We start from the raw sequence: 102,011 nt of genomic DNA, 5'->3' as shown, positions 1-102,011 counted from the left end.
ATTTTCTTCATTTTTGACACATCTGATAATGAAGCTCTGGCTTCTTTATACCTGTTTCTTATTCACGAAGTCTCTCACAGTTGTGGAAGGGGTAAATTAGTCTCTCATCATTCAGCTTGACAATCCCATAAGTATAGTAAGGATTTATTATTGTAAGTTATATATATATCGTTTATATTGTCTACTTGGAGCCGAACTTTCCGCTGACACCAGGGACTTTCAAAACGCAAGGAATTGAAGCAAAAATGGCATTTTCTAATGACATTTATTGATGTATAACGAAAGCCGGTAATAAAATCTATTTGCATTAAAAGTCAGGTGCCAACCAAATAATTTATGCAATTAATTTTCAGTGAAGTAAGTGCAAAGACTCCACGAGAAAGATGATCGTGACAGCAGACCTGGTTATCGGGGAACAGCGGTTCGGGGAGGGCTTCCGGTGTGAAAGGTCGGAGGGCGGTGGCAGCGTTGCGGGTTCGAGAAGATTCTGCGTTTGCCAGTGAGGGAAGGGGGGAAAAGGAGCACTAACATGTCAGAGATTGTCCGGAGTTGTGTCCGAGACACTGAGTGACAGCGCATCTGTTGAGACACCATGTTCGGGTGCCTGGTTGCGGGTCGATTGGTGAGTTTATTTTGGAATTTCTTCCGTGCGCAGCATGTACATTTTGGCGTTAAAATATTATTTTTCAAACCAAATAGTTTTGAGTTTGGAAAGCAATATGGTAGTTTCAGTTGGTGAGAAGTAATGTGGGGAATAAACGACTGTTTTGGGGGAATAAAAGGACCAATTGGTTTAAATTCTGTTTCTCTGCCCTGCATTATTCTGGGAACGGTTTGGCTTGTGTTGTTAGTTTGCCTTTTATGTCCTTGGTTTGAAGTCATCAGTCAATTCCTCGGTCTTGATAATGAGTGGAGTGTTGTTGCAACACCACTTGACCGGCCTCCTTGTCGCCGTCTGAGGTTCTGCCAACGACAGCAGTAGTGTCATCGGTGAATTTATAGCTGGCGTTCGAGCTGTGCCTGGCCGCACGGTCAGAAGCGCAGCGAGTGTAGAGCAATAGGCTAAGCACGCATTCTTGGTGTGTGCCTGGTACATAGGCCCAGGTTTTTGAAGCTTGTCGACTAGTACTGATGAGAAGATGGTGTTGGTTAATGTTTACTTGGAGCAAAGCTCTACTTGTCCAGTGCTGTATGTTGCAGAAGTAACTCGCCAATAAGACAGTAACTTGGTGGGAAAGGTGAGGTGGTAGTTGTGGGATTGATAGTGAAGTAGGTTTGGGTATTCAGGTGAGAATGAGTTTCATAATAGGAGTTCCAAGACTAATATTTCTTTACTGAAGTGTGCTGCCTAAGTTTAGTGCAGTATTCAGGATCTGAGCAAAAGAGAGTGAAGATAGTTTCCTCACCTTTCTATTCCATGCCTGATGTCAAAAGTGGCTTCCTTTTTAAATTACTTTTAGCAGTAAGTTATTTAAACAACATTGTTCCTTTACTGTTTTAGGAAATGGTTCCTCCTTCCCTGGATGCAAAATAGGAAACCTTATATGTTGCCATTTAGAACTCCTTGATAGTTGAGGTGAATAGGGAATGCATTTAAGAGAAAGGAGGATGCCACACAGAGAAGAAAAAGACCATTTATCTGTCTATTGATGTTATCTCGCTTATCCATCTAGCAATACAGAATGGATCTTCAGGCCACACTGCCCCAGCAACCCCTATTAACCCTAACCTAATCCTGGGACAATTTACAGTGACCAATTAACCTACCTACTATGTCTTTGGACTGTGGGAGGAAACCGATGCACCTGGGGAAATTATGTAGAGAGACTCCTTGCAGTTGGTTCAGAATTGAACTCAGATGCGCCGGACTGTAATGGCGTTGTGCTAGCATAAAAACCTTACATAATGGGCTGATGAAATACGACTTCATGGTTCATTGTAAAAAAAAATGTGCTTTTGTCTCTGTTATAACTTGGCCGTTGTGAAAATATTATAATATATCTTGGGCCTCTTTTTTATGCTATTTATCCATTAGTGGTGTTTCTCCTCAATATCTAGGTGCAGACAGATGCACAACAAGTTGCAGAGGGGAAATTTGTCTTTAATCTTCCTGATTATGAGAGCGTCAATCACGTTGTGATCTTTATGCTGGGGACAACACCATTTCCTGTAGGAGCAGGAGGATCTGTCTATTTTTCTTACCCAGACAAGTGTGGGATGCCGGTGTGGCAGTTACTAGGATTCATAACTAATGAAAAACCCAGTGCAATATTCAAAATATCACGTTTAAAGACACGTAAGTAGAAGTTGGCTTTCAAAATAGTGTCTCTTATTATTGAGTATAAGGGAAAAGACAGATTTAAATATTGAAAGAAATCTCGATAACTATGGAAGTATTTTAGTTATTTAGATTTTAAATTAAACTTTAAATATTAACAGCAAATGCAGCAGTCAATTTACACACAAGGTTCTACTTGCAATGATGAAATAAATATTTGATCTTTGTTGCTGAACTGTGTTGGGACTGATATCTTTCATGTCTTCCTGAAGACTCGGGCATGCCTGAAACGTCGACTGTACCTCTTCCTAGAGATGCTGCCTGGCCTGCTGCGTTCACCAGCAACTTTGATGTGTGTTGCTTGAAGTTCCAGCATCTGCAGAATTCCTGTTGCATGCCTTAATGTAATAGTTTATCAAAAAAACATCTGCCTTAGCAAAATTGTACTGACTCTTTGTACTGCTATGATGGTTCAAGTCCTCAGAATGTGGAGTTTCAAGTCAGAGTCGTTTGGTTTTGCGATAAAGCAGCCATTGACTTTTAAATTACAATATCACTACTAAAACGACAAACTAGTGTACTGAATTAGGCTGCTGCCAGGAATCTCCACCATGGTTTGAAGGTGCCACCACTCACCTGACCTAATCTATCTTTCTGACCTTCATCTTTGAGACTAGTTGTGAGATTGAACAATGACTGTACCATGGGCAGTGAAATGTGGGAGATCCTGCTTCAGAAAGCCCTTGACAGAAAGCAAATCTAGGGTAGACTCGTCTTTGACAAAGCTTCCATTGACTATCTCTGGTATTCTAAGATAACGTAGAACAGTACATCTCAGTACAGGTTCTCCCCCCCCCTTTACGAAAATAGAGCGTTCCTATGAAACCCTTCTTAAGCCGAAATGGCGTAAAGCAAAGAAGCAATTACCATGAATTTGTATGGGAAAAATTTCTGAGCGTTCCCAGACCCAAAAAAAACCTACCAAATCATACCAAATAGCACATAAAACCTAAAATATCACTAACATATAGTAAAAGCAGGAATGATATGATAAATACACAGCCTATATAAAGTAGAAATAATGTATGTACAGTGTAGTTTCACTTTCCAGAATTGGGAAGATATAGCCAAAAACCGATTTGTAGAAAAAAAAATCTTCACGTACACGCATGCGCACACACTTGCCTGCACAAGGCTTCGCTGTCATGGTAGTCTTTCTCTATAATGGCTCACTGCAAAACAAATGCTGAACGCTATTTTCACTTTTCGTAAAAGCGAAAATCCTTGTTTGGTTAGCGAAAACAGGTACTAATGTATGTTTTGAGTAAAAGTGAAGTGGCGTAAAGCGACCATTTGTAAAGCGGGGGACACCTGTACTGGCTCATTGACTGACAATATTGTGGCTATCCTTTAACATCCCCAAGATCAATCTAACTTTTTCCTACCACATAATCCTCTATTTTTCCTTCAACTATATGCCTATCTTAGAATCTTTGAAATGTTCCTAATCTATTTGGGTTTACCACCACCCTGGCTGTGCATTCCATGCACTTGCCACTCTGTGTTTAAAAACAAACTCTTACATTCCCCCCCCCCCCCAACTTGCCTCCAATCACTTTAAAAGTATGTTCTCTTATGTTAACCATTGCCATCCTGGGAAAAAGGTCTAAAGAGGAAATCCCTAGCTTGCTCAGCCTTTCCATATAATGTGTAAGATTAAAAAAAAACTATTAAGATCAAAATAAATAATTGGAAATCATTTCAAAGTTTTAACAAAATAGTTAGGAACATTGAGCTAAAGCAAAATCATGCAAAACCCTAAGCTTCCCCTCTGCCTTTTAACCTTCAAGTTCAAATTCCCCAGTGAAATCATTGGAGTTTCTAATCCTACACCAGGTTTATTGTGGTATCAGATCTTAATGTTAATTCCTCCAGCATTACTCACCTTTGGTATAAAATTGTAGTCAAACATCGTACTATGATGGATTCTACCTGAAGGTTTTGCTGTGTAATTTATTCAATTTATAGTCTAACTATATCGTGCTTAGAAATAATTTTTAAATACAATAATTATTGAATACAATTCTACTAGTGTGCAATTTTTGTATGTGTGGTATAATTAACAATGCACTAATAACTTCATTGGAAAAGTTTATATTGTATGCTAGAGTGTTTTATTTGTGCATATCACCATGCAGAAGAAGGGAGCCAGCACCCTTTTGGGACAATGAATATTGCCCAGACGCAGTCAATTGCCCAAATTGGCATCTCTGTGGAGCCCATGGAACTGTTAACGCAGCAGACTCCAGAAGCAAGTGCATCTGTATCGACAGTTGATTCATTTACACAGGTAGGTGCAGAAACAAGAGTGTTCAGAGAAGTTTAGAAAAGTACTGTAAGTAAAAGAGTGGATTTAGAGGAAGAAAATGAGCTGAATATATATCAGAACACTTCAAACTTGAGAAGTCACTGCAAAATAAATATCTATACCTCCAACTGCTCATATTCTAGGTGAGAGGGAACCAATCACAGACATATTAATAAAAACAATATTAATAATACAATAACAAAAATAATAGTATTAACCTATTAAATGCTAGAAAACTTGAATTTTTCTGCTGATCTTAAAAGGCAAATGCAGCAACCATGTTGATAATGCCACGCTTTGTTCACTTTTTTAAGTTACTTTGGTAAATTCAGCCTTGCATTTATATCAGCTGGGGCAGTAAATTGCATAATATTTTATTTCCTGTTTTTTAAACAAAATTTTAGTCTCAAAATTGATTTAACTTTTTTGTTTGGCTGAGGTTTTACTTTTGTGTTGGAGCAAACAATAACTATTATACCAGTAAAATCTTCTTCGGTGTTTCTTCAGTATAAAAGTACTTTGAACTCCAAAAAATGCTTTTGACACTTAATTTGAGAGGTGAGGAAGATAATTGTTTATAATTGTATTGATTTAATCTATGATAGATTTATGATTACAGTTATAACTTGTATCACTGTAGATTTCTTCTTGGGAACAATAGACTTTCCCTTAAGCATTTTGGTCAACTCTGATTTAATTGTTAGATTTCTTTCCTGGCCCTGCAGAAGTCAAAGAAACAGGGTAATTGTGTAAAATGACCTTAAAATTTTGAATTTGCGTGTATGGCTCATGAATATTTATTTTTGGTAAAAGAGCCATTAATGTTCTTGTTTCCCTCCTAGTCCAAAATCTAGAATGGAGTAATTTTGGGAACTTAGTTCCATTTTGGGTTAACGGTTTTTTTTAAAAAAAGATTGTCTTGATGTAATTTATGTGTAAGTTAATCTGTGAAAGAATCGTAAACTGTTAGCACAATTTTTTTTTACTAATCTGTATCATTCATGCTTCTGAGTATTTTGTAACTCGAATTCAGTAGTCTGTTCCCTCCCTAAAATTATACACACTTTTCATTCAAGAATCAAGTTTGAAAATGTCTCTTGAATACTGCTAGCAGTATTTTAATTGTAATCATTTTTGAATTTTGTGTTGAATACTGAATTTCAGAGTCTTAACTGTCCTTTAATTTATGTTTTCAGTTTACGCAGAAGATGCTAGACAACTTCTATAATTTTTCATCCTCTTTTGCACTGACTCAAGATCGGATGACTCCAAATCCTACTGAGATGTTTATCCCTGCAAGTGTTGTCATGAAATGGTAAATATACAATACATGTCTATTGTTAACCATTTTCAATGACAATTATAGGATGTAGAGCTGGGTTGAGAAATGGCAGATGGAGTTCAGTTTGCAAAAGTAAAGTGTGAAGTGATTCTCTTTCAATTTCTCTTTCAGCTCCTCCCAGTTTCTCCAAACTCAAGGTGTAGCCATGGGCACAAGCACGGGCCCCAGTTATGCCTGCCTTTCTCTTGGCTACGTGAAACTGTCTATTTTCCAAGCCTACACTGGTAATGCTCTCCACCTCTTTCTGTGCTCCATTGACTGCATTGGTGCTGCTTCCTGCACCCATGTTAAGCTCAGCATGTTCATCAACTGTACCTTCAACTTCTGTGCTGCCCTCAAAATTTAATTGGTCATCTCTGACACTTCTCTCCCCTTTTTCAATTTGTATCCATATCTGGATACAGATTGTCTACTGATAGCTTTTATAAATCTAACTTCCACAGCTCTCTTGACTGTAACTCTTCTCTATCACATAAAAATGCTATTCCTTTTTCTCAGTTCTTCTGTCTCTGCTGCATCTATTTTCAGAATGAGGCTTTGTATTCCAAAACATGTGAGATGTCCGCCTTCTTTAAAGACCAATTTTTCCCTTCCTCTGCCAGTGATGCTGCCCCCCCCCCACCATTGATAACCCACATCTCCATTTCCCAGACATTCACTCTACCACCATAAAAAGGGTAGAATTGTCATTGGAGCCCTATTCTAAGAATGGATGTGATGGCATTTGAGAGTGTACAGAAGAGGTTCACGAGAATAATCCTGGGAATCAAAGGGTTAATATATGAGGAGCGTTTGATGGCTCTGGACCTGTACTCACTGGAGTTTAGAAGAATGCAGGGGAACCCCATTCAAACCTATAGAATAATGAAAGGCTTAGAAAGAGTGAATGTGAAGAGGATGTTTCCAATACTGGGAGCATCTAGGACAGGGGCACAGCTTCAGTCTACAAGGACACCCCTTCAGAACAGAGAATAGGAGGAATTTCTTTAGTTAGTGAATCTGTATAGTTCATTGCCACAGATGGATGTGGAGGTCAAGTCATTGGGTATATTTTAAGTTGATGTTGATAAGTTCTTAATTAGGTTCTTGATATCAAAGGTTACAGGGAGGAGACAGGAAAATGAGGTTGAGAGGGGAGAGGGAAAAGAAATTAGCCATAATTGAATAACAGAGCAGACTCAAAGGGCCAAATGGTCTAATTCTGGTCCTTTGTATTATGGTCTTATTAGTCAGGAGATTGAGTTCAAGCCATGAGATAACGTTGCAACTATAAAACCCTGGTTAGCCCACATATGGAATAATGTGTTCAGTTCTGTTCACCTCGTGAAGGATGTGGAAGCTTTAGAGAGGGTGCAGAGGAGATGTAACAGGATACTGCCTTGTGCATGTCTTATGAGAATGGGTTGAGTGAGCTCAGGCATTTCTCTTTGGAGTGAAGGACAAGAGGTGACTTGATAGAGGTGTACAAGATGGTAGAAGGCAGAAACTTCTTTTTCCAGGGTGGGAAAGTTTAATATGAGTGGGCATAATTTTAATGTAATTGGAGGAAAGTATCGGGGGAATGTCACAGGTAAGTTTTTTTCCCCCCCACAGAGTGGTGGGTGCACGAAACATGTTGCCAAGGGTGGTGATAGAGGCATATATGTTAGGAACATTAAAGAGACTCTTAGATGGTCACATACATGATAAAAATATGGGAAGGAAAGATTAGATTGATCTTAGAATAGGTGAAAGGTTGGCACAACATTATGTGCTGAAAGGCCTTATACTGTGCTGTAATGTTCTATGTTGAATTGTTACATTCTACGGCATTTTGATCAAATTGCTATCTTTGAAAAGATTTTTCCATCTCTTGATCCAGTGTACATCAATAGAATCAAATATTTCATTTTAAAATATTTTAAAGTTCTGTACCATGATAAGATATAAAAGCAGGAGTGGGCATGCGTGCACCCCTCAAAATAAAGCTCTATTCAATAAGTTTATCTTTCTCAAGTTTTACATTATTTATCATGGCGCTTCATTCCCTTGGTGATCAGGAATTTATTAACCTCAGCCTTGAATACACGCATGTTCTAAGCAGTCACAGCCGCCTGAGTAGAGATTTTCACAGCTTCACAGCCTCCGGAGTTGTTTCAATTCTAAATGATCACGGTTCACCTCAAGACTACAGACAAAATGTTAAGAAGCATATATTAACAAAAATAATTTGACTTGTGAACCGGTCTTTTTAACTTTAAATCTCTTCTGATGGTGATTGGAAGACTTGTGGAATAAGTGTCCAGTAACAGTAACTTATTGAAGATATCAAGCTTAACTAGGTTCAACAAATCTTTTTGTTACTTCAGTTAGTGGCAGCTTTATTATTCACACTGTATTTGAAGATTCTCCTTGTGGGGCTTTGAGCTAGAGAGATTTCTGCAACTTTGTTCACTAAATATTTAGCAGCCTTTTGGAGCTCAGTGATGATGGCTGGTTCTTTGCTTGTGAAGATCAGGAGGGAAGAAGAGTCCTCAGGAGCAACGGCACGATCATGGTGACTGTAGAGGCCACTTCTGGATTTGCAGACTCTGGAGCACTAGGGACATGTGAACAGATGGGGTGCTGGCACTTGGGTAGTAGGATCCTTCCTGCATCTCCTCTTCTCTTCAGCAGTCGTTCTGGATTCCTCAAAGTACTTGGCTGCCCCATGGATCAGCATTCTCCAGCGATCTCTGTCATAAGCCAGCTGCTGTGCTGCCACTCATTGACCTCAATGTTTGCCTGAGAGTGCTGCTGCTGAAGTTGGTCTTTGTACCTCTTGCGTGGGGCACCACGATCTCTTGCCCTGAGAGAGTTCTCCGTAGAGTATTGCTTGCGGTAAGCTGGAGTTGTCCATGCAAGACGTGGCATGACCAGCGAAGCTGCTTGAGCAGCAAAGTGGCTTCAATACTTGGAAGTTGAGCTTTCTCCAGTGGAAGCTCAGTAATGTCTTGATATTGTAGCTGGTTCAATACTGTAAATGTGTCTGATATTCCTGTTTATGATCTGTATTTTAACCTCCATGTGCCATTCACATATTTTTCAGTCATCTAGAACATAGGGAACATCAGACTGCTTGGTGATTCTGCTCATGGCCCTGGGTAAATCTTCCATTCACAAACTTAACATGAATGGATTTGATCAGCAGTTATTCCCAATAACTTAAGGATCTTTTTGGAAACCTAAGTGATAGTGGAATGTGTCCATGAGGTTGTTCCTAAACAGAGGTAAATTGGAAGATTGTATTAATTGATTGGTGTATGATAATTATTGTATTGCTTTCATGTTGACTTTGGCTGTGACTTATATTTAAGATGTCCTGCTGAGTAACATTTCTTTGTTGGTACTAGCTACTTTACTAAGTAGATGGTTTGATTGTTATTTTACAAGTGATTTATTTCTTGGGTGGTGGTGTTGGGGGAGGAAGAAAATTACACATAATCCATCTCTATAACACTTTCTTTTATCCGTTATATAAAAACAAATGTGGATTGCAATGAGCACTTACTCGGACCTGTTCAGGTATTGCAAATAAACAGCTGATTTGAGGTTTCATTTCTGTATTGACAGTGAAGTATTTATTTCTTTTTGTCACCCAGCGATTAATTGATTTTAATTGTATGCTTTGTACGAAAAGACAAGAATTCCTGGCAAATACTTCTCTTCCTTTGTTATTCCCAAAACACATCAGATAATTATTGCAGTGTTTGAAAGATACTACAGGAAGAGTGATTTGTAAAGGCCAAAAAATGACTGACTTAATCTCAGCAGATATACCAAGAAAACCGATGTAATCTTTGTTCCTTATTTTGCTTATTTAATTATGTTATTAATCCCTCTGTTTTCTTTTTTCCCCATTTATCAGGTATGAGAATTTTCAAAGAAGATTGTCCCAAAACCCAAATTTTTGGAAATCATAAACTCTGCTGCGGAAGTGAATTGTAACTATCAATGCTGTTCATCTGTTTAAACCATTTTTTAACAAATCTTTCACAAAATGTCACTCTGAATACAAATTTGCATAGTAATCAAGTTGGTTTGTAATTTATTTTGGAATACCTGTCATGTGTATATTATAATTAGTAAGAAACTTTTAAAATTGTGTTTGAACTGCCACTTCTATTTAATGAATTTACTCTGAATTGGAATTCAGCAGCTGAAAATGCTTAGAAGCTTTATCACATATATTAATGGCATGAATGGGTTGTTAGTCATCCTGAAAGAAATTCAGAAGGATACAAATATAGTTCTTAAAGCAACTGCAATTTTTAAAATATTGTATCTAAAATACTTTCTAATTTTTTTGCTAAAGTCAATGGTGTATATAACTTATGAAGACGTGGCTGTGTTTCAATGAACACTGCTTTATTAGTTTAAATTTTATGCTCTATACTGATACCTCCATTCTAGTCAGTTATTTACATGAAATACCACTTTTTTCCTCTGTATTTTAAACTTATAGTTACCAAGGTAAAGAAAAACTGAAAAATTGGATTGGAAGATATTCCAGTGCTTAAAGTGCATTGAGGGAACATTTATATGTTACCATGAATCAAGGCCAAACATCTCAAATTTCAACATAATCAAACCTCAAAGTTCTGAAACAGGAAGTTCCATTATGATAAACTTTTACGTGAAATTTTGGTTGTAACTTGCTGGATAGTATTTTGTGACAGTCGCAAGTCATGAGTTGAATATGGCTCAGTATGGTTTTGTAGAAGAGTGTTGGTTGTATATGGAGTAATATGCTTTTCCTTACATTGATAGGAGTAGATGGAGTAACACAAGTAGAAGATGATCTCTCTGTCTCTGTACTTGCATACCCAGGTCCACTTCAAAGCAAAGTGCATGCAAGAAATGCTGAAGAGCATTGTGAAGAGACTTGTGGATGGGAAAGGGGCAGGTTGTTGGAGAAAAGGCAGAAATTTGACGGTAAAGCTAACCACAGAATTGGTTTAGTAGAATTCATAAAGATTTGTGGCAATGGAAACTTATCAATGTAATGAACACTGTAATGCAACCCAATGAGAAATGAACAACATATATAGTCCTTAAAATGGGTGGATGGTACTTAATGTAGTGTTGACTGATTGGTACTTAATATAGTATTTGCCCTAAGGTAACTAAATTTTTGCCTTGAGACTAATCATCTATATAAGTCGAAAAGCTTCCAATACAGCTGTTAGTGGGGCAACAAGAAAGCTTCTTTTGCAAATTCTTCAAGTACAAATTGACAACTGGATGGAGGATCAGGGTTGCATGAATTGAAAATTATTCCAAATATCACTGGGATACAAGATTAGTTAGCTATTCTAACTAGTCTGTTGAAATGGAGGCTTTTTGTGCAAAAGGATCTTCATTTCAGAAGGTCATTTCTGAAACTGGAAGAGAATGACAAATGGCGATCCTTCTCAAGATCTTCATAATTTTCATCAAAAATAGTAAGTGATGCTGGAAAATAGCTTATAACTAAGAATTTATTTGGAAGCACAGTTAATTATTCAATTTGCTTAAAGCATTGCTTTTAAGATTACGTTTTTTTTATTGAGTTCATCTTTTACTGACGGGCTGTATTGGGGGGGGAAAATATTTTTTAACCACTCATCATCATCATCATCATCATCATCAGGTGCCATGCCAAGTTTGAGCTTTGACTACCATGTCCCACATACTCCTGTTTCGGGTCAAGTGGATCAATTCATTGGTATTCATTGCCAGTTCTCTGGCTGCTGTCTCCATCATCATTTATCTTTGCCTTCCACTTGCTTTGTTCCCTTCGATCTTTCCCATAATTACCGTGCATCCTAACTCCTCTTTCCTAATCACATGTCCAATGAAGTTACGTTGCCTTTTCATGATCTCATACATTACTTCTCTTTTTGTGCTTGCTCTGTTCATGACATCCTCGTTAGATGCTCATTTCGTCCATGATATTCTTTGCATCCTCCTCAAAAACCACATCCCCATTGCTTTTTACCATTAGGTATATTTTTCAGCTAATTAATGTATACCTTTGTAAATATTTGCCTCCAGTTTGAAATCTGGCACACACTAAGGCAAACGGTTGTTGACACCAACTAGTTTGTTGAAGTGTGTGCCAGATTTCTACCGCCCATAATATCTGGCATTGTTCCTCAATCAAAAGTTCATCTGAAAAGGACTAGCTTTATTATTTAGATGATGACCCCTCATTTTAGACAGCTCGAGCAGCCAAAATAATAATTTTCTCCTTTGATCAGTTCCCTTAATATTTTGGAAGATCATTTCAAAAAATAACTCGTTCTTAAAATTTAGGAGCTACCTCTTATGTATATAATAATCTAAAATTTTATCTCTTAGTTTCCATGTGTCATCAGTGTTAATCAATGAAAAGAGAAGTGAAAAAAATCAATGGCTCTAAATTTCTATTAACTTTCAATTATATAACCATAATCATTCCTTCACAACTTTATTTCCATGTGACACACAAAATGCTGGAGGAACTCAGCAGGCCAGGCAGAATCTATGGAAGAAAGTACATTCGACGTTTCGGGCTGAAACCCTTCAGTAGGACTTGCAGCACCTTTAGAAAAAAGTACAGTTGACAACTGTTCAACTGTACTTTTTTCTATAGGTACTGCAAGTTCTGCCAAAGGGTTTCAGCTGGAAATGTCGACTCTGCTTTTTTTCCATAGATACTGCCTGGCCTGCTGAATTCCTCCAGCATTTTGTGTGTGTTGCTTGAATTTCCAGCATCTGCAGATTTTCTCTTGTTTATTTTCATGTGAGTTTTGATTGTCAACCAACATCTTATGTAAGGTGCCTGGTTCTTCCTCCTTCCTGTACTTTTTTTTTTGAGTTTTTCTGTTGAATCTATTCAGATAATGCCACTTTATATACAATCGTTATTGAAATATTTTTTAAATCTTCAATGGTGGACTTCTTCCTCTATTTTTCACAGTAGCCTCAATTGTTCCTCCCTATTTACTGCAGTTGTGACCTTAACCATTTTTTCCTCTCAGTTTGGAATCATAATAAGATATATATTTGGGGACGGATCACTGATGGAAGCCTGAGTACTGATATCTACGTTACCTGAAGACATAATTGGAATAAATGTGCTGCAGGGACAATCAGTGCAGACTAAATTGGGAAAGTTCACATTTGGCATCTTAGTGGGATTTGTGAAGTGGTAACCTCATGAAATACCACCACCTAGTGCTGTGGTTTGTGTGAAGCAGTACAGAATAGCAGGAGGAGATTAAGATGTTTCAGATTACCATCAAGGGTTTGCTAAAACAAGGTGTGATTGGGCATGTAACCTCAAGAGTGTAACAGTTCTGTGTAGCCATTAAAGGAATCGGGCAGCTCCAGTCACTAATAAGCTGGAATCCAGGGGTGGAGAGCAGATGCCCTAAACCCAGTCACAGAAACAGTTCTGCAGCAGCAGGGAGAGAGTGGTTTCAGCCAGCTAGCTGAAATGGTGGCATGAGTTGCCTCCGCTGCACGAAATCGATAAGCTGCACATACAGTATACAATCTCTTGGGCAGTGGCATTTGGGAAAGCTGTGTGGATGATAGGGTAACTGATACAGGGAAAGCCCCTGTGTTAGCAGCCACTCTCGGAACAGATCTGGGAAGCAGCCCAATGAATGGAGATCATTGCTTTCCATGTAGACGCCCAGCAGAAAGACTCCTCTCTGTCTATCACTTTTAATAATAACGTGAGCCAGTTAGAATGAGTAGATCTCTTTAGCATTCTGGAATCCCATGTAGTGGGACAGTGGGCACATAACATACTAATGCCACCTTTGTATGTGGCTGCATCAGGTTGTGCATTGGAACCTAAATATGTGGACACTAAGTACCAGTATGTGCCGAGATTCTATCTATCTCTGATGGGGCCTAGGTGTGCAACAAGAATTAGCTGGAGCAAGCTGCGCAGGTAAAATAGAAACTGGGACTGTAGGGAGGGCGCCCCTATCAACCGGGAAGAGCCTAGTCATCAGATGTGAGGTGCTATTAGAATTGCTGTACTTGGTGCAGGTGTGGCCCTTCCCTGACTCCTCCAGCTTGGCAATCACCTGAGCTGTCTTCAGATTCATCTGGGGATCTAAGATAGAGCTGGTCAGATGAGTCACAATGCAGAAGTCCTTGGACAAAAGGGGCAAAAACATACCCAATATTGCCCTCACTCTGATGACCACCTTCATGTGTGGCTTCATCAGGCTGTGCATGGAACCTAGATACGTGGGCACCAAGTACTACAACGTGCAGAGTTTCTATTGTCCCCTGTGTTGAGAAGGATGGGTCTGGGTAGGGAGCCACACCACATCTCATCAGATGGTTGATGCCGCATTACCTGTCCTTTGTGGAAAAATTCTTCTAGACCAGTGTTTCCCAAGCTTTTTTAGCCCAACACCCCCCCTAAAAGCACTTTCATACTTGCCAATGGCCCCTTAAGCACCTTCATACTTGCCAATGCCTCTCTTAGGTACAATATACTTTTCAGCACCCCCACAATGTAAAAGTATGTCTACCATATGCTTTCATGAGAAAAAAGATTCTCCTTTAAGTTTTTATTTGTCCTGGGCTGGCTGGTGGAGCAAAAACATCAGCGCTGGACCCGGGAGCAGAAGTTCCCAGGTTGGAAACTAGTCGGGTCTGCCCCCGAGTACGCTTTCCATCCGTGCCGGGTTGAGTGTCGAGATCGCAACTCGACCTCGTAAAGGGAAAAATACTGCGAAAATGCCTGTGTGAGGAGTGGCTCGCCACGCAGTCTCTCTCTCTCACTCCGTGCCTTCTAAAAAGCCATGAAAAAGATATCATCACGGACACAGGCAGGCACACACCAAAAAAACAACAAATTTTTATTTATCTTTAAACCTAGCTTTAACAGTACCTGTACATTATACAGCAGCTTTGATATCAATGTGATCCTTGAGCTTGATGGTTTTAGCAAGAGTTGAAGTTGTGACAGCAAAAGCCTTAAGACCCCACACATAACAATATCCAAGCAGTTTTTGTTTTTTGTGAGTATGTGGTTCACTGCACTTGAAGCCTCTTTCAACTAGGCAGGAGGATGGAAATGCAATGAAGAGCAGTTTGACTCTTCTCCAAATACCAGGAAATTTTGTATGACAGTGTAGCCACATACCCCAAAGGCTAACATTTTTGAAAAGCATTTTTGCAGCTTCATTTTGAATTTTAGTGTTTATTTTCTTGTAAGCTCTCTTCCTGTTGTTCCACCTTGTGAAGCAAGGGGTTTATTATCCAGTCCAGAATTTCCAGATCGTTCAAATCCTTGAATTGATTCTAAAATCCTTCAGTGTCTGTAGGTGTAAGCAGTACTCTTGCAAATTACCATCTCTGAAAGAGAGTACTATACTTTCCATGCAGGGAAACTGAAAACATTCTTCTCCCAATGTTTTGCTTATATATTTCCAATAAAAGTGGACAACTCACTTTTTCCCTGGATTAAATTGAAATCCTCACCGTGCAGTTTCATATTTAGAATGTGCATTTTTTCATATAGATCAGCTAGGTATGCCATATCTCCACATAGAAGTTCAGTCTTTCCCATGCTCTTGTCGACATTGAGCAAATATTCAACCAATGTCAAAAACATTGAAGAAATTTTTAAGGAGAAGCCTTTTGACAGCCATCGCACTTCATTGTGAAGAAGTTATCTTGGCATAACTGGTGAAATGTTCTGCACTACCTGTGTATTGTGGAAAAGTTTTTCTGGACCAACACCTTTGATCACAAGTCCATCAGGCAATGGTCAGCATGGAACATCCTGCAGACACTGCAAGAGAAGTACTCGATAGATACAGTGGAGTGGTTTCTTGAGCAGGCTGACCAGACCATCTGGTAGAATGTCTCATTAACAAAGATCTTGCCTGGCTGGCAGTGAGATGGGTCTCCGAGACAGATCCTTCCTGCATGCGCGAAGCACCACTCCTACAGTATGCTGCCTGCGGGATGACTAGTGAGGAAGAGGCTGCAGCTCACCTCTTTGCGGACTGTGGGTTTGCAAAAAGGGTGTTGAGAAAGGTGAAAGAGCCTGTGTCACGGTTCATCCTGAGCAGCTGCATGACAGGGGACTCTGGTCTACAGCTGTTCTCATGGACACAAACATCAAGTGCTATTGGCAAATTATCAACTCACTGAAAGATTCTGCTAGCTAAGGGGACACACAGAGGCTTGGAACAGTCACCTCAAAGGCTCGGTGGGGAAGAATTACAGTTAGTGTACTTATCCTACTGGAGAGGAACCCCTCAATTATAATAATAATATTCTCCCTCCCCAGAGTGGCACACAATACCAATATGTACCAAGACTGTTTACCCTCCTCCTTTAGAACTAAATGGACGCAATCCAAGATGTCCCTGACCCTAGCACCTGGCAGGAAATATACTTATCCGTGTGTCTCTATCATGTAATATAAGCACCCGGTGTGAGAGATTTCATTAAAGATTAATGAACAGTTGGGAAAATGTAGAGTGTAGGTGCAAGGATAGGTCATTTGTCCTTTGAGCCTGCTCCACTTTTCAGTATAATCAGTTTCGGTTGAACTCTCTACCCCTAAAATAAATAACTCATTGAATACATTTAATGATTTGGCTTCAACTGCATTTCAGTGGTAGTGATGCCACAGATTCATAAAAGTACATTTATTTTTTACTCGTAACTGATTTATCCCTAATCCTTACTGCCATTAGAAACTTCCTTCTTGCATCTAATCTTCCAGTCCAGTTAGAATATTAGGGGTTTCCCCTCTCGTTCTTGTATCCTGTTAGTTTACTGAGTCTAATTAATCAAACCTCTGTACATATATGCCAGTCCTGCCATCTGAGGAATCTTCACTAAACTTGCTCCACAGCCAGAACTTAAACAAGGGTTGTCTTTTCAAGTCTCTACAGCTGCAGCAAAATTCCCTGCTTTGATACTCCAGTGAGGGTACAATCACATGTTTACCTTCAGAAATACGTACAAGACAACCTGGTCCAGTTGCAGCTTCTTTCCCAATCTCTTCCAATTCTGATGTGTTTTTTCTATTATTGCTACCAAAGTTGCAGAGACCTTACAATACTGATGTAAAATCACTCTTTTAGAGAATCAAACTGCTAAAAGCATCTGGCCGTGTCTCTAGATCCTGTGGAGATCAAGTGACGGAGGCATTTGCAGACATTTTAACCTCTGCCTGCTTCAAGGAGTTTCCCACCTGCTGTTAAGAAGACCACTATCATCCCAGTACCAGAGAAAACAAGTCATTGTGCCTTAATGACTACAACCTGGGAGCTCTGACATCCAGCAGCATGAACATGAGATTCTAGATGTTGGAAATCCAGAACATCACACAAAATGCTGCAGGAGTTAAGCAGGTTAGGCAGCTGATGATCATTGATTAAGGGTAATTTCCAAAGATGCTGCCAGACATGCTGAGTTCTTCCAGCATTTTGTGTGTTGCTCCTCCATCACTCAGGTCTATAACAGATACCATCTTCCTGGCCCTTCAACTAATCTTTGCAGCATCAGGGCAGTAAAGACACTAATGAAAACTTATTTATTGACTACGATCCAATTTCAGTGCTATTATTCCAAGCAAATTCAGCAATAGAGTCCTAAACCTGGGTCTCAACACCTCCTTTTGCAACCCGATTGTCTTTACTAACAGGCCACAGCAAGGATATGCAACAATACTTTCAATATGATAATCCTTAGCACTGGTGCCCCATAAGGCTATATCCTCATTCAAGGCTGTGTGTTCAGATTCTGCTCAAACTCCATCAGTAAGTTTGCAGATGATACCACCATAGTGAGCGGAATTCCAAGTGATTTGAGTTGGGGAACAGGAAGGTGATAGCCTAGTGACATAGTCTCATAACAAGAACCTTCCTCTCAATATCATCAGAACTAAAGATCTGGTCATTGACTTCAGGAAGGGGATGAAGCTGTGCACATGCTCCTGTTTATATCAACACTGCTGAGTAAAATTGGTGAGAGCTTACATTTCTATGAAGTGAACAGCAATAGCCTGTTCAGTAGACATCATGATGAGACATCTAAAAAGCTTATCGGCAGCTCTTCTCCCTGGGGTGGGTAAAAAATAAAATTTGTCATGTCCCTTGTTGATGCATCAGAGGAAACATCCTATTGGCTCCATTATGGCTTGTAATGGCAACTGCTCCTGTGACCACAAGAAACAGAGTTATGGACAGCTTAGGACATCCTCTGCTTCATAGACTACAAATCTTGCTTTCTCCTTAAAGTGGCTAACATAAGGTAAAGATGCTACCCAACCGGGACATTCCTCTCCTATCGGGTAGAGCATGTGAAAGTATGTACCTTGAGGCTCAATGTCAGCTTCTGTCCCACTGTGAGAAGGCTATGGAACAGTTCTGTTAATATAAAATTGACTTGAACTCACAATCTGCCTTATTGCAGCCTTCCATCCTATTTTCTATCTGCATGCACTTTCTGTATCTGCAACATTCTGCATTCTATTATTTACCTTAGGGTACTTCAATACACTATTTGTAATTGAGTAATCTGTATGAATAGCATGCAAGACAAGTTTTTCTCTGGGCCCCAGTAGATGTATGTAACAATAATAAATTTGCCAAAATAGATGACTTCAAAATACACCAGTCAACCGCACATATGCAATTACTAAATTTAATTCCCTGATCCAAATAATACACTCAGTGGCCAGTTTAAGTACACCTGGTCATCTTGTTAATGAAAATATCTAATCAGCCAGTCATGTGGCAGCAACTTGATGCATAAAATCATGCAGACAGGTCAAGCAGTTTAGTTGCTCAGGTCAAACATCAGAATGGGGAAGAGATGTGATCTAAGTTATTTTGACTGTGGAATGATCGTTGGTGTTGGACGGGGTGGTCTGAGTATCTCAAATACTGCTGATCTGAGATTTTCATGCACGACATCTCGAGTTTACAGAGAATGGTGTGAAAAACAAAAGCTAGTGAGCGGCAGTTCTTTGGGCGAAAACACTTTGTTAATGACAAGTCAGAGAATAATAGACTGGTTCAAACTGATAGGGTGACAGTAACTCAAATAACCTCGTGTTACAACAGTGATGTGCAGAAGAGCAGCTCTGCATGTATGATACATCAAGTTTTGAAGTGGATGGGCTACAGGAGCAGAAGACCATACTGGGTTTCACACCTGCACATATAGTGGCTATTGTGTATATCATAAATTACGACGGAGCAGTGGAGACAGGCAAATGACTGATGCAATAGCTGCTGGCTGCAACTGCAAGAAGGGCCCGTTTATTCCTACAACAAACAAATGATCGGATTAAGTTGGTCGAGCGGCGTCTATGGGAGAAAGGAAACTGTCCGTATTCCGAGCCGAAGACTAACATCAAGACTAGTCGTTGCAGATTCCCGTCGCCTATCCTCATCTGTTCTTTAATTCGCGTATTGCTCACTAATCTGACTGCAGTTTGCATTTTGCGTCGGAACAGTGGAGAAATCAAATAACTAATCTATTATCCCGATTACATCCACCCGGTTCCTCTTCTTCCCTTACCACCTTATGGTTGGAAGATGGGTAGGCATGTTATTTTGTTACTTGTCACGTACTGCCACTTGGCTTGTTTTGCATTCGCCAAATAAAATAACTACACTGAGATTAATGTTAATCCACAAGAAAAAGAGACTAACCAATTTCTGGATGTGGACATTTATTACTGGAGTTGCAGGTAAAAGAAAAGCCCTCTGACGGTGGTCCGGTAGACCTTATCAATTTAACGATCGACGAAGTATCATAACTGCTGCGCGTGATAATAGAGCCTGCATTAAAAAGTAGCACATTTTAATAGTGCTGTGTTTACTGGATTTTCTTTAGTTTATTACAGGACCTGTTAATTATCGACGCTGAACAGAGGGACTATGTTTCAGCTGCGAACAGTTGGCTTGAAACCCACGTGAAATTTTTGGGACCCTGCACAGGCATTGCTGTAGAGTTTCCGGGTAAAATGTGTGTGTGGGGGACACTTGCATTTTTGGGGGTGAAAATTCTTGTCTCTAATAGCGACTTCCTACTATGTTTTTACAATTTTCAAGACTAGCAGTTTGTATGTTTATGGGTTAATAGGTTAATTAGTCATATGCGTGTGATTGTGGGCCGAAAGAGTCTGTTAACGTGCGGTATCCATAAATAAATAGCTGCTGCTGTCGTGAATCTGAAAGGGGGAAACGTGGTAGAGGAAAATGAATTAACATTATTTCAGGTTGAATATATTTCGGCAGAATTGGGGAAGAGAAAACAAGTGAGTTTAAATTGCAGGGAAGATGTGAGAAGGACAAATAAGAAAACGTGAATAACTATTCTGGATGACGCCAAGGTTCCTTTGCAGATAAGCTATAGATAAAGTTATTATTTAGTTATAGCTTGAGGGCAATTTGAAGGAAAACAGGATCAAAAAGCTATGAAATTAGAACGGTCATTTTTTTGCCAGGCCTTTCTTCCGCCCAGGTATTGTTGCTGCCCAGGTTGGGACCCAGCCAGTTTCGAATTTAGGACCACCCCTTCAAAGTCCAGTGCTGATGCCACTACATCACCGGCCAGCATTATTAATATTACATATTGATAATCCTTTGTCGCAAGTGGGAAAACGCTGAAGTTTGAAGTTACAGAAAAAAGCTAGAAATGCAAAGAAGATGGAGTGCCCGCTAATAGGATAGTGACTACGAGAAAACACAGGCCATATTGGTGTAATCGAAGTGAGGATTTTTAAATAGATGAAACCGGACGTAAGCAAAACTGCTGGGACTGAAATATGTATAGGAATATATTTGCCGGCAAAAGGCAATTGCTAGTTAGCTGTTTAACGGATGGTGACCTAGTGGCCCTCAATCCTGTTCTGGAGATCTCGGATAGCGTAGAGAATCCGGGATTTTCAATGCCAAGTGCTTGTCCACTTCGATAGTTTCGCCACTTGGTTACATGAAGAACACTTGTTGTCCGCGACGTCACACTAGGCAACCGAGTTGGGGTGATAGGTTGCCTGTCGCGTCCTAGCAACGGCGCTGCCGGCTGGTTGATGTCGGAAGCAGCGGCAGAGAGAAAGGATCGCCGAGCCAGAAGCTCAGGGGAACGCAAAACTTCAGACAATGCTTGAGACCATACAGTGCGCGATCTTAGAATTTGGTAGAAGCCTCTTCCTAACTCTCTCCAATCTTTCGGCTGACGGTAAAGATTTGTTCAATAATATTTTATTGAACTGATTATTCTCATACTAATAGTTTGGGTCAAACAAATTCATTTTCTTCTCATTGGCATGAGGTACAATTGAATCGCAGCGCGTGATATAGCGATTTCATGTGTCGAAAACTAAACGCTTGTTTTCTCATCAGATATTGTGAACATATGGGCAAATGTTTCTGCTTTCGTGGATCGCCATATGTCCCTACAGAAGGTAAGAGTTAACTGTGTCTTGGAAGTTGCTCACCGTTGTCGATAGTAAACTTCTGAATAAAAGGTGATATAAACTCGACAGCGCAATTGCATCTCTGAAATACGAGATAATTCTAGATTTTGCTGAATCCGAATGAATAAGGAAATATTAATATTTAATAAACAAGAAATTCTGCTGATGCTGGAAATCCAAAGCAACTCGGCCCGAAACATCAACTGTTCATTTCCACGGATGCTGCCTGAACTGCTTAGTTCCTGCAGCATTTTGTGTATGTTGATTAGTATTTAATACTTCAGTTAATATTTCCTCCAAAATATAAGTTGTACACGTGCTTGTTAAATTTTGCGGGTATGAACGACGAGGCATGTAATAAGTGGGGCAACGTTCAAAATCAACAAAATATCAGCAAAGGATGAATATTTTATATTTATAGTTTTAAGTATTGTGTTAACGATTAATGATAATATGGTGCGTAAATTTTCTTTTTTTTGCGAAATCTTGTATTTCAGGGAGTACACATTTCGGGACTGGGGACTTTTACTTTTTCACAGCAAAGACTGAATGTTGGACATAGATTCATATTAATTCAAAGGCCAGTATTCGTGATGTCTGAAAAACTCCTGCAGATCCATGGATTATCGCGCGCAAAACAGCACGTATCTGGTAATGTCATCTTAATACATCAATAATCAAATATATTCCAAATAATATATATATAATAGACGTATTACGAGTTAGCTGTAATTAATTGCATACGATGAAGAAATGTTAAAAGGTTAGCAAGGCATTCGTCAGTTCAAAAAGTAGAAAAATTACGTCATCTGTTGATTTACTATTAAATTCTCATTTTAAAAAGATTAAATTCGACCAAAATTCATATAGTATATCAACACTTATGATAATACACAAACATTAATTTGCTGTGGTGAGTAGCATAAAATATTTGGAAAGGGCTTGGATATTTTAATCAAGCCGCCCTTCGCATAACAACACTCACAAAATGTTGGAATAGGCATCATCCACAGTCGACGTTCGGGCTGAAACCCTTCTTCAGGAGTGGAAAGGAAAGGGGAAGGCGCCAGAAAAAAAAGGGTGGGGAGATGGGAAGGAGGTCACCTAGAAGATGTTGGGTGAAGCCAGATGGGTGGGAAAAGTAAAGGGCTGGAGTGGAAGGAATGTGATAGGAGAGAAGAGGAGAAAAGGAAGGAGGAGGGGGAAGCGATAGGTAGGTTAGAAGAGGAAAGAGGCCAGAGTAGGAAATGGAAGAAGAGGAGGCGGAGGGATTTTTTTTAAACTGGAAGGAGAAATCGATATTCATGCCATCAGGTTGGAGGCTACCTAGACGGAATATAAGGTGCTGTTCCGTCACCCTGAGGGTGGCCTCATCGTGGAACAAGAGGGGGCCGTGGGCCGACATGTCGGAACAAAAACGGGAATTATCGCTTTTGGCGGATGGAGCAGAGGTGCTTGACGAAAGGGTCCCCCAATTATCAACGGGTCTCACCTATGTGGAGGAGGCCGCATCGGGAGCACTGGTTACAATAGCAACCCTTGTAGTGAAGTATTGCCTCACCTGGAAGGAGTGTTTGGAGCTTTGAATGGAGGTAAGGGAGGAGCTGAATGGGCAAGTGTAGAATTTTAAGTGCCGGGAGGGAGATTAGTGAGGAGGGACGAATGGACAAGGGAATCATGAAGGGTGCGATTCCTGCGGAAAATGGAGAGTGGGTGGGTGGGTGGGGGGCGGGAGAGGGAAGTAAAAATGTGTTTGGTGGTAAGATTCCTTTGGAGAAAGGGGAATTTACGGTAATTGTGTTGGATGCTGAGGCTCATGGGGTGATAGGTGAGTGACGCCTCCCTCTATTAGGGTCGACCATGGATACTTCGTCCTAGCTGTCTAGATATGGCGAGTAGGCTGCTGCTAATATTGCAAGCTCCCCCCCTCTCCACACAAATGATGAACACAAAGGAACAGCTGAAGGGTCTCGGGCTGAAACGTTGACTACTTTTTCCCTTAGGTGCTGCCTAGCCTGCTGAGTTCCTCCAGCATTTTGTGTGTATTGCAAGGAACAGCAAAGACTGAGTTTTGTACCAGCAACGTCGCAGGAGTTGTCAGTCAGCGTTGAACTCAAGACTGCCTTAGGTCTCTAGCTCCGGATTTTTCCCTTGGGGGAGGGGGTTCCGTGAAGCCGCAAGGGTGCAGAGGTTTGAGATCAGAGCTTTCCTTCTCCTAGATGAACTACCAACCGCGGCTGACGAGCCCTTCCTGTCCGAAGCGACTGGTTTTAGACGCCAGTAACCCGCCTTTGCCTCTTCTGTCAGTAGAAACGGTGCCGCCGGGCTTAGTAGCTAAGGCACAGGTGAAGACGGGGAGGCTGTACCAGGTTGTCAGAGGCTAGCTGAGGCGCATGCCAATGGGAGCATTTAATGGGTAGTGGGGGCTTGTCCCTATTTATTACCACCCCCGGCTATAACAACCGTAAGGAACCGCGAGTGGTAGGTAAGGACAAGAGAACTCTTAAGAAGGCCGGAAGATGGGATGAGCATGGATGACCGGGGAATGGAGGGGATGCGGGCGGCATCAATAGTGGAGGAAAGGAAAACCCGCTCTTTGAAGAAGGAAGACATCTCTGATGTCCTGGAAAGGGAAAACTTACCCGGGGAACAGATGTTGCGGAGACGAGGAAAAGGAGAAAACGGAATAGCTATTTTACAAGAGGCAGGGTGGGAAGAGGTACACTATAGTTAAGATAGTCGTGGGAATCGGTAAGTTTATAAAAGATGTCGGTCGACAGTTTGTCTCCAGAGATGGAGACAGAGATATCACGAAAGGTGAGAGAGGTGTCAGAAATAGACCAAATGAATTTAAGAGCAGAATGGAAGTTAGAGACTGTTGATAAAATTGATGAGCTCAGCGTATGTGCTTGATGTAGCACCAATGCAGTCTCAGGAAGAATTGGGGAACATTACCAGGGAAGACTTGGAACATGGACTGTTCTACCTAGCTAACGAAAAAGCTGGCATAGCTTGGGTCCATGTGACTACCCCTTGAGTTTGGAGAAAGTGGGAGGAGCCTAAGGAGAGATGTTGAAGGTGAGGAGAGTTTCTCAGATGGAGTAGGGTGGTGGTGGAGGGGAACTGGTTGTTTTTTTGTTGAGAAAGACCTAAGGCCTTGATGGGGAACAGACTGGGCATCCACGGTGAAAATGAGGCTGTTGGGGCCAGGAAATAGAAAGTTAATGAAATCGAAAGCATGGCATGAGAAGTATCATGAATATAGGTGGGAAGGGACTGACCAAGGGGAACAGAAATGGAGTCAAGGTATGAGGACCTGAGTTCAGAGGGTCGGGAGTAGACAGAAACAATAAGCCTACCCAGACAGTTAAGTTTGTGGATCTTGGGTTGGAGTTAGAAACGAGAAATGCATCGTAAGGGAACTGAGTTTGGTGGCAGCGGATGGGAGTTCTCCAGAGTTGATGAGGTCAGTGATGGTTTTGGAAACAGGTTTCTGATGGTCTGCTGTGGGGTCCTCTTCAAGGAGTAGGTAAGAAGAGGTGTCTTGAGTGTTACCACCTGGCTTCAGCAAGGTAGAGGTTAGTCTGCCATACTAAACTAGCATCCCCGCCCCCCCCGTGAATTTGATGGTAGCGTTGGGATTGGGTCAGAGAGAGTAGAGGGCAGTGTGTTCAGAGGGGGTGATACCCCTTGAATCAGGCTGCTATAGGATAGAATTTTCTTTGTCATCAATTCTATGCATCAGAGACTACAGTTTAAAAATTGTAAAGTACTTTATACTTTATAATCCTGATATTGCGAATGGGGAAGTATTAAGCACATTAGGCTAAAAGTAGAAGCCATAAATCTGATATTTGTAGAAATGGAAGACAAATCAAAGAAATCTTTGCACAGAGAATCTGGAAATCACAGCTATAAAAAGCAATTTAGGGAAATACTATAGGAAAGTTGCTGACGAAAATGAAAGAGAATAGAATAGAGCATTAAGCAACACACACAAAATGCTGGTGGAACGCAGCAGGCCAGACAGCATCCATAAGAAGAAGCACAGTCGACGTTTCGGGCCGAGACCCTTCATCAGGACTAACTGAAAGAAGAGATAGTAAGAATAGAGCATTATGTTGATTGAGTTAGAAGATTGGCGAGTAAAGGTTTGTGTGATGAATGAATGTTAGCATGGACTAGTTACATCAAATAACCTGATTTGGAGCCATGCTTTCTTTGTTGTGTATAATTCATTTTGTTATCATTTCAGAATGAAGGAGGAATTTTACTTCAGTAGTGACACGTTTTATTACAATCACAATATAAATTTAACATGAAAGACGTGCATGATATAAGTTTGGTTTACCTTTAGCTTCCCAATTCATGCTGGCTGCATCTGCAGAGTATTTTCATACAGTAATGGTATCAATTATGTCTTTTGTGTTCAAAATTTGAAAGGAAAGGAATTCCAATTTAACTATGAAAAAGTATGTACTGTATATATATTTTGAAAATCAAAAATATTTGGATATTGAGTAGATTCCTGATTTTTTAAAAATCAAATTGTGAAAGGGAGCAACAGTTTTTATGTTATATTTGATAGTTACTTTTCTCTGTAACATGAAGCCTTCCTTCCCTTACTTTTGCTGTACCTCACCCTAAAGACCATTTTTGAATTGCAGTTTTCAGCAGTATAAGACCATAAGAGATGGAGCAGAGGTAGACCATTCGGCCTATTGAGTCTACTCCATCATTCCATCAAGCATGATTTATTATTTCTCAACCCAATTCTCCTGCCTTCTCCCCCTAACCTTTAACACTCTTACTAATCAGGAACCTATCAAACTAATACTTGACCTCTGGCTAAGTCAATTACTCTTTATCGCTGTTCTAAAAGGATGCCTTTCTATTCTGAGGCAGGCCCACTGGTCCTGGACTCCCCCCACTATAGGGAACATGCTCTCCACATCCACTCTATCTAGACCTTTCAATATTCTATAGGTTTCAATGAGATGCCCCCTTCTTCTTCTAAACTCTAGTGAGTACAGGCCCAAAGCCATCAACTGCTCCCTAAGTGTTATTCCCAGAATCATTGTTGTGAACCTCCTTTGGGCCCTCTCCAATGCCAGCACATCCTTTCTTAGATAAGGGGCCCAAAACTGCCCACAATACTCCAAGTGTGGTCTGACTAATGCTTTATAATCCCTGAGCAATGCATTCTTGCTTTTATGTTCCAGTCCTCTCGAAATGAATCCTAATGTTGCACTTGCCTTCCTTACCACTGACTCAGTCTGCAAGTTAACCTTTAGGGAATCCTGGATGAGGACTCCCAAGTCTCTTGACATCTCTAATTTCTGATTTTTCTCCCTATTTAGAGAATAGTGTACACTTGCATTCCTTCTACTAAAGTGCATGACTATACACTTCCCAACATATTTTTGATTTGCCAATTTGTCTGCTCTCCTAATTTGTCTAAGTCGTAATGCAGATTCCCTTTTTCCTCAATACTACCTGCCTCTTGACCTATCATCTGTAAACCTCGCCATAAAGCCATCAATTCCATCATCCCAATCATTGACATAACCTGATAAGAACTGACCCCTGTGCAACACCACTAGTCATTGGCAGCTACCCAGAAAAGGCCCCTTTACTCCCACTCTTTGCCTCCTGCCAGTCAGCCAATCACCTATCCATACTAGTATCTTTCCTGTAATACCATGGGCTCTAATTTTGTTCAGCAGCCCCACATGTGGCACCTTGTCAAAGGTCTTTTGAAAATCCAAGTAAACAACATCCACTGATTCTCCTTTGTCTATCCTGCCTGTTACTTCCTCAAAGGATTCCAACAAATTTGTCAGGCAAGTTTTCCCCTTTAAGAAACAATGCTGACTTCAGCCTATTTTTATCATGTGCCTCCAAGTACCCCAAAATTTCATCTTTAATAATGGACTCTAACATCTTCCCAACCACTGAAGTGAGGTTAACTGGCTTATAATTTCCTGTCTTTTGCCTCCCTATCCTTAAAGAGTGGAGCGGCATTTGGAATTTTCCAGTCTTCGAGAACGTTTCCAGAATCTAGTGTTTATTGAAAAATCACTGCTAATGCCTCCACAATCCCTTCAGCTACCTCCTTCAGAACCCAGGGATGCAGTTCATCTGATCCACGTATCTTATCTATCTTTAGACCTTTCAACCTCCCAGGCACCTTCTCAATAGTAGTAGCAACTACACTCAATTCTGCTCCTGAGACTGTTGATTTTCTGGTATACTGCTAGTGTCTTCCACAGTGAAAACCTATGCAAAATTCTTAAGTTTGTCTGCCATTTCTTCGTTCTCTATCACTATCTTTCCAGTGGACCAACATGTATTCTCATCTCTCTTTTACTCTTTATTTATCTGAAAAAACTTTTGGTATCCTTTTTATATTATTGGCTACCTTAATGTCATATTTCATCTTTTTTCGCCTTACTGTTGCTTTAGTTTCCTTCTGTTGGTTTTTAAAATCTTCCTAATCCTCTAATTTTCCACTAATTTTTGTTACATCATATGCCCTTTTTTTTCCTTTTATGCTGTCTTTGACTTCCCTTGTCCACGATGGTTACCTCATCCTCCCTTTTAGAATACCTCTTTATCTTTGAGATTTATCTATTCTGTGCCTTTCAATTGCCCGCAGAAATTCTAGCCATTGCTCTTCTGCTGTCATCCCTGCTAGTGTCCCATTCCAATCAACTTTGGGCAGCTCCTCTCTCATGTCACTGTAATTCTCTTTCCTCCACTTATACATTCGATTTCAGCTTGTCCTTTTCAAACTCTAGGGTGAATTCTATCGTATTATGATCACCACCTTTTAAAGATTTCTTTACCTTATGCTCCTTAGTCAAATCTGCTTTGTTACACAACACAAAATCCAGAATTGCCTCTTTCCTAGTGGGCTCAACAACAAGCTACTCTTAAGAAGCTATCTTGTAGGCTTTCTACAAATACCCGCTCTTGCGATCCAGCACTAATTTGATTGTCCCAATCTACCTGTACATTGAAATCCCTCATGGCTATTGTAACATTGCCCTTTTAAATATTCCTTTTGTATCTCCTGTTGTAACCTTGTACCCCATATCCTGACTTCTGTTTGGAGGCCTAGTTATAACTCCCGTTAAGTTCTTTTTATCCTTGCAGGTACCCACAAGAATCCTACATCTTCTGATTCTATGACAGCTCCTTCTTAGGATTTGATTTCATTTTTAACTAACAGAGCCACCCCACTTCCTCTGCCTATCTGTTTGTCCTTTCAATGTAATGTGGTTCCTTGGATGTTAAGCTTCCAATTGTGATCTTCTTTCAGCCATGACTCGTGATGCTTTCAGCAAGACCCACAACAATAGAGACTATGGTTGTTGGAGATGATGAAGTCCTGATAAGTCAAGTCATTCAGCACGTACACAGATGCAAATTCTAAAGATGTTACTAAGTAACAGGAAAGGCTAGAAAACCATTCAAACATGGTGGAATATCTCCACTGCAAATATTCTAGTAACTACAGTGTTAGGCTATCCCTTGAGAACTTTTGATTTTCTTTGACTTGGTAAAATTGTGAGCAGAGGCAAAAGGCTGTCAAAAATGATGTTTTGTTACTTGTCTTTCTCTAGGTGACATACCTATTGTTGAACTCAATTTTACATTCCTTGCTCTGGAGAGCCCTTATGATCGAGATACAGTTGAAGGATGTGTCAAAGAGACTTTGCAGATCATGAATCGTTATATCGCCTTTAACCGTGATGTTAATTTCACATTCGAAGACATTGGTGTGCTAACTATACGAAATAACAAGGTCAAAATGAAGTTTTATAGAGAATTTCTAAATGCAATGGATGGTAGTGGAAATTTAGTGAAAGCCCTATCAAATGTAAGTAGAATAAACATTTTGAAAAGCAAAATAGATTTTAAAAAAAAGCAATCGATTGTTTGAAAAAATTATTGCTCAGTAGCGAAGAATAAAAATCAAATTGACTATATAATGAGAGAATTTTAAAGCTATAATGCTGATCAAGTTGTTAACAGATTTATTTTTATCACTGATGTATGACTCAAATTTAAAGTGAAATTTCTAGCCCATCATTGAATTGGCTGTTTATGCATATGCTCAGTGTCCAATCTGATCTTGAATGGAAGGAAGTTCATTGAGGCAGCTGAAGATGGTGAAGATGATTGTGTCTAGAACTCTGCCCTGAGCATTTCTGCAGGGATGTTCTAGGACTGCAGTGATTGAACACTGCTCAAAACTATCTTCCTTTGCACAAGGCAAATTCCAATTGATGGAGTACTTTATTTCCTTGGAATTTGGCAATGAAATTGGTTTATTATTGCCACTTGTACTGAGGTACAGTGAAAAGCTTGTATTATATACTGTTTGTCTAGATCAGTGTTTCCCAAACTTTTTTTTAGCCCAACATCCCCCTAAAACATTTTCATACTTGGGCACAATATACTTTCTGGTGCCCCCTTGGTGTAAAAACATGTCTACCATATGCTAGAATGAAAAAATGATTCTGTTTTAAATTTTCATTTGTCTTTAAACCTAGCTTACACAGTACCTGTGCATTGTACAGTAGCTTCGATATCAATGTGATCCTTGAGTTTGGCTTTTAGCAAGAGTTGAAATATCTGGTTCAAGTTGTGACAGCAAATGCCTTAAGTCCACATGCCTAACAATGTCCTAGTGGTTTCTGTTTTTTGTGAATATGTGGTTCACTGCACTGAAGCCTCTTTCAATAAGGTAGGAGGATGAAAATGTAGTGAGCATCTTGGCTCATCTCCGAAGACCAGGAAACTTCATATGACAGTGTAGCCACATACCACAAAAACTGACATCTTTGAAAAGCATTTTTGCTTCATCATTCTGAATTTTGATAATTTGTTCTTGCAAGCTCTGTTTCTGATGTTCCACCTTGCAAAGAAATAGGTTAATTACCCAGTCCAGAATTTGCAGATCGTTCAAATTCTTGAATTGATTCTGAAAATCCTTCAGAGACCACAGGTGTAAGCAGTACTCTTGCAAATTACCATCTGTGAAAGAGAATACCATACTTTCCATACAGGAAAACTGTGAGAGCATTCTTCTCCCAATGTTTTGCTAATGTAGTGGTAAATCTGTGGAATTCTCTGCCCAACGAAGCAGTGGAGGCTACCTCAGTAAATATATTTAAGACAAGATTGAATAGGATTTTGCATAATGGTGGAATTAAGGGTTATGGAGAAAAGGCAGGTAGGTGGAGACTAGTTAATGGTCAGATCGGCCATGATCTTACTGAATGGCGGAGCTGGCTCGACGGGCCAGATGGCCGACTCCTGGTCCTATTTCTTAGGTTCTTGTGTTCTTATTTCCAACTTTTTGATAAAAGTGGACACTGCTCTTTTTGCCCGGATTAAATTGAAATTCCCACCCTGCAGTTTCATACTTAAAATGTTCATTTTGTGGTATAGATCAGCTAGGTATGTCAGAGCTGCATGTAAAAGTTCAATCTTATTTCCCATTTTACCATACTAGGGAACCATTCAATAGTCATAACAATGGGATAGAAGCTGTCCTTGAGCCTAGTGGTATGTGCTTTCAGGCTTTAGTATTTTCTATCAATGGGAAAGGAAAGCAGAGAGAATGTATGGGTTGGGTGTTTTGCTGAGGCAGTGAGGTAGGTAGGGTGTAAAGCTTAGCTTCACTTTTAAACTGTTCCATCTCAGCAATGACACTGTAGAACCAAGATTACTTAAACATCTATAGCAATAATGCTTGCACTTGCACTTGATTAGAGGTCGAGCTTCAAGACATTGTTGATGTTTTCACTGAAAACATATGAGAGGTTATGTCTTACGGTAAACATCTGTAAGACGGAAGTCTTCCACTAACCTGTCCTGGCTGCATCATACTGACTTCTAACAATAAAAATACATCGTCAGACCCTGGAAAGCATGGGCAAATATGGTTGATTGAGGAAAAGACTAAAGACCAAGCCCTCAAACCAGGCACACAACTCATTACATACTGGGCAGCTGTGATTCTTGTCTTCATTTATGCTTCTGGCCTCCAGATTACCTGCTGCAGGTATCGCAAGACACTGGAATAAAAATTACCACCAATACACTCTCCACAAATCTAAATTCACTAGAAGGATAAGCAAGCCAGCAATCAAGTGTGCTCTCCTGGGTTACCATCCATTTTATTGAGGCTGTAATTACACTATATCAGCTATGTTGGATAGACTATTACATTTAAATGCTTGACAGCACCGTCCTGAAAGAGGTACTGTACTCCAAATTCTGTCATGGGAAAAGATCACCAAGTAGATAGAGGACCAAATTTAAGGATATGCTGGCTTAGAAAGTGGAGAAGGATTGAGGAATAATCACGTCCTCCTTCCCCTCCCGCCACCTTTTAATTTTGGCATCTTTCTCCTTCTCTTCTCGTCCAGAAGAAGGGTCTCTGCCTGTACTATCGACTTGTTTAATCATTTTCACAGATGCTGCCTGAGCTACTCAGTTCCTCCAGTTTTTTGTGTGTGTTGCACTGGATGTTACTTTTCCTTCTTGAACCTTCTGTTTAAGTGCTGTGTATTTTTAGCTTTTTAACTTCTGTAGTAGTTGTGTTAAGAATACTGAGTATGTGTTTATTTGTCCTGAAGCCCTATTAAAAGGACTTGGGCTTCCAATATAATCATTTGGTTTTAGTGTGGTTTCCTTAAAAAATTATTCTGGAACATTTAGAATTGCCTTATGTCAGTAACAAACAAAATCTTCAATTTATTTTCAGCTCACTGTTTTAGGCCAAATAGTCTTGCCTTGCTTACAGTCTGAATGACTTCTGTCACTCCAATACAGTTCCCATACCTTTTAAATGGCTCCTCGCTGTATCTGTCTTCCTTTCTCTTATTCTCTCTCTCCTGTGCCCAGTCCAGTCACTGCAGCAGCTCCCTCTGACTAACTGTCCCAATATCAGAGCTACAAGGTCCCACAAAAATTCAGAAGAGCAAAGAATAGGAGCAATGTTAGGTCGGTTGCCCCTTGAGCCTGAGTTGCCATTCAGTGAGATGTTGGCTTCCATCCTTTCAATCCTCCTGAGAAGGATATATGTTTCAATAGTCATAGAACACTACAGGCCCTTTGGCCCATCTAGTCTGTGCCAAACTGTTATTCTGCTTGGTCCCATCGACCTGCACCTGAACCATAGCTCTCTATACGCCTCCCATCTATGTACTACGTCATGAATAGTTGTAATGCTTCACTCCCAGTTGAGCTCAGCTGCTTTTATGTACACTTTGAAAAGGAGAATAAAACCACACCTGTGTGAATCCCTGCAGCATCTGTTGACCCTGTGATCTCTGTCTTGAGGCTGACATCAGAACATCTTTCAAGAGGGTGAACCATCGAAAGGCATCAGGCCCTGATGGTATACTTGATAGGGCACTGAAGAACTGTGCCAACTAACTGGCGGGCGTGTTTAGAGATATTTTCAATCTCTCATTGCTGCAGTTGGAGGTTCCCACCTGCTTAAAAAGGGAGGCAATCATAACCAGTGCCCAAGAAGAACAGGGTGAGCTGCCTCAATGACTATCGGCCAGTTTCTCTTGCATCTAATGTGATGAAGTGCTTTGTAAGGTTTGTCATGGCTGGAATCAACACATGCCTGAGCAAGGACTGCTACGATTTGCCTATTGCCGCAATAAACTACAGCAAATGCAATTTTATTGGATTACCTGGACAATAGCAATACCTACATCAGGCTGCTGTTTATTGATTACAGCTCAGCGGTCAACACAATCATACTCTCAGTTCTAATCAACAAGCACCAAACCCTGGGTCTCTGTACCTCCCTCTTCAAATGAATCCTTGACTTCCCAACTGGGATACTATAGTCAGTGTGGATCGTAAACAACATCTCCTCCTCATTGACAATCAACACTGGTGCACCTTAAGCATGTGGCTTAGCCCACTGCTCTACTCTCTTTACACCCACTTTGAGCTAGGCACAGCTCAAATGCAATCAATAAGTTTGCTGATGACACAGCGATTGTTGGCAAAATTTCAGATGGTGATCAGGAGGCAAACAGGAGCGAGATAGATCAGGTGGTTGATTGGTGTTGCAACAGTCTTGCACTTAATGTTAGGCCAAGGAATTGATTGTGGACTTCAGGAAGGAGAAGTCAAGGGAACACACAACAGTCCTCATTGAGGGATCAGCAGTGGAAAGGGTGAGCAGTTTCAAGTTCCTGGGTGTCAACATTTCTGAAGATCTATCCTGGGCCCAACATATTGATGCAATTGTAAAGAAAGCACAACAAGAGCTTTATTTTATCAGAAGTTTGAGGAGACTTGTTATGTCATTAAAGACTCGCAAATTTCTACAGATGTACTGTGGAGACCATTGTAACTGGTTGCATCATCATCTGGTATGGAGGAGCCACTGCATAGGATTGGAACTTCTGCAGAAAGTTGTAAACTCAGCCAATCCATCATGAGCACTAGCCTCCCCATCATCAATGACACCTTCAAAAGGCGATATCTCAGAAAGGCGTATCCATCACTAAGGACCCCTATCATCTCAGCCATGCCCTCTTCTTACTGCTACCATCAAGGAGGAAGTACAGGAGCCTGAAGACATACACTCAACATTTCAGGAACAGCTTCTCCTCTGCCATCAGATTTGTGAATGGACAATGAACCTATGAACACTACCTCACTTTTTTTGCACTTTTTTTTCCAGTGCTTTTAAAATTTATTTTTTTACGCACATGTATACACTGCTTATTTTTTAAATATATTTTGATTATTGTAATGTCCTGCTGCTGCAAAACAACATATTTCATGCCTGTGATATTAAACCTGATTTTAATTCTGATTCTGGTGAACCTTCTCTGCAAATTCGTCAAAGGCAAGCACAATCTTTCTTAAATGTGGCAACTAAACTACAATGGTGTGGTCTCGCCATTGCCCCCAAGTCCCTTGAATCTTTAGCACTACAACATTTGGTTTTTGAGTGCTGACTATCATCATGGATGCAATATTCCCAGTTCGTGGCATCACATACTACATAATAAACCTTACCAAAAAGATGGGCACGTACACAATATTTTCCATTCTCTAACATCCTTGGTCCTCATTTACTCCATTTGATTTGCGAGTTTATTTCATTGAATGGAACTCCATTTCATTGTGGTATCTGCAACTCTTGCCACATCTTTTGTTTTCTCAATTATTTGCAGCCAATTCTTTTGAGAATTGCTGACTACCTTTAAATGGAAGGGAATGTGAAGAAATCAAGTTCATGAGGCAGTAATGAAAAGCAACACTCACAACACACTGGAGGAACTCAGCAGGTCGGGCAGCATCCGTGGAAAGGATTGGTCAACGTTTCGGGCCGGAACCCTTTGTCAGGACTGTAGAGGGAAGGGGTAGAGGCCTTATCGCTCTACAGTCCTGACAAAGGGTTCCAGCCCGAAACCTCGGCTGATCTTTTCCACGGATGCTGCCCGACCTGCTGAGTTCCTCCAGCATGTTGCTTTGATCCCAACATCTGCAGATCATGTTGTGTTTAAGTAATGAAAATCAGATTTCTTTAATTATCAAGAGGGTTCCTGATGCTCTTTCTATCTCTTCCCATCCATGTGATCAGACGTGCACTGTCAGCATAAAACACAATTTCTGGTTAGAATTGCAGCTGTGCAAATTTCTTCCTTGCACTGAGTCAGATCATAAAAAGTTAAAGTCTGTCCCGAGCCTTATGGGCTCATCAGGCCGGTGCTTATGCCGGTTTCTGTGGCGTGAAGCGACTGAGAGTACAAGACTCCCCCCCGGATAGGACGCCAGTCTATCGCGAGGTTAACCCCCAGCATTTTGCCGGTACCCATTTTAGCAGGGTGGACTGGAGTAGTGTGTGTTTAAGTGCCTTGCTCAAGGACACAACACGCTGCCTCGGCTGGGGCTTGAACCCACGACCTTCAGATCGCTAGTCCAATGCCTTAACCACTTGGCCACATGCCACACTTCAGATCATAAAGAAGCATAATAATGTCTGAAAATTCTAAGCAGTCTGTGCCTGACTTTTTTCCCATGATTGATAAGACTCCTGGTAAACAAGTTTGAAGTTACTTCAATTTTTTTTCCATGAAACAAAATTGTAATTATTTAGAGGTTGCTTCTTTCATCAAAATCAGAGTTGATTGGAAATTGCCATGGAACTGAGAATGAAAAACTTCATGTAATTGAAATGCTCTCTTCATGTAAGTTTGGTAAGGAATGCATATTTTGTTTTGGCAGTGGAATATGTTTCATTGTTCCATTTTTGAACATTTAATTTATGAGCTTTAAAACAATAGTGTCTACTTCTATTAATGTGAATTTCCTCCATTTAAAGTACTGGATAATGTGACTGTTTTGCCAAAAGTTTAAAAAAAAAAGTACAACTAAAGAAAAGGTGAATAAACAGCACTGATAGCTGAACTGAGGTAACATTACTTTTAAGAATCAATACAATTATTTCTCTTATAACAGCGACCTGGAACTGCGGACTCAATAAAATCAATCAAAGATGCATGTTCAGTTCGGCCTGCTACAGCTAGTTCTGTTCTGTTTCCCAGGTGAGGATCCTTGCACACATTGCAAAAGTAATTCTTGAGAAGAAAATATTGAGTGCTTTATCGATTTTATTAAAGAATGTCATGAAAGCACTTGGTTCAATATAACCAACAATGAAATGACATGATTATTGTAATTTAATTAAATATTATCAACAGAATTATATTTAAACATTTTTCTTAGTTAATTACTATACTTAAGATGTGAGGACATGTTCTACACTGATAACTTGAGTTCAATACTGAAGAACACTTCTGTTAAAGAAGATAGTGTTGTTTAAATGAAATATTAGACTGGGTTGCTATCTGCCAGTTTCAGGAGATTTAGAGTATTCTACAGTAGAGAAAATGAACCAATTGTTTTGTTTATGGAGTGTTAAAAAAAGATGATCGTGCAGAAGGTTAATAATATCTGTCACCTACAGCCCAATGTGTTCATGTTGGCTTTCGATCAGAATAACTTATTAGCTCACCAATGCACCTTCTCCCTATTCCTTCTGAGGGAGAAATTCTATCATTCACAAGGTTAACCAGAAAACCCAGAGAAAGGCAGGAAGCCAATCTCTCAATCAGGCTCCAATCCGGGAGCGACACTCTCTCTTTTATGTTATATAGTCCATTGGATCCCCATTTGAGCTGATGAAACCACTGAGGCAATTCAAAGTTGCTTTCATTTCATTACTGTGAAATATAAATAACATATAGTTATTGGTACCTGTGGATTCTTTGTTATCTTTAAACATGTATATACCTACAGTATCTCTGTTCCTAACTTTACTATAGGATTCAATCAGTTGATGTCAATGAACGGAAATCAGTGATTCCGACAATTAAAGAAGAAAATGAACGAGAAAGTGATGAAAACCCATGTAACATTCAAAACAGTGAGTTAAGCAAAGAAAATGAACAAACTGAAAAACTGAAGGAAAGTGAGAAAAGTAGAAAGACAACAGGTATGCTGAAGGAAACTACTCGTGACAATTCTATTGTCTTGAAAGGAAACCTAAGAGAATGACTCATTTAACTTGCTTTTAATTGCTAAATAACAGGTAGTATATCTTTTCATGCGTGTTCAAAAGCTCCCATATCCCCAAATCAGCTTTTAATGGTTTTGTTTAAAATTAATCTCAAAGTACCTCAATTTATTTTTCTCAAATGTGATTTGATATACGTATCACATCCTTTGTTTGCGCGTAGTTAATATTTCATTTTATTGCTAAATTTTGTGTGATTGTTATACTAAATAGCATATATTATGGTGGCCCTTGGACAAAGATCTTGACTTAAAGACTGGGATGGTGGGTGGAAGAGTATCTGTAAAGGGTGTTGCTGAGAGGGTAGAATACCTGCATGGGTTGACTTGCCAATTCTTTTGGAACAAATTCAATCTATTTTCATCCTTTATGAACATTCAGAATCAGGTTCAATATAACTGACATAGGTCATGAAACTTACTGTTTTGTGGCAGCTATACAGTGCAAGACATAAAAAATATGAAAGTTAAAAAAAAACACAAAAAGAAAGACATAGTGCAGTGGTGTTTATGAGTTCAAGATCCATTCAGATATCTGATGGTAGGGGGGATGAAGCTGCTTGTAAAATGTTAAGTGTGGGTCTTCAGGCTCCTGTACCACCTTCCTAATGGTAGTAATGTTGGCAGCAGCTCAGTGCATTTGAAGTAACTGATCTCAATCATAGTGTGTGACTGTAATTGCTCTTTCTTTTATTATTACTGTTTGATTACCTGTCCAAGAATATTTGTGGTTATGTTCTGCCTAAGTTAACAGATCTGTTCTCCTTTTTGTATGTGATATGCCTATCTGTTGACCTGCATCTGTAAATGTGACCAAAAGCTATGTCAGTTTTACCTGTGGTACTCACATTGAAGAATAAATTTAAAAAGATAGTATGGGAAATGACCACATGAATATTGATACATTTCCTCATGCTGCGGAGGAATTTCTTACCAAGAGGAGAAGGCACGATGCTAATGAAAAATGTGTGCAATTGAAATTGGCTTAATCTAGTTCAGGGGTTCCCTAATAGTAGGAGTTCATGGCATAAAAAAGGTTATGAACCCTTGATCTAGTCGGATGTCCAGGGTTCAGTGAGGAAGTTTAACTCCTGACTTTTTGACAGGACCTCTGTTTGTCCTAACACATCACAGTAGATTATGTCAACTTTAGTACAGCATAATACTCAGCTGTACTATCTCAGTCCTAATGGTCTGGAAAGCGTTTCCTTTTATTTACTCACAGAACGAGGAGATTTTATTAACTCCTGACGAAGGGTCTCGGCCTGAAACGTCGAATGCGCCTCTTCCTATAGATGCTGCTTGGCCTGCTGCGTTCACCAGCAACTTTGATGTATGTTGCTTGAATTTCCAGCATCTGCAGAATTCCTGTTGTTTAGATTTTATTAACCCCAGTTTTATTGTAACCATGCTATCAAAAGGGCCAGTATGAAAGCTGCATTTCTAATATTCATTGAGACCCGTGACCAGCTACAAACTCAAACACTGCTGAACATATTTGGCTTTAATGCTTTGCAGAATTAAAGTCATTCTTTGCTTTTGAGTCTTGGGATATTTTTCAGCTGCTGCAGCTGCTCTGCCACATTTCATATTTTGATACTCATGGCCATTTTTGAAAGATCATCTCACACTCTACACTGAAGGACAAGATTCCATCTACTTTTTCTTTAGTCCACAGAAGCTACTGATGGGCACAAACATTTTCTGAGATTGTTGGCTTCTCTGAAATGCAGGGAACCATAAACTGTTCAGGTCTGAGCTACCAGGAGATAAGCAGACACTTGGATCTCACCAATGAAACATTAGTTCAGAGTCCCTGGTTAAGCAGCATCATTCTGTACTATAAATTTAAATACTTTGCAGGTGAACTGCTAGTTCTTGTTTCTGCAGGGAATAGTGACATATTTGGCTGAAGAGATTTTAAGGTTTACCATCTTACACAGAGAGACCCACCTTCTCTCCTTCTGATTTAGTTACCTCATTGAAACTATTATACGTATTTTACTACCAAAAAAAAACAAACTGCTGGAGGAAATCAGTGGGCCAGACAACATCTGTGGACGCAGTGATAGTCATTTCCCTCTGCTTCCAATATGCATTTTTTGACTAATCATACTCATTCACACTCATTCAACTCATTCTGCAACAGGTTTTGCCTTCCCATCATAGTTTATGCACAGATATATGTATGTACAGGTGCAATGAAAAACTTGCTGCAGCAACATCAGAAGGATAGGGTGGCACGATAGTGTAATGGTTAGCACAATACAGTACAGGGGACCGGTGTTCAAATTTCTTCATGATCTTGCTGATCTCTAACTTTGCAAATTTCTCCAATCATATGCCCACAACCTGGTCCTATTTCATCTCATGTTTGATAGGCATAACTTTACCAATCAAAGCATGAAATCTCCCCTCAATCTCCTCCAGTTACTTATTCTCCTTCAGTTCTTTTGGTAGAACCAGTTCGTGCGTGCGTGTATATCTCTTTCATTTACTTATTATACGTATTTGCTCTATTAGAGTTAAATGCAATTGTCTGAAGTCTATCCTGCAGATTATTTTGGCTGAACGTCTCTCCAGCTGAACTTTGCTCTTCCAATTTTCTTGAATACTCTCTCCATCTTTCTCTATTTGAAAATCATTTCTTCATCATCTCACTATTGCAACATCTGGTCTTTCACTCTTTAGCTAAATTCACCCTCTACTATTTTATGTTACAAAAAATGTATTAGATCAGTATCGGGTCAATTTTAATAGAGATAAGAATAGGATAGAAGTTGTGCAATTTACAATCACGTTGCCGTTTTCTTTAATACAATCAGAAAAATGACTTGGGCAGTTAGTTTAGTAGCCCACTATAAATATGCAAATTAGTGTCCTATGTTGATTGTAGGATCACAGTGCAATTGTGACATAGCAATGGGCAGAACATGTCCTGTCCATAATTAGCTCATTGGTATTCATTATTAAAATCAGAATAATGTGCAATTTAGGACACCATTGCTCCTAAAATGGGTAAGTTTCTAAAAATTCAGTGATTTTAGTGGAGCCAAGTGAAGGGTGATAATTCCTTTGGCCTTCAGTAAACATCTAGCTTTTTATTGTGTGAAATGATCATTGACTTCAGGAATATTTACCCTAATATATCTGTGTCTTACTGTATACCCTGTAGTTCTCCTGAACTTACTATGATTCAGACACTTCACTTTGTTGTTCCCACCTTTCCCACTTTTACCCTATTGAATCCCCCTTATGCATGCCACTCCATCTGCCACCAACCATCCGTCTTGTCTTCATTCCACTGCCAGGGGTGGAAGACTAACATTAATCTTGTTCAGATTGGTGAGCTCTCAGTGAAGGTGAGTACCCCTCTCAGTTTATATTAATGGGATTTGATGTTCAGTTTTCAGCCTATCTCTCAGCCTGGACACGTTAGGCCCCTTTACTGCCTTTCTATTCCTAATATCTATTTTCTTTTAACAGAAATGCCCCTTGTCAAGCAACCTACTATCACACAACTATTGGTTCCCACTAAAATCTCTTCTGTAGGCATGAAGGAAGATTTTCAAAAAAATGTTGAACACAAAGATTTATCAGAAAGGTAATATCTGATTTGGAGGCATCCAATTTATTCCTTGTTTCATTTGTTATAACTTACTGCATTTGTGAAAAGTAAGTGGCAAAAGTTCAATTTTTGTCAATATTCAATTTATCATCACTTCTGGGATGTGATCCTAAGTATTTCTAAGTAAGTGAACTTTTCACCATTGTTCTTGCAATGAACGTGACTAACTAATTTACAAAACGTAGCATTCTAAAATACACTGTACAGTTTAATTTTGCTGCTAACATCAGTTTATAACTTGTGCCTTTTATCATCATGCATCATAAAGCAACCTGTGAGCTTTCATAAGGCAATTGGTAGTTGTAGCTGCTCTTTATTGTGTGATGCATTTGTATTATCTTTCAATATTTCTATAGGTCTTTCCGTTGTTTTACACTATACCGTATAAAAACAATATAGAGCATATTAGACTGGAGGAAATGAAGTTCAAGTGTATGGTTGTGCAGTGTAGAATCAGGAATAAAAATAAGTGTATATTTAAAAAAAATAGTACTGTAATGCAGTTTAGATTCGTATTCCAAAAGCAGTCCAAGCTAAGGACGATGGTCTTGTAATTACTATATAACCATGCATATGAAAAAGTAATACTTACTTTGCTATAATTGCAGCACAGGTATAGTATTAAATGATGAATCTGCAGAATATTGTGAGATTAATTTAAGACTATAGGATCATCTGTGCACACTTCTTTCAGATGGAGAAGATAGTCCTTGAATTGAATGAGTGACAAAAAGGACTAGCAATTCCAGAATTGGAACAATTGACAAAATCAGTTTTGGAAAAATAAATCTGCCGAGGGTAGAACTAATATAATGGAGAAAAGTTCTATTACATAATTTATGCAAAAGATAGTGGAATATTTTGTAAATAAAAGTTTGTTCAACACGCTTGTAGTTGGTAGCAGAAAGTTGTTGTCCTTGTAAATTATTGTAAGATGCATTTGTGCATGGAGGCAGCTGTGTGGCATAATAATGCTTATATGGATGAATTTCCAGACTATTATGGAAAACTAAAATATTTAAGACAAAATAATTACAAAATAATTATATGAGTTGCCTGTGAGTCCACAACTTTTCACAACTTGCATTAAGTACATATCTGCTTCAGCTTTATCTCAGTTGTGTTGGGCACGTGGCCAAGTGGTTAAGGTGTTTGTCTAGTGATTTGAAGATCACTAGTTCAAGCCTCAGCTGTGGCAGCATGTTTGTGTCCTTGAACAAGGCACTTAATCACACATTGCTCTAGTCTGTGCGAGGAATGGCGCCCCACACAGACTTCCAATCTGCGCCTTGTAAGGCATGAAAATGCCCGACGCAGGTCTCTCATGGTCTGAGTCGACATTCCCTCCCCCCTTTATTTCAGAAATATTCATCAGGTGGTTCATCTAAGATTTTTTTGTGGTTAGCTTGTGAAATGGTTTGTGTACTTAAGCAATGCCAAATGATTTTTTTCCCCCAACTTGGAATCACAGTAATTGCAAGTAATTTCAGGAGTACAAGTGAATTATTCAAAATTAATCTGCAGTAATAAATGTTATGACATCACTCTCCAAATTAGAGGTGATTAATCACTACTGTAGGTTTTTATAGAGCTTCAGGCAAACTGCTTAGAAGGAGCTTAGATGTGGGTGCAAGCATCCCAATTCTTCTCATCTTCAATCAGCATGCTCATGAAAGATGTGGATATATGGACAAGAGCATAACATTTTTGACCTAGAAAACCTTTTATATCAGAAATAAAGATAGTATGGGAGGCAGTGTCCCAGGAGTTAAATGAACATAGTGATACTTGTAGATAGCATGGTTTCAGTGCCACAGGAAGTCTATTTGGCATTAACATATACTAAAATCCCATTGACTAGAATCTGCAAAACTACATTCATACACTGCTGTATCAAAGCACCCATATAGTCAATGAGCTTTACCAGTCTTTACCAGTCAACCTTTCAATTTAATATGTCCCACACAAATTTGCACACTTACCTAAAACCATTCACAAATATCAAGCTATTCACTTATGGCAGGTACATTGCAACATACTCATTAATGCTTTCCTCTCTCTACTGCAGTGGTGGGCTGTGATTTCAGTTTTGCAAGATTGTGGCTGTTGCTGTATTCTCCACAAACTGTGACACCCACTCTGTGGAAGAAACTGTAGAGCACCCTAAGACAAACACAAGCAATGTGCTTGAGTTCCTATGGGAGTCTTCATTCTGTTCCTTGGCTGGGGTTGTAATTCTGCTGTTCAGCGCTACTAGGAATTCCTCAGAAATTAAAGGTCTTGTATGCAAGTGATGGCCCTCAACTCCCAAGAACCATGGCTGCCATGCACATTACCAAAGAAAGAAAGGATCATGCTTTCTTCCTAGGTGGCTGTCAGGATATTTTGATATTTTGGGGACTGATATGTTTTATAATGATAAACAGAGTTCACATTGGCTCCATTACCTCGGTGTAATTCATCACTTATTGAACCTTCAAGAACCTTAAGGAGAAAATGAGTTCCTCTTTCCTTGAGCAGGAAACCTTACCAGTCATATGCTACAGTATGCTAAAAAGCAACTGAACTCCTGAAATGATGTGAAAAAGCTCATGGCTACTGTTATCTTCACTTCCTTAGGCAGAAATGTCTAGACATTGATAACACACGCATGCAGACACAGACACACAGCTGAGGAACTCAGCAAATCAGGCAGCATCTGTGGATGAGAATAAACAATTGATGGTTCAGGCCTGATGAAATGGAAATGGCTTAACAGAAATTCTAATAATAAAAGAAAGAACACATGAGGAAATTGAGAAAGTCACTCATGAATTTGTTCAGGCAAAGGTGCCTATGGAGATCATATTGAGTCAAGTGGATGGATACTTTGTGATCAAAAAGTACAAAAACTGTAGATGCTGGAAATCTGTAATAGAACATAAAATATAGAACACTACAGTACAGGCCCTTAGGCCTACAATATTGTACCGACCCTTTAACCTACTCTAAGATCAACCTAACCTTTTCCTCCTACATAGCCCTCCATTTTTCTATCATCCATGTGCCTATCTAAGAGCTTCTTAGATGTAGTTGCCTCTATATCACCCATGATAGGGTGTTCCAAGCACCAATCATTCTCTGTGTTTAAAATAAAAGGTACTTAACTATGACATCCCCCTTATACTTTCCTCCAATCACCTTAAAATTATGGCACCTCATATTAGCCATTTCCACCTTGGGATAAAGTCTCTGGCTATCCACCCAATCTATGCCTTTTATCATCTTGTACCTCACTGCAGAGAGAAAAACCCTAGCTTATCCTATCCTGATAAGACATGCTCATTGACGCATTCAGCATCCAGTAAATCTCCTTTGTGTCCTCTCTAAAACTTTCACATTCTTCTTATAATGAAGTGACCAGAACTGAACACAATATTCCAAGTGTGGTCTAACCAGCATTTTACGGTGCTGCGGCATTACCTTGTGGCCCTTGAATTCAATCTCCAAATTAAGCCCAACGCACTATATACTTGGCTTAACCACTCTATCAATGTGCTGCTACTTTGAATGATCTATAGACATGGACCCCACAATCCTTCTATTCCTCCACACAGCTAAAAATCCTGCTATTAACCATGTATTCTGGCTTCAAGTTTGATCTTCCAAAGTGCATCACTTCACACTTTTCTGGATTGAACTCCATCTGCCATTTCTCTGCCCAGTTCTGTTACTGCCCCATTGTAACATAACAACCACACTATCAACAACACCACCCACCTTCATGTCATCTGCAAACCTATTATCTCATCCTTCCAGTTCCACATCTAAGTGATCACAAAGAGCAGGGGTCTCAAAACAGATCCTTGCAGAACACCACAGATCACTGACCTGCCACTCACAAAGCCATGTTGACTATGCCTAATCAGATTATACTTCTCCAAATGTTCGTAAATCTTGTCTCTAAGAATCCTCTCCAATAGTTTGCCCACCACTGACATAAGGCTCACTGGTCTATATCAAAATCAGAAAATTTAGGTAATCAACCTAAAATGTTATGTATTTTTCTCTCTCAGCAGGTGCTGCTTAATTGGCTGTGCATTTCTACTATCTTCTATTTTTACTTGGGACTCTTTAGTGAACTGGTTTTCAAAAGGGTACTGAAGACGTAACTGTAGCACTACTTAAAACAAGAATTTCCCGGAGATCTTTGAAAATAAATTGAACAGTGTAAGCATGATGGAAGGACGCAATCAGATTAATTGCCCCTAAATTATGTTTAACAGTTTGAATCTTTCAGGGAACACTGAAGGCACGAGTGAAGAAATGAAACCACCTCCTGGTTTGATTTTAAAAAAAATAGAACCTGAATATACCAGCCCTTGTATACCTAGCTTACAACCTTCTGAACTTTATGGGATAAACAGCAAATCTGTAATTAGCAAAACAGGTGTTGAACTTACCTTGACTATCACCTTTGTTCATAAATCTTGCAGAGTATTTGCATTATTTATTTATTCTCTTTGAGGTTAATGTTTAATATGTTTAATTAATTATGAAGAAGTTTAAAGCCATTAGCTTACATGATGGTCAAAGGTTTGAATTCTTTCAATTTATTTAAGAATAACAATGGTCTGAGAAATGTGTTGAAAGGAAAACAAATATGATCTGAAACAAAACTCTGAAAAAGTATAACAGGTTCCTTATTAGTGAAATACATGATGGATGACTGAGAAATGCTAGTAAACATTGAGTGCCAAATAAAGATAATAAATTATTTTTTAATACACTTTTTTATTTTGCATTCATTTTTAGAAAAGTGTATTTGTTTGCTACACTTTTCCGTTTTTACATTTAGATAGAAGACTATTTAAAATAGGTAAGATGAGTTGAATTTTATATGGAACTCAGCAGGACAGGCAATATCTATGGAAAAGAGTAAACAGTCAAAGTTTTGGGCCAACACCCTTCATCAGGATTGGAAAGAAAGATGAAAGGTCAGAGCAAGAACATAAGAACATAAGAAATAGGAGCAGGTGTAGGCTATCTGGCCCATCGAGCCTGCACTGCCATTCAATAAGATCATAGCTAATCTGTCCGTAAACTCAGCTCCATCTACCTGCCTTTTCCCCATAATCCTTAATTCCCTTACTCTGTGAAAACCTATTTTAACTGTTCCTTAAATATATTTATGAAGAAGCCTCAACTGCTTCCTTGGGCAGAGAATTCTATAGATTCACCACTCTCTGGGAAAAACAGTTTCTCCTCATCTCCGTCCAAAATCTTCTCCCCTGAATCTTGAGGCAATGTCCCCTAGTTCTAGTCTCATCTACCAATGGAAGCAACGTTCCTACTTCTATCTTATCTATCCCTTTCAAAATTTTGTATGTTTCTAGAAGATCCCCTCTCATTCTTCTGAACTCCAGAGAGTATAGTCCCAGGCGACTCGATCTCTCCTCATAGGTTAACCCCTTCATCCCTGGAATCACCTGGAAGAAGATGGGGGGGCTGGTGGGAAGGAAGAAGTACAAGGTGGTAGGTGAAACTGGGAGAAGGGGAGGGGTGAAGTAAAGAGCTGGGAAGTTGATTGGTGAATGAGATAAAGGACTGGAGGAGAGGGAATCTGACAGGAGAGGGCAGAAGACCATAGAGGAAAGGGAAGAGGGAGGAGCACCAGAGGGAATTGATGGGCAGGTAAGGAGTTAAGGTGAGAGAGAAATGGGAATGGGGAAATGATGAAGAGGGCAATTCCGGTGATTAGTTTATGGTAATTCATTTCCATAGATGATGCCTGACCTGCTGAGTTCCTTAAGCATTTTGTGCATGTTGCTTGGATTTCCAGCATCTGCAGATTTTCTCATGTTTGGATTTTTTATGAAGGTTCTCTGAGAACAAATGCATCTAAATAAGTAAAGTTTACCTAAATGTTAAAAGAAAGATTTAGTTCATCATGGACAGAAGGCTAAGTTAGAGTGAAATGTGCCTAAATGAAATGAAACCTAGCTCCCCTGTGTTGACTATACTCTTACACAAAGACAGTGCATTTAGCTACATTATGTTCCATCCCCTTTGCTAGTTTAACTGTGTGACATTGGACTCTTTGAGGATTCTAGCAATGCAACAAAAACTTCCTGCTTTTTTTTCTACAGTCATACTGGGAAATCTGGCTGTAGAAGCTCTACCAGCTTAGCAGGTTCAGTGGCTCCAATCATATCACAGAGTGTGAGAAGGAGTGTGTGTGAGAGAAAGAGAGACGGAGAGAGAGAAGACTGACTTTGTAATTTACATTTGTTTAATTCAATTGAGATGATTAATTTGGTTAAATGACGTAATTATCTCATCTGTTCTTAAGTTTTCTAACTTAAAATTGCCCTTTAAAACTTTGAATTAATTTTAATTTTGAATCTTCTGGAAATTTCTGGATGCTCTTTAATAATTTGACAATTTTGACTGCTGGTTCATTTTAGGACAGTGGATTATTCACTGTCAAAGCAGATTTGTAGGATTTTTGACTGGAAAGCCCTTTGCTATGTTGGGGCTTACTGGTCATGTTGGAGCTGGCTTTATTCAGGATTTTGTCAAGATTTAGGCAAGCAGAGAGAACAGATGGTTCACAGCTCTGGATAATTATAATAAATGTGCATAGAAACAAGCCCTCTTAATAGGGTAGGCAGAGAGGTGTTTTTGAACAAATATAGGGCCCAAATTTGGTAGTGGATTGCACTTCTCTGTATTGTGCCAAGTTCTAGATTTCTGCACGTGTGTCAACTTGTCAGCTGTTCATCTGTAATTCAATAACTTTCATAGATTCAGCACATAAATGGATCCTTTGTATCACTATGTCCATTCCAAACTTTATGTCCATCTATACTTATCCCACTTCTTCACAACAGGACTGTATCCTTTTATGCCTTGCCTATATAAGTGAGTGTCTAAACCCCTCTTAAACCTATAAAAAGTATTCCCCCCTCAGAAGTTTTCATGTTTTATTGTTTTACAACATTGAATCACAGTAGATTTAATTAGGCTTTTTTGACACTGATCAACAGAAAAGACTCTTTCATGTTAAAGTGAAAACAAATTTCTACAAATTGGTCTAACTTTATTACAATTATTAAACACAAAATACTTGGTTGCATAATTAATCATTTCCTTCAAGTCAGTATTTGTTAGATGCACCTATGGCGGCAATTACAGCCTTGAGTCTGTGTGGATAGGTCTCTGTCAGCTTTGCACATCTGGACACTGCAATTTTTCCCCACTCTTCTTTACAAAACTGCTCAAGCTCTGTCAGATTGCATGGGGATTGGGAGTGAGCAGCCCTTTTCAAATCTAGCCACAAATTCTCAGTTGGATTGAGGTCTGGACTGTGACTTGGCAACTCCAGGACATTAACTTTATTGTTTTAAAACCATCCCTGTGTAGCTTTGGCTTTATGATTGAGGTCATTGTCCTGCTGGAAAACAATTCTTCTCCCAGGTCACAGTTCTCTTGCAGACTGCATCGGGTTTTCCTCCAGGATTTCCCTGTATTTTGCTGCATTCATTTTACCTTCTACTTTCACAAGCCTTCCAGGCCCTGCTGCAGTGAAGCATCCCCACAGCATGATGCAGCCACCATCATAATTCACGGTAGGGATGGTGAGTTTTTGATGATGTGCGGTGTTAGGCTTACGTCAAACATAGCATTTAGTCTGATACCCAAAAAGCTCAATTTTGGTTTCATCAGACTATTGAACCTTCTTCCAGCTGACTTCAGAGTCTCCCACATGCCTGCTGGGAAACTCTAGCCAAGATTTCATATGAGTTTTTTTCTACAGCGGCTTTTTCTTTACCACTCTCCTATGAAGCTGCAACTGGTGAAGCACCCAAGCAGCAGTTGTTGTCTGCGTGATCTCTCCCATCTCAGCCACTGAAGCTGTAACTCCTAAAGAATTGTCATAGGTCTCTTGGGAGCCTCCCTCACTAGTCCCCTTCTTGCATGGTCACTCAGTTTTTGAGGACAGCCTGCTTTAGGCAGATTTACAGCTGTGTCATATTCTTTCCATTTCTTGATGATTGACTTAACTGTACTCCAAGGAATATTCAGTGACTTGAAAATGTTCTTGTATCCATCTCCTGAGTTGTGATTTTTCAATAACTTTTACACAGGGTTGCTTGGAGTGTTCTTTTGTCTTCATGGTGTAGTTTCTGCCAGGATACTGACTCACCTGCAGTTGGACCTTCCAGATACAAGTGTATTTTTACTACAATGAATTTAAACACCTTGACTGCACAGTGGTGATCTCCATTTAACTAATTATGTGACTTCTAAAACCAACTGGCAGCACTGGCGTGTCATACTAAATGGGGTGAATACTTATGCAATCAATTATTTTGTGTTATATATTTGTAATTAATTTAGATCATTTTGTAGAGATTTTTTTTACTTTGACATGAAAGAGTCTTTTCCTATTGATCAGTGTAAAAAAAATTTTTTATAGGCACTGTAGTTGTTATGTTTTGTAGGGGAAATTTTGAGAGTTCAGAGTTTGTATGTTCCTGTCAGGATTAAAGGCAAATTGAATAGGAATAAGGAACCTTGGTTCTCAAGGGATATTGCAACTCTGATAAAGAAGAAGAGGGAGTTGTATGACATGTATAGGAAACAGGGAGTAAATCAGGTGCTTGAGGAATATAAAAAGTGCAAGAAAATACTTAAGAAAGTAATCAGGAGGGCTAAAAGAAGACATGAAGTTGCCTTGGCAGTCAAAGTGAAGGATAATCCAAAGAGCTTTTACAGGTATATTAAGAGCAAAAGGATTGTAAGGGATAAAATTGGTCCTCTTGAAGATCAGAGTGGTCGGCTATGTGCGAAACCAAAGGAAATGGGGGAGATCTTAAATAGGTTTTTTGCATCTGTATTTACTAGGGAAACTGGCATGAAGTTATGGAATTGAGGGAATCAAGTAGTGAGATCATGGAAACTGTACAGATTGAAAAGGAGGAGGTGCTTGCTGTCTTGAGGAAAATTAAAGTGGATAAATCCCCGGGACCTGACAGAGTGTTCCCTCGGACCTTGAAGGAGACTAGTGTTGAAATTGCGGAGGCCCTGGCAGAAATATTTAAAATGTCGCTGTCTACAGGTGAGGTGCCGGAGGATTGGAGAGTGGCTCATGTTGTTCCGTTGTTTAAAAAAGGATCGAAAAGTAATCCGGGAAATTATAAACTGGTGAGTTTAACGTCGGTAGTAGGTAAATTATTGGAGGGAGTACTAAGAGACAGAATCTGCAAGCATTTGGATAGACAGGGACTTATTAGGGAGAGTCAACATGGCTTTGTGCGTGGTAGGTCATGTTTGACCAATCTATTGGAGTTTTTCGAGGAGGTTACCAGGAAAGTGGATGAAGGGAAGGCAGTGGATATTGTCTACATGGATTTCAGTAAGGCCCTTGACAAGGTCCCGCATGGGAGGTTAGTTAGGAAAATTCAGTCGCTAGGTATACATGGAGAGGTGGTAAATTGGATTAGACATTGGCTCGATGGAAGAAGTCAAAGAGTGATGGTAGAGAATTGCTTCTCTGAGTGGAGGCCTGTGACTAGTGGTGTGCCACAGGGATCAGTGCTGGGTCCATTGTTATTTGTCATCTATATCAATGATGTGGATGATAATGTGGTAAATTGGATCAGCAAGTTTGCTGATGATACAAAGATTGGAGGTGTAGTAGACAGTGAGGAAGGTTTTCAGAGCCTGCAGAGGGACTTGGACCAGCTGGAAAAATGGGCTGAAAAATGGCAAATAGAGTTTAATACAGACAAGTGTGAGGTATTGCACGTTGGAAGGACAAACCAAGGTAGAACATACAGGGTTAATGGTAAGGCACTGAGGAGTGCAGTGGAACAGAGGGATCTGGGAATACAGATACAAAATTCCCTAAAATGGCGTCACAAGATAGGGTCGTAAAGAGAGCTTTTGGTACATTGGCCTTTATTAATCAAAGTATTGAGTATAAGAGCTGGAATGTTATGATGAGGTTGTATAAGGCATTGGTGAGGCCGAATCTGGAGTATTGTGTTCAGTTTTGGTCACCAAATTACAGGAAGGATATAAATAAGGTTGAAAGAGTGCAGAGAAGGTTTACAAGGATGTTGCCAGGACCTGAGAAACTCAGTTACAGAGAAAGGTTGAATAGGTTAGGACTTTATTCCCTGGAGCGTAGAAGAATGAGGGGAGATTTGATAGAGGTATGTAAAATTATGATGGGTATAGATAGAGTGAATGCAAGCAGGCTTTTTCCACTGAGGCAAGGGGAGAAAAAAACCAGAGGACATGGGTTAAGGGTGAGGGGGGGAAAGTTTAAAGGGAACATTATGGGGGGCTTCTTCACACAGAGAGTGGTGGGAGTATGGAATGAGCTGCCAGACGAGGTGGTAAATGTGGGTTCTTTTTTAACATTTAAGAATAAATTGGACAGATACATGGATGGGAGGTGTATGGAGGGATATGGTCCGTGTGCAGGTCAGTGGGACTAGGCAGAAAATGTTTCCGCACAGCCAAGAAGGGCCAAAAGGCCTGTTTCTGTGCTGTAGTTTCTATGGTTTCTAAAACATTAAACTAATTTAAAGGAAGACACGGCAGTCCAAAATGCGAGTCCAACTTAAGCAAGGTGTGCACGTATCATGTGATGTTGTGATGATGTATGTAATTCATATATTTTGACATACAAGACCATAAGATATAGGAGCAAAATTAGGACTTTTGTCCCATCAAGTCTGCTGTACCATTTCATCATGGCTGATCCAATTTTCCTCTCAGCCCCAATCTCCTATCTTCTCCCCATATCCCTTCATGCCCAGACCATCAAGAATCTATCAACCTCTCTCTTTAGTATATATAACGATTCAGCTTCCACAGCTGCCTGTGGCAAAGAATTCCACAGATTCACCACGCTCTGGCTAAAGAAATTCCTTCTCAGCTCCCTTCTAAAAGGATGCCCCTCTATTCTGAGCTGTGTCCTCTGGTCTTAGACTATGCCACTGTAAGAAACATCCTCTCCTCATCCAGTCTATCAAGACCTTTCACCATTCGATAGGTTTCAATTAGGTCACCCCTCATTCTTCTGAATTCTAGTGAGCACAGGCCCAGAGCTATCAAATGCTCTTCATATGACAAGCCATTCAATACTGTAATCATTTTCGTGAACCTCCTATGAACCGTCTCCAGTTTCAGCGCATCTTTTCTAAGTTAAGGGGCCCAAAACTGCACACAGTACTGCAAGTGAGGCCTCACTTGTGCTTTATAGTGCTTTTATATTCTAGTCCTCTTGAAACGAATGCTAACATTGCATTTGCCTTCCTCACCACAGAAACAACCTGCAAATTAACCTGAAGGGAATCCTACAGAAGGACTCCCAAGTCCCTTTGTGCTTCAGTTTTTTTTGTATTTTCTCTTCAGTTAGAAAATAGTCTACCCTTTTATTTCTTCTGCCAAAGTGCATGGCCATACACTTCCCGACACTATACAGGTGCCCCCTGCTTTTCGAACGTTCGCTTTACGAAACCTCACTGTTATGAAAGATCTACATTAGTTCCCTGTTTTCGCTAACAGAAGGTGTTTTCGCTAACAGAAGGTGTTTTCACTGTTACGCAAAAAGCAGCGCGCAAAAAAAAATCAGCGTGCGCCCCGAGCAGCCGCTCCCTCCCGGATTCGGAACGGCATTCTCGCCGGCATTGCTTAAACACATGCCTGTGAGCAGCCATTTGCAAGATGAGTTCTAAGGTATTGGAAAAGCCTAAAAGAGCTCGTAAGGGTGTTACACTTAGCGTAAAACTAGACATAATTAAGCGTTTCGATCGTGGTGAACGAAGTAAGGACAAAGTGAGTTTGGCTTGTGGAAGTTAATGTTGAAGAGGTTTTGGCATCCCATGACCAAGAACTGATAGATGAAGAGCTGATGCAATTGCAAGAGTAAAGGATAACAATCAAAACCGAATGCAGTAACGAAAGTGAAGTCGTCCAGGAACTGGGTACGTTGGTTTAGGGCATATTTGCAGGATGGTTTGAGTGCTTACAAAGAACTGTATGATAGAAAAATGCGTGAGGCTAAGCAGTCAAGCAAGCCTTCCACATCAGCCACAGCAGACGACGAACCTCGACCTTCGCCGTCGAGGCAGGCAGACATAGGAGAAGATGAGCTGCCTGCCCTAATGGAAACAGACGACTAGATGACACCCCAGTGTCCCACCACCCCAAACCCTGGACCGTGGACAGATACCGATCCACGGAGAATGCAGCGGTAGCCGGGAGGCACCCAGCACATCTTTAAGAGAAAAATCCGAAATAAACAAGCTAATTAATTAGGTGCCACCCAGCGCGTAAATGTTGGCCCAGAGCAGAGGTGATTGCTGATTGCGTCGCCTCTGATCTGGGCCGACATTTACGTGCTGGGTGGCACCTAATTAATTAGCTTGTTTATTTCGGCTTTCTTCTTAAAGATACGCTGTGTGCCTCCCGGCTACCGCTGTACCCCTGCATTCTTCGCGGACCGGTATCAGTTTGCTGCCCAGAGGGTGGGGGCCACTGCACCACCCCAACCTGCGACAACTCAGCCTAACACACCATCATCAGTGTGCTCTGCGCTGTCTTCCCGATTCCCATAAGTGATACTACGCTGTACATACATTGTTTCTACTTTATATCGGCTGTGTATTTTTCCGTGTTATTTGGTATGATTTGGCAGCTTCATTGCTTAAAGGTTACTGGAGAGCGCTTGCGCCGTGTTTTGCCGAGAGCACTTGCGTGAGATTTTCGCTACGGAGAAAAGTGCAGGCAATTATTGTGGAAAAGTACAGTATTTCTGCTTTATATAGGCTGTGTATTCATCATATCATTCCTGCTTTTACTATATGTTACTGTTACTTCAGGTTTTGTGTGTTATTTGGCATGATTTGGTAGGTTATTTTTGGGTCTGCGAATGCTCACAAATTTTTCCCATATAAATAAATGGTAATTGCTTCTTCGCTTTACGACATTCCGGCTTACTGTTTCCAAAGGAATGCTCTACCTTTGGATGGCGGGCGAAACCTGTATTCCATCTTCCATTTCTTTGACCATTCTCCTAATTTGTCTAAGTCCTTCTGTAACCTCTTTACTTCCTCAAAATTACCTGCCCCTCCACCCCAATGAATTATTTAAACAAACAAGAATGTTTAATCAAACAACGTACTGTATATACAAGATTACTCAAATATTACTGAAATATTAAATACACAATAGTGATTGCACCTGATTCTATAACCTCCTCTTCGTCACAGCACGTCCAGATATTAACAGTCTCTGTTTAAAAAAAAATGTTGGGTCCCCTTTAAAGCTTTTTCCTCTCATTTTAAACCAATGCACGGTTGTTTTTAGTACCCCTACTGTGGTGGGGTTGGAGGGGTGGGAACGAGGGAAGGATTCTGAGTATCTCCCCTCTTCTATGCCTGTAATAATTCTGCATATCTTTGTCGGGGCACACTTCAGCTCTTTCACTTCAGGCAACATGGATCAAATACCCTCTGGAAATCTATAGAGTTAATGCCCACTGAAATTCTTAGTTAACTGCTCAAAAAGGAACACAATGAAATCAATGACATGGCATTTCCCTTGTATAAAATCACACTGATGGTCCCTGATCAGCCTCGTACCCCTCGAAATGCACAAGTCTTATCCTTTTGAATTTACTCCAGAAAATTTCTCACAACTGATACAAGGCTCATTGGCCTGTTGCCCCTCTTAAACAGAGGAACAACACAGGCCATCTCTATTCTTCCAACAGCTTGCCTGTTGCTAATGAAGATGCAAAGATTACCATCAGAAATGTGTCCTCACTTTCTTCCTGTAGTGTCTGGAGTTAAGTTTCCATCCACCTCCACATGTTCCAAGATAGCTAACATCTTCACATTCCCGATACTGACATACTGACTAGCAATTTACCCTTTCATGATCTCATTGTTTTCCAGGTCCTTCTCCTTGGTGAAAGCTTATGAGAAGTGTATGTTTAGGACCTCACCCACATATAAATTATCCTTGTGGCTCCTATGGTGACCTAATCTTTCCCTGGTTACCCTCATATTCATTTCCAGCATTTTTTTTTTTTTTACTGTGTTCTGGCACTTAATTACAAATAGAGTGAGTTGAAATTCCATTAGTTTTCCAGCGCTTCTGGGAAATCCAGCTGAATCAGGCAAACAGATTTCAATATTGATATATGAGGAGTGATTGATAAGTTAGTGGCATAAGGTAGAAAGAGTCAATTTTAGAAAACCTAGCACATTTATTTTTCAACTAAGTTCCCTCCTACATGTACACACTTAGTCCAGTGGTCATGGAGCATATGGATCCCTTCTTTATAGAAGTGGTCCACAGCAGGGGTGATTGATAAGTTCGTGGCCTAAGGTAGAAGGAGATGAGTTATACAGCTCTCGTTACATGCACATGCAGTTAAACTCTTTGAATGATTATGCAGAAAGTTTGAAGTTAATAACTCATCTTCTTCTACCTTAGGCCACGAACATATCAATCACTGTGCACCACTTCCTGGAGGTCCAAGACGCCGACTTCTACAAAGAAGGGATCCGTTTGCTCCACGACTGCTGGACTAAGTGTGTAAATGTAGGAAAAATAAATGTGCTAGGTTTTCTAAAATTGACTCCTTCTACCTTACGCCACAAACTTATCAATCACCCCTTGTATGTGGGATGATCTATTTTGGAAAGTCAAACCAGCAGAGGACATACTATGAATAGTAGGGCACCAGGGAGTGTAAAAAAACAGAAGGGCATAGGAATACAAGTGCATTGAAAACAGTGTCACAGGTAGGCAGGTTGATAAAAATAGTGTTAGTATGCTGGTCTTCATCAGTCAGGGCTCTAGGACCTAGGATATTATGTTGCAGATGTAAATGACATTCATGAAGTTGCACTTGAAGTACTATGTTTGTTTTTTGTCATCTTGTTATGGGAAAGATGTGGTTAAGATGAGTGCAGAAATGATTTGCGAGGATGTTGCCAGGTCCAGAAAGGAGAAGTTGGCTAGGCTACTTCTTTGTTCCTTGAAATGTAGGTGAATGAGGGGCAACTTAATAGAAATGTTTAATAATTTCAGAAGCATTGATAAAGTAAACAATAACAATCTTTTCCCCAGGGTAGTGGAATGAAAAACTAGGGGGCATAGTGTAGGGTGAGAGGGGAAAGATTTAAAGTGGACTTGAGAGCAACTTTTTCCACACAGGAAGTGGTGAGTTTATGGACCTGGACTGGAACAGCTCCATTCAGGAATTTCCCACAGGGATTCTGCACCAAGTGGCCAGAGGCAGTGGTTGAGCGGGCAAGATAGTATAATTTAAAAAGCACTTGGACAGGTAACACGGACGATCAGGGCTTAGCTGTGTATATACATCTATTGACGCTGCTGGACACATCTTCAGTGATGTTCCTGGAATCATCGGGTGTTTCGGGTCTTTCAACATCATACGACCTCCTCCAGGTGACCCAGCCGGGGCTGATCAGACCCCAGCTTGTGTCCAGATGGTTAGCTACTTATGACTCCATGGCCCCCCTCTTTTGAGCCACAGCCATCTTGAGGCCCTCTCTGCCGCATCGGTGGTACTGCGGATGGCTCTCCTCTTCCTCTCTCCCTCGATGCCCAAAATGCTGAATGCTCTAACTAAAGAATGGGCTACGAATCCCCTACAACCAACCTTCACTGGGAGACACCTTGCTCTCCATCCAGCCTGCTGACAGTTGCTGACCAGTCCTGCGTACTTGGAGAACTTCCTTTCAAAGGCCTTCTCCAAGCTATCTTCCCATGGGACTGTCAGCTCCAGCAGCACCACTTGCTTAGTAGACTCAGACACTAGGACAATGTCTGGTCGCAGGGTGGTGGCTGCGATATGGTTGGGGAACTTCAGCTGCCCTTCGAGGTCCACCAACAGCTGCCAGTCCCTTGCAGAGGTCAGAATGCCTGCAGATGTTCTTTTGGCAGGTATTGGCTGCTCCCCAGCTCTGACAAAGGCAATGGTCTGCTTGGAGGGTCAGGTCCGCTTCGCCCACTCAACTCCTGCGCTGACGGCTTCAGCGATGGTCTTCAGGACCTGATCATCCCTCCACCTGTACCGTCCCTCACCAAGAGCCCTTGCGCAGCCGCTGGGGATGTGCTCCGGGGTTCCTCGCTTGGAGTACAGTGGGCATGCAGATGACTCTGCCTTGCCCCATGTGTGCAGGTTTGATGGGCTTGGAAGCACATTGTCCACTGCCTGGATGAGAAATTGGATGCGGTGTGGTTCGGCTTTCCAAAGATCAGCCCAGGTCACTTTCCTCTCAAACCGCATTCTCCCATCTTGTCCAAGCTCCCTGTTGCTTCATTCCCACCGCCTTGCAGGCTGTCATCTCCTCCACTACTGCTCTCACCCTCCTCCTGAACTAGACGACGCCTTTCCTTCCCTCTGGTGTCCATTTGGGGAGTTGGAAAGGATCCTAGCCCAGCTTGGCCTCGTGTGACCACTCCCACCAGCCTCCTGTGACGCAGCCTCGCCTCTGCCTCCTGAACAGCTTCCTCTGCCCTCCACTTCCTGCCAGTACTTACTTGGATCCCTGCTCTAGCCACCTTCGGGTCACTTGAGTCCCTATACTGTAGCACTTCTCTGGCTCTTGTTACCTTGAATTCTTCCTCCAAGGATTTGAAGGGCAGTTGCAGTTTGTTGTGGTGTCCATAGAGTGTGATGCTGCTCATGCTCTTTGGCAGCCCCAGCCATCTCCTGAGGTGGTTGCTAACCCTTCTCTCTAAAGTTTCGACTATCGAGATCGGAACTGCATAGACGAGGAGGGGCCACAGGATTCTGGGAAGAATGCCATGCTGATACACCCAGGCTTTAAACTTCCCAGGTAGGCCAGACTTGTTCACAGATTTCAGCCAGCCATCCAACTCAGTGCAGGTTGCCTGAATGGATGTTGTGTCCCTTAAAGAGCTGTCAAAAACTTTGCCTAAGCTCTTGACTGGCTTTTCTGTGTTGGTTGGGATGGCTATGTCTGTGATGCTGAACCGGAACTTGTTCTCCATCTTCCCTTTCCTCAGTACCATCAATCTTGATTTGGCAGGTTTGAAACGCATCCGGGCCCACTCCACCAGCTTTTCGAGCCCTTGCAGAATCCTCCGGCAGCCTGGGACTGATTCTGTGGTGATTGTGAGGGAGGATATAGGCTGAACACATGAAATAGTGAATAGCTGGATGGGCATCATGGTTAGCTTAGACTCATTGGGTTGAAGGGCTTGTATTGTGCTATATTGCTTTATGACTGAGCTACCTGAATCAGGTTGAATGTAGTGCATCGATTCAATTCAATACAGTGAAGTAGTTGTAATGAGCTAAATAAATCATCATTTTGCATTCTTTTTCAATGTTTAAGCTGTTTAAAATAGTTTAATTGTTTCTGTACTTTTAAAAATGTTTTAAAGTATTTTTAATAGTTTTATTACTTTTTAGTAGTTTTTGAATATGTTAGATACTCAACTGGTTAAGCTGAATGTATAGTTCTGTTATCTGTCTGTCTTTTTCTCTTCAAATGTTGGGCAAGATAGTGTGCCCTTCCCTCCAGCCTATGACTAAATTATATTACGTAAGACCCTGTCACAGTGCAGAACCTCAACAATAAGGATTGGAACAGCTCCATCCAGGTATTTCCCAGAGAGACTCTACCTGCTCTGTATATTCTTGGCCCCAACCACCAAAAATTCTTGGCCATTTTAATTGTCTATAATCATTAAGGACCAATTATGTTATGGAAAGTATGCTAAGAACATGGATCTCACTACCACAAGAACAGCTGAGGTGAATACCATGGAAGAAAATGAAGGGAAACTGGATAAGCGCGGAGGAGATAGAGCTGAGGTTAAGCTGACAGTTAGATAGAGTGATATGGGATGAGGCTTGAATAGAGCCAATGCTTGGTTAAGGTAATTGGTATGAATAGTCTGTTTCTGTGATTAAATCCATTGTAATACATTCTCTTCTATTGTTTCTTCTATATAATGATATTCTCTTTTTATGACACAACAGTGTAGAATGTCTGGTCTGGGAGCATGCAGATGAGGCAGCTGACACAATGGAAATGACTGAGTGTAATTAGAACACGTATGTTTGAGATGTTGGCATAGGGAAAGACATTAACATTGATTTACTTCTGCTACCAGTGAATTTGAAGGATTTTTGTGGAACCAATCATGATAGTGTTGATTGAGTGCTTTGAATTGCCTCTTGGTGGAAGTCCATGGTGGAAGCATACTGGAATATGGGGATTATTGCCACCCAGTTAACTATAAATTCTGTACCTGATCTGAGGTCTTAATATTTAATGTTTTTCCTTAAATGTCCAAAGCTGTGCTGGCATACTGAAGGCAAAGGTGAATTTAATTTTTTGCATTTACCTTCAGAGAGGTCTTCTGAGACATGGAGAGTGGTCCATATTTCCAGAATCCAACTATGAACCTTTATTTGTGGGATATTACAAAGCAAGGCTAGGCTTTCAGATAGTTAGTGTAAGGCATGCAGTGCCCTAAAAATGTATTTAGCCCCCAACCCTTTGTTCACATAAATGAGTATTACAACCAGGGATTTTGATCAATTTAACCGAGAATTTTTATTTGTGAAGCACTTGCTTCTCTTTCACAGTAAAGACAAAAAAAAACAAGGAAAATTGTAAAGCATGAAAAACTAAAAATTTAAAAACTTGAATGTCAGCAATTCAAAAGTAATCATCTATCTCTTGCAACTATTACAGCTAGTAGTCTTTTGGATAGGTGTCACTTAGCTTTGCAAAATGTAAGGAAGCAAGATTTGCCAATTTCTCCTTGTAAAATTGCTCAAGTTATGTCAGGTTAGATGGGGATCAGCAGTGGACAGCAAACCTGCGGTTACGCCAGAGATGTTCGATCAGGTTAAGGTCAGGACTCTGACTGGGGCACTCAAAGACATCAAATTTCTTCATTTGAAGTCATTCTAAAGTTGCTCTGGCAGTGTGCTTTATGTCGCTGTCCTGCTGAAAGATAAACTTCCTCCCCAGTTCAAGCTTTCTTGCAGAAGCTAACAGGTTTTCATCCGGGATTTATCTGTACTTAGCAGCATTCATCTTCCCATCAATCCTGACTTGATTTCTAGACCCTCCTGCTGAAAACATCCCCATAGCATGATGCTACCTCTAACATACTTTACAGTATGGTTGGTGATATCTGGCTGATGCACAATATTATAATTGTACCATATGTACTGCTTAGTGTTGAGGCCAGTAAGTTCCACTTTTGTCTCGTCTGACCACAAGACCTTCTTCCACATCTTTACAGTATCTTCTAAGTGACACTTTGCAAAGGCTTTACAGGCAAAAATATGTTTTTTTTAGTTGGACTTTTTCCTTACCACTCATCCATAAATACTCCTTTCGTGCAAGGCCTTAGAGATTGGGGAGCCATGATCTTCATCTCCAGTTGCAGCCACTGATTTCTGCAGTGTTCTGTCACAGTTGCTTCTCTTACAAGTGCCATTCTTCTCCGGCAACTAAATTTAAAGGGGTGGCCTGACCTAGGCACTGTGGTTGCATTTATATATTTTTTCCACTTTTTCATGATAGGCTGCACTGAGTAAGTGTAGAAGTATGTTCAGAGTCTTTGAGATGGTCTTGTACTCTTCGTCAGATTTGTGTTTCTCTATTATCATTTCCTTGACTTGTCTTGAATGCTCTTTTGTCTTCATTTTGGATTGGTCTGTTGAAAATTTACCATACTTTACAGAGGGGGTATTTATACTTAGGAATTCATTGAAAACTGGTGATCCTCCAGTTTTCTACATTAACAAACTGGGTGAGTTGGTAAGGTAATACTGCACCTGAGGAAAGCTGGAGTAGTAATTATTCAGGGGATGAACAGTTTTGCAGCCTCACATTTTTGGTTTTTAATTTTTAGTAAATTGTTGACAGTTTTGGGAATTTTTCTTTTGATTTGACATGCTGTATAATGTTTTGTAAATTAGCTCAAAAATTCTACTTCAATATATTTTAAATTTAGAAAATGAGACAGCAAAATGTGAAAATAATTGTATGATGCAAATACTTTTTCCAAGATACTGTATTCTCTCATTGAATAATAATGATTTTGTGCTCAACATGCCCAAATATTATCACTGTATTGCAGCTTGGTAACTGGGGTTGAAGTTTTCTTGGTTGTGCTGTTGTTGGAATGTTAATGGAACACTTTTCCACATGTCTTTTAGTTTGTGTAAGTGGGGTACTGTACTGCAGCAAAAAAACTCGAAAGAGTTTTGAGATGCAGATGCAATCTTGCTTGACACTTGTCTACACTGAGATGTAGCAGATTTAGGGTGGAGGCAGCTTCATGAAGTCAGCTAAATTTGAAGTTTATTTTACATTCCTTCATGATTGATCAAATAGGAGCTTTTGTGGGGTCAGAAATGCCATGTACAGTGACTGATACTGCTCCCTGCATTTCTCTTGGGAGTGTTTGTATGGTGAATCATATGTATGGTTCCTGTAGATAGGTAAAGTCCACACTGTGATTCAGAGAGGAGCTTATTAGCGACAGGGAGGAGGAGGTGAGGAGAACTCTTGTGATAACCCGTCCTGCAACAGATAGTAGTGAGATCCATCTACAGTTTCCATGAGCAGATCTTTCATTTTTAAGATGGTCACAATTACACTGGCTTTGAGATTCTCTGAAATGTCCTCCGCACTTGGCTCCACCAAGTGTTGGAACTTCACTATGAATTCTGTTCGCCTTTGAAGCTTTGTAACTTTCCAGTTGGTATATGGTCTTATCATCTTATCGCCAGTGATATTGGGCCGGCATTAGTGATATTGGGCCAAATTGCTCGATGTGGGATGGAATCAAAAGGAGTTAAATTTTTAAAATGTTACAGTTCGAAGAGTTCTTTTAAGTACTTCTTTCAAGGTTACTGACTCCATCCTTCTTGATAAGTTCTCCTCAGCTCTTAGATCAACAGTGAGGTGAACCCTTGATGTTTGAGCCCTGACAGATCCAAAGAATCCTTGCATCTTGTGGTTATCACTGAGTTCTAGATGTCATGCATTGTCATTTCTTTAGGTTGTAACTTTTCTTTTGAACCTTAACTGTCAGGTGTCTGTAGCATTGTTTCTGTTCTCTTGAGGCATGGTGGTGTTTCAAATTCAGGAATACCTTGTATTTGCAATTAATTAGCTCCAGGATGTCCTGGTCATTCTCATCAAAGCAGTTTTGGTGTTTTCTGCTAGCTGAGATTTTAATACTTCTACCACTAATTATGAAGTACTGTAGGCCAGGCCTGATGCAGAGCACACTCTGAGGCCCCTGTTCGTTGAGGGTCATCAAGTTGTCTGTGAAGTGCTGATATTGTGGGATCCTTGAAACTATTAACACATTTTTAAAAAGCAATTCTGTGGGCAAAATGTTTTGTTAATGAGAGCGCTCAGATAGATACATTCAGAGGCCACTTTATTAATTACCTTCTGTATTAGGATTGAGATAGTACGGGTGAGTTTTTCACTACACATCAACACTCAGTGGCTACTTTATTAGGTAACTCCTGTACCTAATAAAGCCACTAAGTATATGTTTGTGGCTTTCTACTGTTGTGGCCCATCCACTTCAAGGTTTGACGTATTGTGCATTCAGAGTTGCTCTTCTGCACACCACTGTTGTAACATATGGTTATTTGAGTTACCATCATCTTTGTCAGCTTGAACCAGTCTGCCATTCTCCAAGGCTTTTCCCCCCACAGAACTGCTGCTCACTGGAAGTTTTTTGTTTTTCGCCCCATTCTCTGTAAACTCTAGAGACTTATGTGTGAAAATGCCCATCAGCAGTTTCTGAGATGTGTTGTTTTGTGGCAACAGCACAGTGCAAGACATAAAAATTGCTATAGGTTACAATCAATCAATAAATAAATAGTGCTAAAGAGGAATAATGAGATAGTGTTCATGGTTTGATGGACCATTCAGAAATCTGATGATAGCGGAAATAAGCTGTCCTGAAAGCACTGAGTGTGAGTTTTTAATATTTATTTGTTTTATAGACCCCAGTTGATTTTTAATGCATGGGTATTATTTCCTATTTATTAATGTAAAAATTTTAATATAATGTAATATTTTAATTTTTTATGTGGCTTGAGTGTAATTGAATATAAATATCATTGACATTAACAAATATCCAGTGGTAACACTTGCATTTCACAGCATTTGAGTCTGGGTTAAGATTCTCATCAGTTATGAGTGAGATTCTGAGTCCAGCCAGCTGTCAGTGCTGATATAGTCTGGGGGTGATATGCGGTATGTGGATGTGTTGGGAACCAGGCTCTCAATGAAGGACTCAGCCCTGGGCCACACTGGAATAAACAGTATGGCATAGGGCCAGGCAGACCATAAGTTTTGACCTACCCTCATTACTCTGAAGATGTTAAATATAGTGATTTAATGCAGTGATTTTAAATCATGTATTTTTTTCTCAATATATCTTCAGGTGGTCTTCTCCACATCGTTCTTTATCCTGTCAGTCTGCCATTCAAAGTACAAATGTGCAAACAGTAAAGATCAAAACACCACCTGCCACTGCCTGTTCTGATCATTGCAGGGCAGGACAGGTATGTAATACATTAAGTCTGAGGAATCAGTATAGGAATTTTTTTTTCTCATAAGTAACTTTTGTGTTGTAAACATTATAGACAATATCTAAATGAAGGTTGGAGGACCAACACTTGATCTTGATGGATGCAATTTCTTAAGGCATTGGGCAATTTTTTTATCTTCTAATGGTCTATGCCATTTGTTTAAGTTCATAGGTTCACAAGGAGAAGAGAGAAATCTAATGCTATTTCCAACCTTATATATAAATGCAATACTTAAAACTTGAAATAACAAGAGCCTCATTGTAAAGTGTAGACTATTTATATATATCACCCATGTTATTGAGTGTCTAGGGTTACTGGACATAATCACATTCTGAAATGTTAATCTTTCAAACTTTGTGCTTCTCTACTATGATACAACCCTTCAGTCTTTATCTCTTTGCCGCCAGTTTTAATGAGAACAAGAACCAAACAAGTGCTCAACTCTTATGACATTTACATCATTTTAATTCTGAGCCTTATTTTCAAATGCTCTCACTCTCCTTTTCTCCTGTGTTTGGTAATTCAAAAACATGATATATGAAATTTCACATGGTACTTAAAAGGTGCCTCAACTGAGCCTTATTTAAATTGTGTTACATCTCATCTGGCAAAGCTATATCCACTGTTTGCTCTTTGGTTTGCCAATTCTGAAGCCTTTTTTGGCTATGCAAATTGGTTGAAAACTTTCTTTCCCACTTTTTTGATGCCTATCTAGAGGTCCTGGTGGACAAACTGATGACGCGAGGTGAGCACTATTTCTTCAAAAACAGCCTTAATGAAAGAATTAAATTCTTCTGGATGGCAGTGCAAAATTACATCAGGTTAAAATAAAATGGTTGGAAAGAATATGCCCTAGCACAACCTATTGCAAATATTTGTTACTCAGATATGCCCGAATGCTAAGTATGCCCCAAACCTGCAATTTTACAGGCTTCAAATAACAGATGAAATGTAAAGAAAGATATTGTGATTTGTTTCTACCTTAAGTATATCAGATTTTGTAAACACCAAGAAATCAATTGTACTCATGCCTAACATTGAAGAAAGTTGCCAATGAAGGAAGAAATCTCTTTGGGGTGTCAGTAACCCTTCATGCCTGGTATCTCCAGATAATACCTTACTTTCAATAACAATAATGTAATCAGGCAGGGTTCTACAGACAATCATAATGGGTTAGATTTTGCTGACCTAGATCCAGAATCACTGTTCCTCCCTCCCAAATCCTATTCTTACTTAGCTTGATGTGGACGACCACTCTTGCTGATCCAAAGCATGCAGGGCTACATTGGCATGTGAGAAATTCCTGTGGGGAGAAATCTTCTGAGAGTCTCTTACCAGGAGAAGAGATTAACCAATTATGAAAACTGTAAATCTTTTGTAGTAGTTTTTACATATCCTTGCATGTTATTAGTAAAAGAAAATAATTTAAGTAAAGTTATACCCTCTGCTTTGATTCCAAGTTGTAAGATCTATGATCCCAATTGAAAATACTTAAAATCAAATCCCTGAGTTAATGCAGTCAACAAGACGGGGCTCCACTGTTGCACCACAAGGGGGGCTCCAGTGGTAGAAGTAACAATATATTTTTCACTATTTTGTTAAAGCATGGGAATTTGAAATTATTATCTGAGGGAATGATAATGCATAAATACTAAATTAGCTATTTTAGAGTCTAGAACAATGGATCTCAAAGTGGGCATTATCACTCACTTGGGGGTGGTGAGAGTTTCTAAGGGGGCGATAAAGATAAAGGGGATGGTGGGAAGGGCACTTGGTAGCAAGGGGGGCAGCTGAGGGATTACAAGCTTAATTTAAGAAATAAATAACATTATAATCATTTGATCCTCAGTTCCTCGAAGATGATTACAATGATCATGTAATTACCTCACCTCTTGCTAACCCACCATTCTCTTAACATGCTCAACGCATGTTATAGTTGTTGAAAAGCAATGAGACACTTCTGTATTTGGCATATCATGAGAAATCTGGACTGAAGAAATTGTGTTATTTCCAGGCCTGGCCCATGCATTATTGCTGTTCACTAGTACAGTACAGTACTAGCTAGTATGATTCCCATACTCTAATCATGCAGTGATGCAATTCCTGTGAATTAGGTTAGGCATTCGATGGGGTAAAGTTCAGAATCTACCCTTTTGAATGTACTTGATCACATTGGCCTAACTGAGATATTGCTGCCCCACTTCAGGCAGAGAGTCATATCTTGCCTGAGCAATGATGACATCATACCTTTCCCTTTTATTCGTTACAGCACTTGAGGTTGGATTTAAGCAATAGCCGATGGGCTATGATCATTCATCCATAATGAAAATGGCAACAGCAGACCAAATGAAAAAGAACTAGTCAGCATTGGGTGGAGTATCTGAACTATAAATCTATACCAGCACCAAGCAACTAAAAGCAGCCATTGTGTCTGTTGTGTGGAAAAAGTCTTTTACAAATGAGGCAATGAAATTGGCCAGGCTCCTCAAACATTTGAAGGGAGTACATTTGGATAAAGCAAACAAGAACTTGCTTACTTTCAGTCGCTTCGTGAAAACTTTCAGAAATGGAAAACACTGCAAAACATGTTTGCCAGCACTTCACAACAAAACAGTGATGGTTTGCGCTTCATACAAAATTTTTCATTGTTCATTGCTAAATTTAGAAAGCCCCATACAATTGGAGAAGAACTGATACTGCCAACAGAAAGGGATGTTCTGAGTGTGGTTTTGCATAAGACACTAGACCAAATAATTAAAACGGTTCTGCTCAGCGACAACTCTGTTTAAAGATGAATAAATGAAATGTTGGAAAATGTGGAAGACACATTGTGCAACATACTTAGCATACTTAGAACAACAGAATTTGCTCTGCAGTTGGATGAGTCAACTTTGCTGGGCTTAGTTATGTTAGCTCCTTAAAAGAAGAAAGCATGTTTCAATAACAATGTTATTTGCAAGGGCACTAGAAATACAATACCTTGTAGAAATATTAACCCTGCAACCCTTTGTTCACAAAAATAAGTATTACAACCAGGGATTTTGATCAATTTAATTGAATTTTTATTTGTGAATCGCATGCTTCTGTTTGCACAGTAAAGCCCCAAAACAGAGAAAATTGCAAAGCATGAAAATCTAAACATTCAAAAATTGAAATGTCAACAGTTCAAAGGTATTCATTGTCCTTTGCTCCGTACTTGGTTGAACCACCTGTTGTAGCTATCAGCTTTGCATGATGTGATGCAGCAAGATTTGCTCAAACTGTGCCATGTTAATTGGGGAGCGGTGGTGAATAAAAATCTTGAAGTCTTGTCAGAGATGTTCGATTGGGGCCTGACTCTGACTGGGCCACTCAGGACATCAATTTTCTTCATCTGAAGCCACTCCATGGTTGCTTTGGCAGGGTACTTTGGGTTGTTGTCCTGCTGAAAAATGAACTTCCTTCCCAGTTTAAGCAGTATTCATCTTCCCATCAATCCTGACCAGATTTCTAGTCACTGCAACTGAAATGCATTCCCACATCATGATGCTACCTTTACAGTAATGTTGGTGTTACTCGCTGATGCACAGTATTAGATTTATGCCCACATACCGCTTAGTGTTGAAGCCAATAGGTTCCACTTTTGTCTCATCTGAACACAAGACCTTCTTCCACATCTTCACAATATCTTCTAAGTCATGTTTGCAACGTCTTTACAGACAAGGATAAGCTATTTTTAGTACTTGTGATGTAAATCTAATACTGTGCTTCAACTTATTATGACATTGTTTATTTGTCAGAACTATTCACAAAATTTCATGAAATCAGTCTTCAATTGCAAGGAAATGATATGAATCTTATTAGATTAGATTAGGTTCAACTTTATTGTCATTGTGCCGAGTACAGATACAAAGCCAATGAAATGCAGTTAGCATCTAACCAGAAATGCAAAGAACAATGTTATTTACAAAATACCTGCGAATAAAAAGTAAGTGCTACAGCACACAAATATAAAAGTACTGAGACAGTACAATATGGGTACAATACTGCTTAGCGCTGTGATGTGAGGTTCAGCAGGGTCACAGCCTCAGGGAAGATGCTGTTCCTGTGCCTGCTGATGCAGGAGTGGAGGCTCCTGTAGCACCTACCGGATGGGAGGAGAATAAATCAAAGTCATATCAGTCATCTCCACATTTCTGTCCAAGTTAGCTCTATTTAAGTGCAATTTAAGACCTTTCTGAGTTGGAAGAGAAAGAAAGAGTACCAGATGATGATCTTCAAGTATACTGTGCCCACATGGGTGAGCTGCATAAAATATGTCAGATACTTCAAGATCTTAATCTAAATTCCACATTGAGTAATAAATCCATTCTTGAACACTTGTAATGAGGAATCAGGAAGGATGGAGGAGGAACTGATCTTGCTACAAATTGACTTTGAGCTGAAGCAAAAGTTCAGTAAAGCATCGAGACTTCTGGTTGCAGAAAGAAATCTCTGAACCTATCCTTCACTGTGGAAAAAGGTCAAGATGTTCATTATTTCCAACATCATATTTAATGAAGTGCAGTTTCAATACAATCGTCCAACTTCTTTAAAGCAATGAAACAAACTGCAAATTACTCAACATGGGGTACTGCGATTCTGTCTGAGTGACATTCAGCCTGATGCTGAGAAGCTGATATTATGGCACCATCTCACTGAAAGGTGAAAAAACAATGAAGTAGTGAATAGTTAGACGACTAATGTATGCTCTAAAGTTGTCAATGATTACTGTTATTAAATGAAGAAGTAGTTTTATTTATAGCTTTAAATAGATTTGAATAATTTTTTCAATTATTTTTCTCTGCTTTGAATTTGCAGTTATGATTTTCTTTCACTGCATTGTAAATCAGAATTATTTATATTTTTAATGTAATCGCTGGAAAGTGGTGGGCGGGGTGGAGGTGGTGCTTGGGATGTGCTCTGAGAACTAAGAAGGAAGAAACCCCGAAAAGTTTGGGAACCACTGGTCTTGAAGTTCTGTAATAATTAGTCATGGATTTGTAAGCCATCACAAACAACGTTAAACTTCTTGCAGCAAAGCACAACATTTTCAAGATTTTGTTTCACATGTATAGTTTCGAAAGTTCTTATCAGTTCACTTATTCAGCAGATTTTGCTGGAGAATATTGATAACAGTGCTTCCTGTGAAGGAGTGGGTATTCCACATTTAACTGCATATGCATATATTCCAGAAGTAGCTGTCATATCTCTCCCATTAAAATAGTGAGAGCTGATGGCATCACTATTACTTTTCACTACAAATCCATACTGTTACTGTGCGTATTAGATTGCTTTTTAGAAAATGGAACTATAAGTAAGGATGAGAATATAATAAAAAGATAGAGATCTTTAGTCATAAAATGATTTTCAAAGCATGCAGTCATACAGTGTAATTAGAAGCTTTGGAATGTGTCCCAAGCAGGAAAGTGACCTGAACTTGCTGTTTGTTCTATGATATTAAAGGAGCTATGTTACCTTTGCATGCAACGAGCTCTGAAAAATTTCCCTATTGACATTTCGGAGAGCAGAAGAAGAAAAGAACTGGAGGAAGAGAAATTACTGCAGCAGTATCAACAAATGAAAAGCCAGGAGGCCATCTTCCAGGAACAGGTATATTAAAAACATTGTGAATAGAGAATCTTATTGAATTATAGAACCTGCACACTATAATGATTAATTGTTTACTGCTTTGCAGAGCAATTGATAAAGGAATTCTACAAAAAGCTAAGGCTCTGTAATGTGGAAAATTACACAGGCATGCTGCATGACTTGTTTCTTTCAAATAAAAATCAATTCTATGCTTTATATTGTCTATTTATAGTGGTCACCCTCTGTCAGAAGGATAGCAGTAAAAATACAATAATTTAGCTATAAAATGGACATTGAATAGCGGATGATTAGGAGAACAGTTTAAAAGAATTTGGTGTTTATATTTTCAAGTTCCTCTATACATGTACAGATCGAAAAGGAGGAGGTCCTTGCTGTCTTGAGGAAAATTAAAGTGGATAAATCCCTGGGACCTGACAGGGTGTTCCCTTGGACCTTGAAGGAGACTAGTGTTGAAATTGCAGGGGCCCTGGCTGAAATATTTAAAATGTCGCTGTCTACAGGTGAGGTGCCGGAGGATTGGAGAGTGACTCATGTTGTTCCGTTGTTTAAAAAAGGATCGAAAAGTAATCCGGGAAATTATAGGCCAGTAAGTTTAACGTCGGTAGTAGGTAAGTTATTGGAGGGAGTACTAAGAGACAGAATCTCCAAGCATTTGGATAGACTGGGACTTATTAGGGAGAGTCAACATGGCTTTGTGCATGGTAGGTCATGTTTGACCAATCTATTGGAGTTTTTCGAGGAGGTTACCAGGAAAGTGGATGAAGGGAAGGCGGTGGATATTGTCCACATGGACTTCAGTAAGGCCTTTGACAAGGTCCCGCCTGGGAGGTTAGTTAGGAAAATTCAGTCGCTAGGTATACGTGGAGAGGTGGTAAATTGGATTAGACACTGGCTTGATGGAAGAAGCCAGAGAGTGGTGGTAGAGAATTGCTTCTCTGAGTGGAGGCCTGTGACTAGTGGTGTGCCACAGGGATCAGTGCTAAGTCCATTGTTATTTGTCATCTATATCAATGATCTGGATGATAATGTGGTAAACTGGATCAGCAAGTTTGCTGATGATACAGAGATTGAAGGTGCAGTAGACAGTGAGGAAGGTTTTCAGAGCCTGCAGAGGGACTTGGACCAGCTGGAAAAATGGGCTAAAAAATGGCAGATGGAGTTTAATACTGGCAAGTGTGAGGTATTGCATGTTGGAAGGACAAACCAAGGTAGAACATACAGGGTTAATGGTAAGGCACTGAGGAGTGCAGTGGAACAGAGGGATCTGGGAATACAGATACAAAATTTCCTAAAAGTGGCGTCACAGGTAGATAGGGTCGTAAAGAGAGCTTTTGGTACATTGGCCTTTATTAATCAAAGTATTGAGTATAAGAGCTGGAATGCTATGATGAGGTTGTATAAGGCATTGGTGAGGCCGAATCTGGAGTATTGTGTTCAGTTTTGGTCACCAAATTACAGGACGGATATAAATAAGGTTGAAAGAGTGCAGAGAAGGTTTACAAGGATGTTGCCGGGACTTGAGAAACTCAGTTACAGAGAAAGGTTGAATAGGTTGGGACTTTATTCCCTGGAGCGTAGAAGAATGAGGGGAGATTTGATAGAGGTATATAAAATTATGATGGGTATAGACAGAGTGAATGCAAGCAGGCTTTTTCCACTGAGGACAGGGGAGAAAAAAACCAGAGGACATGGGCTTAGGGTGAGGGGGGAAAAGTTTAAAGGGAACATTAGGGGGGGCTTCTTCACACAGGGAGTGGTGGGAGTATGGAATGAGCTGCCAGACGAGGTGGTAAATGCGGGTTCTTTTTTAACATTTAAGAATAAATTGGACAGATACATGGATGGGAGGTGTATGGAGGGATATGGTCCGTGTGCAGGTCAGTGGGACTAGGCAGAAAATGGTTCAGCACAGCCAAGAAGGGCCAAAAGGTCTGTTTCTGTGCTGTAGTTTCTATGGTTTCTATGGTTTCTATTTATTTATTTATGAATAAATACTCCTTTTATTTATGTAGTACCATTAACATGGTCATTGTAAAATTGTCCCATGATTAGGCATGGATTAAATCTGGAGATTACTGGGCAGCATGGCTCGAAGTGCTGGAAGGGCCTATTCTATGCTATATCTCAATAAGTGAAGAATAAGTAAGTAAACATGGTACAGTATCGTAGGACCATTATCAAACAAAATTTGACATTAGGTTACAAAGTGAGATAGAGTAAATGAGCAAAAGTTTAATCAAATAGATTTGCATTACGATAATTCTTATAAAAGAGAAGAAGAGAGGCTTAACAGTTAAGAGAGAGAATTTCTGTGAGTAGGATTTTGCAGGCCAATGGTATAATTAAGGTGGGAGTTGAATTTGGGAATGTTCAAGAGGGCAGAATTGGAGGACTGGAGATATCTTGGAAGGTTATAAGGTTGAAATAAATTGTAGGGGAAGGAAAGGCCAGAAACGATGAATGGAAGTATATAAGGACTGGACATCCATGGTGAAAATAAAGCGGTGGGGGCCAGGGAACTTAAAATCATCGAAAAGTTTAAGAGCGTGAGAAGTGTCACGAACATAGGTCGGAAGGGATTGAACAAGGGGTGATAAAACAGTGTCGAGGTATGCAGAAACGGTTGATGCCGACGGGACATCAACCGTCTCGACTTCACCGCATCTTGTCCCCATTTCAACCTCACTCCTTCGGAACGCTCTGCTCTCCACTCCCTCTGCACTAATCCTAACATTATTATTAAACCCGCTGATAAAGGGGATGCTGTTGTAGTCTGGCGTACTGACCTCTACCTTGCCGAGGCACAGCGACAACTCGCGGATACCTCCTCTTATTTATCCCTCGATCGTGACCCCACTAAGAAGCACCAGGCCATTGTCTCCCACACTATCAACGACTTTATCCGCTCAGGGGATCTCCCATCCACTGCTACCAACCTTATAGTTCCCACACCCCGCACTTCCCGTTTCTACCTCCTACCCAAGATCCACAAACCTGCCTGTCCTGGCCGACCTATTGTCTCAGCTTGCTCCTGCCCCACCGAACTCGTTTCTGCATACCTCGACACTGTTTTATCACCCCTTGTTCAATCCCTTCCGACCTATGTTCGTGACACTTCTCACGCTCTTAAACTTTTCGATGATTTTAAGTTCCCTGGCCCCCACCGCTTTATTTTCACCATGGATGTCCAGTCCTTATATACTTCCATCCCCCATCAGGAAGGTCTAAAAGCTCTACGCTTCTTTTTGGATTCCAGACCTAATCAGTTCCCCTCTACCACCACTCTGCTCCGTCTAGCGGAATTAGTCCTTACTCTTAATAATTTCTCCTTTTGCTCCTCCCATTTCCTCCAAACTAAAGGTGTAGCTATGGGCACCCGTATGGGTCCTAGCTATGCCTGCCTTTTTGTTGGGTTTGTGGAACAATCTATGTTCCGTGCCTATTCTGGTATCTGTCCCCCACTTTTCCTTCGCTACATCGACGACTGCATTGGCGCTGCTTCCTGCACGCATGCAGAACTCGTTGACTTTATTAACTTTGCCTCCAACTTTCACCCTGCCCTCAAGTTTACCTGGTCCATTTCCGACACCTCCCTCCCCTTTCTAGATCTTTCTGTCTCTGTCTCTGGAGACAGCTTATCCACTGATGTCTACTATAAGCCTACTGACTCTCACAGCTATCTGGACTATTCCTCTTCTCACCCTGTCTCTTGCAAAAATGCCATCCCCTTCTCGCAATTCCTCCGTCTCCGCCGCATCTGCTCTCAGGATGAGGCTTTTCATTCTAGGACGAGGGAGATGTCTTCATTTTTTAAAGAAAGGGGCTTCCCTTCCTCCACTATCAACTCTGCTCTTAAACGCATCTCCCCCATTTCACGTACATCTGCTCTCACTCCATCCTCCCACCACCCCACTAGGAATAGGGTTCCCCTGGTCCTCACCTACCACCCCACCAGCCTCCGGGTCCAACATATTATTCTCCGTAACTTCCGCCACCTCCAACGGGATCCCACCACTAAGCACATCTTTCCCTCCCCCCTCTCTCTGCATTCCGCAGGGATCGCTCCCTACACAACTCCCTTGTCCATTCGTCCCCCCCATCCCTCCCCACTGATCTCCCTCCTGGCACTTATCCGTGTAAGCGGAACAAGTGCTACACATGCCCTTACACTTCCTCCCTTACCACCATTCAGGGCCCCAAGCAGTCCTTCCAGGTGAGGCATCACTTCACCTGTGAGTCGACTGGGGTGATATACTGCATCCGGTGCTCCCGATGTGGCCTTTTATTTATTGGTGAGACCCGACGCAGACTGGGAGACCGCTTTGCTGAACATCTACGCTCTGTCCGCCAGAGAAAGCAGGATCTCCCAGTGGCCACACATTTTAATTCCACATCCCATTCCCATTCTGACATGTCTATCCACGGCCTCCTCTACTGTAAAGATGAGGCCACACTCAAGTTGGAGGAACAACACCTTATATTCCGTCTGGGTAGCCTCCAACCTGATGGCATGAACATTGACTTCTCTAACTTCCGCTAGGCCCCACCTCCCCCTCGTACCCCAGCTGTTACTCATTTTTATGCACACATTCTTTCACTCTTCTTTTTCTCCCTCTGTCCCTCTCCTTTTTCTCCCTCTGTCCCTCTGAATATACCTCTTGCCCTCTTGCCCATCCTCTGGGTCACCCCCCCCCCGTCTTTCTTCCCGGACCTCCTGTCCCATGATCCTCTCGTATCCCCTTTTGCCTATCACCTGTCCAGCTCTCGGCTCTATCCCTCCCCCTCCTGTCTTCTCCTATCATTTTGCATCTCCCCCTCCCCCTCCAGCTTTCAAATCCCTTACTCACTCTTCCTTCAGTTAGTCCTGACGAAGGGTCTCGGCCTGAAACGTCGACTGCGCCTCTTCCTATAGATGCTGCCTGGCCTGCTGCGTTCACCAGCAATTTTGATGTGTGTTGCCAATGTCATTACGTTCTTTTTAAAATAAGGAGCCCAAAACTGCACACAATACTCCCAGGTGTGGTCTCAAAGTACCTTATATTCTATACCTCTAGAAATGAATGCCAACATTGCATTCACCTTCTTCACAACCGACTCAACCTGGAGGTTAACCTTTAGGGTTTCTTGCACAAGGACTCACGAGTCCCTTTGCATCTCTGCATTTTGAATTTTCTCCCCATCTAAATAATAGTCTGCCTGTTTATTTCTTCCACCAAAGTGCAGGACCATACACTTTCCCACATTGTATTTCATTTGCCACTTCTTTGCCCATTCCCCTAAACCATCTAAGTCTCTCTGCAAGCTCTCTGTTTCCTCAACACTACCCGCTCCTCCACCTATCTTTGTATCATCTGCAAATTTAGCCGCAAATCCATTAATACCATAGTCCGAATCATTGACATACTTTCCGTCTTCTCATTATTACCATTGGGGAGAAGGTACAGGAGGCTGAAGACACAGACCCAATGTTATTGAAACAGCTTCTTTCCCTCGGCCATCAGATTTCTGCACGGTCCAAGAACCCACAAACACCACGTCATAATTTCTCCTTTTAGCACTATGCATTTATTCTGTAACTTACAGTAATTTTTATGTCTGCACTGTACTGCTGCTGTAAAACAATAAATATTACGACGTCTCTTGGTTGTCCATTATATTCAATGATGGTAGTGAGACCTGTGTGGGAGAGTTTTTAAAGTGGAAAAGTACTGAGGCGGTTCCCCTTGTTCTCGGAAGTCAGAATCCACTGGTACAAATAGTCATCGTAACTGGGGTCTTCCTTGGTTGCAGTGGATGACCATGATGACTTTTGTGCCTTCAGTCTCCATAGAGCATTGTAGAACCATCTTCCTGGCAGTTGGATCTCACTGTTGATCTCATCTGCCCAGTCTGCTGGAGCTGACTTCACATACCAGGGACAGGCATGTTCCTATCTCACCGGGTTAGGAAGCCTGCCGGCTATCTTCACCTGGTTTTGCCTGCCTGCCGAAGTGGTGTAATGAATGTGGCTGCTGTCGTATGCAAACAGCTACCTAGAACCACAGGTGAGAGCTGAGCGTCCGGTGGGGCCCAAAGGTGAGTGAGCTGTTCCAGAATGGACATAACAAGCCCCTTCACCAGAGGTAGTACTCCTCCCTGGACACCCCATACATGATTTATAAGTGATAATAAATCTGATTCTGATTTTGATTTGCCCCTCCTGAGGTATATCTATAATTTTATATTGGACACATCATCCACTTCACATTTATATGTGCATATGAGAATAGCAAGTGCAGGCCACTCAGTTTCTCAAGCCTCTTTGACTTCAACAAGATCATGGCTGGTTTGCTCTACGCCTCATCTCTTCTTTGGTGCCCTATTTCCATATTCCTCGATTCCCTGAATTTTCAAAAACACTTAACTACTTCCTCTTTAAAATACCTCAATGATATGGCTTTGCCAAGGTAGACTATTCTACACATTCTGCACCCTATGCATCTCAGGTTTAAATGACCATCTAATTTTCATTCAGAATTCAAGGACTCAACCATGACCTTGGGGACCTACCAAAGACTTGTCCCATATGCCAGTTGTGGTGCTTTTCTTCTTGTTCCTCTCCGCACCTTGTGGTGTATTGGACACGAACTTTGCTGTTTGTTCAGCATTTGTCTGTTTTTGACGAGGTTGAGTTGCTAGCTCGACGCTCAACCCAGCATGGACAGAAAGTGTGCAAGGAGTCAGCCAGATCTGAACCCAGGACCACTCGCCTCAAAGTCCAGTGCGGATGTTACTACACCACCAGCTGGCATGTGGTGGTGCTCTTACTAAGCTGATTTTTCCTTTCACAACTTGGCTGTGAGTCAGCCAAGGTGTAATTTGTGTGAACTACTGGATCTGATTCAGTCAGGATTTACTGATTCCATTCACAGTTATTGTGTAGTCTCAGCATAATAACTCCACTGTCGGGTAACCTTCCCCTCCTTTGTCGGTTTTCTCTCTCCTAATCTACCTAATTCCATGTACACTCACCCCCACAATCCCCTTTCACCTGTTTGTTTCCCATCCTCCATCCACTCTATCTACCTTCAGTCCTTGCACTCCTTCCCCTGCTGTTCCTTGTCTGTCAGCTTTCATCATCTGTAGCCCTTTGCTACCTTCATCTGTCACCTCCTAGGCTCTGTTGCTATTTACAGCCTTTTGTCTTCCGTTTGTCAATCACACTTCCTCACTTTTAGAAACATAGAAAATCTACAGCACATTACAGGCCCTTTTTCCCACAATGTTGTGCCGACCATGTAAACTACTCTAGAAGCTGCCTAGAATTTCCCTACCGCATAGCACTCTATTTTTCTAAGCTCCATGTACCTATCTAAGAGTCTCTTAAAAGACCCCTTGTACCCGCCTCTACCACCTTTGCTGGCAATGCATTCCATGCACCCACGACTTTGTGTGAAAAACATACCCCTGACATCCCCCTTATACCTATTTCCAAGCTCCTTAAAACTATGCCCCCTCGTATTAGCCGTTTCAGCCCTGGGAAAAAGCCTTTGGCTACCCACACAATCAATGCCTCTCCTCATCTTATCTCTATCAGGTCACCTTTCATCCTCCATCTCTCCAAGGAGAAAAGGCCAAGTTGATTCAACCTATTCTGTTAAGGGCACATGCTCTCCAATCCAGGCAACGTTCTTAAATCTCCTCTGCACTCTCTCTATATCCACATTCTTCCTGTAATGAAGTGACCAGAACTGAACTCAGTCCTCCAAGTGGGGTCTAACTAAGGTCTTATATAGCTGTAGCATTACTTACTGAAGCTGGGTGCAGCCACAGCAAGGGCTCTATGTGGAAGAGCCACACTTTAGGGCTCCTGTTATTGCCTTCTAATTAGCTGAGATTTAGGATACAATCCTGTGAGCTATTTGCCTTAAGGTTGAAAAATGATGTGCTAATGTTATAACATATGAAAATGTTGACCTGAATGCTCTAAATTACATTTACATTTTGCATGATAAAATGTATTCTGAAATTTAAAGAAAAACCTTTTTCAATTAGTTCTAAATACTGGAATGACATTCTGAAAAAGAATCCAGTGACATCTTCACCTTGTGCCATGGTTTCCCAGGGAATAATGTTTCCTGGAAGCTAGAGTCCAGCCAATCCATCTTGAAAGGACAGTAATTCATAATAGTCCCCAGGTGATCCTCAGTGCTTCTTGAGGTACTCATCTGTCAGCAACAACTTCTGAGATTTCAACATGAACTGTTCATAGCTCCCGTTGCTGTACTTCTGTTCTACTCCATCGTCTCATCTCTGGCTATCTACCTCCTATCTTCAAGTCCAGATGAAGTGACTTGACCTGTAGCTTGTTTTTTTGCTCCTGATTCCAGCATCTGTCGTCTCTTCCATCCCCAATGAGGCCTAATGCCTGGTAGAAAAGAAAATCTGTTTTGGTAAATATATTTGTGGCCTCTTTTTTCCAAGCTCCAATATAGTTGTATATTTTTAAGTGTCTAAACCCTTTGTTCTTGTTGCCTGCTCCTATCCACACACGAGTTGCTTAGTTCCATTTCAATAATATTATCCATTCTACTCTGGCTTCATTGTATCTCCTGTTAGCAAACTGATTCATAGAGATTTGAAAGCTTCAATGCACTGCTGATGGAACATTTACCTTCCATTTTTTTTCATAAATATGACTGATGCTGTCATCCTTTCTTGCACTGATTTTAAATCTCTGCATGCTTTGGATGTGCAGGAGGCAAGACTTGTGCAAAATGCTGACCTAAATTTCAGGTCTCAAATTATTTAAATATCCATTGCTTCTTTCCTCTCTCAGGTGGATCTAGGTGAAGAATAATAGCTGGCAGAAAAGATGGTGGATTGAGGTGACTTGCTGAAAAGAAAGTTCTTTTCAGAGTGAAATTGTAATGCAGCAATGCCACATTATATTGTAGCATATATCAGTGGCATGAGAATAGAAGGATACCAAGGCTGGACTGGGTTCTTGACTTCCATGGGCAAAGTAGACCAGGGATATACTGTGTATATATGTGTGTGTGTGTGTATATATATATATATATAATCTCTGTTTAATGTCACAGTAGTTGCAGATCTCATTGTGTACTGTCATTGCAAATTCTAGCAGCACAGAAGTTGATCCTTTGGTCAGTAAAACTCCGTATACTGTAGGTTGATGATTTGTTGATGACAAGTTGATATGTGTCCAACCGTGTTTTAGGATTTTTTTGACTGCAGAATTGTTGATGCCATGCTGAAAAATGGAAGGTCATGGATCTAATTTTCCAGCAGGTACTAAGACATCAGAAAAGGGGCTCAACATTGCACTTTTCTAAGTTAATCTTGTATTCAGCTGTACAGCACCTTTCGTTTTACCTTTTTGAAAAATGAATGTCCAGATCAATGAAACCATTGTGAAACTTTCCTTGCAGAAGAATTGGTTATGCTTCTTCTCTTTTTCCTGGTAAAAGATAATTGCCCGTTCATACCTTCTGCATCATTTCTGGTAATCTAAATCTAGTACATTACCAAAGCTCCTTTGCTCATGATGCATGTTACTTCTTCAAAGAACTGCAATAATGTGGTCAAAAAGGATTTTCTTTCACAATGCCATGTTGATTTTGATTACTGCGATTTTTTGTTTTAAAAAGAGCTTTGCTCTAACAACGATTGATGTTGGAGGTGACTATTTAAAGATTTCTGCTATAACTCAGTATTTGCTTCTAACATTTTCTTTACATAATAACTGTCTATTGTGCTTTTGAAAATGTTGATTTATTAGTTGCTTTCCATTTAGCTGGTGAAGACCTGTGTGATGGTGGATGCAGATTAAACTGTTCTGTGATGGGCACATGCCCTGCCTACAAAATAGCTGAAAGATGTTTTGAGAGCCAACTAAGCTACGACCTTCGTCTTTACTGCATATCAGATTTGTCAAGAATATTGAATGCTTCTAAATGTCACTAAAATAGCACAAGCACTAATAATTGTTTCTTATTTTATTTGCTTAAATAGCAATATGTTCTACAAATATTATTTGATGGCATTTTGTTTTAATGGCATTTAATGTGCTTCCACCATCAGTGTGAAATGTTGGCTGGCAGAGAATATAATCAAAAGATTTCAGCATTCAACATAGGAGTTGCTGAAGCCAAAAAGCGACGGAAGAATTCAAAATGCAAAGATGTCAGTGTAAGATAGAAGCAGCATACCAGAAACTGTTTTATTTATACATTTTTACTTTGAAGAACTGCATTATTTAGAAATTAAATCCAATATATTTGAAACTATGAGAGTTATAATTAGAATATGTAAGATTATGTTATTTCATTATAGTTCATTGGTTCTAGACTGAATAGCACAGAAATTTTGTATGCCATCCCCCAGTTAAACCCCCCCCCCCACATACCATACACCCACCATTTTGACTCTAGTATTTGTTCGGCGAGCCTAATCAGTTGTCATAATCAAAACTACTGAAGACTAAAACAAAGCCGTAAATTTTTATATTTAAACACGTGGAGCTATGAGGGGCAGTATTTGTCAGCTCCTACTTTTATATTCTCCTCCCTCACTGACATATCTGAAGACTTGTGGAGATGAGGCAAATAATCTAAATTAAAAGTAACTTCAGGAGTCACAATAGATGAGGCTTGATCATTCTGATTGTTAGAGAGTCAAAGACTAATTTACAACAATCCTTGTGCTTGGATCTTTTGGTTTAGACATGTGCCATCTAAAAATAGCTAAGGATAAATTTAGTCACTAGAAGTGATCTTCTTGGCCAGTCTTATAATAGACTGATTTGTCAGTGCTTTGAAAGTGTTCTTTTCTAGGCTGCAATAGAAGCAGTAGTAGCTGAAAATGTTAAAAGATCTTCCTTTTGACGTGAAATTAGGCATATGTTCTCATCAATATTTTTTTTTTCTGTTGAGCTCTGGATGTCAATTGAGCATTGGGGTGTTGGTTACAAGTTTCAGGATCACCTAAATAACAGTGACCTTTAAAAAGATACTGCACTAGTAATAGAGGAATGGGGAAGCAAGAAATATAGGCTGTACTATGGAGCATGTAGAAGGATATGGATGCACTGGAGAAAATACAGAGGAGATTTACGAGGATGAATATTCAACACAACTGTTCACAATATACATTAACGATTTAGAAAAGGGGAATGAGTAAAGCAGAGTAGTTTGCCTTTGACAGTAAACTGAGTGGAATAGCAAATGGTGCTGAGTACGTGGAGAATCTGCAGAAAGATATAGATAGGTTGAGTGAGTGGGCAAGGGTCTGACAGATGGAGTACATGTTGGTAAATGCAAGGCCATCCTCTTTGGAAGGAAAATCAAAATAAAAGATGAGGTTAATATTCAGTTGGTGGTGGACTGCAGCACACCATTGCATAAAGGTATTTGGGAGTGCTTACATGAATCACAAGAGGTGCAACAGGTTATGAATAAGACAAATTGAATGCTGGTCTTCATTGTCAGAGGGATTGAATTCAAGAGCGGAGATTATTTTGAAACTGTACAGGCTATTGGTGATGTCACACCTGGAGTACTGCATGCAGTTCGGGTCTGTTTATTGGAGAACCATAGAGGCAGGAAAATTATTTCCACTGGTAGGTGAAAATAAAACTCAGGAACGTAGCCTCAAGATTTGGGAAGTAGGTTTAAGATAGAGCTGCAGAACTGTTTTTCCCAGAGAGGAGTGAATCTGTAGAATTCTCTTTCCTGGGTAGCAGTAGAGGCTACCACATTAAATATATTTCAGACACAGTTAGATAAATTATTGCACAGCATGGGAATTAGGTGTTATGGGGAAAAAGCAGGTAGGTGTGGCTGAGTATATGGCCAGATCAGTCATGGTCTTAATGAATGGTGGAGCAGGCTCAATGGGCCAATTGACTTATTTCTTTTCATATTTCTTAAGTTCTTTTGTTGTCAAAATTAGAGGACTTTAGTTATGTGGAGAGATTGAATAAGGCTGGGTTTGTTTTTCCTGGACAGAAGGAGACTGAGGGGTGACTTGATAAAAGTATACAAGTTTATTAAAGTATAGATAGGTTGATCGTCAATTGTTTTCCCAATAATAGACATACCAGAAACAAATGGGCTTAATTTTAAAGAGAAATGTAGGAGTCTTAAAAGTGATCTTGGGGTAGGTTTTCTACATGGAGAGTGGTTGATATGTGGAATACATTACCTTGGATCGAACTTAGAACATACAGCATTGGAACAGGCCTTTTGGTCCATGATGTCTGAGCTGAGCATGATGGCAATTTAAACTAAACCTTCTGCCTCCGTGTGGTCTATATCTATCCATTTTCTGCTTGCTCTTGTGCCTCACTAAATCTTCTCAAACATTGCATCATATCTGCTTCAACCACTTCTCTAAGAGCACATTCCAAGACTCTACCATCTGAGTAAAAAATAAGTCTCATAAATTTCCTTTAAGTTTACCCTTCCTTACCTTAAAGCTATGCCTTGCAGTACTTGACATTTTTATCTTGAATAAAAGACTGATTACCCACCCTTTCTATGCCTCTCATAGTTTTATATAGTTTTATCAGGCCACTCCTCAGACTCCTTATGTTCAGGGAAAACAGTCCGATCCTATCCAATCCTCCATAATTCTCCAATCCAGACCATAATCTAGTGAATCTCCTTGGCACTCTCTCCAGCATAATCACATCTTTCTGCTTGCTGCATCATACAAATCTAAGTGCTGTCGGCCTACATTCCCTGCTCCCCCACTTCTCCAGAATTTAGTGGAATCAGATGCAATTACTATACCTACCAGACTTCAAGACACACACTTAAATAGGTGAGGCGTAGAAGGCCAGTGTCCTAATGTGGGCAAATGGAATTAGTGCAGATGAGCATAAAGGTCAGCATGGATGAGGTGGGTCAAAGGGCCAATTTTTATGGTGTATGACTATGTAGATACATTAGAGTGAGTTGTAATTTAAAAATGTAATTTTCTGTTTGACCCCATCAGAAGTGTATTTAACAATTGCTGGTTAGCTTGCACAACCCTATAGATTTTATTTTACTGGAATGTGAAGACCTAGAGAACTCTATACACTGTCCCCATTCATATTGAAAGGACTTAAGGCATTCTCAGGATGTGGAACATATTCTTGTGAAATTGACAAATTAATTCAGAAGCTACAGGTTCACATTATAATGCTATAAGTGCAGATTGCTTTACAAACTGAGCTTTAACTGCATATATTTTAGTAAATGCTTGTTCTGTGGATAGAATCTTGCACAACTAGATGTCTTTAAAACAGATAAAATTATTAATTTTTTTTGAATGTGGATTTTATACAAGGTAGACAAAGAACAAAAATTGAACTTAAAAAGGCAGCCCGTGACATAGTTCCCTAGGATAAAGCCCTAACCCAACTTCCCACAATCATGCTGAGTGACCGTGTGTGGTCCTAGCCCCTGTGACTTTAGAGCTCCATTTAATACATCAAATTGAAACTCCATTTCATACATGGCTTCCCTTTGGGACTTTGCTGTTGCTTGCATGGTAGGTAGGTCATGGTAATGCTTATGCTTTCGGCTCGAATAAGTGGGAAGGGTTAATGTTACTTGTTGATACTTGTGCGTGAGAGAGGCGGGAGGGGGCTTTGGGGTTCTTATGTTTTTTTCCCTGTCATTCATTCTTTGGGACTTTTCTTCTATCGAGGATGTCTGCGAAGAGTAAGAATTTCAGGTTGTATATTGTATACATTCTCTGATATTAAATGGAACCATTCAACGATTGAACATTTACCTCAAATCATTACACAGGGGGTAAGGACAGCAACAATTTATTAATAAATAAGAATTACTGGGGATGCTTTTTACATGGAAAAACCATGTTCTGGGGATCACATTAATTCATGCATTGTTAATTACTTTCAATAAGATGTACTACTTAATTTATTATGTGTTATTTATATGTTAAATTATAATGCTTAGGTCAAATGTTGCCATTAAGTAATTTAAATGAGGTTCGTATGATTATATAACCATATGCATTAAATGTGGTTGGGGTGAATCATAGCAAGAATTGCCTGGTCCAATTTCCCAATGAAAGTGTGAGAATTTAATGCTTAACTGTCTTGAAGTAATGTTTGGGATTTCCTCTTAGAATGGATACATATTCCAGAGGAGACTCTTGACACCACCAGTCATTCTGAAACAACAGCAGTATGCACAGTGCTTGAAGAAACAGATGGAGGAGAAACAACAAAGAGAAAACAGAAAAAAACAAGATGAAGATTTTCTGGACCGATTAGAGCAAGTACAGTTAGCAGAAGAGTATGTGTTTTCAGTTCATTCTTGGAATACTGGAATAAAGGCAGTATTTATAACCTATACAAAATAATCCTAAGGGCATTAAGAGACAAGCATATTTTAATTTTATTTATTGATGTAGCAAGATCAAATTTTGATGCTCATAACTGAATGTTCTTCAAAAGATTGTGGTGAACTGTCTCCTTTGTCCACTTCAGTCCTTTTAGTGGGGAGGCTCCCATAGTTGAATGAGAGTGTCAAGATGTTGACTTGAGAAAAGAGTGGAAATGTATTTCTAATTCAGAATGATTTTCTACCTTGAGGGAAAATTACAGATAGTGAAATTCCCATTACTTAGTCCTTTTACATTCTTTGGACTGATGCATTTGAGAACTGACAAAGCCTTGGTGCACTTTGCTGATTATACAGGCTGCAAAGCAGGGCTGGTAGTGGAAACAATTAAAACAGAGTGTCAGAAAGCATGTGGATGACTTTCATTCCAATAGAATGGACTTTCACTGATTAGGCCAGTGGCTTGTCCAGATCAATTTCTCATTAACAATGACTCTCAGAGTGTTAATTGAGTGGATTGAGTGATGGGAATACCATTGTAAATCAAGGTACAGTGATTAGATTCTGTCCATTAGAAATGGTCATTGCCTACAGCCTGTGTGATGCCATATTAATACTCTGGCTAAATGTACTACCTCAGACGTGAAATGGTTCATGTTCAGAGAGAGTGACAATGGAATAGAATATGTACTATGGAATCATAAATGAGCATTCCTACTTCTGACCTTATAAGAGAGGGAGAGTCATTGAGGAAACATCTGATAATGGTTATATACCACAGAATTATCAGTCAAAGTCCTTGACTGGTGAATGGACTCCAATAATCACAGCAGTCTTTTATGCAGTGTCTATAATAAGAGGAATAGATAGAGTGGACAACCAGCACCTCTTCCCCAGGGCACCACTGCTCAATACAAGAGGACATGGCTTTAAGGTAAGTGGTGGGAAGTTCAAGGGGGATATTAGAGGAAGGTTTTTTACTTAGAAAGTGGTTGGTGCGTGGAATGCACTGCCTGAGTCAGTGGTGGAGGCAGATACACTAGTGAAGTTTAAGAGACTACTAGACAGGTATATGGAGGAATCTAAGGTGGGGGCTTATATGGGAGGCAGGGTTTGAGGGTCGGCACAACATTGTGGGCTGAAGGGCCTGTACTGTGCTGTACTATTCTATGTTCTATGACTCCAGTCAGTGGAGTACTTTCCATTAGACCATCTTTATCATGCAGACTGGATGACAGCAGCCATGCAGTGCTGTCCCAGGAAAAATTGAAAAACAGCATCAGCAAACAGGCTCAAGTTAAGAAAAAGTGACTTGACGACATTGTTTGTGCTATTTTTCAGCACTGCTGATGACTGAGCACATATTAGCAAAGTTCAGATTAGTTAGATTGGCTTTGATTTGTTATTTGCAAGAAACAGATTCTTGGGCAATTTTTCACATTTTGGGTATATTGTAAAGTTATAACAATATTTAAATAGCTTGGGCGATGCTTTGGCAGATTTGGAATGAATAAACACAATGAGCCGGTGGTCATGAGTCCTACCAATAGTTCTAGGACAGATGCAGATTGTTTGGGGTGCTGTAAAATTCATTTTTGGCTCTTACCCAGTCTTGAAGCTACATCCTTCAAATATCAGACAGCTGGTCAGTGGTGATACTTCCCAATCCACTTGTAGTGAAGGACATTAGACATCCTCCACCCAGTCCATATATACTTTTTATCTTTGCTCTTTGACTTGTGTTGAATACTGAGTACTGATCTATCGTATGCATGAGGAGGGGAATAAGTTGTATCAGCAGAATGTTTCCTTGCTAGATATAATTTGAAACAATGTTAATGTTGAGGACACCCAAAGACCTGGCATCACCAGTGAGAATTCATATTTTAAACAGCCATCTTTTTTCAATCAGTCTTCTATTTTGGTCAATAGGCTCTCAAAGTTAGTTTTCAAAGTGTTATTATTTATTTTCTTTTGTCTCTCACATGCGTTAACTCTATGGCTCAGTTGGCTTAGCTCTTAAATCAGAATATGTTGGGTTCACGTCCTACTGCAGAGACTTGAGTACAAAGATGAGGCCTGAGTGTTACCCATTCTGAGGAAGTGTGGCACTGTGAAATTGCTGCTTTTATATTTGACATTGCATCAAGATGCTGCATTTGCTTACATGTGTGGATATTTCAAAAAGTGCCATGAAACTAAATTGTAGAATATTTTTCTGTTACTCTACAGTACTAGAAACAGATTAATTGGACATTGTTGTTTGTGGGAGCCTCGCTGTCAGCAAATTGGCTCCTGCATTTAGCATAAAGCGACCAAGCTACTAAAGTAGTCCTTTGCGTATGATTTGCTTGGAGATATCTTGAAAGGGATATATTTAGATACATGCCCATTTCTCTTTTCCTTTCTTTGAATCATTAAATGTCATTTTCAATAGAAGAATTGCAGTGGATCAAAGAAGCATTTCTCCACCACTTTTCAGGGCAAGTAGGGATGGGCAATAAATGTTGACAATGCACACATCCCAAAAATGAATATAGAGAAAAGATATAATCTAGAAATACTCTAGCGCATGTTCAGATGACAACCCTGGAAGAAGTTTGAAGAAACAAAAAGGGAGACAAAAATAAAGAAATGATTAAAAATGTAATTTCAAAATATTTTATACAGTGGTGACAATTACTGAGAGCTCCAGGTAGAATGTTGACTTCACTTATTTATTTCTACTCTAAAACCAACTGGAATGTTTTGACAGATAATGTATCTCTCTTTAGATTTTACAATGGTCATATCATTTATAAATGAAGTAAACCTGGCAATTATCAGCCTGTGAGTTTGACGTCAGTGGTGGGTAAATTGATGGAAAGTATTCTTAGAGATGGTATATATAATTATCTGGATAGACAGAGTCTGATTAGGAACAGTCAACATGGATTTGTGCGTGGAAGGTCATGTTTGACAAATCTTATTGAATTTTTTGATGAGGTTACTAAGAAAGTTGACGAGGGTAAAGCAGTGGATGTTGTCTATGTGGACTTCAGTAAGGCCTTTGACAAGGTTCCACATGGAAGGTTAGTTAGGAAGGTTCAATTGTTAGGCATTAATATGGAAGTAGTAAAATGGATTCAGCAGTGGCTAGATGGGAGACGCCAGAGAGTAGTGGTGGATAACTGTGTGTCAGATTGGAGGATGGTGTGTAGTGGTGTGCCTCAGGGATCTGTACTGGGTCCAATGTTGTTTGTCATATATATTAATGATCTGGATGATGGCGTGGTAAATTGGATTAGTAAGTATGCAGATGATACTAAGATAGGTGGCGTTGTGGATGATGAGGTAGGTTTTCAAAGCTTGCAGGGAGATTTAGGCCAGCTAGAAGAGTGGGCTGAAAGATGGCAGATGGAGTTTAATGCTGAAACATGTGAGGTGCTACATTTTGGTAGGACTAATCAAAATAGGACATACATGGTAAATGGTAGGGCATTGAAGAATGCTGTCGAACAGAGGGATCTAGGAATAATGGTGCATAGTTCCCTGAAGGTGGAATCTCATGTGGATAAGGTGGTGAAGAAAGCTGTTGGTATGCTGGCCTTTATAAATTAGAGCATTGAGTATGGGAGTTGGGATGTAATGTTGAAATTGTATAGGGCATTGGTAAGGCCAAATTTGGAGTATTGTGTACAGTTCTGGTCACCGAATTATAGGAAAGATGTCAATAAAATTGAGAGAGTACAGAGGATGTTTACTAAAATGTTGTCTGGGTTTCATCTCCTAAGTTACAGAGAAAGGTTGAACAAGTTAGGTCTTTATTCTTTGGAGCGTAGAAGGTTGAGGGGGGACTTGATAGTGGTGTTTAAAAGTATGAGGGGGATTGACAGAGTTGACGTGGATAGGCTTTTTCCATTAAGAGTGGGGAAGATTCAAACAAGAGGACATGAGTTGAGAGTTAAAGGGCAAAAGTTTAGGGGTAACATGAGGGGAAACTTCTTTACTCAGAGAGTGGTATCTGTGTGGAACGAGCTTCCAGAAGTGGTTGAAGCAGGTTCAATGTTGTCGTTTAAAGTTAAATTGGATAGATATACGGACAGGAAAGGAATGGAGGGTTATGGGCCAAGTGCAGGTTGGTGGGACTAGGTGAGAGTAAGAGTTCAGCACGGACTAGAAGAGCCGAGATGGCCTATTTCTGTGCTGTAATTGTTATATAGTCATATGGTTATATTTATCATTTCTGTTCTTTACTGGCCCCTGCACCCAAAATATTGATCTGAAGATTCACATTTATAATCTCCTCTGCAAATCCCTATGTAATCTTACCTTGTTCTCCTTTTTGTGCTGTCCACTAGCTATTATCTATATCAGGCTTGCACATCCATCTATCTACAACCATCCCTTCTTCACCAGGGCTTTTACTCCTTACATTCAAACCCTCCTGAATTTTACTCCAAAAACTTCTCTAGTCTTCATCTCCCTCTACCTCTACCTTATTAAAGTTGCATCTTTATTAATTTTTCATAAACTTTCTCAAGTTCTGTGTGATGGTTGTTCTCTTGCAAAATATCTTGAAATATTTTGTTGCTTCAAGGTACTCAGTAATGGTATCATTGTTATATAAAATATTCTGCAAATATACAAAAGCTATTATTGTCTTCATTTAAAATGCCCAAGTATCTTTACCAAGGAATAGCTTTTGTTTTACAGTCTTGCTGTCCAGAGAGAGATGTATTTAAAAGAGAAGCAGGAACAAAAAGAAGCCTATAAAACTGCATTAGATATACAGGTAAAGAAATGTGCATTCAAATGTAGTGCAACTGTAAAAACTGCTGTTTATGTACAAAAAGATAGGGGAAGCAATAAAGCAACTTCTGTGGGTTAGTTCTTTGAAAATTATACCCCCTCTTAAGACTGTTGATGTTGCAGGATTTCTTGAACTGCTTTGAAAGCTTTTTTCACGATAATTTTATTTGTCCTGGTAGATAATAGTAAAAGTAAAATCATGATCAAAATGTAAATTTTACAATATTGATGTTCCTCCAATAAGTAGTGTTATTATCAGCATTATTGCAAAAATGAGCCATCATGACAAACATATTTGCTAGGTCATGTGATGCCTCAATTAGACTATTTGATTCTATTATTGATTACCAAAAGTAGAAGTGTTCTTTTGCCAAGTTAACTATTGTTCTTGATAAATGTGAGTGAAGCCTCCATCAATCAGGGTCAACCATGGAATTTGCATCCTAGCTGTCTTTGTGATACGCGAGTCTGAGCAATACAATACGGAGAGCAAGCTCCCCCTCTCCACACATCTGATGAATCTAAAGGAACGGCAGAGATTGATACATTTTGGCACCATGAGCTTTGCAGGAGTTGCAAGTTATCATTGAACTCAACCTAGGAGTAGCCTAAGAACTCCAGCTCTGGCATTTTCCCTCTGGGTGTACTCCTGAACCCTCTCCCACCCCCCCACCATGAGTGGGTATAGCCACAAGGCAAAGACGGTTTGAGATCGAGTTTTCCTTCTCCTAGATGAGCTGACAAGCCCCATCTGCCTAAAATGACTGGTTTTAAGGCATCAGTAACCTGCCTTTGCCCCTGCTCCTGTCAGTAGAAACTGTTTTGCCGGGCTTAGTAGCTAAGCCACATATGAAGGCCAGGAACTGGACAGTTGTCAGAGGCTATTTGAGATGCACGCCATTGGGAGCTTGTACCCATTACTACCCACTGCTATAAGAACCTTAAGGAATTTGATAAAGGTAAAACATAATCAATATGTATATTTTATAAAAGGCTTAACATAACAGAAGAAATATGAAATGGTAGAAGTCAATTTTACCTGATAATTTTCCTGATGTTATTTTAATAATTACAGCCAATTCACTTACCTTAAAGAAGTTGCTTCAAACTCCATGATGCCTATGAGATATCCTGATTAAAGTTAGATTTATGAATATTTATTCACATTGTGTCCTTTTGCACCAATGGAGGATTTTCTATTTAAAAAAATATTTTACACATGGGGTAAAAGAAACGGGGACAAAAAGTAAAAATTTTAGTCCACGGGACTTGCAAAAAGGAATGTAAATGGATAAGAAGGACTACTTTTTCCTCCCAATTTAATATAAAATGTCATCATTCTATGAAGTTTGGAATGCATTTATTAGCCATGAACAATAGCGATCAAACAAGTCCGTCAGGAAACAGTATTCAAATGTTGTTTAATAATGCTGCAAAAACTTTCTGCTCTTGTCCATGAGTAGTTGGATAACTTCTGAAAATTTTCCAGGAATAGTGAATAATTAATTACTGAGCTCAATCAGGTCTCCTCTCCTGAGGCTAGGCTTAAACATAGGGCCATTTGAGCTAATGGTCTAGATGTGGAGGGATGAGCACTAGAATTGAGCCATTGGCTAGTTGCCCTGGAGATGTAGCCAGCTGTTGAGAGTAGAAGGTCAATGGAGGCTAGTCACTGGTGTTAAGGAAAAGGAGGCACCATATTGAGGTCAGGGGAAGAAGATTGCTTATGGAGGTGGAGAAAGAAAGACTCCAAATATAGGTATATCTGCTCATGTAGTTAAGAGCTATACCCATAAAGATAGAGGCAAGGAAGCTACCCACTCAGTTGTGGGCATCGGCAGAGGGGAACACCCAACAGCATTGGTGGATAAGCACCAACTGACTGGTGAAAGCACATTAGCCAGTTGGAAGGGCACTGGCTTGTGGCATTGGCGGCAGGGCATTGGTCTGCAGCAGTGATAGAGGGGCACCAGCCTGCAGAATTGCTGGTGAGGACCAACCAGCAATACTAGTGGAGTCATCCAATCAGCTGCATGTTGTATGGACAGCTTGATCTGAAACCTCCCTTTCATTATACGTCAGATAAAATAATAAAAATAAACTCATTCACAAATATATGATGTTGAAAAGACTTGAGCGCTTGATTAATAGCACAGGCTAGGCAGGGTAGGACCTTATTTCTTGGAATATGGGAGATTGAGGGGTGAATGTACAGAAGTGTAGAAAATCAAGAGGCATCATAGGGTAAATATACAGTACTGTGCAAAATCTTAGACACGTGTGTGTGTGTATCCCAAAGGATGCTGGGAATGGTGAAGGTGGATCGCCATGGGAGGGGTGTCGGACAGGTGGCAGAGGAGGAGTGCCAGGCTTGGGGGGGTGGTGGTGTTGGTACAGACACACTCAGCTTTGAGACACCAGGCAAGGTCATTTGATTCCGAACAATTGATTAATAAATCATTACAGAATGTCTCTCTGATGCTTCCCTTTTGTCTCCCTTTTTCCTAACCATGATTGCCCACTCCCTTCCCCTTTCCTACTCTCAGTCCACAATAGAGACCCATATCAGAATCAGGTTTATCATCACTCACACATGTCATGAAATTTGTTGTTTCTTGTGCCACCAATACAGTGCAATACATAAAATGACTACAATACTGTGCAAAAGTCTTAGGCACCCTAGTTATATATACTGTATGTGCATAAGACTTTTGCACAATACTGTACATAGTCATTTCCTTAGGAAAGGGAAACTAAAAACTAGAGTCCATAGATTTATATCAAGAGATGAGAATTTTTAAAAGGAATCTGAGAAGCAACTTCCTCATGCACAGAGTAGCGGGGATATGGAATGAGACTGTCAGAGGAAGTGGTTGAGGCAGGTCCAATAATAACATTTAAAAGACATTTGGATAAGTACATGAAAAGGAGGGGTCTAGATGGATATGGGCCAAACGTGTCAAATTGGCTAGCTTGACAAGGACAAGTTGGACCATGTTGTTTTACTGTGTCTCTATGTAATTTCTAATCCATCTATATCTAGAGAAAAGAGAAACCACGTCAGCTGCCAGCATTTGTCTCTGATTCTTCTGGGCCAATCTTTGGTGGTTCTGAGTTACCTGGGAAGTCAGAAGAACAAAAGCAAGCAGCACGTAAACTTTGTAAGGAGCAGATGCAGGCTGCAGCTGATCGTAAGAGAGATGCTATTCTGAATCAAATTTATGAACAGAAAACTGAGTTGGAAATGCTGGAGAGAAGCAAAAAAGGGTAAGTTAAGGCATACTTCCCAGACTGAATTTTTGCTGTTTTGTGACCTGCCTATAATTTTATAAATGTCTCTATTTCTGATGGAACATTGACAAATTATGGAAGTTGGAACTGTTAACTGTTTTAGCTAGTGGCCTCCAGAGCTCCCAGTGGATTCAATCATTCTTTTTAAACTGTAAATAGAGGGGAGAGGATTATTCCCATTTATTGCTGCAGTTATTTGTGTTTATAATGTAGTGATCAAAAGAATAGAATAGAGTTGCTACCTCTCCCTGTGCAGTAGTGCCCTGTATATAAAAAAAATAATTAAATGTGCAGAGGAAGCATATGAGAGTGATTCCAGTGGATTTAGTTGGTTAGCAGTGAGAATGAATCAGAATTAGAATCAGAATCAGGTTTATTATCACCGGCATGTGACGTGAAATTTGTTAACCTAGCAGCATATTCAATGCAATACATAATATAGAAAAAAAAATAATAATAATAAATAACTAAATCAATTACAGTATACGTATATTGAATAGATTAAAAATCGTGCAAAAAACAGAAACACTTCTGTACCTCCTACCTGATGGTAGCAGTGAGAAAAGGGAATGCCCTGGGTGCAGGATGTTCTTAATAATGGATGCTGCCTTTCTGAGACACCGCTCCTTGAAGATGTCGTGCGTACTTTATAGGCTAGTACTCAAGATGGAGCCGACTAAATTTACAACCCTCTGCAGTTTCTTTTGGTCCTGTGCAGCAGCCCTTCCTCCCCATACCAGACAGTTAGAATGCTCTCCATGGTACATCTATAGAAATGTTTCAGTGTATTTGTTGACATACCAAATCTCTTCAAACTCCTGATGAAGTATAGTCACTGTCTTGCCTTCTTTATAACTGTATTGATATGTTGGGACCAAGTTAGGTCCTCAGAGATCTTGACACCTAGGAACTTGAAACTGCTCACTCTCTTCACTTCGGATCCCTCTATGTGGATTGGTATTTGTTCCTTCGTCTTACCTTTCCTGAAGTTCACAATCAGCTCTTTCGTCTTACTGATGTTGAGTGCCAGGTTGTTGCTGCGACACCGCTCCACTAGTTGGCATATCTCGCTCCTGTATGCCCTCTCACCACCTGAGATTCTACCAACAATGGTTGTATCATCAGCAAATTTATAGATGGTGTTTGAGCTATGCCTAGCCTCACAGGCATACCATCTTATCTGGAACATTATCATGTTCATGTTTTTTTAATGCAGAACGAAATGTTGAAAACTTCTTATAATATTGATCAGAAACAGCATTAATGGGGGATCTAAAAATGTCCATATGATTAACTAATATAAAATTTGGTCAAAATGAGAAGGTAAAATCATAATATTAGCATTTGCTTTAGACACAGCTAATAACAATGAGCACATGGCTAATGCTTATTAGGAAATATCCTCACAAACTATCTGTGATTACAGGTGAAAATGGGCATTTCTTTTGGGTACTTGTATCTTTTGGGGGAAGAAATGAAATAAAAATTTCAATATTCCTTCAGTTGTTCAGTTGATGGTTGAACTAAGGTCATGAGATTGTCTCAAATTTAAATCACTAACACTGCATTTTTGTTTGCAACTGTAAAATCTAAAGTAGTTGAGTACCAAAGGCTATAAAAAGGATGAGGTGGAGAAGAGTGGATTAGAATATTACTTTAAAATCATATAACATGATGAACTTCTATTTTACATGAACTCTCATTTTACTGATTGAAATTATTTGAACATTACGATAGTCCTATATGTCCATATTACCCATATGTCATCACTTTACGACAATGACCTTCAGATTGATCAAATAAACATTTGTGTACGAGTCACAAATACGCAACCTAAATTTTAGAGAATTGGATCCTCGATTTCCTCACTGGCAGACCCCGACAGTTCAGATTGGCAACAACATCTCCTCCGCAATCTCCAACAGCACATGTATACCACAAGGTTGTGTGCTCTGCTCACTTTGCTATACTATATACTTACAGTATACTCTGTACTGTGAGGTTAAGCCAGGCTCCAATGTCATATTTAACTCTGCCAATCACACTACTGACATTGGCTGAATCAAATGTGGTGATGAATATAGGACAGAGATTGAAAATCTGGCTGAGTGGTGCCACCACAGCAACCGCTCACTCAATGACAGCAAGATCAAGGTGTTAATTATTGACTTCAGGAGGAGGAAACTGGAGGTTCATGAGACAGTCCTCATCAAGGGATCAGAAGTGGAGAGAGTCAGCAACTTTAAATTCCTCAGTGTTATCATTTCAGAGGAACTGCCCTGAGCCCAGATTATAAGAAAGCATGGCACTCCTCTACTTCCTTAGAAGTTTGTGAAGATTCGGCATAACATCGCTGCTTGGTATGGAAACACCAATGTAGATGTCCCACCTCTCCCGGAAGTTCCAGGAGCTTCCCGCATATTAATAGTGGCTCCCTGATGCCCACAAATTATATACAGTATCACGGAAATCAATTTTTTTGAGAGTGAGCGAGAGAAAGCAAGAGAGAGCGCAGGAGCGACCACGAGAGAGAGCGCGCGCGTGCATGAGTGAGAGAGAGCAAGCGAGCGAGAGAGAAAGCGAGTGAGAGCGAAAGCAAGCGAGAGAGAGAGCAAGCTATTGCCCACGGTGGGTTAGGACTGTAAAAGACATGTTGAGGTGAGTTTAACAGGTGTCATTCGTTCATTAGCATAGCTAACGTTATTTAAACTAGCTGGCAGCTGCTAAGGAGCTACTCTATTGCAGACATCCCACCTCTCCCGGAAGTCTCCTGCAAATTGATGGTGCTACCTCCCTGAAATGAGATTTTGCAGGGTGGGATGTCTGCCAATGCCCTTGAATGGAAAATCCCACAAAAAGTACTGGATACGGCCCTGTCCATCATGGGTAAAGCCAACCCACCGTTGAGTGCATCTACACGGAGTGCTGTCTCGGGAAAGCAGCATCCATCATCAAGGACCCCCAGGCCATGCTCTTTTCTCACTGCTGCCGCTGCCATCATAAAGAAAGTACAGCAGCCTTGGGACCCACACCACCAGGTTCAGGAACAGTTATTACCCCTCAGCCATCAGGCTTTGAACCGGAGGGGATAACATCACTCAACCTCTCACTAAACTGTTCGCATAACCTATGGGTTCGCTTTCAAGGACTCTTTATCTCATTTACTGTGTATTTATTTATTTATTTAGTATTTGCACAGTTTGTTATCATTCGCACATTAATTTATTTGTCCTGTTAGGTGTGGTCTTTTGTTGATTCTATTGAGTTTCTTGGATTTACTGTGTATGCCTGCAAGAAAACAAATCTCAAGGCTGTACTGTATATGATATAAACTGTATGTACTTTGATAATAACTTTACTTTGAACTTCTGTTGTCTGTCTGAGGTATACTATTAGACAGGTTAGACAGGATTTCAGGATGTTCCAAATTAATTTGTAACGATGAAGTACTTTTGAATATGCTTAGCATAGTGGTTAGCACAATGCTATTACAATTCGAGATGTCGGAGTTTGGAGTTCAATTCTGGCGTCCTCTTTAAGAAAGTTTGTACGTCTTTTCCATAAAGCACAAGGGTTTTCTCTGGGTACTCTGGTTTCCTCCCACAATCCACTGGTTAGTTGGTTATTCTAAATTGTCCTTTAATTAGGCTAGTTTTAAACCTGTGGGTTGCTGGGCGGCATGGCTCGGTAGGCCGAAAGGACCAGTTCCATGCTGTATCTATAAATCAGCAATTCAAAATGACTGAAAACAGGTTGTTTAATCACTATTGGAACATGTACAGGTCTTCTTCAGCTTTCAGACGCCCATGTTCTCTACAGTCCCTACACACAAATAAGTATTTGGAAGACCAGTGGTGTGGATCTGCAGGGCTGAAGAGATCTTCTGCCACCTGGCAACCCAGTTCACAGTCACATTTCTGACCACAGTTCAAGCAATTCACAGGAATGGAAACCTGCCATAACCTGGGGACAACATGTACAAGATATGTTGATTATGTTCCCTTTGATAAATACCTAAACAGAGAAACACAAATTGTCACTCCGTTACTAATCATATTTGAATGTTTTTCACAGCTTAATAGAGGAACATAAAAAGCGTTATGAAAATTTACAGAGAATGCGTAGAACTTTAGAGGAAGCCTGGGATGAAAATGTAACTATGAAACAACTGAAAGAATATGAACAAAAACAACATACAAAGTAAGATGATGAAACCATCATAATCTTAAAATTATGCTGTAATTCAGTTTTAATAGTGTTCATAATCATTCCAATATCTGTAGAATTAATATAGTGATTACTTTAAATAAGTGTTTGATGCTTCAACCAAAGTCCATGCTTCCTAATAGTAAGTAGGATAAGATTCAAAATTTTGAAGAAGAATATGGAAAAACATCAAAAGAATTCAACTGCATGAGCAAAGCTTGAGGTTGTACAGTTTGCATATATTCTGGCCTTCACTTTCATACACTTAAAGTTTTGATTAAGTGATGAACACACCATGCTTTTGCTTGCCACTTAATTTTCAGTGCTAGAGAAGTTATTGAACAATAACCAGGCCTTAAAATGACATGAAACATTTACAACTAGAATTAATAAGTTGTGACTGAAAATGAATATTTAATATAGAAACATAGAAACATAGAAAATAGGTGCAGGAGTAGGCCATTCGGCCCTTCGAGCCTGCACCGCCATTCAGTATGATCATGGCTGATCATCCAACTCAGAACCCTGTACCTGCCTTCTCTCCATACCCCCGATCCCTTTAGCCACAAGGGCCATATCTAAATCCCTCTTAAATATAGCTAATGAACTGGCCTCAACTATTTCCTGGGCAGAGAATTCCACAGATTTACCACTGTCTGTGTGAAGAAGTTTTTCCTAATCTCGGTCCTACTGACTTCCCCTTTATCTTCAAACTGTGACCCCTCGTTCAGGACTTCCCCAACATCGGAAACAATCTTCCTGCATCTAGCCTGTCCAATCCCTTTAGGATTTTATACATTTCAATAAGATCCCCCCTCAATCTTCTAAATTCCAACGGGTATAAGCCTAGTCGATCCAGTCTTTTATCATATGAAAGTCCTGCCATCCCAGGAATCAATCTGGTGAACCTTCTTTGCACTCCCTCTATGGCAAGGAAGTCTTTCCTCAGATTAGGGGACCAAAACTGCACACAATACTCCAGGTGTGGTCTCACCAAGGCCTTGTACAACTGCAGTGGTACCTCCCTGCTCCTGTACTCGAATCCTCTCGCTATAAATGCCAGCATACCATTCGCCTTTTTCACCGCCTGCTGTACCTGCATGCCCACTTTCAATGACTGGTGTATAATGACACCCAGGTCTCGTTGCACCTCCCCTTTTCCTAATCGGCCACCATTCAGATAATAATCTGTTTTCCTGTTTTTGCCACCAAAGTGGATAACCTCACATTTATCCACATTAAATTGCATCTGCCATGAATTTGTCCACTCACCTAACCTATCCAAGTCACCCTGCATCCTCCTAGCATCCTCCTCACAGCTAACACTGCCGCCCAGCTTCGTGTCATCCGCAAACTTGGAGATGCTGCATTTAATTCCCTCATCTAAGTCATTAATATATATTGTAAACAACTGGGGTCCCAGCACTGAGCCTTGCGGTACCCCCCTAGTATGCCTGCCATTCTGAAAAGGTCCCGTTTACTCCCACTCTTTGCTTCCTGTCTGCCAACCAATACTCTATCCACATCAATACCTTACCCTCTATACCGTGTGCTTAAGTTTGCGCACTAATCTCCTGTGTGGGACCTTGTCAAAAGCCTTTTGAAAATTCAAATATACCACATCCACTGGTTCTCCCCTATCCACTCTACTAGTTACATCCTCAAAAAATTCTATGAGATTCGTCAGACATGATTTTCCTTTCACAAATCCATGCTGACTTTGTCCGATGATTTCATCGCTTTCCAAATGTGCTGTTATCACATCTTTGATAACTGACTCTAGCATTTTCCCCACCACCGATGTTAGGCTAACCGGTCTATAATTCCCTGGTTTCTCTCTACCTCCTTTTTTTAAAATATGCATATACAGTATATTCATGCTGTTTCTGTGTATTACATTGCCGAATATCATGGCAAAATAGTGTCAAAGCAATGCTTTTAGAGGAATTTTTAATAGGTACTTCCTCATCTCTGTAAAGCACACCACTTAAACTGCATATTTTGCTTGATAAAGCCATAAAATCAGAGAGATTTACATGTCAATCAATCTTAATTTGTATGCTCAAAGTGCCTATTATGACTCATCTTCTATCCATCGCATGCCTATCTTCTTCTTGGAAGTCTGTCAGGAATGACGATGACGTCAGTGACACCTCTGATGAGAGCGAAGCCTGAACTGGGAAACGCAGGTCTGCTCACAGATCGGACACATTATGGCCATTGGAGGTCAGGTGGTCTCTCCCTGCAGTCCTGGTGCTTTTTGATCGAGATCCTTTAGCCATTGTTCTTTGAACGTGCTGGTGCCTTTGTAGACTGCCAGGCGCCAGGCATTGTGATCTTTGGCTGAGGCCTCCCAACCAGTCACAGGGATGTTGTATGCCTTCAAGGACACTTACGTGCAGTCTTTATAGCGCTTTGTGGGGTCTCCCTGCTTTCTGATGCCATGTGCCAGCTCGGAAAAGAATACCATCTTTGGAAGGCAGTTGTCTTCCATCTGGATCACATGTCCAACCCTTCAAAGTTGAGTCTTCATGATCAGTCTCAGTGCCACAGCTCTCGGCTCTTTGTAGGACTTTTGTGGTGGAGACTCTGTCTTGTCAGGAGATGCCCATGATTTTTCGAAGGCATCACAGGTGGAACTGGTCAAGCATCTTGATGTGCCTGCTGTATGGGGTCCATATTTCACAGCCATACAGTAGAGAAGTCAGGATGACTGCTCTGTAGACCACCATCTTCGTCTTAAGCCGGATCCCAAGTTCTCCCCATACACGTGTCCATAGCCTGCCAAAGGATGCCCCAGCTTTAGCAAGTCCATTTGAGACCTCTCTCTCTAGACTGCAGGAGGTGGGTGGCAGCTTCCCAGGTAGGTGAAGGCGTCAACATTGTTGAGCTGTGTGCCTTCAATCTCAATTCGTGAATCCACAGGGTTGGAATGGGGTGCAGGCTGAAGTAGAACTTGTGTCTTCTACAGGCTGATGGTTAAGCCGAATTTTCTTGCTGCCACAGCAAGGCAGTCAGTGAGCTCCTGCAGGACCCTTTCACTGTGCTCTGCAAGATGTCTGCGAAAAGGAAGTCTCGTACTATTGCTTCCAGCATTTTGGTCTTGGCCTTGAGGCGTCGCAGATCATTAGTCCTGTAGCGAATTGTCAGTCTGTGAAAGAGCAAAGAACAGTATCGTGGCAAACAACAGGTTGAACAGAGTAGGTGTAAGGACACAGCCCTGCTTGACACTATTGGTTACTTGGAAGGGGTCAGAGGTGCGGCTGATTTCAATGGCCCTGGCTTTGTGGAATGACCTGACAATGCTGACTGGTCTTGGGGGGGCAGCCTAACTTGGTAAGGATATGCCAATGGCCTGTGCGACTGACAGTATCAAATGCCTTTGTCAGGTCCACAAAGAGGAGTAGAGGTTGTGGTTCTGTTCCTGGCACTTCTCCTGGATTTGTCTGACAGCAAAGATCATGTCCACTGTCCCTCTGTTGAATCTGAAACCACATTGGCTCTCTGAGACAAATCATCAAGGAGGTGAGAGGTAACCCTGTTAAGTATGTTATGGGCCATGATCTTCCCAGCAATGCTCAGGAGTTGTCACAATGTTGTTGTCACAGGATGCCCTGCCTCCCCCACCCCCGCTCCCGTTCTTGTGCAAGAGGATGTTGTTTACATCCCTCAAGTCCTGTGATACACAGACTTTCCCCCAGAACTGCTGCGTGAGCTCTGTCAGCCTCTGAAGAAAACTTCTGGTGGGATCCCATCCGGGCCAGGAGCCTTACCTTGCTGCAGCTGGTTGACTGGCTTCCTAGCTTCTATCACTGTGGGGGTATCATCAAGGGCCTCCAAGACTGAGTGCTGGGGCATGTCTTCTATAGCCTGGTCATCTATCTGGGATGGCCTATTCAGCGGCTGGTTGAAATAGTCTGCCCAGCATTGGACAATGTTGCCTTTATCAGTAAGGAGCGCTCTATCCAAGGAGCATACAGGTGCCATGATGTTAGAGGAAGCTCTGTATACTGCCTTTTGACCATCAAAAAACTTCTTTGCGTTGTTCTGGTCAACATAGTGCTGAAGTTCTGCCACTTTGGCCTCCCGCCACTGATCTTTCATCTTCTGCAGCTCAGCCTGGACCTTACTACAGAGGTGCTTCAAGCAGTCATGTTTGGAGGTTGACTGCTTGTCATTGAACCAGCATGCAAAGGCTTCCTGCTTCTGCTTGTGAAGGGTGACGGTATCAGAGATGTTCTCATCGAACCAATCCTGATGCTTCCTCTTGAGGTACCTGAGAACAGCACTTGCAGCGCTGTACAGGGTGTCTCTGAAGACAGAGCATGCTGTTTCTGGGTCTGCTTCCTCAGGCAGTTGCTCAAGTTGTTCCTCCAGTTTGCTGATCAGCTCTTCGTTGATGCTGGGGTCAGGAAGCCATTGAATGTCCAGCTTCCACTTAGTGTCAGCCTGCTGGTGCCTGTGTGCCCTGGCCATCTGCAATGACAGCTTGCTTCTCAGCAGGATGAGGTCAGTCTAGCAGTCTGCACCCCTCATTGCTCTGGTGATGATCACATCCCTGATGTCCCAGTGCCTTGTGAGCACGTAATCAGTCAGGTGCCAGTTCTATGAGCGCGGATGCATCCAGGTTGCCTGGAGGTCTGGAAGCTGAAAAAGGGTGTTGGTGATTGTCAGCCCATTTTCTGCACAGAAGGTGAGTAGTATCTGCCCATTTGAATTCTCCTTTCCAAGGTCATGCTTGCCAGTGACTTCCGGCTAAGACTGATGGTCGCTGCCTACTCGGGCATTAAAGTCGCTTAGTAGCAGGATCTCACCACCAAAGAGGACAATGACTACAAGAATGTCCGAACACCACTATTTGCATATTCCCTGCCAAATCACATACCATCCTGTCTTAGAAGCAAATTATCATTTACTATCATCATTGATGGGTCTAAATTCTGAAAAATATCTTCCCAGTGGCATTGCAGGACTGTAGTGGCTCAAGAAAGCATCTTGCCATCACTATATGATGTATAGTTGACTTGAAGATCTTCACTATTTAATAAGCTGGTAGCTTGTTAACTCAAGTTAAACTCAATGTGCTAACTATTTTGAATTTACTTCACAGAGCGGGAAGCATTTTTCTACTTGATCAATCTAAGAACTACCGTAGTTGTTTTCAGTGTAAGCGGCGTTTATCAAACTGCGGGGAGACAAGCATTTGGAACAACTCATTCATTACAACTAGAACATAAAGAATCGTCATATGGACAGTCAGCTCAAATGAAAAATAATGAAAATTCCCCTATTTTTAGTAATTAATGTTTCCATACATTTCTTTCAGATTAATGTGGAATTGTTTTCATGGGTATATATGTTGCACTGTTAATAATTTTTCTTATGAAAATGTTTTTCTACCGTCAGATAATATATTCATATTGCAACAGAGATGTTTGAAATAATTTCTACCCTTGAATACATAGAGGCAGAACAAACAAAAAAAGGTACTGCTTTGGGACCTTCAGTTATGAGATTTGGATTTGGACACATTTAACCTTTTATAAATAATCCCCAGAAGTTTCTTTGCTGAAAAAGCTCGGAGCTGTATATATTTGAACACTGAAATCTGAACAGCAGCTGTTTGGGCTAATTAGCATTCAGATCAATTTTTATTCTAATGTTGATCAATCCAATCTTCATCTGGAGATATTTTTCAAAAGTCAGATTTAGCAGTTTTACAGCCTCATATTTTCTATAATAAATCACAAGTTTGGGAAGAAACTTTGAATTGGCAGTTTGGTCATTCAATGGATAGATGCCGTTGTTCCTTATTTGTTTTCCATACACTAGAGATATGACCAGCCATTGGTGTTCTGTAATGAGTTGCCATTCTAGCCACTCATGCTATATTCATGTGAATTAGCTGAAATAAATAATTTCATGAAACAATCAGGCCAACAAATATAAGCAGTATGGAAGTTGTACATGAGAGTTGTAAACTGCGTATGTGCAAAATTAAACAGTTTTTACACAATGCTTGTTTTTGTTTTTTTTATATGATCCATAATTTCACACAGTAAGTAAGGGAAGAGCTTTCTTCATGGTACAAGACAGCTATGACAGAGTTTTGGGGAGTTGGGAAATTAAAATCACCATGTCAGAGTCCAATGATTTTGAAAGCTCATTACTAATGCATCCACAATCTCTAACGCTACCTCTTTTAGAACACTAGGGTGCAGTTCATCTGGTCCGGGTGACTTATGTACCCTTAAGTCTTTCAGTTTTTTCTGCACCTTCCCCCTTGTAATAATAATTACGCTCACTCCTCTTCCTTCACATACCACAACATCTGGCACACTGCTTTTGTCT

At 40.4% G+C, this 102,011-nt stretch overlaps 2 protein-coding genes across 7 annotated transcripts; both read left to right on the top strand.

The window, feature by feature from the left end:
• The first annotated feature begins 439 nt into the window (after positions 1 to 439).
• Positions 440 to 12,558, top strand: hikeshi (heat shock protein nuclear import factor hikeshi). Of its 4 annotated transcripts, none has more exons than XR_010018697.1 (6): positions 440 to 622; positions 2,059 to 2,296; positions 4,477 to 4,628; positions 5,843 to 5,961; positions 9,056 to 9,236; positions 9,875 to 12,558. XR_010018697.1 is itself a non-coding variant. In XM_063053899.1 (6 exons), the coding sequence occupies exons 1-5, from the start codon at positions 593 to 595 to the stop codon at positions 9,927 to 9,929; spliced, it is 594 nt and encodes a 197-aa protein (XP_062909969.1). In that variant the 5' UTR covers positions 440 to 592; the 3' UTR covers positions 9,930 to 9,950; positions 10,837 to 12,554. The 4 variants fall into 4 exon arrangements, 3 of the variants coding, with proteins under 3 accessions (XP_062909969.1, XP_062909968.1, XP_062909967.1); XM_063053899.1 differs by lacking the exon at positions 9,056 to 9,236 and having other exon boundaries at positions 9,875 to 9,950; positions 10,837 to 12,554; XM_063053898.1 differs by lacking the exon at positions 9,056 to 9,236 and having other exon boundaries at positions 9,875 to 9,950; positions 10,777 to 12,554.
• A 90-nt stretch (positions 12,559 to 12,648) lies between these two features.
• On the top strand, positions 12,649 to 101,666 carry LOC134349496 (coiled-coil domain-containing protein 81-like). Of its 3 annotated transcripts, none has more exons than XM_063053896.1 (15): positions 12,649 to 19,994; positions 21,381 to 21,442; positions 21,952 to 22,105; positions 29,083 to 29,339; positions 35,975 to 36,060; positions 36,841 to 37,010; positions 40,577 to 40,694; positions 63,231 to 63,351; positions 68,863 to 69,009; positions 79,093 to 79,200; positions 83,155 to 83,324; positions 88,068 to 88,146; positions 91,207 to 91,430; positions 95,529 to 95,654; positions 100,771 to 101,666. In XM_063053896.1, the coding sequence occupies exons 2-15, from the start codon at positions 21,428 to 21,430 to the stop codon at positions 100,895 to 100,897; spliced, it is 1,902 nt and encodes a 633-aa protein (XP_062909966.1). In that variant the 5' UTR covers positions 12,649 to 19,994; positions 21,381 to 21,427; the 3' UTR covers positions 100,898 to 101,666. The 3 variants fall into 3 exon arrangements, with proteins under 3 accessions (XP_062909966.1, XP_062909965.1, XP_062909964.1); XM_063053895.1 differs by having other exon boundaries at positions 12,649 to 21,216; positions 79,093 to 79,194; XM_063053894.1 differs by having other exon boundaries at positions 12,649 to 21,216.
• Positions 101,667 to 102,011: the final 345 nt, after the last annotated feature.

The sequence above is a fragment of the Mobula hypostoma genome, chromosome 7 (genome assembly GCF_963921235.1).
Source record: "Mobula hypostoma chromosome 7, sMobHyp1.1, whole genome shotgun sequence".
Taxonomy (NCBI): Eukaryota; Metazoa; Chordata; class Chondrichthyes; order Myliobatiformes; family Myliobatidae; genus Mobula; species Mobula hypostoma.
The sequence above is the reverse complement of the archived record's forward strand: the minus strand, read 5'-3'. Positions and strand labels throughout refer to the sequence as shown.

Bases quoted from the DNA above. Each gene is read 5' to 3' on its own strand.
- hikeshi (XM_063053897.1), top strand. From the start codon at position 593: ATGTTCGGGTGCCTGGTTGCGGGTCGATTG. The intron at 623-2,058 runs GTGAGTTTATTT...CTCAATATCTAG, and splicing joins GCCTGGTTGCGGGTCGATTG to GTGCAGACAGATGCACAACA. The intron at 4,629-5,842 runs GTAGGTGCAGAA...TTATGTTTTCAG, and splicing joins CAGTTGATTCATTTACACAG to TTTACGCAGAAGATGCTAGA.
- LOC134349496 (XM_063053894.1), top strand. From the start codon at position 21,138: ATGCTTGAGACCATACAGTGCGCGATCTTAGAATTTGGTAGAAGCCTC. The intron at 40,695-63,230 runs GTAATATCTGAT...ATATATCTTCAG, and splicing joins CACAAAGATTTATCAGAAAG to GTGGTCTTCTCCACATCGTT. The intron at 83,325-88,067 runs GTATGTGTTTTC...TTTGTTTTACAG, and splicing joins CAAGTACAGTTAGCAGAAGA to TCTTGCTGTCCAGAGAGAGA.